The 144,179-nt window shown below is 42.6% G+C and overlaps 4 protein-coding genes across 7 annotated transcripts; 2 read left to right on the forward strand and 2 right to left on the reverse strand.

Moving 5' to 3' along the window:
- The first annotated feature begins 12,634 nt into the window (after positions 1-12,634).
- On the forward strand, positions 12,635-17,646 carry klhl22 (kelch-like family member 22). Of its 2 annotated transcripts, none has more exons than XM_083784678.1 (8): positions 12,635-12,774; positions 13,254-13,584; positions 13,711-13,876; positions 13,956-14,267; positions 15,597-16,006; positions 16,325-16,517; positions 16,979-17,212; positions 17,300-17,646. In XM_083784678.1, the coding sequence occupies exons 2-8, from the start codon at positions 13,358-13,360 to the stop codon at positions 17,639-17,641; spliced, it is 1,884 nt and encodes a 627-aa protein (XP_083640804.1). In that variant the 5' UTR covers positions 12,635-12,774; positions 13,254-13,357; the 3' UTR covers positions 17,642-17,646. The 2 variants fall into 2 exon arrangements, with proteins under 2 accessions (XP_083640804.1, XP_083640805.1); XM_083784679.1 differs by having other exon boundaries at positions 12,687-12,769.
- Positions 17,647-23,080: 5,434 nt separating this feature from the next.
- Positions 23,081-26,426, reverse strand: tbx16 (T-box transcription factor 16; the record flags this gene model as incomplete). The annotated part of the gene is made up of 8 exons (XM_083783506.1): positions 23,081-23,706; positions 23,965-24,169; positions 24,275-24,443; positions 24,566-24,712; positions 24,949-25,113; positions 25,550-25,652; positions 26,088-26,244; positions 26,411-26,426. The coding sequence occupies 8 exons, from the start codon at positions 26,424-26,426 to the stop codon at positions 23,292-23,294; spliced, it is 1,377 nt and encodes a 458-aa protein (XP_083639632.1). The 3' UTR covers positions 23,081-23,291.
- Positions 26,427-30,991: 4,565 nt separating this feature from the next.
- cabin1 (calcineurin binding protein 1) lies at positions 30,992-107,319 on the reverse strand. 3 transcript variants are annotated; one of them, XM_083784905.1, is made up of 38 exons: positions 107,166-107,319; positions 106,330-106,383; positions 106,069-106,161; positions 105,836-105,949; positions 105,072-105,206; positions 104,773-104,953; positions 104,380-104,509; positions 103,791-103,940; positions 103,195-103,502; positions 102,929-103,100; positions 102,697-102,830; positions 101,644-101,861; positions 101,470-101,542; positions 101,197-101,378; positions 100,944-101,081; positions 100,613-100,801; positions 100,108-100,350; positions 99,351-99,504; positions 98,830-98,945; positions 98,132-98,302; positions 96,417-96,623; positions 95,665-95,810; positions 94,722-94,983; positions 94,104-94,274; positions 93,231-93,320; positions 92,701-92,861; positions 92,497-92,594; positions 80,944-81,126; positions 80,426-80,829; positions 78,860-78,973; positions 68,886-69,049; positions 68,672-68,768; positions 67,856-68,569; positions 54,982-55,056; positions 47,005-47,272; positions 36,084-36,245; positions 33,550-33,755; positions 30,992-33,320 (listed from the first exon to the last, which is right to left on the reverse strand). In XM_083784905.1, exons 2-38 carry the CDS (start codon positions 106,330-106,332, stop codon positions 33,177-33,179), a joined length of 6,570 nt encoding a protein of 2,189 aa, XP_083641031.1. In that variant the 5' UTR covers positions 106,333-106,383; positions 107,166-107,319; the 3' UTR covers positions 30,992-33,176. The 3 variants fall into 3 exon arrangements, with proteins under 3 accessions (XP_083641031.1, XP_083641029.1, XP_083641030.1); XM_083784903.1 differs by having other exon boundaries at positions 92,386-92,594; XM_083784904.1 differs by lacking the exon at positions 33,550-33,755 and having other exon boundaries at positions 92,386-92,594.
- A 23,670-nt stretch (positions 107,320-130,989) lies between these two features.
- adra1aa (adrenoceptor alpha 1Aa) lies at positions 130,990-140,163 on the forward strand (the record flags this gene model as incomplete). The annotated part of the gene is made up of 2 exons (XM_083783785.1): positions 130,990-131,887; positions 139,604-140,163. The coding sequence occupies 2 exons, from the start codon at positions 130,990-130,992 to the stop codon at positions 140,161-140,163; spliced, it is 1,458 nt and encodes a 485-aa protein (XP_083639911.1).
- Positions 140,164-144,179: the final 4,016 nt, after the last annotated feature.

Raw genomic sequence — 144,179 nt, forward strand, 5'->3', positions numbered from 1 at the left:
TATATATAATTATACTTCCGGCAGTCTTCCGGGTGCTTCAAAACGCCACTGAGCAACTTCCACTGAAATGAATAGCGGGGGGCGGGGCTAACACTCCGGTTCGGTCTCTATCCTTTTATTACACTATCCTTTTATTACACTATGGTGATTTTTGGTTTTATCAATATTTTTCAATATCTGTCACCCACTTGGGTCGTCGCCAATGCGCGCTAACGACGCACTTACATACTCACGAACAGACGGGACAGATGGACAGAGATTTCACACAATTATAGTTGCAGAATAATTGTCTCCACCAGGCCGAAGGCATGGGGGGAGAGTATGTTTTGCACTCCGTCCGTGTGTGTCCGTACTTCCGTCCGTCCTTCCGTCCGTCCGTTATCAGCTAATCTCCGGCACCGTTGGCCCGATCCATGCCAAACTTTGCACACACACTCCCTGGATGCCAACGACGAACCTAACGGCCTGTTATAGCGCCACCATGAGGCTGATTTAGGCAAAACACATTTCTGTAGATTACTCGTACACATTTTATCCATACATCACACAATTCGGTATACACTATCTCCATAGTCATGTGATCAACACGGAGCAGCACCATTTCCCATCTTCCATCCTGATTGGCTAAGATTGGCTTCCAAAGCTCACACGATTGGTCCGTTTAGAAAAAATGACACAAATCACAAACAGTGTGCAATTTCCGTGAAATTATACACGTACATTTCCACTAGGCCGAGGACGACATGCCACAAATTTTCCCCCAAAATCAGCCTGACGGTGGCGCTATAACAGGCCAATTCCTGTTTTTAGCTATAACTGCATCGATCTGTATACAACTTATGTATGTGCACTCCCTAGAGGCCATGGAAAAACATTGTCCCTGCATCCCTCCACATCTGCCGGTTATAGCGCCACCATGAGGCCGATTTCTGTAAAACACATTGCTTATGTTAGTCGCACAGATTTCATCCAAATCTCACGCAAATCGGTCCACATGATTTCTGTAGTCATGTGATCAAGACGAGTCTGTTGGATTTCTCAGATTCTACACTGATTGGCATACACACTATCTCTATAGTCATGTGTACAAGACGGATCTGTCCGATATATCATTTTCCATCCTAATTGGCTAACATTGGCTTTCAACGTTTGCAGGATTGCAATCCGTGAATTACGCCATTTAGGAGCTAGCTTCCACTATCCGTAAACGGTATCTTGCGGCCACGCAACCCACTTCATTTTGCCGACTCCTATATTTGCGGGTGGAGGTGTGTTCGTGGGCTTGTTGCTGCGCTTTCCTTGAAATTGCTATCTTGCCCACACAGGTTTAGGGTAGCGGAAATCGCCTCCTCAAACCACCCACAATGTGAATTCCATTTGATAGAAGAAGGCACTCCTGAGTTGGAGCTGCCTCGACGCACAATTCTGCAGAACATTCACAGCTCAGAGGTCTCATTCTGTCTTAATTCTCCACAAAATCTCTGTGATCGTAACTTTACTATAATATAATAATGTGTTTTGATTGTGTGTCAGCTCATTGTGATTATATAATTGTCGATTCAAAGAAGTTATTTGATTTGTGCCGTTCATTGTGCGCAATTCCATTTGCTCATTCAGTTTCATCCACCCATTGCAGAGCAAGTATTTAATGGATTACAATATAAAATTCTCCATAATCAGAAACACGTACAATCGTAGAGGATACTTGTGTCAACCAAATGTGGTTTTATTTTATTTTTTCTTAAAAAAAATTATCCCACGATTTTGCAACCCATTTTTTCACCCAGTGTCAATTATCGAATTTAATCCTGGGTGCTACACTTTTTATTCAAAGGCAATTAAAGGCTAGATAGTTAGGAAGCAAACGGTGTCATTTCCAATGTTATTTACCACCTCAGTTCAGTGCAAGTCTGTTTAATTAATCCGTGAGGGCACAACATTCACTGGTCCTGGGGGGGGGGGGGGGGGGGGGGGGCTGTGTTGGTCGCGGAGTGTATGATAAATAGAGGAGCAACTGGACAGGAAACACATAACAACCCTCTGTATCAAATATAAAGGCACTTCCATGGGCCATAGTGTAAGACAAGATATCCCTGGGGACAGTGGGGGTAATGGATAATGGATTGTGCAGACTTCTCTTAAAGGCAATGGCATGTGGCACGGTGATTGGTTTCATTATTGTAACCAAACCAAACCACACCTATGCATAATGTAATGGGTAGCGGAGGTGTTTCAGGGATTTAGGCTGGGGTACAAGATAGCATTTTTTACGGAGGAACACAATGCTAAATCCCCAAATTACGGATTTAGTGCCTCTGATGCAAGATAGGTCCTAGGCCTGATAGCGGTTGTTTAGGTACAGCCTATCTTGTTATGGTTCAGCTTGTCCTTGGAGCAGACTACAGTAGTATAACCTATGGTTTAAGACCTGTGATCTTTGGCAGAACTACCGTACCACCGACCTGAGTGTTATTGTACTTCTTCCCATAACATCATTTACAAATTGTAGCTACATTAAAGGATAACCATCACCGCCTAGAATATTGAAATACTGCAATACTCCTATTGCCACAACAATTACTGATTGATCCAGAATTCCACGACAATGTAGACTGGACAGGGGTAGATTATTACAAACTGTGTCAGGAAATTATGTTCAAATGCAAGTCTGCTCCAAAGATGAATGCAATTTTAAAATTCAAGCAATATGGACTCCTCAGCGTCATGACAGGATCCTATCTCTGAGTTTGTGCAGAGCTCTGACTTCATGTGGATAAACAGTTTGTTTTGTTAGAGGCCTATCTAATATTTAAAGAACAGTCATCTGTTGCTCTTTGCAAACTTTGTAAATTTAAGATAAAATGGGAGATGGCTAAAGCCAGATGTCTACTGATCAAATATTTGGCAATTCCAAATGTAATATCGGTTGAGGTGAAATTGTTTGTACTTGTGCACTCATGCAAGTTGTATCTTACTTTTATATCATAAATTACACAGTCAGAGCAGCTTCTATGGATACAGCAGCTTTATCACGCAGAACACTATAGTAAATCTAGGTGTTCAGATACTGTGGCATTCTTTTTGTGAAAAAGATGAAACCCTTTTACTTCTATAGGCCTATAGTAGAGCATTAACAATATGTTATGTTATGTGTGTGTGTGTGTGTGTGTGTGTGTGTGTGTGTGTGTGTGTGTGTGTGTGTGTGTGTGTGTGTGTGTGTCCATTAACTTTTACACTTGTTTCTGGGACCTTTCAATGCAACAGTGTAGTTGTAAACAGAGCAATAGAAAACGTACAGGCCTATTTGACCTTTAAGCTTCCTTTTCAAACCGTAAGGCCTCAAACAGAAAGGCCACAAAAATAACTCAGAAACCTATCATCAAATCGAAAACAGAGACCCAGACAACCTGATAGATAATTTCTATCTGTTTATATTTTATGCTTGATTGACCATTTCCTTTGACCTTTTGACCCTTTTAATCTGGTTGCCCCTGTGACTTCACGCTGTCTTTTGGCGCTTAGTTAGTGTTGTACAGTCTCTGTCTCCCTACATGAATTTGACCTCGCATGGCTATCTTATCAGCCGGGTGCCATAGCAACCGGGCCGGCACCCCCTTCCCTGACAAATTTATCCTTTAAGGCCTAGATAGACCTCTGTGTTTTGTATTTTTCCATTCCAGTACTTTTCCATACTTTGAGTTCGATACTCCTCGGTCGTGCCACGTCGGCTTTGTACCATCCTCCATTTTGATTGTTAAAGTATATATACCGGATTCCATTTTGGAAGACGGTAGAGAGAACCCAACCATTCTACTAGACCCCACGGGGTCTAGGCTCTGTATTTGATTATTATTGCTGTGTTTGTGAATCCATGTTCTATTTCTCTCTGAAACGATGATATAAAACGACTAAAAACCTCCCTCTGAAATGGACGTCTCTCTTTCTGGTGAAATAAGGTAATCTTTTGGTGATGGGGTAATCCTTCCTGTTCATATTAGCTATTTACTTAAAGTATTTTGGTAAAAGCTAAAGTTAAGTATAAGTATTGTAATGGGATTACTCCTAAAAGTAAATGTATTGTGAGCCTTCCGGAGCATTTTGGTTCTGTTCCGGAGCAGCTCGCAGCTTCTAGCCTTTTGCTAAACGAAGCTATTATCTTTAGATTCAGTTACAGGGGCTTACAGTCCCCCCTGTCATTTTTTATCATGATGGGATAAATTACCCATCAACTTGGTCCTGTTCGAGTCTCCTTTGAAGTGCGTAAGTCTAATTTATTTAATTAGCTGCTACCGAAAAGGCAAAAAGAATCACATAAGGAAAAAAATGTTCCTTCTTCCTTTTTTTTCCCCGAGAGCTCCGCTGATTTATCTTCAGAGGGGGTGGTTTTTGCTCGTTATTATCGCTTCAGGAACATTGGATTATCCTTTTGGACACTACCAGCTATGGGGTTCGTGAATGCCTTCACGAACTGGACCCGTGGACCACGCGTGTCCATAAGTCCGCACCATAAATCTGCTTCCTGAGATCTCCTGCGCTATTCTTGAGTTAAGTAATCTATTTGTTTTTGTGTTAAACTGTTATTATTGTTTAAAAGAAGTAGGACAGCTTCAGCGTTTATCTTATTTCTTTGAAAAATAATTATTCAGTGATTTGTGTGTGTCATTAGGGGGGGGAGGCAGTTTCTGTGGACGCATGGTACTGTCTCTCGCTATCTCTCTCTCTGTGTGTGGGTGTGTGTGTGTGTGTGTGGGGAGGGGGGGGGGACCTCTCTGTTCTTCCATTCTCCCTCTCCCTGCCTGTGTGAAAAAGTTTCCTGTTTGGAGTCATTCTCTGTGCCTGTGTGTGTGTGTGTGTGAGGGGGGGGGGTGATCTTTCCTCCATGCTCTCTCTCTGTCTGTCTGGAAACGTGTCTGTTACGAGGTTTCCATTGTGAACGCCTGCTCTGGGTTTCTGTTTTCTCATGTTGCTAATCAATGTTCATTATAGAGGTCGAATTTCCGATATCTTGCCCGCATTTTACTGGAACATAGCTTTTCTGAAGTATGTGAGTAGAAGGCAATAAATTTATCGTTTTTCTACCTTTTCAAGATCTCGTTTCTGCCTTGAGTGTACACGAGGAGAGAGATGTAGATTTTGAATCATGAACATTCTTAGTCAAGTTGATAGTCAAATTAGTTAAATATTCATCATTTTGGCATTCCCCGTTTGCCATACATAGTATCATAATAATCTCTGTGTTTCCTGAGCTTTTTGCGACGAATAGCTATACGTCGGTGGAAGGTTTTCAGGATATTTTTCTAGTGACTCTTCACTATTTTTCTAGTATATGCAACAATTTAGATTTAATACAGTGTACCACTAGTGTCTCAGATTAGTGTGCCAACCTCTGGAGCGGACGTGACTGCCGCTATTTGTTGTAAAGGTGATTTGTCTGTGTGCGGCAGTAGTCAAGCCACGGGCACATAGCGAGTCATCGTAATGTTTCGAGGCGTCAGTGGTTTGAAACATAACATGTGTAGTTTAGGATTCAACGGTCGCAGACCTCTCTATCTAATTCCATCTCTCTCTTATCCTTTTTGAAATCACGAGTATTGATCGAAGCAGAAGACAGACACATGTTTGGTGGGTAAAATAGATCTCTTAGATACGGAGAAACTTGGGGGTCTACCGACAAATAATGATCTAGCTATCACTCTCTCTCTCTGACTACAAGAAACAATCTCTCTCTAACTCTCTGTACCATGTGTTGCCAACGTAGGCCCACATGTTTGTCGAAGTTGAAAATTTGAAATATACATACTTTTTCTCTCTATCTAGATCTGTCTGTTTGATACATGTTATTTTTGTTTAGAACCAGTTTTGTTCATTTATTATTCTCCTGCCACTCGCCTGATAATAAACTGTGATATACGTATATTAAGATCAACACCTGTTGTTCTAAAGATGCTCTCCCTCCATAAAAGTTCAGTGATATAGATTGTGGCGGGTTAAGAGTGAGGTGAATAGATATATAATGTGGTTTTTCATGTCATTCACCAGTTTGTACTTTGTTTTTGTTCTGTTATCTACAGATAAAGGACTGCTGCAGGTGGGAGTCGGTCGGTGGACAGGCCGAGAATTTCGAAGCCCACAACTAGGAGGGAGAGTCCTCTTTGCGTGGAGGTCTCGGAAAAGTGTTTGTGGTTGATTGTGGACTTCGAAATTCCATTCTTGTATACAAGGTTTGGCCCCAGACCCGACCCCCCAGCAGATCCGTCTAAATTCACTGGTTAGGCCCAACCCCAGAACAGTCTAACTAGTTGCCCATAGATTTCCCATTTGGAACAAATTTATTAAATTTTTTGTTTTCATGTTTATGTTGTTGTTGTTATTTTTTTCCTTTCCTGTTTGCTGATTTACGCTTTCCAAGCTACGTTTAATCACCTCCAATTGTATTACATTATTGTTGATTTCATTTGATTTTATAAAACGGTTTTAGTCATTTCATATTTCCCCTAAATTGTCAATATAGGAACATTTCCTTCTACATTTTATTTTTTTGGTTTTTATCATCATGAGTTTAATTGGACTAGGCATTAATCTCCCCGGAATCACTTGATTCTATATTTTGACCTTTTTATGGTACTTAAGGGACTCCCAAAGACATTGTTGCGACATCGCGCTGGAGCGCATGCAGAATACCCCGTTTCCCCTCTCCAGGTCTGTTTGCAGAGATCGAGTGTATCTGTGAACCTGTCATTAGGGGGGGGGGAGGGGCGAAGAATCGGCTCCGACAAACGAGCCAAAAGAACTCTCGCAGATTCAGTTCTGACAACGAACTGATGACGAGCCAAAAGAAGAACTGCTCTAAAAATGAACATTCATGTGGTCAAATGACACATCTCGCCGGCCAGGTAGGCTGCAACGGTTTGCTGGGGTGGGTGCCACTCCCGAAGATCATCTCCATCATCATCATCAAAAGAAAAAAGCCATTTTTTCTCTTTCCCACAGTACCCTCTAATTAAGGATTTTATGCCTAGTAAAGTTGAAATCATTGTGTTTTTTTATTTTTTATTTTTCATTGCCATTCTGTTCCATTTTATCCATAGTATAAAGTAAAGTTTCCCCTGAGGTTTTGATTTTGTCAAAGGTCATATGATCATTCGCGCATAAAATGCGATGGGTTTGATAGATAATTTCTATCTGTTTATATTTTATGCTTGATTGACCATTTCCTTTGACCTTTTGACCCTTTTAATCTGGTTGCCCCTGTGACTTCACGCTGTCTTTTGGCGCTTAGTTAGTGTTGTACAGTCTCTGTCTCCCTACATGAATTTGACCTCGCATGGCTATCTTATCAGCCGGGTGCCATAGCAACCGGGCCGGCACCCCCTTCCCTGACAAATTTATCCTTTAAGGCCTAGATAGACCTCTGTGTTTTGTATTTTTCCATTCCAGTACTTTTCCATACTTTGAGTTCGATACTCCTCGGTCGTGCCACGTCGGCTTTGTACCATCCTCCATTTTGATTGTTAAAGTATATATACCGGATTCCATTTTGGAAGACGGTAGAGAGAACCCAACCATTCTACTAGACCCCACGGGGTCTAGGCTCTGTATTTGATTATTATTGCTGTGTTTGTGAATCCATGTTCTATTTCTCTCTGAAACGATGATATAAAACGACTAAAAACCTCCCTCTGAAATGGACGTCTCTCTTTCTGGTGAAATAAGGTAATCTTTTGGTGATGGGGTAATCCTTCCTGTTCATATTAGCTATTTACTTAAAGTATTTTGGTAAAAGCTAAAGTTAAGTATAAGTATTGTAATGGGATTACTCCTAAAAGTAAATGTATTGTGAGCCTTCCGGAGCATTTTGGTTCTGTTCCGGAGCAGCTCGCAGCTTCTAGCCTTTTGCTAAACGAAGCTATTATCTTTAGATTCAGTTACAGGGGCTTACAGTCCCCCCTGTCATTTTTTATCATGATGGGATAAATTACCCATCACAACCACAACTCACTTTTTCAATATAGTGAATCATTAAAACAGTATAAACACTGAAATGCCAAATTTTTGTTTGTCTCTAAACCAAATAAGGGCCCCTACAACAACAGTATCTCATCTCCACGAATAGTCCCAAACCGGGGCCTAGACAGTGAGCCCAACTAAGACAAAAATGATAACATTCCAATCCAGCCAGCACCACAAATAAATAAATATAACTCTATGCTTGGTACCCCCAAGACGTCAAACATGGCTGAGTATAAAGGATAGAGGGCGGACTGCCCCGCCCCCTACTGTTCATTTCGATTGAAGTCGCTCAGTGGCGTTTTGAAGCACCCAGAAGAACGGTCTACTTCCGCATTTTTTCGATTTGGGAAATGTGGAATGTTAAACCTGAGCTGCACAGGGTTTCCTCATGCTAAATGCACAGGCCCGCCTGCATTCTCAGCTATCACTAGTAGGGCTCAGCGCTTCAATGCTGGCCAGCCTTACTGGGGGCTTGGTACCAAGACTTGCATAGTGCCAAGTCAACTGAAGCAGACTTCGCAACGTTCAGCACAGGTTCAAGGTCCACGGTTCAAATAGACTCCAACAGATGGAACCAAATGGACCCTTACGGATGTGTAACTGTTAGAGTGTACAAATGAAACCAAATGCTTTACAGGTCCCTCAGAGTTATGGGGTCCTTGAAATTAAGAGGTTTGAGAACCACTGTGCTGTAGCCTACTAAATGGAACAGAGCCATATAAAAACCTAGATGCCTCATTCGCCGCAGTTCATTTGAGCGACCTGTATCGCACACACGGGTAGGCGGAAGTCAAACGTAAGTGCAGAAGGCACGCTGCCACTCAAAGTGACTACTGGCCATTGGCCAATCACAAATATTTTCCGGGACTTGTCAATTTCATTCAAAGGAGCTTTATTTGCATGAGAAAACAGACATTTACATTGCCTCTGATTGGCCTAGCGAACGTCCCCTTCTGTGACGCGTGTGGAAGCTTTGCAAGCTTTCGTCCACTTTCGTCAGAGAAGCTTGCCTTCCCTTACCCCAGAGCCGAAGGAGGCATCTAGCTGTCCATGTCTATGTATATGGCTGCTGTGCATAGAGCCCATATAAGGGCATCTCTGCGCTGTTTCAAATTTGTCCTGAAAACACACTTTTATAAAGCTGCTTTTATTCCCCAACTTTTACTTTTTAACAACTTTTACTTTTTACGTCATCTGTTGCCATGTCTCACTGCCTTATTTGTGTGTAATTGTGATTAGAAAGGTGCTATACAAATAAAGCTTATATTATTTGTGACAGAGTGGGTGCTGTCTCACCATTATCCCAAACAGTGCGTCGGAGCCAATCTTTGGGTCGTGGAACACTTTTTATGGGTTGCGTATATCTCATTATATATATTATGTATATATATTATTTCAAAAGATTTACAAAAGTTTAAACAAAAACATTTAAAAACAAATCCAACATTTTTCAAAAGTATTTCATAAATCCCCAAAAACAAAATCATTTCCATAAATAAATTAAATAGAAAGTTTAAGAAGTAGGCCTAGGCCCAGGCCGTAGCGTAACGGTCTGGGCACCGGACTGGTAATCCAGTCGCAGTGTGCCGCGGGTTCGACTCCCGGACCCGACACGGCCTTTACTGCATGTCATCCCCCCATCTCTCTCCCGTTTCCTGTCAGCCTACTGTCTGTCCCTTCAAAAAATCAATAAAAGGCGTAAGCCGCAAAAAAATATCTTAAAAAAAAAAAGAAGTAGGCCTAGTCAATAACAAGCTCATAACACATTAATTTATTTGTTTTTCCTTTTCCACTCACCATGTAGATACAATGTTTGATAGGGTGCTGGCCAGAATTTTGTTCCTTATATATGATTGGTGTCATCGTCGATGATGTCACTGGACCAGTCCAAGTGGAGGGAATTTCCTGTGGGGTAGAGTTTTTGAATCATGTTTGGAAATTAATAACCCAGCACTGTAAATAAAAAATAAATCCCATTTGGCAAAGTAACCATGCATCCATTCCCGAGTCTGCCTTCCCACCCAGACATTTAGGCTAAGCATTACATTATTAAGGGACCAAGAAGTCACGAAGTGACTTTAGTCACTTATTGTTTTTGTGTTTTTTTTTCTTCTCCTTCTTCTTCTTCTTCTTCTCCTTCTTCCGCCAAAAATAGCTGTTCTGGCTGAACCGTGCAGTCGGTTTTCGTGAAACGCAGGAATCTGGTAGAGATTTGGCCAAAGGGTGGCGCTATAGCACTCAATTGAAAATGCAAACTTTGAACGTGCATATCTCATGAACCGTTTGACCGTTGGTAATGAAACTTTGATACACACCGAAAACCTGACTTTTGACCTCTGACCTTTAGATCACCCGCCATTTTGAATTATATGAAAAACAGTTCAAATGTATCTCCTCCTAGGATCTTTGATCAAAATGCACGAAAACTTCTACACGTGAACTTTGGACATATACGGGGAAAATAATCTTTTATGAGCCAATGAAAATTGCTGTTTTGTGAAAATTCTTCTTCTGCCCCTAATACATACATGCAGTATGTATTATCAGTATTATTATTATGGCAGCTTATGACATTTTACAGTATGGTAGAGGGTCATGCCAAATAGCACTGAAAGCAGCAGGCATAACTGTTGCCTCGTTTGGCCAAAATTCATGGCACTTGTTTCCACATGGGGAACACATCTGTCACTTTAACAAGTAAGCTCCGCCCTCAGATTTTCCGCCATTTTGAGCAGTTTGAAGAATGCTTATACCTGATTTTCTGCCAGTTTTTTGAGCAATTTGCGTGAAACGTTCTACACACAATGTATGGACAATTATCTGAAATCCCGGTTGAAGAGAAGTTTGTACGTGAAAACATTTACAGCAAAACACACTGTAGTTAATGGATAGACATCATCCAGTGTTTTTGGTAACACTTATGTGTGTCCTGGTTTTGGGGATGTTACTGTTCAGAATGAGTCAACAGACTGTGTCTCCATAGCTCAGTTGGTAGCCTTTGGAGCACGAGGTTGTGGGTTCAAATCCGGGTACTGACAACTTAGCCAATGATTCTTATTTGTGCATATTGTTGTTATTGCGTATTGTCTTCTTTCTTGGTCCCGCCTTATCGCTGCTTGCAGCTATATTTATATACTTGGCTTAGAACTCATTGCAGTTAATGTCTACTTGTTTTACAGGAAGTAGATAGATTAAATTAGAAGTCGGTGTACATGATACCAGAGCTAGTAACTGACGGTGCTATAAAGGGAAGATATGGTACAAAAAACACCATTATTTAGAATGCTTGAATCAATCATTTGTGTCGACTGAGAGGGACTTCAACTGAAAGGCCTAATATATGAGCAAGAAAGACTACCCAAAACGTAGGAAAGCCTTTGTGTGTGTATAATCTGTGGGAAGTAGCCTATGTGTCTCTGATGTCAGGGCAGGTGGTTAGAAAGTGTAGCTGTTTCCACCACATTTTGTGTGCAGTGGGTGCATAGTCTGTCTTCCCTTGGGAGCGGGTCTGTCTGTGGCAGCCTTTCTCTGTTTCAAGAATGTGTTCACTGTTCACTGAGACACATAGGCTTAGGCTACTTCCCAGATTACACACACACAAATTGAGTCTGAAACTATGACCAACGACAAAAACACTCCCAATTGGGGGGAAAAACACAGCAGCAAGATTTGTGAACTGTTGCGACAAAAGAAGCCAATGGAATACAACCACCCTAAGGTCAAGGACTACTACTATCTGTACCAAGTTGCTAGACCTACTGCAAATGTAAACAGAGCTGCTACCTTTAAACACAATCTGAGGGTTTTTTGTATACTATTTGAGAAAAAATGCATTTGTCCCAAAGTGACTACAAATTTGTTTCAAAAAAGCTTTATATCCAGAAAACAGGTCAGTTGGGTTGCCAAAGCTCATCACACGAGATGGAAACAGTGCCCTCTTGTGTTTGACATCGAGAGGCTAGCTTTCTCACATCTGCTCAAGAGAAAGTTAAAGGAACACTTAATAATAATGTCACAATCATAGAGGTCACAATACATTAATCAAAAGATAATTATATTATAATTGTAATGATTATTAATTTACCCACATATCGTGTAACAAATTAATGATTGGCCTTTGCTAGGTAGCCTGGTCTTACCATATAATGTACCAGCTAGCGTCGGTAGGGTACCGAAGGTCGGTACCAGGGCAGCTCCTAAAGTTTAGTTCTATGGATGCTAAAATGCTACCAGTCCAGCACCAATATGCCAGAGAGCAAACGTCTCTAATCAGGGTGTGTAGGACGGTCCCGCAGGCTGGAAGGACGGCCGTGTTGTCATTGGGTAGTTCGTTGTCAAGCAACTGCAGACAAGCACGTCTCACAGTTTGACTAAACAGTACTGTACTTAGGCAAGCCTGGGACCCAGAGACCGAGGCTAGTACGTAGGTCCTGGTCCCACGAGTCAAATAGAATCGATTACGTTCCCCCATTACATGTTTAGTAATACATACGAAATAATAAGTAATACATACGAAAAGAAAAATCAACTTCGCACGATGGTCTTTGTTCACACTAGTAATGCAAATTAGTGGTTGCCTAACAACCAGCAACTAGCCATTTAAGCCAACAGCGCCACCGGCCCTCCGAGCTATGGGGTGTACCACTGAAAGAAAGTAAACAGTCCTGTTTTGATTCTGTCAAGCCAGCTGCAGTGCTGCCTACGCCTAAACCTGCGGTGTCATTTTAAATAAAATTGAAAGCAATTGGAGGGTTTACATGTAATGTAAGACTTTAACATTTCCTTGAATCAAATTTCTGTTTTATTCTAGCAAGTTGTTTGGTTTAATCCGTGCTCCCACCTAGCTTGTCAGCTAATGTTTACATACCACTTTGACGAGTTATAGTTCGCTGTAGTGTCTCCAATGTTGGTCGCAAGATAATAAACCATTGTTAAATCCATGGGACTTAACTCTATAGATAGATATCGTTCAGAAACTCCTGTGAAATATAGAACTTCCCGGAAAACATGCACATACCGGTACCATTGTTTTAAATTGTTTTTAGACTTCTTTATGTTAATTATGTTTTATGCACATGCACACTGTACTGTGGCACTTTGAGATTTGTTTCAAATGTAAAGTGCAATATAAATAAAATGTATTATTGCTCCATAAGTACTTTCAAGCAAAGTGTTTGTCAAACATCATGACTCCAGTTTAATCTCTCCACTTCCTACTTACTGTATGTCTTTTTTTCTTTTAGATACCAACAACATTCATTCTGTTAACTACTAAGCTGTGCAAAGATGGTGTCGGTAAAGTACGGCAGGCACAAGTGATGTAGCCAAGCCACATAAGGACCCTGCGATGGCTGAGGATGGTGATCAGCGGCTGAGTCCAATGGGAGGACATGCTGATTCATCAGGCCACTGTGGCCGCCAAACCTACAGAAGTTCTGGCCACTCCCAGAGCTTACTGGGCGGCCTGCTTGCATTAAGGGAAAACGGCATCCTTTTTGACGTTGTGCTATTGGTGGAGGCTCGCCCCATTCAAGCCCACCGCATCCTTCTGGCAGCCTCCTGCGATTACTTTAGGTAATGGTTACATTCATCCTGATGTCTTCGGCTCACCAGGAGTGCTTTTAATTGTAAAGGAAACGCCAATGGAGTTGATTTCTTAACAGCCACCGTTTACTAGTTCAATCAATGTGTCTTCATTAGGGGGATGTTTGCCGGAGGGCTCCGGGAGACACAGCTGACAGAGATCCCAGTACATGGTGTAACTTACTTGGCTATGACGAAACTTCTTGATTTCATCTACACGTCAGAGATCGAGTTAGATGTAGATAATGTACAGGAAGTCCTTATTGCAGCCACTCTGGTACAGGTAGGCTGCTTCCCTCTGCCCCTTTCTTACATATTTAGTTAACTTGTTGCTCGTAACCAAGCTCTGTTTGTTTTTATAGATTGAAGATGTTATTGGATTCTGCTGTGACTTCCTCTTCTCCTGGCTGGATGACAGCAACATATTAGAGGTCGATAGATTGGCTGACATGTATGGGCTGCAACAACTACAGTCCAAGCTGCACACCTACATCCTCAAAAACATCCAGGCTTTCTCTCGAACCGAGGTTTACCGTCAGCTCCCCCCAGATAAAGTCTTCAGAGTGCTGTGCAGCGACGAACTAGACGTGGACTCTGAAAACGAGGTGTATGAGGCAGCGCTGCACTACCATTACAGTCCTGAACAGGTGGAGACAGACCAGGTGTGCTTGCAGGTGGGTCATAAGTGTGTCCGTTTGACATAAGCCTCTTGTCTTTGTCTGACTGCAAATTAGGTCTTTGCAGTTTTTGGGCAGAAACTCCCACAGAACATTACAAAGAATTACAAATAATTCACTTCAAAATGCTCCCCACCATGACACCACCTATAAAGCACTAGATAACTTGGCTCCCCGTACCTCTCTGACCTCCTCCAGCCACATGTCCCATCCCGTTCCCTCAGGTCCAGTGATGCCGGCCTCCTGTAGGTCCCCAAGACCAGGTGCTGAACCTGGGGCGACAGGGTTCTCTGTGGCTTCCCTCTGGAATGCACTCCCCAAACGCATGCCCCGGAGCCTTCAAAACCGCCCTGAAAACCCACTTATTTACAATTTCCTTTCCCAGTTGACTTTATATCAACTCTTGTTTCTGGTGAAGCCAATCGTGGTCAATAAGGATGGAATATAAAAAATCACACCCATGTGTCTAACTCATGTTGATTAGGTGATGTAAAACAAACGGTGTCAAAACAAACATTAAATTCTCTTTATTGTTGATGGCATTTAATGTTTGTGTTAGGGACAAGATGATGTTAGCCCTGAAACATGACTGTCATGATTATTATGACAGTCATGACGCAACTGCGGCCTGTTTTACGCAATTGCGTAAATCACCCGTGGCACATGTGGCGAGTACTTTCTTACTTTGAAATCGGAATGTTTATATACACGTTTGGACTGTAAATGTAGCGATCGCGTAAAACAGGAGGCAGTTGCGCCATGACGCTAGTACGAGCGTCATGTGAACCATGGCTAAGATGATGTAAACTTTCCCTTCATTGTCAATGTCGTTTTTAAAACAAACATTGAACTAAAAACAAACATTAAACCTGTATATAGGAGGGCCTAGCGCCCCTCAAAAATCTGAAAGACCTGTTTCGTTAGAGATACTGTGTACCCATGTGCGTGATTTTGATGAGTACTGTGCAGAAATGGGCCTCCTGGTGGCGCTATAAAAGGTCTGCATGAAATATTTGGGCCAAAGGTTCTGTCCCAGAATCCAGGGAGTGTGTCTGCAGTTTCACAGCAAGCAAGCCAACAGTGCCAGAGATTAGCTGTTCACAAGCAGAATGACCCTAGCCTTGTGGCCCATAGGTTGCGTGAGGCGGCTTGATGTATAAGTAGTACTGTAAGTACACCCCCTGGACATGACGCGAGTATGGCACAGAGAGAGCAGGTGGATACCTGCTCTCTATGGTGATATATTAACAATCATATATATATTAATTGCTTTTATCCTTGACCATTCTACGCTAACCATATCCAATGTTTCTTTCTGTCTCAAAGGACAATCTGAAGATGCTTGAAGCTGTGCGTTTCTGCCTGATGGAGAAACATGTGTTGCTAAGGCTGTATGGCCGGCTGAAGGAGTGCCCGCTGCGGGACTCAGTTGGAGCTGCGCTGCGCTACCATGAGCAGGAAATCAGGCAGCCTGTTCTGCAAGTTCCTCTCACCCAGCCTCGTTCCAGCCTCCGCTGCATTGTGGGTTTTGGGGGGATGTTTAACTCCAGATCCCTCTCAGACACAGAAGATTTGTTCCAGGTGTACCACCCAAGCTGGGAGAAGTGGCGTACACTCACTGCAAATCAGGCTCCGCGCATGTCAAACCAGGGTATCGCTGTGCTAAACAACTTTGTCTACCTGATCGGAGGGGACAAGAACACCAGTGGATTTCGTGCTGAAACCCGCTGCTGGAGGTGGGAATAACCACTTAATGTCAGTTGAGTCAGCTGAGTCAAAATAACAGTTTGTGTCAAATTAGTAGTATATATTCCGGAAAGATAACACTTTAAAATGTTATTGTTTGAGATGTCAGTTTTTATTTGACTAAAGATGAGTCTAAAGATTAGTTTTTGTTTCTCTGCCACTCTTTTTGGTCAGGCTTGCACTTGATTCAATTTGGAACTCTAATTTGCACCCTCTAATCTGTTTACTGCTGATTGAATTTGAGACTAACCTGGCAATGTAGTCATATTTTCTACTTGATTGCTTTGAGCTGCTTTCTCTTTTCCCAGGTATGACCCTCGTCACAACAGCTGGTGCATGATTAAGCCTCTGCAGCAGCAACATGCCGACCACTGTGTTTGTGTAGTGGGCGAACATATCTATGCCATCGGTGGTCGGGACTACAGCAATGAACTGGATGCAGTGGAGTGCTATAATCCACAAACCAACACCTGGGATTATGTTGCTGCCCTCAAGAGAGAGGTATAGTACACACATACATTAATTGCAAAACGAAAGTCACAATACTCTTACAGTCCACCTGATGGTGCTAGAACTCCACTTATTGTTGAACATACCCACATAAAAATGTACTTTGCTCAGTAAATCAAATAATCGCTATGGGGTGATCAGCCAATCACAAGCCAATGTTTGTGTTCACACAGACCCGGAAAGATGGACATAGGAGGGGCTAGTGCACCTTTCATGACATGAAATTCGGCTCAAAGTGCTTTACAGAGCAATGGAGAAAGAAAAGCAGCGCATAAAACATTAAAATAATAGCAGTAATGCAATACAGTGAGGACATGAATATGAGATCAATTAAAAGCAAGAGTGTAGAAGTAGTGCAGAACCAGTTTAGAGTCAGTGGCTAGGTGAAACATAGGTAAATCTGATCTTTTCATGATAAATGTCCTTGAATAATAGTCTAGCCTTCCTTCTAGGTGTATGCCCATGCTGCAGCAGTGGTGAATGGCAAAATATATATCACCTGTGGACGCAGAGGTGCTACATATCTGAAAGAGACGTACTGTTTTGACCCAGCTGCCAATGAGTGGGTAGGATGTGCAGAGGGGCCCGTAGAGCGGGCGTGGCATGGCATGGCTTCTGTTAATGGACGTGCCTATGTTATCGGCGGAAGCAATGATCAGCGTGGCTACCGCCGTGATGTCCTTAAGGTAGAGCATCTCCATTCCCTAGTGGTCATTACCAATTGTACGGCACTACAGATATAACGGAGAGTAATACGTTTTACAACTTTTCAGGTGGCGTGCTTCAACCCAGCAGCTAACTCTTGGTCTCTGGTGAGCCCTCTCCCAGCTGGACATGGTGAACCAGGCATGGCTGTGTTGAACAATTTCATCTATATACTGGGAGGGCGCTCCCACGACAAAGGCAGAAGGATGAGGTATGTTCATATATACAACACTGAGACAGACGACTGGACGGATGGGATGCCGTTTGAGGGCCGTATCTCTGGTTTGGCAGCCTGTGAGCTGCTCCTCCCCTCGGCTGTTCTCGCTCAGGCCAAAACCTGGGAGCAGCGCAACAAGGCCCCCTGGGAAGACGTGGAGATGGACAACACAGAGGACTCCAGTGATGACTGATTTGATTCTTTATAGGGTACTGATACTGTCCAGAAGCAGCTGTTCAGAATGATTGGGGGCTCAAGACACTTTGTGCCCTTTCTAGTGGTTATGGAGTAGTTGCGTCCCTGCATGTTGACCACTTTGATGATCAACATGTGCCTCTGAACCAAAATATTAATCTGGGCCGTTTTGTGTTGTTATTGCTAAAGTATAGCATAAGATATTTAATCTGTCCACCAATCCTTGCCTAGCTCACATGTCTTACAAGAATGACCCCCATTTATGTCAATCAAAAGCAGCAATATAGGCTATGCAATTATCAGGGTTTTCTGGAATACACATGGCTCACCAATGCTTTTTTGCTCTTGATATGGATTTTACACTTTTCTCAGTTGAAAATACACATTATTTTGTCAAACGGGTCACACAATACTTTTTTGCCAAAGCATAAATTAGGCTTTAGGGTGCTGTCTCACCGAACTTTCATTCTGGCAATGCTTTTCAATGGAAAGTGTTTAGTTTTGGAAATCTGCGAATAGCAACAAACCGCATAGAGTTCGCCGCATAGGCAGAATCGAATTTCTGTGTGACCACACCCTTAGACTAATGGTACTACTGTGTCATTTTGTAATGTCATTAGCAAGCTAATTGAATTGTATAACTGATAATCTGTTAGTGTTTTTACCATGTTTGTCTTATCAACTAGTGATTATTGCCAAACTGTGGGCAGTACAAAAATAACTTGCATAAGAGTATTCATGATAAATGTCATTGTTTGTGCCTTGTTTTCTCAGTCACAATACAGAATCTTATGTTCATTATATTTTGTTTTGATGGTGATGGGGTATTGTGCCTCGAATATAAATATTTATAGGCAAATAAAAGTGTAAACTAAAGATGCATTATTTTAAGCAACTGTATAAGGAGGGAATACCAAACGACTCACCCCTTTACCAACTTTTAATGTAGTTAACAGTTAATTTAGTATTTCCCTCCCTCTCTGAAATTATCTTGTATACAGATTTATTTGATTGTATAGTAGTCTATCTCTATACACCAACATGAATTATGTTTATTATTTACAGCTAGGTAGAGTAGTGGGGCGAGATGGAAAAGGGGCGACCGTACCGGTTACCTAAAAGGCATACACAAGTGCGACATTGTACACCACCTCTTTATGCTGCCATGCCCATGTGATATAAAGAGATATTGAAACTTGGTAGAACGTTGGACGTGCATGTTTGGGTTTTATATTATTCCACCCCCTGTGACGTCAGGAGGGTCTATACTACATCATTATAAAAGGTACCGTTCACTTCACATGGGTTTTTAAATCACAAAATGCACTTAATATCAGTGGATAGACTGTATGCTGAACATTCACACGTTCAAAGCCATTTGGTGACATAATCCAAAGATTACACATACGGTATAGAAAATGTGTACAAGTAGAGAATGTTGCATCATTCTATTGCTTAATACAAACCAATAACAATGAAGCTTATGACATCAATACCACTACTATGCATTATTTCTGTCACAGAAAGGCTCGGTCAACAATGATTCAATATGTTACTTTTAATACAATACAATAAAAAGGATACATTATAATGGTATCCAGTGCCACACTTGGGTCAAAATATGCAAGTAATGAAGTTGATTCATGGGTAGAGCTTGGAAATCAATAAAATGAATACACTGCATTTTTCACAAGTGAGTTTCATTCAGGCTTTGGAGGTTTCCCCCCTCCTGGTTTATGCAGTTCATTTTCAGAAGTGTACACAGTATAAAATGCTCATTGTTAATTTAACTCTGAGCATTTTTACAGTGTAGTTGAAAGAGAATGTTCCCATTGATCTTGGTTTTTCTCAATTGAACTGAAATGAAAGCCACTAAGCGCGAGTGAGCAGGCAGTGATGGTTGTTGTGTTTTGCCTTTTATCCCGCCCAGTCTCTACCAGTTCCTCTCCATTTGGCCCTATAGTCCATTGACTTTATGAAGCTTGACTGCTGCTTTCCTCTCTGAGGCTGTTTCATCTACATCTGTTACCCCCACCAGCCCCAAGTCAGTGCACCCCCTCTCTATTTCACACTGCTGTGCTACCCCCCATCATGATGTCTGGCTGCAGTCTGCTCACTCTTCCACTGGACATCAACCTGTAACAATCTTTATGTTTATGTATTTGTTAATAGCAGTCTATTCATCCTAAAACTATCACCACCTGGGGGATAATTAAGACATATGCTATGCACTTAGCCTTGCCAGAGGCCTTTACCATCATCTCAGTGCAGGTCGATCTGTTGCTCTTTGCTTGTCCATTATCAGAGCAATTAAAACCCTTAAATTGCCCATTGGTGTAGTGCTGAGCAGTTTAAACTCAGTGGGAGTGGGGGTTTACATTGCTAAGTGCTTGTGCCCTCTTCTTGCTGTTTCTCCTGCTGTGAAGGGTGACATAACATTGAGCATAAACAAGGTTGTCCCTACAAACGCCATTAGAATGGTGGAGAATGATAAATGTTAAGACACCTTGGAGGCTTGGAGGTAGTTCTGCACGGAGGGTCTCTTTAATTGTACATCCAACCTAGACATCCAGAAAGTATAGGCCAGACACCTGCACACAGGACGCAAAGCACAGCCAAATCACATTGGCTTCCACAGACATACTGTAGTTAGTAGTATGAACTTGACATTGACTGGAGTCAAAACGTTTTGGAGGAGAGGTTATCAGTGTTATCACTCTGTTAGTTTGAGCTGGGGAGCTGTGTGGATTATTAATTTAGAGGATTCCAACCCAACATTTCACTTCAAAGTGCTCTTACCGCTATCTCAAATTGACCTCTGAGGGGTTTTTTTGTAATAATAACTCTTAATTTCCACCATCCCTGGACAGGATGACTGCTCTTTGAAGCAAGGATCAATACAGATGCCACTCTGCCCTCCATTACCTTTCCTCATCAAAATGTGTAAATAAACTTGTGTGCATCAGCATCATGCTTCAGCTGAGGAAAAGGGAGAAAGGGACCAGACATCCGGCCCCACTAATGGCTCAAGAGGCCTACTAACTAATGAATTGAGCTGAGTAAAAGTCCACATCACCACAGAATTGTTCCTGGGGGATGACATCCCCTCCTCCTCCTCCCATCCTAACCTTTACAACGGTCATTAGCGGTTCATATCCACCCAGCACAGCCCTGTTTTTCAACTGTGAAAGGAAGCCGACAGCCCCCCATTTTCAGGCTATTTAACGCTCATTGAGATGGAGAACGATAGTCGTACCATGTTTTATGATGCCAGTGGGTAAACCTCAGCAGGTGAACCTCCCCCACACACACACACACACACACACACACACCCTGTTCAGAGTCACAGCAAGGCTCTTTTAATGCATGTTGGGTTGGGACAGAAACTACTGTCATCTTTACTACATCAGCTAATGGAAAGTAAAAAGAAACATTAAGCCTACTTCAGGAAGAATACTGTTTTTCAAAACTTGTGTATTAGGCTACCTTCACTTGTAACGAGTTAGATCCTAGATGTCCCCTCCCCAGACCTTCCAGGTATACTTTCCCTCCAGTTAAAATTATTTATATTATTTATTACACTCAAACTACCAGCGAAAACATTCTCTGGGCCTTCGACTGTCAGACAAAAACACACATTGATGCAAACATAATACTAAAGTGTTACGTGAACATACTGCAATGCAACAATAATAATCAAATACTGTATGTGTCAGAGTACTACTGTTTAAGATTTTATTCGTTTTCTCTGAACATGGAGTGTAAATGTTTGGGTTGTGTATAAAATTGTGATAATTAAGAGTAAATGCTTCATCCTACTCTTTTTCGAACATTGTTGTGTTTTGCTAGTTGTTTTCCTGTTTTGTATATTATGCGTTTTTAATTTATGTTTGAAATAACCAAATGCATTCATTATTCATTCAATATTACACATTTGTATTGCACAGGGCCCTAAAGTCTTGACTTATGAACATGAAAATAAATGTCATTGTCACTCAGATTTAGTGGAGGAAGTTGCCCCAGAGAGGAAGTGTTCTTTGTACCTCTATTTAGTCACCTGTTTATCACTTTAGTGAGATTGTCAAAGAACTGTTGTTTTTGTTATTAAGACCTGTTTTTTTGTTATTAAGACCTGTTTATGATCTTTGGCATAGTCATTAAACTATACATGATGTGCGGCTTTTACTTGCTATAGTTCCATCATAATATGCATAGTGAAAGAAGTGCTTCTGTCAAAAATCAAAGGGGGGTGCATTTCCCAGTCGGTAAATTTTTTCCATGGAGGTATAGCTGCCTGTGTCATTTCCTCATTTAATGGCAAGTACGTTGTTTCAGTTGTTGATACAGATAGACACAAACAACAAACGAGTATCTCCGGATACAGGAAGAATGGGCACCTGAATGTTAAACTGGCCATTTCTTTTGAAAAATATTAAATGACACTTTTTCAGGCATGCTCAGACACGTATGATGTAATTTCTCCATTCATTGGACAAAAATCTACAATATAGTTGAATAGTGGGTGGGTTTTCGCACTGAAAACCCACCTGTTCAGAATAGCATTCCCGAGCTGATGTGTTTTTAACCTGCTACATGTACAGTTCTTATTGGTTTTACTCTTATTTTACTTGTTTTCTAATAAAGTTGTCTTTTCTCGTGTTCATGTGGATTTTGAAAGCAGCATCTGCCATATTGGAGAAATGACTACGAATTTACTACATTTCTGTCTTTGATAACCACAGCCAATTCACAGAAAATGTGCAATTCTTATTTAGGTAATTAACTCTACAACTGCCTACAACAGGTAAATCTAGCTAGAGCTGCAAGACACACTGAGTAGCGAACCATTGCCAGGCTTGCTCATGTGCAGGAAAAATGGCCTAATGGTTCTGGGCCTTATATCCTAAAATCTTGAAAACAGAGCACAGGCCTATACATCTTCTCCACACTTAATTTTGTATTTTACACACATAAAAAGTGTGTAAAATACAGGCACGCGCAAACTGGAACTGGACCCCCTGCAAAAGGGAACAGAGTCTTGGCCACGGCCGTGGCCATTGACAATGCATTGGGCACTTGAAGTTATATATTTTGAAATTGTAACAGAAATAATCTGTTACAATTCCACTTAAAAATATGTGTTCAATCATGTTGCTAATGCTATATAATCAATATATATATTTTTTCGACACAAAGAATAGATTAAAATAACTTTAAGGTTTTTATTTTCATACAGATCACATCACAGTTTTAACACATCAAATAATTGCACACCTTTTTCACGCTTTTTTTTACAAAAATAATAGGCTATTGAAACTCGACAGGAGGAACTTAAATTCAAATACAAAATAAATAGACAATTCATTACAACTAATCAGCACTTCGGTTGCAGTCCGTGCTGGAGACTGGACCGTACTGAACCGTGCGACCGCTAGTGATGATACGGTGGCAATAGGTCGCTCCTCACTCAATTTCACTGTTCAGTTTTTCCATTGGTGCTCTGACAAAAGTCTCTGGCTGTCAGCCATGTCTGGGCATGCATTCTCATAGCTGTGAGCACGGGGATGAACACCCCCAGGAAGATGTGTGCGACAGCCTCTACAGCTTCACCCTCAGTCAGTATAACTCACCACTTTGCGGGATTATGTTCACCAACAACCATAGGAGAAGAGTGGATACTGGCTCCATTCCGCTACGTTGCTATGGTGATACCCATGGTGCACCGCTTGTGTGGTGTAATCAGTGGGCAAATGGTGAGGTGGAGGCGGGTATTGGGTGGGACCGGGACCGCCCCACTGGCCCAGGGCCTGCTCAGCACCATAGGGGCTGTAAATGTGGTGGCTAAGCACTCCCTGCTTATTGGCCTGAGCCATGGTCATGTTGAGTACCCCTGTCATGTTGGTGTAATCCTGGTGGTGGGCCGGGAGGGGCTGTTGCTGTGGCCCACAAGAAGATGGGCCGATGTCATGAGTGCGGGACTTAGAAGAGTCGGGGTGATCCGTCACAGTTGCAACATCTGGGACTCTAGACTCAGGAGAGGGAGGTTTTGTATACTCATGGATCCTAAAATTCAAAAGAGAAGGTTCAGAGTTATCTTACAAACCAAGAACAGGAATTTCATTGCCCACGTTGACGGGAGTCATTGCTCAACCACACAACACAAGAACAGTTATCTCTCAGATCGAAACATCATGCATATCATATTTTTGTCAATTTATGGGCTTTAACCCCTGGGCATTGGGGGAACATTATGTTTTTTCAGCATGCTTCCGTTTCCCAATATTCGTCAGGGTGGTGGTGGTGATGGGTGTAAGTAATTACCTGTAAGGTTGATAAGATGCTGGTGCTGGTACAAGCTGTTCTGTATTGTACATATCTCTAGTGTCAGTGCCTGGGGGTGATTCTGTGCGTACACTCTGTTCCCTCTCAGGGGCCCATGGGGAGTAGCTTTCTTCCTTGACCTCTTCTTTCCTTTTTGGGACATCTCCTTCCTCACCCTCATAACCCTCATATGACTGGCAAAAATCTGTAATGAAATACAAAAATGTAATAAACCAAACCAAAACATATCAATCATCATCGCAAACAGAAACAAACACCAACAGAGTGAACATTTTGAAACCAGCAGTACCTGTAGGACTGTCCTCATCAGACTCCCTTTTCACGATGGCATTCTTCTTGGCTCTCTTTTCTGGTGGGCAGACTGCGATTTTGGCTGCACGTCTTTTGCCATTAGCTCCTTCCTCTTCATCACGGAAACGTTTTGCAAACGGGTTGTTATCAACCTTCAGTTTTGTTATCTATGGAAAGAAGAAAGGTGGGTTAAAATCACAGTTATCAAAGACTTCTTGTTCTCACTTAAATGTAATGATTATGAGTGACAAGAGTCACAGTGGCAACAATGGGAAAAATAACCACTCACCTTGGTGTTCTGGTAAGCAGTGACCGCTGTGAACGACGTCTCAGGGAAGGTGAAGGTCTGAAACATGCTCCAACCGACGCTGTACAGGTCTTCTGCTTGAACAATGTGGAAGCGTGGATGGTAACGATGCATGGAGTGCAAAATTATCTGGTGAGAGAAAGAATTGACTCTTAGGTGGAAGCACAAGTCAAATGTACAGTGAAATAAGTCAATATACAGTAATAGAAATAGGGCATGCACACTTCATTTTTTTTAAGGTTAGCACACAGCAAGACTACCAACCATTCTTTCAGACGAATGATTTATCCAATTCTGAGTTTTTTGGAGTGGAACTGGGGACGTAGTTCTATAACTATATTCATTGTGCTTTCAGTTCAACTTACATGGCCATGTTGGTCCAGAGTATTGTTGGTGAGCTTCAGCTTGAGGAAGGAGACAGACTGCTTCATCCAGTGGCACCCCGGGGCGGGAGAGTCTGGGTGGACGTAAGTCCTGCAGGGAGGCTGGGGCTCCGCTTTTCCTGCCACCTCCCATTTCTCTTTATTCCACTATAAGGAGAACAAGATAAGCCAAAGTGTCATTATTGTCTGTCATACGGAAAGGTGATATTGTAGCAGAGCACCGTCTTCCCTTCCCACAGTGTTGGGGGCAGGATAGATAGAGCCCAGAGTGATGGCTGGCTGGTTACCACCCACAGAGAAAAAGGGATAGTACAGTGGGGTCCCAGCAGGGGATAGAAAAACAGGAAGAGATAACATCCTTTGATGTGCAATGTCAGGAGAGGGGGGTGATAAACAGGGGGATTTGTTGTGGTAACCATTTCAGGGAACTCTATTTCCAATGTCATGGGTGTGGGGTGAATTACATATTAGTTTCCATTTGCAATTTAAGCCAAAAAGTGTTAATATTTTAAGCAAGGGTTGAAATTTGATACATTTCTGACTGGATTCTTGACATTTTTAACAAATAAACATGCACTCTTACCTTATATCTGAAGCTATCCTCTGGTACCATGTCTACCAACAAGATGTACTTGACACATGGAATCAGGCCAGCGAGGTTGACTTTACAGTGGGGAAACATTCTCCTGGAAAAACAATAAATGCACAGATGCATAAATACATGGGAGCAGTCAAAATAAGCATGTTTCCTTAACCTTTAAACCAGTGGTTTTCAACCCATTTTGTATCAAGGCCCATTATTTATTTGGCATTTGAGCCACAGACCACAATTTGATTGGATAAGATTTTGTCCACAATTCCATTCTGTATTGATGTTGGTACGATAGAGATAACAGCAAACATTGATCAAAATAACAATTATTCTACATTCTCAAATTGTAATAAGATCGGCTATTTTCAGCAAATGTTTGGCTATTATGAGATGCCAAGAATAGACAGGGACGCCAGGGTTAATGTAATCCAAGATTCTACAACTTCAGCTACACTGTACTATTCTTTAGACTCTTTTAACACAAGTTAAATTAAATTTATTGGCAGTGCATGTGCTTTCTTTATCTTACCTGCCAGATTTAGTAATGATCATCTCTGTTCCTATTTCATGAAAGTCCTTCCAGAGGTCACTGTCCTCAAGAGTGAGCTTGATGCTGCTCTGGTGGTAAGCATCGGGTCCAGGGGCCACAGAGGATGGAGCTGGGATACTGAAGTTGGGCTTCAGGTCTAGCAAAGAGGGGAGATGGATCATAGTCAGTCACACATTAAATACTGGATGATCAAGAAATTTGAGCCATCAATTAAACATACGGTAAGTGCTATAGATTATAGAAGAATCCCGATTAGACAAAGCTTAGCAATGCACACTTCATGGTCAGAGAGTAACGCTCACCTCTAATGGATTGCATCCTTCCGATTCAATGGTGGAAAAGAGAGGAGAATAATGCAGATAGGGTCAATCTGTAGTCCAGTTATCCTGAAATATCCAAAGTGAGTGTTGGTTTTGGTCCGCGGACCGGTCCCTCCTATGTCTTGTGTGTGTAAAATCCAGTGGTTTAAGAAATAGGTGAGGCAGCAAGTCAATGTTGAGTCATCAGTTACTTTAGAGATCTGCAGCAGGACATATCTGTGGTATGGGGTGTCCCTGACTTTTAAGGGGAGACCTGCAGTGGGTGGGGTCAAGACAGCCATTCTGTGTCTTTGAAGTGGCACAATGATGGGTCAATGTTCCACTCTGATTGGAGGCTGCTGGAAATCAAAGAGACTTAACAGAGCCTTGATACCGTCCCCACAGGAAGAGGGACGGAGGAAATGCATCTTTATTAACTGCTAAGAGACTTTTAAACAAAATATGGACAGCCTTCCCCAATGAGGAGTGCATCTCCCCCGGCACAAAATCAAGTGAAAATACAATTCAGACATAAGTGTACAATTCAGACACAGCCTGCACAAGTACAATTCAGACATAGCCTGCCCAAGTACAATTCACACATAAGTGTAAGCAAAATACCTATTTAGTGTATCTATGCAATGTGGTAAAATATCCCATTATGATTCCATTGACAGAACTCATAGAATGAACAAGATTTAAAGCGATGTAAAATAACCACATTTTCCATAAAATAATTGCCTTGTGATCGCCAAAACTAAACAAGTTATGATACGTCTCCAAAATACGCTTTACACATTTCATTGAACGCATTTAGCCTACTGGCGTGGATTCTAATTAAAAACAAATGACAATATAATGCAATATCTGGCGATTCTGGACACACTTTCACACTTTTCTAAATGTCTCTGCTTAGGGCCACTCTTCATAATAGAAACTGAAAAGTGGGAGGGGACCTCTGTGTAAACCCATAATAGGGTGATGATACCACAGCAGTAATTCTCCAGGTGAGTTTTACCTGAGGGCGTCCGCTGATGGCCTCAGAGCAGTGGGGGTTGTGTATTGGGTGTCTAGACTTTGATAGATAATCTCATTATATTAGGCTAGTTTCCCTTGAAGGAGATGGTTTCTGCATGTGGAGAAAGACAGTGTATGGGCAAGCAATTAACAGCCTGTTAGCACCACAAGCCCAAGTCAGCCATGAATGGGGCAAGAGAGACAGAGAATAAAGACCTTCCCCAATAGCCTGAACCATGCCACGACTCACATCCAGAGCAAATCTACGGGTGTTATTCATAGTCCACATCTCGCATTGTGGCCTGTTACCATAGGCAATGCAAATGCTAAACACAGGCATTGTTTGAATGGAGAACCTTGAATTCACATCTGACCACAGTTCCAAATGTCCTGTCTCCACTGGCTGGGGTTTACATTAAAAACAGAAATATCCAATCTCAAGCTAGCTTCCCCTCACACGTCCAATTACACCTACCCAATCTCACATTGTATTCTGACATTTACATATTGCATACAATATCATCTGCAGTCTAGTAGTTATCTTGCAGCCATACACGATGGGAACGATTGCTTGTGACTCAGCAAATGTATGAAAAACTACTATTTTGCAAAAATACAAAACAAAAGCAAATGCATGTGAAACTAAAACCAAATATTGGAATGGAAGACAGACAACGGGCAATCTGCAAATGAGCAGAGCATGGCCCCTGAGGGACAAGCAGTTAAGCTCATCTAAAGACGTTTACAACTACAGCAACGTGCCTGTGAAATTATTGAGTTGCTCGTCTAAGGGCCCCATGAAGAGTCCATTTAGAATACGAACATAGAATAATGGTGTCATCAACGAGATGCACTTAAAAGATGCAAAGCTCTGCACAACACGTGTATGACAAATGCTACAATAGTTTACAAGATTATTTGTTACATCTCATTTACAAGTACACACAAGCACAATTCTAGTTGCTTTCAGCTTGACATTGTAGCTGTGGATTGTTCAAGTTCAACCCAGGGTGTTTTTGTGCTCGTCACCTCCCTCTCTCTCCTGTCTCACTCACTGTATCTGTCTTAAATAAACCACAAAATGTCAAAGCAAAACAAAACAAGATAACAGCCAGCGGACCATTTCAATAATCCCCCAGGTTGGAGTCACCTTGGTGGGAGAACTTGAGGAAGTGTGATGTGTGGCATTATGCTCTTTACGTGAACCCAATTGTTGTGAAGGAGTTATTAATCACAGGTTCAGTGTTGCTCTCCTCACTTTGCACTTCTGAGGGCAACGCTTCCCAGCCAGGGACCACTGGGTAATCTTCCTCTCCCAGTCGAGGATTACAAGGTATCCAGCATAGGACCCTTAAATGTAACCATTTCTCAAGGAGATAAATCACACAGCTCTTTATATTTAAATCAATGGTTTCTGACAAAAGCTGAGCCCCCTCCACACACACACACACACACACACACACACACAAAGTTGTGGCCACACTTGTTGCCTATTTTTATTTTTACAATATGACACTCAAAATAGGGATGTCAGGTTGAAAGTGATTACATTTTGCTTCATAATGTTAAAAGTTAGCTTAAAAAAGTAACAGGATAATAGATTCTGTATGAAAAGTTGGACTATTATCACATTGAGAACATTTTGGATTACCTTAGACACACAAGGCCTCAAGCCCCCCATCCGGACCCCAGGTTGTGCAACAGCTGATTTAAACAAACAGAGAACCTCATAATTGGAGAAAATGTGAGGACAAGTCCTACTATTTATCAGGCTCATGCCTCTCAAAGTGAGTGTCGCTGTTGAGAGCTAAGGTGTACATTTCAACAGTGCCAGTGTCATTCCCATTACACGCTGGGTCTGGAGGTGGCAGGTCTGTGAGGTCTGGGGGGCTTCTGTTTCAGTACGTGGCTGGGCTGGCAACAGAGGCCAGTGTCACATGAGAGGCCACTCTAGCCTCAGGGGGATTTGGACTTGGATAGCACATCAGTGAGTGAGAACATTGATAATGACTGCCAGTTCCAACAACAAACTAGAGGTATACCGTCCAAGGCCCTCGCTAATTTCCTCCCGTTTATGAACAGACTAAAATTGAGCATCTTGAATTAGTTGAATTATTGAATATTAATATTTTACAGTGAAAAGTGAATGATGGAGAACAATGGAAGCTATTTTCCACACACAGAAAGCACATTCAGTGTATATTTTGTTTACATCGAGTTGCTCTGTGCTCAATAAGGTTACAGTATTCATCCAGATCTCTACGACTGATGTTTCCACTGGCATGTTTTTTTGTTTACCAATCCATTGTGGTCTAACCCATATTTCTGCTAACTGCCCACCTTCAGCACCAGTGCCCGGCCTTTCCCCAGGTGTTTGGCCATTTGCTTTAAGTGCACAGATCCCCCTGTGCTCCATGCTTAACAGCTGCCAATACACAGCCAGGTCCCAGGGTTCAGACGGCTTTCTAGCAGCCCAATAAAGATCCCCTGGAGTGGTCTGACGAGAAATCTCGCACCTTTCGCTCACATTAGCCATGCAGCATGCCCTTTTGATGCCTTAATTGGCCACTTTGGAGTGGTTTGTAGAGGTTAGCACCCTTCGGCTGGAAAACAACCTGATGTCACAGAAGACCTAGAAACCCCCTGAGATGGATTCCTCCCAGATCAGACAGAAGTGATTGCTATGTATTGACAGCACATCCATCGCAATTTGAATGTATATTTTCATTGCTGTGCTCTGGGAGAAAGTGTTGAGGGTACAACGTCCATCTCTTCCGATGAATGAGAACATTATTTGATTCTAAAGTATTGCATATGAACTAAAACACTGAAAAAAGCGACTCATAGTTGACATCAGTTTTGTTGTATTACATTATTTTGTCACATAGGTTAAACAATAAGTCTTATTTAAGGATAGAGCATACAGATTTGTAGTACCCATATTGTTACAATCCCTCTCTTAACACCTCTTTAAATTAGGATTGACAGTCATCTCACATCCTCAAACTAGTGGCTGTGGGGGAGCACACATTTGGCCTGCTACATAAGAAAACAAACCTCAAATTTAGCTTGCCTGGTAAAGGGGCAAATGACAACTTCACAGCACTTCATAAGAAACTTCTGGAAGTTGCTAATGAAGACTAATGACTTCCCTAGTGTCGGAGACTTCGCACTACATTGTACAAGCCCATTGGCCACAATGTCAATGGTCAGCAGGGTGGTCTGTCAGGAGAGAAGAAAAATAGCAGAGAGAGCGAGAGACACCTTTCGCTCCAGGCTATATTTCTTAAGAGAACTGTGTTGCGATTTCTTGAAAGGCAAAGATTCTCATTAAAAACTGTAATCATGCATGGCCATTTGTTCATGATCCATGAAGTATTGGTAGCAGCAGAAATATTATTACAATATTGCATCATATAGATTATACTATACTTAGACTATAGTCTGACGGGGAAGTGCATAGAAAGGCAAACATTTGTCTAATTAATGTTATATAGAAATAAAGTAATCTGAATGCTAAAATAATATGTAGCACTGGCAATTTTACTAAAATGACTACAATGTAACAGTATTTTATCTTTTATTTCCATTGTAGCATGTTGCTTAAACATTTCCCATCCTCATTTGAATGGAGTTGCAAGTACAGTTCAAAAATATATTTCCTGTGGAAATGGACAGATACATACTGAAATATTTGCATCTTACCCAGTTCTCAATCGACACTACAGCCATTAATATAAATATATGTAAAAGACCTCATGCAGTGTTAGTTTGTATGCATTGTTTTGAAGGCATTTTAATTACCACACAGAACAGATATGTGTTTCTCAATATTTTTGGTTTGTGACATCTTGAATCAGTCCAAAAAAATAATAAAACAAAACAATTCCCCTCTAGTAGCCTGAGCTAAGAGGGGGCAGAAAGAAAATCCTTGAATCCAGTAACCTCCGAGGCTAAAATGTTCGTATCACAACTGCTTCGCTCGACAAAAATGAGTGACTGAAAAAAGTGACGCTGTTGTGCGACAAATTTGGCCTTTGGCCATTATACATTCTCAGAAGACTCTCAGCACTAGAATAGAAAAGGTATCTTACACCAAAAAATACAAACTCCCAACAGGTTTTCTCAAAGGTGAATATCATTTACAGCCATTGATTTGCATGCTTTTGTTTTTTTAAACTTTGTTTTTAGACAATCAGTAAATGTCCTTTTTGTAGAAAACAATCTGTAAAAAAAAAAAAAAAAAAGAAAAACATTCGGTTGTCTTCCACTGAGTTAGTCCAACATTTTGACAAACTTACCAAAATGGATCCACTGTAAAGGCATCTATATAGAAGGTTTTCCATACTCATTTCAATTACAATGAATTTAGGAATTATCAACAAAGAAAAAAGACCAAATCAATCTACCCATTAACTAGAAGACCTATCAACAATAGTGCGTGCGTGCGCACACACACACACACACACACACACACACACACACACACACACACACACACACACACACACACACACACACACACACACACACACACACACACACACACACACACACACACACACACACACACACACACACACACACACACACACACACACACACACCCCTCTCTCTATCCTGCCTAACTTAACACCCTGAACACTATTTAAAGCATCGTGATTTTTTTTTGATAAAGATATGTACAAAAGCTAGTTTGCAATAATTAAAACCAACTCCATATCATTCAGTGCGATGCTGGTGTCACAACTTCCTCCTAGTAAGTACCATTCCTCTTTAGCTACACAAATGCACACAACAAAACACCAAAAGGGACTAGTATTACAAGAAAAACAGTACAAATATAAAACCAAACAAATATTAAGTGACAAATAAAAGACAACCCATGTGTAAAGTGTAAACATATCCAATCTGCTACAGGTTATGAGGCTGTGTGGCCTACTGGCCATGACTGACAGGTCTTGAACTAGGCTGATTGTACTTAATTTCACCTTAGTGTCCATTGAAATGTCATATACAAAAAAATGCCAAGTGCATTTTAATTCTCATGCCTCTGTAAAAATGTTCTACGTGGTTGGCAGCTGTTAAGTAGTATTCTAACAACATGCCGCCGAGCAAACATCCCGACAAGAACACCTCACTGACCTCAGGTTTGGGGATGTGAACTTCTCAGGGCAAGGATTTAGCTGCAGGTCAGAGACACAAGTAGCGTGCAAACAAAGTAAGAAAAGATGCTTAAACAAAATGACTGGACTGCCACAAAATAATAATAAAATAAATCAGCCAGTATCTAGGTGCTGAATTGTTCTTTCGTGGGATTTCCCTGTTGTCATTGAAGGCATAGTTAGCCAATATATGATACATGTGAACAGCACATTACAGACATGCTGCAGAAATACAGACACTAGCTGCATACACACCGCTCACAGCAAGAGGAAACCTGTCACAGCAAAGACAAAGAAAATACTGCATCTGTTCCGTTGGGGAGGTTCTTTCTTTCTCCGGCCCCTAGAATAATCTGTAAATACACACTTAAAAAGAGAGAATAATGGCATTTAGAGATTATTTTAGCTGCAGTGACAGGTACCGTTCTGTTGATTCAAGGGGCGAGGCCAACGCAGTGGTGCTGCTCAAAAAGAGCGGCCAGACTTCGGCTCGTTTATTTTGTTGCATTCCACAGAAGGCCGAGGATCGGAGGAGGCAGTGAGTCCGTGACGACGGACACAGCATAATGACATGTAATGAGATGTCCTCAGATGTCCATGTAGTCGTCCTCCTCGTCCGACTCGCTCTCCAGGGACGACTCTTGGCTGGAGGTCTCCTGCACCTCCAGAGCCGGCTGGCTCAGTGTGTCCTTCTTCACCGTGGCCGCCGACTGGGACGACAGGATGACGTTCTGAACGGGAAGGAACAGCCAAGGGGTACTGGTTAAGTGTTATATATTCAATGGCTGGATGGAGAGGTGTTTACATATGTGCACGCACACGCACACGCACACACGCACACACACACACACACACACACACACACACACACACACACACACACACACACACACACACACACACACACACACACACACACACACACACACACACACACACACACACACACACACACACTACCTTGAGCCTCTGCTTGGTTTCTTCCGAGATGCTGCCTTTGGGTGAGAGTAAGGTGGGCGTGGGTGGTGTTACTGTGATCTCTGGGGGGAACTTGGTCACCGTGGAAGGGATAAAAAGCTTTGGCATGTTGGGGGGGATCCGTGAACGGATTCGATTGGGATCTGGAAGTTTAGACTGCTCACCACTGCTGGCATACTGCTGCTGGTCTGATTGAGAGATAAGCAGAAATGAACCCAATGCTGGAGTAGCACATTCATTGGATGCAGTATCACTGGTGGAGAATGTGCATAACAAGTAAAAAGTGTCACATTTATGAGACGCATCACCTGCCTCATTCCATGGAGCCACAAAGGGCCTCTCCATGTACTCTTGGTCTATGGATGAGACATTACTTCTCTAGTCTAGACCAGAGGTTCCCAAGAGGGTCCCCAGAGGGTCCGCGAGAAGGGAATCCCAAGTTTTCCCAACCGTCACCAGGATTTTCCAAACAGCGGTGAAAAATTGACTGTCCGTTCGAATGAAAATACCAAGGATTCGTCAGTGACTGTGATTTATAAACGGCTTCGAGTCTGTGTTAATTCTGTGTTGCGTAGCATAACAGTGACATCACTGTCCAATCCTTGGTATCTTTACCGTTCATGTGTGCTCAGCGAGCAGCAGCAGCTGCTAATGACAACAACAAGCTGTCATTATGTTGCGATATAGCCTACTTAAGTGTTATTCATAGTCTGGTTTATCGGTGGTGAGGTGACAACCGCAACTACAACATGACGCCACAGAGCCGCTGTGAAGAGCAAACCACCGCTCTCCCCAGCCCTTCTCTCTGTTTTTACTCACCACCTCTCCACGTTATTACAGCTCCGGTGGTCACCTCACCACCGGAGCGGTGGTCACCTCACCACCGAAAATCCAGACTATGAATAGGCCTATAAGGGCCAGTCAACTGTCTTCCGTGAGTTAGGTTTTGTATTGGTATGATGACGCGCGACGTGACAGGTTGGGAACCCCTGGTCTAGACCACCTGATGTGGTTAAAATGTACAAGGATGTCATGCCTGTCCATTTTTACTTTCCCGCTGTAAGCTGCAAGCTTCTCTGGCAAATGGGTGAACAGGAACAGACGGGACTCCTAGCTTATAGAGGACCATGTACTTCAAAGGAAAACCCACACAATCAAACTGCTTCATGTTTGAACAAGGCTTATAAAATAAAAGGTGTCCTTGTCTGTGATAAAGGATAGAATACAGGCAAGTGATTCTGTCTGTGCTGAAAGATTGGTTTGGGATTTCAGCTAAACTTGTCTTTCAGCTCAATCTTAATCCAGAGCAGTAAGTAAGAACACCACAATGTAATACATAGAAATAGTCATCGAGGATCATAAGTAAACTAAGAACCTTACATCTGTCGAACAGTAGAATATCTGTACAATGAAACTATAAGTAAACACTATATTTACTAACGCTATGTCTACATAATATGCTATCCAAATTACATATTTTTGCCTTTGCATACACCTGCAAGGTAATCGAGGCTAGGGCAAGTGAGACTTATAAATTGCCTTAACCAGCCGGTCGGACTGGGTACGAACAAGCAAAGTGGAGCTTCTTGATAATCAAATTTGAACACATTAACCTGCCAGGTATTAATTAATTCTTCCATCACTGCCAGTGGTGGAAACACATACAAATCAGACCTGTGTGAAGTGAGGGGCGCTCTTATCATCGTACATCATGACGTAAAACTAAAAATAGACAATTTAGCAAAGCCACGCCCTCTACCACTTATACACTCCCACTTGGACACTTTCCAGCCGGGCTCATTCATTCCAACGTAAATATCATGGATTTGATTAAATACTGGTTCATTTTTAGAACTAGACCTTCAAAATCTCTTAAAAATATCAAAATCCTGCCATATGCACTGGAAAAAATATGTGCATGACATTTCTTTTTTAAAACAATATTTTATCATATAGGAAAACTATTGCTGGAGAGGTTTGTCTAACGGCTAGACAAACCTCTACAGCAATAGTTTTCCTATAAAATCACAGCTAAGCATAACATGGGTTAGACTCTAACCCATGTTATGCTTAGCTGTGATTGGACCATAGCAGTTTGGGGAGGTAGGTCAAATTGCTCGTCCACATATGACGTAAATTCTCCATTCATTGTCAATGGGATTTTAACCTTTGTGTACAAAAATAGCCAATTTGCTCATCTACATACGACATAAATTCTCCCTTCATTGTCAATGGCATTTAATGTTTGTGTTCACACTTGTGTGAAGTGAGGGGTGCCCTTATCATCATACCATCATACATAACATTCCGCGCTCACTGCTCAGCCAATCAAATCATCACAAATATATCATTCCCGCCAATCACTTTTGGCGTCTTCACTTTGCTCAGCCAATCAAATCATCGCCATGGGGTGATCAGCCAATCATCAGCCAATGTTTGTGTTCACACAAACACTCAAAGCTGGCATAGGAGGGGCTAGCGCCCCGCAAAGAATATAGTAATGCAGCGCTACTTACCACTGCATGACTGTGTGGCACTACACATGGCAGGCTCCTCCTGGTACCAGCCAGCCCCTGCAGCGTCTTGCCCAGGAGAGACAGTGGCCATCTTCATTTGTTGGCAAAGGTGAGACTCTTGCTGGCGGTACGTCAAGCCTTCTGGGGGTTCCTCTCGCTCCTCTGTAGATACATCACAAGGTCACAAGTTCACAACAACCCAGACCAGAGGTAATAACACATTCCCATCGTTACTATAGGCGGGATCGTGAGGCCAGTGCCAGAAGAAGAGACCACTTCTGCCCCATCTGGAAGTGATTGCCCTCCATATTTGAGCCACATCCTCATTCTAGGCTGTGTATCAACGGACGATTAACTTTCTTAGCGCGATCAAAGATTAGGGTTTTATAAGGTCCCAAAGATCGCAGTTTGTCTCATTTTGAGGAGAAAAGGGATATTAAGCGTGTGCGCGGTCACGTGCGATTGGGATGTAGGTGTTTCTACCATGGGAGTAAAAAACCCAAACTATTTTTAATGCTGGATTAGTGCTTATTAATCAAATCTCGTAATCTCTTGGATGGCACAGTGGAGTACAGTAGCTATTCACGAGATGATCTCATTCTGGCACAGATTCGGTTAAAGGAGAATTCCGGGGTAGTTGTTTTCTTACCGTAAAAATAATAAGACGGCAATATATCCATTAACCACTGGTAGATGCGGGACCGTGCACGGTGGGTTAATCATCTGTCGTCTATGATGTCTGAAATGCGTCCAGAGTTTTGTCACAAATAAGCTTCAGCCTACGGCGAGAAGCCGATAAGACTCCGCCTCCCTGCGTAAAGTTACAGCGTGCAGATTTATTTTTTGCTTAATGGATATAATATCTGATATAATATCAGAATTCATCAGAATTTGGTAAGAAAAGGGCTACTCTGGAATTCTCCTTTAAGCACGAATTATACAAATTTATAACAGAAATCGCAGATCTACAACGCATGCTGTGATGCGTTGTGAGTGTGGCTATGTGCGGTACCGGACTCTGATTTAAACAAATAACTAGAAGTTCTAAACTAGAACTCAGGCTTCATCAGAGGCATCGACATGTGGTGACAAGGGGTGATTACATACAAATAGTAACATTAAACGTGGTAGTTGGTGCTAGGCAATACCACAAGATATCCTCATGTTCTAACATTCCATGTTGTGCAATGCAGCAGGTTACTGAAGGACGGACGGACGGACAGACAGACACACACAAAACTGAGTATCCATAAAAAGCTTGTCCTGGGATCTGCAATGAAATTGTATAATTGATGCATAACTCACGACACCTCTGGAATATCACAAATCATTATTAGAACAAGGTTAAATCTACAGTATGTACAACATTATGTCACATGCAGAAATGGATGATACCGACCGTGTTCAAAATTACACAGTGGCTTTTGGGGGAGCCCCGAGTGGTAGAACTCACTTTGGCACTCACTTTATGCACATACCCTCTCTATACAGTTAATTTTATACAGATAATCTTTAGCTTGGATAGAAACATTATTCCCCTTTTGTAATGCCACGTGGATAGTGTATGCTGTTCATTACGTTGCCAAACAGCACAGAGCTAGGTTGCATCCCATGACTATTATTATGAGGTTAAATGTGAACGCTAGGGGTGGAAATTCCCATCCCCATGGAACCCAAATTACGACCCTGGGGTTCATGCTACTATTATACTGCACAATAAATTGGTTGTAATCATTGTTTTTACAGCATATTTCACCCTGACCTTCGGTTTCCCACCCATGGAGGTAGATGCAAAATAATTCATGGAGCAGTAGGCCAGGTGTAGCTAATCAGTGCTGCGGTGAAAAGCAGCGTTTAATGGTACATCGCAGCTATGGCCGCACCCAGGGCACCCCTCCGTGGATTAATGTATAGGGGCAGCCGTGGCTCAGGAGGTAGAGCGGCCACTTCGATCCCTGGCTCCCCCTGAGTTAGTGTCAAAGCAATCTGGGTATTCATTCAGTTAAAAATCACACCCGTGTGAAGTGAGGGGCGCTCTCGTCATCATCTCGTTCTGGCCAATCACAATTTTGTGTCCTCACCTTCGTCTTCAATGTTTGTGTTTGCACAAACACTCAAAACTGGCTAGCGCTCCTCAAAAAAGTTTTTGCCTCTGGTCCAACCTCCTTTTTGTTTTAAACAGGAACGCAGGTTTTTGACCCTCCCCCTTTTTAAGTCCACTTCCTTCTGGGTGCCTTCTGTGCTCTTCCTACTAACAACAACATTACATGTCTAAGCCAGAAGTGCTGACAGATTGAGAGATTAGTGTCAAAGTGCTCTTAAGTGTCCTTAAGCAAGACACAGAAACCCAAACTGCTCCAGGTGAGCAGTCTTACATGGTTTCCTTCGCTTTCGTTGTGGGAATGCAAGTGTGAATGCACTTTCGATAAAAGAACTATATAAATGCACCATTCGATGTGTATAATGTGTTTATTCTCCCTGCCTGTGAGCTCTCCTGCTGAGAGAGTAGTATAAGCGATAAGCCACTAGAGGTCACAGTTTACAGACATAGTTTATAATGGCTGAGGGGCGTAGTGAGCCTCTCAGCCATTAGAAAATAGGGCAAACTATTCTAAAACAGTTATAAATATGTCAACATGAAACACACACGTCCCAATTAAAACGGTTCTTAATAATTCACTACAAGAACTTCTACAAGAAAGTAGTTCCTGGCTACCAGGAAGAGCAACTTGCTGACAGACTAGTGGCTGTTTACTTGTGTTAGAGCGGACGTAGAATACACACATCGACAGGCTGGGTGCTGGGCTAAAGAAACTTTAGTAGATAGTGGATGGAGCCCGCACACCACAGGTACAAGAAAGACGTTCAATCTATTTGATCTTCTGACATGACCTGATGAAGATCAAATAGATCGAAACGTTGTCAGAGAATTTTCAATAAAGAACGTCTTTCTTGTACCTGTGGTGTGCGGGCTCCATCCACTGTTTACTTGTGTTAAACATCACCTTTTCCCAAACAAAGATAATAGAGAAACAAAACTTTGTTGTAACTAAGAATAGTTAATTCTAAGTGGTGCAACCAAGGATCAGCAATGTATGTCTGTCTGTCAGAGAGAGAGTGTTGCACTGTTGCCTGCTAATTACAATGTGGATCGTGCGTGCATGCGAGAGACAGAGAGGGAGGAAGGGAGAGAGAATGCCACATTCTTAAGGCCTCTACATAGTCCGTTTTGTTCCTTGCGTGGGGGAGTCAAACGGACACAAAAAACGAAAGCTTATTTTATAGTAGCTCCGTCGCTTGCGTCGTTTACGTCGGTCTATTATAATCTTTAATGTGCAAGCATCTGCTCGCCCACTAGATGGCAGCTGTGACACCCCCTGGCACCTGCAGTTGGTCTATTTTATTACATGCCATGCATCAAATATGTTTAGATTGTATAAACTGTACTGACGTGCCACTTTATTTTTTGTTATGAGTTGAGATGTACTGTAGTTATAACTGTATATAATGAGTTTTACACTATATCATCAATCGAAGTAGGCTATATACCACTGCCGATCCACAGGCTCACACCACGACGCTTGCAAGCTTGAAACTTGTTTATTCTAATTGAATTGACCCAGGTTTGCGTATTTTGCTAGTGCTGTAATCAATTAATCATTGCGTTCACACAGGCAGATTGCAGTCTACCATTCATTGTCAAAGGAAGCCGCTAGTGGATGATCATCAGCAACGGAAAACACGGTTTGTTGGTCGCGTCTGTAAACGGTCAAATTGTCACCAAATAGAAGCATAGGATTAGGGGACACACACACTCTCTCCGCTCTAATTCCGCTGAGGTTTCGTCTGAAAAGCAGGGCTGGACTGGGTCAAAGGGCTAACATTTGGCCCAAAAACATATTAAAGCAATGGCGACGGCCCATTCTTTGGGCGGCCCATTGCCCACTGGCAGGGGTGGACTGGCCACAGGACGTACCAGGCATATGCCCGGTGGTCTTGGCTAAATAAAGTTAAATGAGTTGTCTGTTGGTTGTGTATCATTTATGTTGTATTGTATTTTAAGTATTTGTATGGGCCTCGACACGAAAAGTCAGTAGAGTATCTGCGCGGTGGTTTGCGGTGGGCCAAATTCCGCGAAAATGTCAGGGAAATTTTGTCTCAGTCCAGCCCTGCCCACTGGACATAACGTCAGTCCAGGCCTGATAATCACCGACGAGTTTGCAAAGCAGTGCTTCGAACGCTGATGTCATGTTGTCCTGTTTAACTTCCAATGTGATATATCCATGCAGATCATGTTTACGTTTACAACTCAATGTGCCGGCGGAAGTGTTGTCCTCTTTCAAGAGGGGTCGAGCAGAGGAGGAAAAGCCTTCTTGCTCTCTGCTGCCTCCAGGTGGGCAGGGTGTCCTCGACGCAAGGTACGCAAGCAATATGGTTGCGTAGGCTCGGGATCAGATCTCAACCCGACGGAACGAGAAGGATCACGTAACTGACGTGACGCAAGGGAGACATTTCTCTCACCCTCCGTTGCGTATGTATTCTTGCGTCGATTACGTTCGACTCTGCAAGGCACTTTACTTGTGAGTGTTGTCTGCTAATTCCCCCACGCGGTAACGGTCATTTCTCAACCGTTTCGGACGTGGTCACGTGAGGCGGCTCGCCGGAACCGGGCCGGCATCCTGGGCACACACCCTGTGGGTCTGGAAGTTCCGGGGACCCTCACACAGAGTTACACCACTCAGTTCAACGGGTGTGATTTTTTAAAGACAGATTTAGCTACTACGTTTGTGAGCTTCTTGTATAAATGGCAAGCCTGCCTAGCTGCTTAGCCTGGCAGCCGAGAATCCAGCACAGATGGTTTGCGAGGGATGGGGATCGCTTGGTTTCCGTACAAGCCCCGCCCAAAGCCCCTCAGTCGCTCGTCATCCCACACGGCCGATTCTTGTCAAGGAAAACAAGCGCATATTTAATATGCCTGGGTCTAATTCGGCGACCTCTGAAAGGTCGCCAGTCGCCACCAGGTATTCCTAACCGTAACCCAAGTATAACTATGGGTAAACCTAGCCTTATTCCTATAACGTAACCTCAGTCAAACGAATACAAGAACCACTAGGGGCGAGCAGTCCGCAGAAAGGGTGTTTTGGGGCGACGTTCTGGTTACATAGAAGAGGCTATAGAATGGTATACTAGAAGAACAATGGGTTCCATCACAGATCAACCAGGTATGTTGGGAAAGCTGGTCCACTCATCACACAAGCAAGACAGTGGTCAACAGAGGTAAGAATGAGGCACTGGAGCAACTCATTTTATCAGAACCTGACGAAGATGTAATTTATATCGAAATGTTATCCCCTTCTCCACCTTAGCGGTACTTTCCTGTGTTTTTTTCTGCAAACGTTAATAAAGTATTTAATCAATCAATACAAATATAGTCAAATACATCTGAGTTGCTCCCCTCTTACCTCTCTCTACCTCTTTGTGTCTAAACATGCAGACAGAAAATATTTTTTTTGCTAAACCACCTATCCTAGGGCATAGCACACTGGAGTACAAGACTCACTCATTATGGCAATCGACCATAATTCTTTCCCCTCTTAAGCTACTCTTTCACTGACTTGAAGCGAACAACGATAACAGACACTCGTTCACATTCACTCACGCATGTAGACAGTACTGCCCGAGACCACCTCAAACCGCTCAGTAATTTACTGAACGTTTGGATGTGGTTTCGGTCAGTACCGTTCCTGATTCAGAGTCAGTACCGTTCCTGATTCAGAGTGAAAAACGCAGTAAATAGTACTGGACAAACGGTCAGTACCATAACGTTCCTGATTCAGTGTGAGCAACGCAGTAAATAGTACGGGACAAACTGGTGAACAGATATTTTAGTGAACTGTACGGAATGATTCAGTAGACTGTAAGAATGATAATTCCCATCACTATTTGTAGTGTCACATGATTGATTCAGATCTTCAAACTTACAACGCATCACACTACAGCATGTTGTGAGCTTGTAGGTCAGTTCTTTGTCATGTGGCGTATGGTTTACAACTTTACATTGGGCCGCACGCAGCTTGTTCGGCGCAAAACTACTTTATTTTATATGTCACACACATAGGCGGCGGGTGCATAAGGCTAGGGAAGGCTTAGCCTTCCCAAAAATTATGCTGGGTATTTTTTTTATATATATAATATATGTGCGCAGCATTATAGAAGGTGTCAGAACTCAGCAGCGCCAGTGCCCGCACGGTTCACAGTTCACACCACTGCAGCAACACTGGCACGTTCAGTGGAGTGACTGCTGTCTCTGTGCCGTCTGTGGAGAGCCATGAGCCGCGACTCCCGGAGGGGCAGCAACACGCCAACACCGCCGGGTAATCTACACTGTCACTGACTGACTGACTCGAGACTTGAGAAAAAGACGTCCAAAAGTCGTTGTCTGTGTATAGGCTAATTCATTGGTAAAAGTATGCTAAATAACTCATTTTTAGACCATCTGGGAAATAAATAAATAAATAAATCCGCGGCGGCGGCCTCGCTCCGCTCGGCCGCGAGAATCCCCCCCCAACGCAATTCTATAGCCTACCCAAAGGTAAAACGCACCCGCCGCCTATGGTCACACACACGTGACCCAAGACGAAACGTTTTGTCAGTGACATTCCAGGGATGATACTGAACCTGGAAAGTACATGTATGAACGCCAACTACCAACAGCTACAGCAAACTCTGCATTCCTCTGACAAGCGACTAAATTAGATCTAGTGGCAAACAAAGTTATGAGTTTATCTTCTTTGCTGCAATTATAATCGTGTATGCATATAAGAGATCATTTATAGAGTTTATTAGGATCCCCATTAGCTGGGGCATAACAACAGATACTCTTCCTGGAGTTCACACAAAACATAAAAACATGACATTCGACAAGACATTACAGGGCAATGATATAAAAAAACTGAAAAAAGTAAAATATTTCCTGCCTCACTAAGGTATGCTATTGTGTATGTGCTTCCATGGTCTCAGAATATATAGTTTTTTTGTTTATAATTTTTTGTCAGGTGAAACCTGACATACAACAGGCCTGTTTTTATTAGCGCCCCCTAAACCAATCACCACCACCCATGTAGCCAATCACGTAGTAGCGACCTAGTCATGATTGGATGCCTCCTAAGACCCTGCCCCGCACTGCGGAAGTCTGGCAACACCACAACGCAGCCACTATGACCGCAGCTCGAAGCGACAACAGTTACTAATGTTATGAGCTAACTGCATGGGAAACAGCGACAGAGCGCGTGTTCTGTCTCTGTTCTGGGGGGAACAGCGTTTGTTTCAACTGACAAATATGACTATGTCATAATTTCTTGTTTCTTTTCTGTGTTGCTTAAAAAAAGGGCTACAATTTTCAAGATGGCCGTCCTCTGCCAAGGTTTTGTATAATGTTTCTGATTAAGGTAAAACTATGTGGTAGGGCATGGGCCGTGGCTCAGCGGTCCAGGCACCTTGGCTGGTAATCCAGTCTGGCAGTGTGCTGCGGGTTTGATCCCAATCGCGCCGGCCTTTACTGCATGTCATCCCCCCATTTCTCTGCCCATGTCAGCCTACTGTCTATCCCTCCATAAAAAACAATATATAAAACTAGAAAAACTAGAGTGTGGTTGCCGCAGTGGCTTACATATGCCCCTCCCACTAATATTGCCAGCCAATTACAATGTCGCGTCACCCCTGTGATCATGCGTAAGTAATTCGGAGGGGATTTAACCCATTCTGACCTGAGATCAGATTCTACAAAATGTCTGTTTGAAAAAGAATTTTCTGAAAAAGCTATGTTTCTGTCAGTCGTTCTTCGATTTTTCAAAAATAGCAGACCTACAAGCTCGTAGCGCGCCACTCGCGCTATGAGCTTGTAGATCTGCTATTTTTAAATAGCTAAAGCATAACATGGTGCTAACACCAAAAGGGGTTCCTGCCGAAAATGGGTTAACCCCCGAAATTCATGTTTTTGCGACAAACGGTTACATTTCTCGCATTTGCGGCGCCCCCTATGGATGAAAATGGAATTGCTTTTAGAACTTGGTTGATTGAACCACCCCGGACATGTGATTCAAATTTGGGATGGATTGGACATTCCGTTCGTGATTTATGGCATTTTTGTGATATAGGCCCCTTCTACTAACTTCGGAAGACGATTACGGCCGAACGATATGCACTACCAAAATTCTGCAGTTGGTGTTTTAATCGGATAGGTCCAGAGATCATGTGTGCCGATTTCTGTGTGTTTTGGACAAAATTCAAAATGGCGGAAAATCTATCATGGTGTCACGACCCAAGGAATCCAGGGAAAAAATAATTTTGATTTTACGACCTACGGTTCAAGAGTTATAAGCCAAAAGGTAAAGTGGACTGTTATAGCGCCACCATGAGGCCGACCGATAAAATGTTTGTGTTAAATAATTTTAGGGATAATGTTGAATTTATCCTCCAAGTTTTGTAACTATAGTGATTACAGTCTCAGAGGAAGAAATACTTGAATGTGATTTTTTGCCTTTTCCCATTCATGTCAATGGGGAAATTTAATTCACTAATAAATTCATATCAATTAAACTATACAACATTTCTCTTAACAAAATACAAGCACACGATTCCCGATTTTTCATATGGCTCAAGTGCGTACAGTCAAAACTGTGGGAGGTATAAAGTGCCAAACTTTGTCTTACTCCAGTAAAATAATACGTAAAGTGTTACAGTTACTAGAGTCTGGTTGCCCTTTGGGCAACCACACTAATAAAGGCAAAAGTCGCAAAAAAACAAAAACTATGTGGTAGGATGTATACAGAAAAGAATTATCCACTTTATCTCTGTTAATTCAGACCCACAAGGTCATTGCCCCTCCCTAGGTTCAAATCAAATAGCTGGTGCTAGATGGTGAAATGCATCATCACCAACAGAACATTCATACGTTTATAAGACACTTATTTTAAACAGCTCTGGGATTTCATATATACATCAAATGCTAAACAAACAAAAAATAAAAGGTCACAATTTTACAGAGACATCATTCTAACTTAATTAGGTGCCAAACAAAGAAAGCCCAATAGGCAAAATAAACCAGGTCAGAGATTATGTAACATTCAGTTGTGAAAGGCCAAGTGTGCTCCCTGCTGGTCAGACTATGACTATGCACAGGAGATATCACAGCTGCACTGACACCCTCAAGCAACACACACACACACACACACACACACACACACACACACACACACACACACACACACACACACACACACACACACACACACACACACACACACACACACACACACACACACACACACACACACACACACACACACACACACACACACACACACACACACACACACACACACACACACACACACACACACACACACTTCAGTTCGAGAGTGTGACAGCCCATACAAAAGACAGCATTTGCCTTCTAAAACGAGAACTCCAATGTAAAGTAACAAGTGTTCACACACATTACAGATGAGCAAAGGCTCCGATAGGAGAGGTGGTCAAAGCAGGCTATACACTGACCTGTGTGTGGTAGGAAGGCCATGGCTACCGCAGGGTGAGAGGTGGTCAAAGCAGGCTACTGACCTGTGTGTGGTAGGAAGGGCATGGCTCCCGCAGGGTGAGAGGTGGTCAAAGCAGGCTACTGACCTGTGTGTGGTAGGAAGGCCATGGCTACCGCAGGGTGAGAGGTGGTCAAAGCAGGCTACTGACCTGTGTGTGGTAGGAAGGCCATGGCTGCAGCAGGGTGACTGGCTGGTCAAAGCAGGCTACTGACCTGTGTGTGGTAGGAAGGCCATGGCTGCAGCAGGGTGAGAGGTGGTCAAAGCAGGCTATACACTGACCTGTGTGTGGTAGGAAGGCCATGGCTACCGCAGGGTGAGAGGTGGTCAAAGCAGGCTATACCACTGACCTGTGTGTGGTAGGAAGGCCATGGCTACCGCAGGGTGAGAGGTGGTCAAAGCAGGCTATACCACTGACCTGTGTGTGGTAGGAAGGCCATGGCTACCGCAGGGTGACTGGCTGGTCAAAGCAGGCTACTGACCTGTGTGTGGTAGGAAGGCCATGGCTGCAGCAGGGTGAGAGGTGGTCAAAGCAGGCTATACCACTGACCTGTGTGTGGTAGGAAGGCCATGGCTACCGCAGGGTGAGAGGTGGTCAAAGCAGGCTACTGACCTGTGTGTGGTAGGAAGGCCATGGCTACCACAGGGTGAGAGGTGGTCAAAGCAGGCTATACCACTGACCTGTGTGTGGTAGGAAGGCCATGGCTACCGCAGGGTGACTGGCTGGTCAAAGCAGGCTACTGACCTGTGTGTGGTAGGAAGGCCATGGCTGCAGCAGGGTGAGAGGTGGTCAAAGCAGGCTATACCACTGACCTGTGTGTGGTAGGAAGGCCATGGCTACCGCAGGGTGAGAGGTGGTCAAAGCAGGCTACTGACCTGTGTGTGGTAGGAAGGCCATGGCTACCACAGGGTGAGAGGTGGTCAAAGCAGGCTATACCACTGACCTGTGTGTGGTAGGAAGGCCATGGCTACTGCAGGGTGACTGGCTGGTCAAAGCAGGCTACTGACCTGTGTGTGGTAGGAAGGCCATGGCTACCGCAGGGTGAGAGGTGGTCAAAGCAGGCTACTGACCTGTGTGTGGTAGGAAGGCCATGGCTACCGCAGGGTGAGAGGTGGTCAAAGCAGGCTACTGACCTGTGTGTGGTAGGAAGGCCATGGCTACCGCAGGGTGAGAGGTGGTCAAAGCAGGCTACTGACCTGTGTGTGGTAGGAAGGCCATGGCTGCAGCAGGGTGAGAGGTGGTCAAAGCAGGCTATACACTGACCTGTGTGTGGTAGGAAGGCCATGGCTACCGCAGGGTGACTGGCTGGTCAAAGCAGGCTACTGACCTGTGTGTGGTAGGAAGGCCATGGCTCCCGCAGGGTGACTGGCTGGTCTTCGGTGCTGTGGCTGCTCGTGGAAGACGGAGGAGGAGGCAAAAGGTCTGGGCACCTTGCCAGGGGGTTCGTACAGTACTTTGGCAGGCTGGCCGTCTTGGGCAGACAGTGGGTGGCAGGCACCGTGGCTGAGCAGGACCGGCGTTGGCAACGAGGCAGGGAAGAAAATATCACGGTGGTCCTTGGCGTACTTAGGTGTGGTCGGGGCATCGCCGGCAGACTGCGGACACAGAGGGAGTAGCAGTTGTAATGAAGTGTGAGACTGACCTTGGTTATCCATCTGCAGTACCGATAGACACCCCCACCCACCCCCCCACCCCCCGTACAGGTACAATGCTGAGAACTGCACATCCTCTTCCCTGGAGGCAGAGTCATAATTGTGCAGGATTCAGAGCCATGGAAACAGGATGAGTCACAGCCGATACTGCTGCACTTTTTCAGACAATACTGAACAACACCTATTATGCAATGCTGTCCACACTGGGAGGCTAGGATATCTTATACAATGTTGTGAGGACTTGCCTGGAGCTGGACTTACCGGAGCCTTCCTTTGCCCTGGACGTCGTGGGCTGGTTGCTTTTGATGATGACAACTCCAGAGCATGCTGCTACTTTCTAAAGTGTCTTACTGTCTTGTCTTTTGAGGACCACTCATAAACACAAGAGCCGCACAAACAACCGCCCTGCTCCCACGGTCGCTGTCATGGCAACGCAGAGGAGCACAGTCAAAGGCAATGAATACACTTTTCTCCACAGTTTTACCCTCTAGTCTAAACGTAATCGACATTGAACTGGACAACATGCCATCTCACGCATCAAAACTGCCCAAAATGTATACAAAATGAAACTATAGAAATTAGGGAAATATGAATTTCACTCATTCCAGCACCTGGTGGACCATAGCATATCCCAATACACAATTATGCCACTGAAAGTGATATAGTTTGTTTTGGACATACAAGGTTTCTACCTGACAATGTTACTTTTCAGGAAATGGAAAGTTAAATGTGGTTAAATATTTATAAAATCCACAAAGTGTCTGGCGTTGCTATCTTGGGTATGACAATATTCTTCAAAAAAGATCAGCTATTCTCGCTATTTTTGAGCGAGTCAACTAGGGCAAAAATTGGCCAATATAAATTTAGATACAAGGTTTCTGCCTGACAGCTATCATATGTAGACTAATCCAATCACTGTCCATAGCACGTGACAAGGGTTCTTGCATGCCGGATTAATGCCCAAAACAACAAAATTAACTATCAAAGTGTGCAACAGTTTTACCACCACGTAATGTACCAGTCAGAACTTATGAGGCTGACGACAGAAATCACATGGAAGACCTACTCGCGTCACAACCACCCCCCCCCCCCCCAAAAACAAAAACAAAACACAGCTGCTCTCCAAAATACTCAAGACGGCAATTGATCTCCTCAACTATGTACAGGCGTCTCAGTCTAGCAAGTACCACCATGCACATAAAAGCATAAACACACACACAACAGTTTTAATACTATCCTTGGTGATTCACTTAATTAAACATACTATAGACAAATGCAAGCCAGTGCCCCAGGAAACACTATACCTGAAAACATAGATTTCATGCAGTTGCGTTGCGGGTTCCTCAGGTGTTCACTGTGCGATAAAAGTGGGCTGCCAGCAGCCTACCTTAACTGTTTATCAAACAATGGTGGTTCTCTGCAATTACTGAGATGGGGCTTTAAATCAGCTTATCGCAGCTATGGATGTCATCCGAGGCTATGGTCATCTTTCAAACACAATAGGAAAGGCAGGCCGACCTTTTAATTAAATTGCCTCCCTAAACAAGACTGATGACAAGAGCTCTTTTGTGACGTTAAATTACTATTTGTCCATAAGAAAAGCTCAATATTCCAACACAGGGCTAAGCCTGCCAATTCAGTGGGTGACACTACAGTGTGGGTTAGATGCACGACTCCAGATGTGTCACTCACAAAAATGTATTTTCGCCTGCAAAAAGTGTTGACGTGTCACATTTGTCTAACGACACTTCACACACCGCTTTGTCACCAGAGCATAAATCAGGCTTCAGAGGACAGAAGAGCAGGTGAAAGACGACACTCCTTTGCCACATAGGCTACATTCACGTTCATGAAATCGTTGCTGCTGATACTGTATAGGAAGCAAAATAACATGAATAAAAAGGGAACACAGCGTAGCACAATGCCACCGCTGATACTGTGGCTAAGAACCATCGACAGCAGACCTATACTGAAGGCTCTACAGTTGTGGTGACTTGAAGTTGAAATAATTAAGTCTATATAGAGTTTGGAACACAGGGACGCACAGACAGGGACTTTTGCATTTTCATATCTTAGCCCTCCAAGGCCCCTGGATGAGTCACTCAATTACTGTAGCTCATCTCATAAAAGCACCTGATGCACAGACAGACACAAGTAGCCTCACTATGTAGGAAGTATATCAGGGACCATAACGGAACACAAATATGACCACATGAATATGATTAATTGTAATCTGTATGCAGTCACATGGCAGTGACCCAATTACATCCAGTAATAAAGTCCCTATTCAGTATGCAGATGCACCTGGAATGTGCTAGCTAGCTAGATACGCTATTAACACTCATCTCTCTCTCTCTCATATGGCAACACTGCATCCCATGACATGTTTTATAAACATACAATGCATTATATGATTATGATGATTATTATCATGCTGTATACGGTATTATAGTTTTAAGAACTATATGCATATTTCTATGCAACACTAACCATAACACATTATAAAGCAGCCAGTTTACGACTTATAAGGTCAAGTATAAATGCATTGTGGTCAGCTTATAGCACAAAAAATGTCAGTTCTAAGCTCTCATAAGACTCATAATACACATTATAAACCGTTTATAATGACTTATAAATTTAAGTATTCATAATATTCATAATTACTGGTCACTCAGACCCTTTCCAGGATCATAGTTTTTTATAATTAGTGGCTCAGGCACTATAGTAATGGCTCGACTGTATTTATAGAGTACCACCAAAGAATGTTGTATTCAGTAACACCAGTACAGTAAAGTCTGGATAGAGTATGCAGGCTCTGTGATGAATTCAATTACAACAATGTTCAAAACATTGTTTCTGGTTGGCTGACAGATTTGACACTTTTAACGATAGTTAAAAGTCTTTTCTGGAAAGAAAACATAAATCTGGAAAGAAAAAAACAAACAAACGAGAGGGAAACTGATGAATACGGGCAGATTTTGTGAAAGAATGCAATTGAAAACATAAATGAAGCGACCTCGCCCCACGTGCCTCGAGTGTAGAGGGTATGATGATGTCAGACTCAGATCAGTGTCGTGATCCTCATATATGGAGATATGTGGAGCGTGTCACGAGGCGTGATGTCACGAGCGTGTCACGAGGCGTGATGTCACGAGGCGTGATGTCACGAGGCGTGATGTCACGAGGCGTGATGTCACGAGGCGTGATGTCACGAGGCCTGATGTCACGAGGCCTGATGTCACGAGGCGTGATGTCACGAGGCGTGATGTCACGAGGCGTGATGTCACGAGGCGTGATGTCACGAGGCCTGATGTCACGAGGCCTGATGTCACGAGGCCTGATGTCACGAGGCCTGATGTCACGAGGCGTGATGTCACGAGGCGTGATGTCACGAGGCGTGATGTCACGAGGCGTGATGTCACGAGGCGTGATGTCACGAGGCCTGATGTCACGAGGCGTGATGTCACGAGGCCTGATGTCACGAGGCCTGATGTCACGAGGCCTGATGTCACGAGGCCTGATGTCACGAGGCGTGATGTCACGAGGCCTGATGTCACGAGGCGTGATGTCACGAGGCGTGATGTCACGAGGCCTGATGTCACGAGGCGTGATGTCACGAGGCCTGATGTCACGAGGCGTGATGTCACGAGGCGTGATGTCACGAGGCCTGATGTCACGAGGCGTGATGTCACGAGGCCTGATGTCACGAGGCGTGATGTCACGAGGCCTGATGTCACGAGGCCTGATGTCACGAGGCGTGATGTCACGAGGCCTGATGTCACGAGGCGTGATGTCACGAGGCGTGATGTCACGAGGCGTGATGTCACGAGGCCTGATGTCACGAGGCCTGATGTCACGAGGCGTGATGTCACGAGGCGTGATGTCACGAGGCGTGATGTCACGAGGCCTTATGTCACGAGGCCTGATGTCACGAGGCCTTATGTCACGAGGCGTGATGTCACGAGGCGTGATGTCACGAGGCGTGATGTCACGAGGCCTGATGTCACGAGGCCTGATGTCACGAGGCGTGATGTCACGAGGCCTGATGTCACGAGGCGTGATGTCACGAGGCGTGATGTCACGAGGCGTGATGTCACGAGGCCTGATGTCACGAGGCCTGATGTCACGAGGCCTGATGTCACGAGGCCTGATGTCACGAGGCGTGATGTCACGAGGCGTGATGTCACGAGGCGTGATGTCACGAGGCGTGATGGACTGACGATCAAATCTGGAGACATGAGTGACGGACGGGTTTTGCAGGTTTTCATAGTAATCTGCAACCTAAAATGCAGTTTTCTATGCATTTCGACATTACCAAAGTGATGATTGCAGGGATGGACCAACATCGTCATCCCCTGTGCCACACCACAAGCAGAGCTAATAATAGCAGGATATCCATGCATAAGATTATTCAGAGCTCCACTGCTGAGCTGTGTCCAACAGAATTGGCACATAACTCTTCACTGCTAAACAAAGTTCAGCACAGCAGGACAGTAGTCATAGTGTTATAGTTCATGTTTTGTTTCCCAAGCTTTCTGGCATGTATTGGGTTATCCTATATACAGTATGGTATACCCCACCCGCATGGCATTAAAAGAAAGTTAAAACCAACATTAACAATTGTGTGTGAATTCTATTTGAAGTCGACTCATATCTGTTAGTAAGTCTACTGAACTGCTCTTACCAAACAGGCCTCTATAGGCCTCCATTGCCATTACCACCCAAATAAGGCAAACTGTGGAATGGAGTAGACAAACCCCTCAGATACAACTCTAAACAAAGATGCAGACAAGTCTCCAAATAGCTGTCAGCTCTGTGTAATGTATTGTTTTATTAAATACATTTTGTTCAAGAGTAATCTAAAACTACGATCTAGACAACGCTGACACACAGAGTGAGTGCATTAGTGAGGCTTTTCCTGGATGTTACTTTCCTAATCCCATCTGAATCCATAGTCTAGGCGGCAATGGACACTGAATCAACCAGTGATGGCTGCTGAAATGAAGGCTCTCTTAAAACTAGCTGCTATTGCATTGTTCACATTCTCATAACTAGAAAAAGTGCCCTTCCGGGCACAGGTCTCCACCAGGTTATCCACAGATCCGTGCAGTTAGAGGTAAAAACACTTTTCGGCCAGTTATAGCGCCACCTTGAGGCTGAGTTGAAATTGTTCATGTGGCATTTCGTCCTCGGCCTAGTGGGAATGTGGGTGCACAATTTCACGGAAATCACGCGATGTGTTCATGATTTGCAGCATTTTGTTTGAAACTGAGCACTCCTGTGAACTTTGGAAGCCAATCTTAACCAATCAGGATGGAGTCTGATAAATCTGAAAGACCCGTTTCGTTGAATGGCTCTAGAGAGACTGTACCAATTTGCGTGATGTTTGGACAAAATCTGTAGGTGTACTGTGCAAAAACTTGTTTTGCACAAAGCGGCCTCCTGGTGGCGCTATAACAGGCCGTTCTGGAAAGTTTGGGGCAGAGGTTCATGGTTGGCATCCAGGGAGTGTTAACGGTGGCCGAGATTAGCTGTTCACGGACACACGGACGGACACACGGACGGACGGACACGCGGACGGACGGAGTGCAAAACATACTCTCCCCACATGCCTTCGGCCTGGTGGAGACAATAAGGTATGATTCATTAGATGCTATCACAATGGGTACTTTATTTCCCCCAATATTAAAGTAGCAGTTATAAGCTCAACTTGCAGTTCAGTTTTCTTTGTCCGTTATTGCCAAGACCATCAACATACTGAGTGGCTCCTCCTACAGCTTTGCTGCATGGATGCAAAGCCTGGGCTTTAGGAGAAATATCCAGTCAGTTGAATAAACCATCGTTAAGTATCTATCTGGGGTAATCAAGGGCAGATCTAACCCTTCTCCATGTTATTAATACAGTGATACAACCTTGTGTGAGAAAGCCTAGAACAAGAGCTAACAACACCCACCCGGTATTCTCATTGATCAGATTCTCAAATCTGTTGATTTGATCTCTTAACACCGCTGGAACTCTTCAACTAGTTTCAGTAATCAAAAGAAAATCAGGACCTTGGACACTATTAAAGTAATTGTTGCCCTGCCTCATGCACGTGTGCCTTGTGTGGCAGCATCAGGAATGTCTGATATTTACTTTTTTGCCAATATCCGATATTGTCCGACTCCTAATTTCCGATAACGATCAACCTATAGCGATATTTGGCGCTGCACTGCGGCGACATGGGCATAAGGGCTACGCTTATGCGGGCCCTTTGTCTAAGACAAATGTCTTCCTCGGGAGACAAATAATAAAGAACCTTGAACCTTGATATATGCAGGCCTTTTCACCAAAAGTCAACTAATTGTCAGGTAACATTACATATCTAATAAAATAAAATACAGTGACTATATTATCATAATATACAATAATCAGTGATGTTAAGTTTTCAATTAAGTGAGTCCCAGGACTCACTGGTGGTCATTTGAATGAGTCCCACTAATCTAGATCTTGGCCTATTTGACAGTGGAGAAGCATAATTGTCTTGATGTTATTCTTCATGTCATGACAAGGAAATGATTGTATAGGGCCGAAATGGAAACGAGACTGCAAGGACTATTTTTGGTGCTATCCCTTTTGGATCCCTTGTTTGATTGTACATGTATTACATTAAAGGATAATGCCACACTAGACATTTGTACTGAATTCTGTTGATAATGTGTATATTAATAAATAAAGAAAAAAATATATATTTGGGGAGCTGGTCCTTTAAGAAAAGGTTCCACTGGCTGTCGTCTTGATACAACAACAAGTTACAACATTCCATGGACTAACTTTTCATATCTAGAACGGATTGAAACAAAAATCCGCTAATTCGGTATGGAACGCTCTGCATGTTTTTTTTCCCCAGTGACTAATGGATACCTGTGTTCATCTTTAGGTAAGGTTCGCCTTTAATTATTTAACTGCCGACCAGCGATATCGCGGCTTTGTAAGCTTTATATCAATATGAAACTGCTACGCCGGAAACCAACCTTTAGTCCTGTCCCGGTTGCTAGACAGTGCCTTCGTCACCCCCAGCACAAGGACGAGTGCGCATACTTTTGACCATCCATCCGAGTTTGGGATGTGATTTGTGATTTTCCATCGCATCACGATCGACATATTACCATTTCTGGCAAAAGAAAAACATCGTAAGCTACTGCTAACATAAGCTGCTTCTTCTTCTCTCACTCTGCGAGGCCCGGATGTAAATGGGTAGAAATCCAGTCTTTTCCGTGGCGGAAGCTAACTACCTTCAATGACCACTAGGTGGCAGTCTAAGTCAATGAGTGTCAACGAGTGTCAGCTGGACAGCACACACACACACCCTCTTCAGTGCTCTAATTTAAAAGTGACTTGAGTCAGTCTCATTTCTCTCCAAAAGCCTCCTGTTACCATGGTGACGACTGGGATGGTGATGATGTATTGACTACTCCGCAAACCCCACTTCACAGTGAGCGCAGAGCAGACTGCTTTCTATGCGTGAAGCATCTCAAGTTTCATTTCAATAGATGGTTGCAAAGTATCTCTGGATAGAGCAGAGATGTGTGTGTGTGTGTGTGTGTGTGTGTGTGTGTGTGTGTGTGTGTGTGTGTGTGTGTGTGAGAGAGAGGGGGGTCCAGTGTTTTTACCTGTCTTTGGGCAGAAGTGGCCAACTGTATCTGACAGAATTTCACAGCTTGGTCCAAAGCTACGTCCTCGTCAACCTGAGAGAATGAACAGCATTATTATTACCTAATTAGACAGATTATGAGGTTGTAAATGAAAGCAGGGCGTATATACTGTATAAACAATTATGTCTAAAATTATTCAGTGCATTTCATGCTAGTGCATTTACTGTAACCATCTCACGGCTGTCCCCATGGGCAGCTGTGACCGTAGGTAGAGACAGGCAGAACTAACCACTGTTCGGTTTATCCTGCTTTTTTACGGTTGTGAAAACAGAATGCATTCGGAAATACGCTCTAAGAATCTACCAACGACTCACTAGACTAGAGAGTGTCCCCCCCAATAAAGTCCCCTCTGTACTAGTCTGTAGCAAGAATGACCAACCACACACACACACACACACACACACACACACACACACACACACACACACACACACACACACACACACACACACACACACACACACACACACACACACACACACACACACAACCTTTTACTGTTTTAGCATATTATTGTTTGTCTTAAAAAAAGAAAATGAACTGAATACACAGGACTCCAATGGAAACAAGCTGTAAGGCTTTCTTGGGTTATCCCTTTACCATCCTTTTGTATGAATCTGCAGTGTACCTCTTTGCGTGAGTATGTGTGTGGGTCCCTGGCTGGGTATGTGTGAGCACGAAAACAGTATGGTTGTAACATGGTTGCACCCTGGGTGTGTGGGGGTCCCCGAGTTGCACCACTTACTTCACACAGGTGTGATTTATTTTTTGTTGCAAACTGTTTTCAAAGTATTCAATCAATCAAAAAACAGAAGAGAAACGAAGGAGCAAGATAAATAGATACTGTACAGTACACCCCCCTATTGTTTGACAGAATTCATTAAAACAATTTTATTTATATGAAAATATATGAGTGTTTGTAATAAATAGTATATGATATTCTGTTGTATGGTTTTCTGTAATAGGTCCGGAGTTATTTAACGCGGTCTGCTCATGCGAGAGGCAGAACGGGGTGTTGCCAAGTTATAGCTATCCGGTTGGAAAGCACCACTTGCGTGGCGGTGACCCGGGAGGTAAGTAAGTAAGTAAGTAAGTAAATTTTATTTATAAAGCACTTATCAAAACAACAGTTACAAAGTGCTGTACAACAAGGTAAAAAAAACAAAAACAAAAAAACAATCAATTCAAAGCGACGAATTACAGCTCAAAATACAAACGAAATAAATATGTTTTCAGTGACTTCTTAAAAATGTCAACAGACTCAGCATTCTTTATAAAAAGGGGGAGGGCATTCCACAGTGTGGGAGCAGCTACGGCAAATGCCCGGTCGCCCTTGGTTACCCGTTTAGTCTCCGGAATTTTCAGTAGGCCCTTGTCTGATCTTGTATTTTGTTTTGGAAGCAGAAGGTCTGAGATGTAGGGTGGGGCCAGCCCATGTAACGCCTTATAAGTGGTTAAAATGATTTTGAAGTTGATTCTGGATTTGATGGGTAACCAGTGAAGTGAAGCGAGCACCGGTGTGATATGAGATCTGCGATTGGTGTTTGTAAGAATCCTGGCGGCTGTGTTCTGAATTAATTGTAGTTGATGAATAGATGACGAGGTGAGGGAAGTATATAGTCCATTACAGTAGTCGAGTCGGGAAGAGATGAAAGCATGAATTATTTTTTCTAAATCTTGAGTGGAGAGGAGTGGTTTTATTTTAGAGATGTTACGTAGGTGGAAAAAACAGGACTGAGAAGGTGACCTTCTTTACATGAAACTTGAAATTCATGTGGCTATCAAAGAAGACACCCAAGTTTCTAGCAGAGTCTTTAATATTAGAAGCCAAAGGGCCCAGGGATAGCCGAATGGCATTAGCGATGCTTTCGGGGCCGATAATGAGGATCTCTGTTTTGCTAGGGTTAAGCTGCAAAAAAAATTGAGCCATCCAATTGTTAATAGCTGTTAAACAGTCATGCAATACAGTGAGTTTGCTAATATCTGTGTGCTTGAAGGAAATATATAGCTGAGTGTCATCGGCATAACAATGGTATTAGACACCATCAAAGGTATTTATGAGAGCACTAAGGGGTAACATATAAATTGAAAATAGGATAGGACCCAAGATGGACCCCTGGGGGACCCCACATGTCAAAGGAGCAGAGGAGGAGACAAAGCTATCGACAGCAACAGCAACGCTTCTCCCTGACAAGTAAGAGGAGAACCACTCCAGGGCCAGTTCACCTAACCCCACCCACTGTTGGAGCCGGTTTAGGAGTATGGCATGATCGATCGTGTCGAATGCTGCACTAAGATCCAGCAGTAGCAGCACTGAACATTCTCCGATATCAGCTTTCATGATGATATCGCTAGAGACTCTAAGGAGTGCAGTTTCAGTACTATGTTTTTGGCGGAAGCCAGACTGAAACTTGTCAAATAAGTTATTTTGGTTGAGATAGTGCAATAATTGGTTACAGACAACCTTTTCTAAAACCTTGGAGATGAACGGGAGTTTCGAGATTGGTTGATAGTTGCTGTGGACTAATGGGTCTAGGCTAGGTTTTTTTAACAGCGGTTGAATAGTTGCATGTTTGAAATAATCAGGAACACAGCCAGAGGAAATAGAACTGTTGATGATGGACAGAATGAAAGGGCTTAAACTGTTGAAAACTGTTTTTAAGAGTGAAGTGGGGATAATGTCAGCAGGGCTAGATGATGGATGCATATGTGTAACAATCGGTATGAGTTCTTCTATGGAGATTGTACTTAGATGAGACAGTGTGGGGACAGGGGGAGAGACTAGTGTAGGCAGAACAGCTATGGAGGAAGAGGTAGAGGCATGGCTGCGTGTAAGCAGCCATGATGAGCAGGTTGGTGCCTTGCATGGTTTGGTTTCCTTTGTTGCCAGTGTGTGTATGTCAAATACACTATAGTGTGAGAGAAAGGAAACTGTCTGGGTGCTCGGAACTACACTATACTGAAAAAGCGTGTAAAGAGTGTACAAATGTGGAACCTGGACCTGCTATATGAAGAGTATCTGTCTGTGGCAGAAAATGTTGGAACTTATTAATTACTGGTGTACTGACTGGCATACATGCATGAAGTACTCATTCCCCCCCTTGTTTTAGCCTTAAAGGGACGTTTAGAAGATTTATGACACTTTCCTGGGAATCTTTGTGTGTGCAATATGTGGGTTTTAGATATTTTAGCAGTGAGCCCAGTGTTTCTGATGTCATGGGACACTGGGCTCACTTACTTCCTGGACTACATCAAGGAAGCTCTGAGAAGGGAGGGAAGTGGTCACGTGACTGGGCTGCACCATGGCACTTTCATGGACACTTTCATGGGAGCCAAACTCACACAGGAAGTGCAATGAATACATGGCAGTGAATGGAGCCGGCTGGACCAGCTCAGGGGCGGCGGTGGCTCAGGGGTAGAGTGCCTGGATGGTAACCGTAAGGTTGCCAGTTCGAACCCGGGCTCCCCCAGAGTTACTGTCGAAGTGTCCTTGAGCAAGACACTGAACCCCTAATTGCTCCCGATGTGCTAGTTGGTGCCTTGCATGGTTTCCGCTGCCATCGGTGTGTGAATGGGTGAATGTAATGCACAATCTCTGTAAAGCGCCTTGGATAAAGGCGCTATATAAATGCACCATTTAGCATTTATAACAAACATTATTCATGAACAATAAGACCTTTTGTAAAGTAATCACTTCTGGAAAATAACAGAAGACATATCACAGGTTGTTTTCTAATCACTTACTTTTCGATGTGCACAGAGTGCACAGAACATCATTTTATCTGAGGATCTAAACAGCAGCAGGTATCGTTTCTGGCTCCGAAGTATCGCAATATTTGGCTGCCAGACAGAAAACGGTCTCGCGTTCAGAAATGTACTTTGTACTTTATGGTATCTCTATTTTTATAGAGATATCATACCTCTATAAAAATAATAATAAATTACACAGTGTACACATCGAATAACAACACAGCAGACAATAATGTGTTACATGTCTTCTGTTATTTTCCAGAAGTGATTACTTTACAAAAGGTCTCAATTGTTCATAAATAATGTTTGTTCATGAGCTGGTCACTGAGCTCTCATTGACTCCAATGCATTCTGCCAAACTTCCGGGTAGTTTGGCTCCCATGAAAGTGTCCATGAAAGTGTCATGGCGCAGCCCAGTCACGTGACCACTTCACTTCCTTCTCAGAGCTTCCTTGGACTACATGTTGTCTCAGTAAGGCAGCCCTCCCCCTATCCACAAGGAGGAGCAGTGCATCAAAGCATTATGGGAATTGTACTTGTAGTCCAGGAAGTAAGTGAGCCATGTGTCCATGACATCAATCTTCGCCGGGTGTTCAATATTATTGATCAACCCAACGATATAGTCAGAAATTATAATATCAATGGGTGCTCACAAGGCTTTTGATATGATTGAATATAACTACCTCTTCACCACACTGGAAAAGTTTGGCTTCGGCCAGGTGTCAGGTGTCAGGCTATAAGTTAAATCTTAACAAAAGAGTCTTATTTCCCATTAATGATAAAGCACGTCAATTGTCGTACCGGATTTTCCCCTTCTCGGTCAGCACGGACAGTTTTATTTACTTAGGAGTCTGTGTTACTCATAAATACAATGATCTTTTTGGAAAAAATGTCAAAACGAAACTCCGAAAAGCCAAACAGGACATGGAAAGATGGGCAGCACTTCCATTGTCACTAGCTGGTAGGATAAATTCAATAAAAATGACTATTATGCCTTGGTTTCTGTTTCTTTTTCAGGCAATCCCAATGTTTATCCCAAAGGCCTTTTTCAGGGAACTTAATAAATACACATCCACGTTTATTATTTGGGATAGCAAAGTGCCCCGCATAAGGAGAGAATTTCTAGAGCGACGAAAGGAGGAGGGTGGCCTAGCATTACCTAATTATCTGTATTATTGCTGGATCCCAACCAGTCCGGATTCAAGAAGGCCCACTCCACAGAAACTGCCCTGCTGGCAGTCACAGAAGCACTACATGCTGCCCAAGCTGCTTCCCACTCTGCAGTACTGATTCTCCTAGACCTATCGGCAGCATTTGACACAGTGAACCACCAGCTGCTCCTAGACACCCTAGCGGATCTAGGCATCGGTGGAACGGCACTAAAGTGGTTCTCCTCCTACCTCACCGACCGGACCTACCAGGTTTCCTGGAAAGGCCTGTTATCATCCCCCCGAACCCTCCAAACTGGGGTCCCACAGGGATCTGTACTTGGTCCCCTCCTTTTCTCACTGTACACTAAATCCCTTGGCACTATCATCTCTGCTCATAATATATCCTATCACTGCTACGCCGATGACACACAACTGTTTCTATCCTTCCCCCCCTCTGCCACTCAGGTGGAAGAGCGCATCACTGCATGCCTGGCTGACATCTCACAGTGGATGTCCTCCAATCACCTCAAGCTGAACCCAGACAAGACTGAGCTTCTCTTCTTCCCAGCTAAGTCCTGCCCTATGCGGGAGCTAACTATCTCCGTAGACAACGCCCTGGTAACGTCTGTCCCAAAAGCCAGGAATCTCAGTGTTGTCCTGGACAGTCAGCTCTCGTTCAAAGCTCACATCACAGCTGTCACTCGATCCTGTAGGTTCACACTCTATAACATACGACGAATTAGACCGTTCCTCACCCAGGAATCAGCCCAGCTCCTAATCCAGACAACAGTCTTGTCAAAACTCGACTATTGTAACTCCCTCCTTACTGGCCTACCAGCATGTGCACTTAAGCCTCTCCAGCTGATCCAAGATGCCGCAGCTCGCTTGGTCTTCAACCAGCCAAAATTCACACATGTCTCCCCCCTGCTCCGCTCCCTCCACTGGCTCCCGGTCGCTGCCCGCACAGAATACAAAACTCTGATGCTGGCATTCAAAGCAACCAAAGGTATGGCTCCCCCATATCTTGCAAGTATGATTGAACCGTACAAACCCTCCCGCGCACTCAGATCAGCCAACGCAGGGAAGCTGGAAGTACCCTCACTAAAAACGCCGGGACAACGCTCCACACGTCTTCCAACGCTCCAAACTCTTCTCCCTTCTGGCTCCAAAACTGTGGAATGCACTTCCCATTGCAGTCAGAACTGCAGCAGCAGCATCACTCCCAATCTTCCGCCGTAGTCTGAAAACCCACCTTTTCAGACTCCATCATGGCCCATAGCAATTACCCTACCCCCTTAGATAGCATTTCTGTAGACTTAGATAGCATTTGATACAGACTTATAGCATGTTATGTAGACAGCACTATAATTGCATTGTATATAGTCATAGCACGCCATAGTACATATGTATAGCATAGTAGTATATATATATATATATAGTTTATATGTATAGTCTCATAATATAGATATTCCACTGTTACTTTCTTAGCTTACGCATGTTTCATGATAAATGCTTTTTTGTGATGCATTCCCATGCTTTTTGTTCTTGTTTAATGTAAATCGCTCTGGATTAAGAGCGTCTGCTAAATGCCTAAATTGTAAATTGTAAATTGAATTACTGGGCAGCTAATATCCATATGTTAATGTTTTGGATCTTCAATCTACCTGAGACTGAATCCCCAATGCAAACATGCAAGTAGCCCGGTACTGGGCTCTTTGATATGTGCCCAATTACCTCTAAGTAAACGTCAAAGGACAAATAACCCAGTTGTTCAAGGTTCTCTGGAGATTTGGGGCTGTATTTTGCGTGTCTTAAGTACCAGGTCTTATTACTTAACTTAAGACCTGGAGGTGTGGTCAATGCTCTTTGGCCACTCAGAATAGCCAAATGGCATTGATCACGCCTCCAGGTCTTAAGTTAAGTAATAAGACCTAGTACTTAAGACACGCAAAATACAGCACCTTGTCTCAGTTCAGAACCCACTTCAAACTTAAAAAAGCACTTGTCACCTCCCCCATTCGAGCCAACTGCAATTTTGTTCCATCTCTTACAGACCCATTTCAGCAGTGGCATGGAAAAGGAATTAAATTTTAATTCACACATTTAATGTGTGAAAGACCTATTCAAAGATGGGCACTTCCTTTCTTTCAAGCTAATGAAGCGGGTTTTTAATATTCCAGTCAAACTTCTTTACGTATTTGCAAGTAAGTAGCTTTGTTAGAAAATATTTCACTTTGACAACTTGGTAGTACTTGGGTAGACGAGTGTTTGAGTTGGGATCCGGTTTACAGGGGCATAATATCCAGGCTATATGACTGCATTCAGAGGGTGGCTTCCCCATCACTTGAACGTGTGAAAAGGGCATGGGAGGAGGAGTTAGGTATGGATTTACCAGATTTAACCTGGCAATTGGCAGTCTCACTGGTACACTCATCCTCGATATGCATTAGACATTGTTACAATTTAAGGTTTTACATAGACTACATTTATCCCGTAGCAGACTAGCCACAATTTATCCACTCAGATCCAGCCTGTGCCAGGTGTGGTCAGGAGTCTGCTACGCTTAACCACATGTTTTGGTCATGTCCCAGATTAATAATATATTATAATAAGATTGACTGCATTTTGGACAGAGATATTTAATACCTTCTCGTATATTTGTAACTCAACTATAGATCCCAATCCAATGACGCCGTTGTTTGGTGAGGGAATACAAATACCAACTCAACAGGCTGAAGCTATAGCGTTTTCCTCTTTACTTGCCAGACGCCACCATCTCACAAACGCTGGGTGGAGGATGTTATGTCACATCTCAAACTCGTAGGCCCTCATTTATCAACGGGGTTATGGGTGTACACAAGGTGCACCAAATGTGGGTGTACACCGCGTTGATAAATGAGGGCCGTAGAACTTAAATATACAATCAGGGGCTCCACTCAGAAATATACCAGTTTGGCAACCGTTTCTAACCTACTTTGCGGTAGTATTTTCTACTTAGACATTGGCCATCACCCCCCCCCCCCCTTTTCATTTTTATTTTATTTCAGTTATAGTTTATTTCATTAATATACCATTTGTGGTTTTTACATTGCATTTCAGAATTATTTACTCTATACATGAATGTTGAGTACTGGTGTTGTTTTGTTCTGTATCTGTTCTGTATTTGTTGTCATGTATCTGTTGTCTGTCCTTGAATGTGCAAACTTCAATAAAAAATACTTGAAAGATTAACAATTTAACAAACAAAAAAAGTGTATCACATCAGAGCCACTGGGCTCACTGCTAAAAATCTAAAATATCTAAAACCATACACACAAAAAGACCCCCAGGAAAGTGTTCTAAATATTCTCAACGTCATTAACATATATTTTTTTGCAAAAGGGGTGAAGTGTCCCTTTAAATGGTCTTTTTTATTAAGCATGGTTCTCTTACTTCTACAGGCTGAAAGTGGAAGTGATGAAGTCTGAACAGAAGAAGCCTGTTGGAAGGCTTGGAAAACAGAGGACGACAGAAAGGGCTTTTCAGAAATGCTGGAGGGGTTGTTGTTGTAGTGTCATCGCCAGACAGTGTTTGATAACACCAGGGAGCTGTCGTAGGAACACATTGTGATGCCATGCTGTGCCATGTGACATGCAGAAGGGGCCTCCATTATCATTATCATGATGGGTCTGTACTCTGTATGGATGGACATCTGAAGGGCTTATCCTTCATATATCAGACTGAAAATACCAACCAAAGATTTAAAAGAAAAGGAAAAAAAATCCTCAGATTGAAATATGCATGCGTTTGGTTCTCCTGGACATTATCTTTTAATACAGCAAGACACATGGCCATGTATTTGAATGATTTTTGCATAGGGCTGTGCAATAAAGCATGTGATACAGAAGTAGGAACTATCCAAAAGAGGACAGAACTGGAAAACAATCGTAAAGATGAATTGATGTGATCCGATGACATGAAACCACCACGCGAAGGAATCCCCATATATGAAAATGTAGTCTAATCATATTATCATTATTCCTACTATTGTTCATACCGTCTGCTGATCATTATTCCTACTATTGTTCATACCGTCTGATTACTATGGTTGCATAGCTTTCTCGGACCGTTCCGATCTATAGGCTATGCAAAGCAGCATGTTCATTATTCTATTGTTGATGCCAAGTAGAGAGAACACATTATGCATGCATTTATTTTTATCCTGCCGTTGTACGGTGGATTGGAATTCAGTCCATTTAGTAATTAGCCTTTGTTCCCTAGTGGGGCAATAAAGACTGAAGTGAAGTGAACTGTACTGAATTTAATTCAAATGCCTCAGTAGATGACCTATGCTCTCCTCTCCTGCCCCTCAAAACTCCAGGAGCAGCCTTCTGGCCTGCCTCACGGCCAATATCAAGGCAAGTCCTCAGGAGTTAGCACTAGAGTTGTGTACCAACTCTCCTACTCAGTGGATACATCACACATCTAGAAAACAGACAGGGTGTGTTCATCTGTTTAAAACAGTTTTTTTTTTAATCGAAGAACCACTGACATAGAAACATAGCTTTTTCAGAAAACTGTCAGGATGTAGAAGACATTTTTTTAATCTGATCTCAGGTCAAAATGGGTTAAATGCAACTGGCAAGCTCCTCTGTGGAATGCTTTAACTTAACACTAGTGTTTAGTCCTTTCACTTACTGCTCTGTGACACTCTTCAGTTCTCACTTTGGTCAGTTTTCCCTTTATTCCCAACAACGAGAACGCGGTGCTGCTCTTGGAGATTGCCAGACATCAGACATCAGAGCGATGCCGTGTCCATTCATTGGATTCATTTTAAGCCAATTATTTGGCTTAATTTTTGGTGTGAAATATAAAAAAGTGGTATCATACCACGTTTGAAAATGTATTTTTTTATAGGATATTCTGGACAATCACTTTATTTTTTATAAGATATTCCACATTGATTCATTGGTTATAATATATTGATCACATGATCACTCCATGTGTAGCAATTTGTGTGAGTTTGAGAACAAAACTGGAGCTTTAGTGTAGTAACAAAAGTGTAAGAAAATATTTATGGCAGAAAATCTATTTAGGCAGAAATGGGCTTGGCTCCTTATATGGGGATTTATTTCATGATCCAAGGAATCGAGGGAATATGACCGAAGGTTCACCTCAAAAGTTATAGACCATAACGTACAGCGGGTCTGGTGCCACCATGAGGCTGATTTTAACTTTTTTTGAGTGGTGCAACCACTCCTATAGACAGCTATACGCACGCACGCACACACACACACACACACACACTGTTGGGGTGTTACAGTACAGTGAAAGTACAGTACAGTAGAGGGACCCCCCACACGGTAACCCTGTCATTTCTCAACGGGGTGGCTCGCTGAGCTGGCACCCTGGAACTTCTGGGGACCCCCACACGGAGTTGCACCACTCACATCACACAGGTGTGATTATTTGTGTCTTCCTTGAACTACTGGTAGCAAAGTTTTACAGCGTTTGGTCCCCCTGACCGATTAGCTCTGGACTCACAGAGGCTAAATTCTATGCCTCCTGGCCCGACTTCTAGGAAACAGTAGGTCCACAAAGCCAGTGGCAAAGGGTGAGTTTTACTACCTTTTAAATCAAATTGTTTGCCCCTGATCATGGCTTATCCATAGATAGATCCGTTTTCCTTAGCAGTATTTCCTATTTGGTATACTATGAAGTGACCAAACACTAGATGATATCTAATCTTGCTGTGTGTGTGTGTGTGTGTGTGTGTGTGTGTGTGTGTGTGTGTGTGTATTTTTTGTATTTCGTTTGTAATTGTATTCATTAGATCATGGATGGTCTACAGAGGAACCTGATAAGCACCCAGAGAACGAGCTCTATGGGATGCACACTGTGACAAATAAGAGTGCTCCTTCCAACAACTGAGTAAATGAATAATATACGTATTACATACTGTATATAGTGAGTAAGCCAATTCACATGATAATTACGACCAAGCACTGCCACCACATTCAGAGAGCCCTTTACAGAGTGTCCACAGATAATACTTTTGGACACTCACAACCACCACGGAGGTTGTGGGTTAGAATCCACCGTGGTGCAACCAGCTTTTCCGGGCATCAATGCAATTGGCCCGTGTTCAGGGGTGGGTGATATTGGTCATTGCATGTACTCCTACGGGCTAGGGCGGCGAGTCAGTAGGATACAATAGCAGTGACAACACATAATGTGTGTCTGGGGAGGAATTCATTGGCATAACGGGGTTATTGGGGTACAACTTTGGATGCTCCATGGGCCCTATAGGCCTCATGACTCGGTAAGGCTTACTTACTTTTGATGCTATTCTCAAATAGACTACAAAATGAGGCTAACCTAGACACACTTGTGAACCAATCTGATAATCTGTGAATGTGTGTAATCAATCGCTAATGTACAGAGTTAAATGTGGCTTAATATGAGCAGCAGAGAGTGCCACAAGCACATATAAGCTTGCGTCATGGTAGCGTTTATCAACTTAAATAGACAGGGAAAGTCCCTTATTTGCATTGGGGGTTGATGCTGCTATTTGAATCTAAAATGAGGGGATTCCCCACATCCATTTTATTTTTACTGCTCTGCACGCACAGTGGCACACACAGTGCTACATTAGGCAATTCGTTTCATATCCTACTAGGCAATAAGTACAGTTCTTTAGTGCTTCAAACAGTGTCTATTGTAAGATGATATGGGTATACAAAGTCTTTGATATTGCTTGGCTCAAGAAAATGGCACAACTTATTTTCTCCAACAAGAATCTCTCCGACAAGAATCTATACAGGGAAACCAAACGTTTTTCCACAATCCGTGCACCGAGCCCCGTCCCCATGGGAATAGTAGTAACCTAAAAACACCCGAGCCCCATGGGAATAGTAGTAACCTAAAAACCCAGGGTTAAAACAGACATTAAGCCCCAAATCCAGCTTCATAGAAGGCCCCAGCTCTCTTGTTCCAAATCATGTTTAAATAACTATTTAAAATTATACTAGAGGGAGGAATCAGGTCGTATCGGGGATAAGAAAGTGCTTGTTTTCTTACACTCAACATCCTCCTGTGTATGGTGATGGTAAACTATTCCATCCATCAACCAACACAGACACATCATGCGTCAGGTCTTGCAGTCACTGATTGGACTTGCTATTGATGCCGATGCCTTGCTTTCATGATATGTAAAAAGTAATGCATGTAAATCTAATCTTTATTCATTCGAGTAAAAACAGGTGCCTCCCCCCATCCAATCCAGCAATAGCCATCATAGAGCTTTTTTTCTCTTAAATTCTTATCCCAAGATTTTGTAACCCAGTTTTCTTTTCACCCAGTGGCAATGTAATCCTGGGCGCTACACTTCCTCTGCCAATCTGGGGGGGCAGCGGACTGACCTCATGCCTCCTTCTATGCATGAGGAGTCCAAGCTGCTTCTTTTCACCTGACAGAGGGGAATTTCCCCGGCCGGACGTAGCGCGTGGAAGGGACACGTTATTCCGACCAGTTCCTTTCCCCTCCATCAGGCGCCCCGGCTGGCCAGGGGGAGGTAGTTTTAGAGACCAGGATTACGGCATGTTTTTGTGAGGGTATCTACCCTAGGGGACTCGGGGAGAACATGCAAACTCCACACAGAAAGGCCCTATCGCCAACCCCCGCCTCGGGTATGGGCACTGATGACGCGGAGGAGGGAACACGCCGCCAGTGCCCACAGCGTCCCCAGCGGGAATCGAACCCAGGACCTTCTAGCTGAGGCGACAGCACTACCAACTGTGTCGGCTTGTGCTGGCAGCCTGGCAATCATGCTTATCCCCCCCCCCCCCCCCCCCCAAACACACACACTTTTCCGTCTGTCTACATTTCCTAGAAAATTTTCCTAAATTTACCATGACATATGAACTCCTGAAATACCAAATGAGGAGGCATACCTGTTTTATGAGCATGTAAGTCTCCGACATGATCTTCTCAATACGTGCCAGGTCATAGGTCATGACCTTCTGGCCCTGCTGCCACACCCTGTAGGCGTCCAACAGAAGGGTTTTGCCCGACTCCACGTCCTCCAGCAGCTTCCTCTTTCTGTTGGGCCGTCGCAGCAACAGGCCCTGGTCCGGCCCGCAGGCAGCCAGCGGGCTCTTGATTGGCAGAGGCGGGAGTTGCTGTTGCCTGGAGCTGATGCTCAGCTCCTCCAGAGACAGCTCTGACGTTGGCCGGCTGCACTCGGCCACTTTCTCCCCAGGCTCCACCGCAGTCCTGGGGGCCTCGGGCACCGCCTGGTTGCCCTGAGAGTCCACAGCGGTGGAGGGTTTTCTCCAGTGGCCTGTGACCGGGTCCAGCTCCATGGGCTCCTCGGGCTCTACTCTGGCTCCTTCGCTCCCAGCAGCCTCCACCTTCCCAGGCTGGAGGTCCTGAGGTTTATCCCCCCTGTCTGTGGCCAGCAGGACGGAGGCAGGCGGCGCTTTGCAGGCCTCTCGGGGCCCTGGGTCGGGGCCGCCGGCAGCGCAGGTGGCCTCAGCGAGCCCAGGCTTCTTCGGCAACACATGTTTACTGTCGTCTGCTGCAGCAGCGGCGGGCCTGTTGGATGCATCCGTCGTGGTCATCTCCCCCATGGAGGGTGCAAGCACTTTGGAGGGCTGCTCAGACACCTGAGAAAGAACAGAGCCTGTCACAACAAGACACACAAAGCATGCCAGAGGTGTAGAACACTCTGGAGATCTCAAGAGTGTGTACCAGGCAGTGAGCATTACCCCAGCGAGACTGTTCAGACTGTCCTCCAGCACTTTTACAGTTAGGAAAAACGCTCTCTTAGCCAAAACCTGGCGGTCCACATCCCGTAAATATTTCCTTCAGAGAGAGAGAGAGAGAGAGAGAGAGAGAAAGAGAAATGGGAAAGGAAACTGAGATCAGTTGTAGAACAAAACATGTAATCCAGAGGAATCTCTCGGCAGGTTTTATCCTTACTTTCCCTGGTCAGGTGTTCGCTGGAGCGTGAAAGAGACTTTGAGCAGTGTGTCGTGATCCTTGAGCTGAGACAGCACCTCCAGCAAAAGGACGATGGATCGGTTCATATGAGATGCAAAGCTGCCCGGGCGATCAATCTCATCCACTGGAATACGCCAGATGCCCTGTCGGGAGATTGGAGGAGGAGAAGCAATGAGAGAAGGAATTAGTTCTGTGTTGCTGCTGTGTCACAAAAAAGCTGAATAATAAACAAAAACTTCCTGTGGCGGGGGCATACTAGCTTAAAGAAAGGTTATAACCCCAAACAAACAAACAGTGCGGGAGCTGGCTGGAGTCCAGTGCGAGCTGGCACAGTTTTGCAAGAGTCTGTCCGCCTTTCTGAACAGCTAATCTGCTGGACCAATCGACATGAAACTTTGTACACACATTCGCTACAGGCCAAGTAAGAACTGGCACCCCCCATCTTTTTAAATTGGGCTCATGGTGGTGCTAAGTGTGGCTTCACATTTTGGCCTATAACTCTCGCACAAAAGTAGCAAATAGCACATCTACAATCTCAAATTGCTTTGTTGAGTTTATAGATCTTCTGCCAAGGTGAAAATCTGAGTTTCATAAATATTTAACCAATGAAAAGTATTAACAAGCACGTGTGACTAAATAACTGCATTGGATCCAAGGAAACACAGGTTATTTTTACCCATTTCCTGAAAAGTAACTGTTTTGGACAAGGTTTCGGCCCAACAACAACTTTATATCATGAGACATGGAAAGAAGGAGGGAAAGAAGAGAACAAAACTGTAGGAATTAATTTGAGCTAAAAAACATGGCATTCATCAAGTAAAGTCCTAATGAGAGAATGGAAATATTTTTGACAGAGAGGATCCTGTGACCAGGCACCTCATTAGTGCACTGCTCTGACCTCATCAAACCAATATGGGGAACTGAGACCCGCTATACTCATTTCAGGCAAAGCAATACAAGAATAAAAAACTAAAACAAGAGTCCGTGCCCAACGAGGACAGCCCAGATTCACAGAAAAATAGCAGGGGTTCATGACAGGCGAACTGACTGCACGACCAGTGCAGAGCACATGTCCACCCAGTAGGTGAGCTGGGCTGGACCCAAATGCTCCAAAGCAATGTGAGCGAGTGCAGATGGTCTGTCATAGTATACTTGGCACGGCTAGAGCCTTGCAAGGAGTGCGTGAGGGAGAGACTCTGAGTGAGAGAGAGAGTACAGAGGGAGCGAGAGAAGATGACGATATCAGCAAGCATGGAACAAAACAAACGAGATGGCTCTATCAGCTTCTGCAAGCTCCGGCCGGCGAACCTCCTCCTCCTCGCCCACTGAATCAGACAACTCCAGATTGGCAGATGATATTTCTAAATCCACCACAGAAAAACCAAGCAGGGAAAAAAAGACGGGCTAAACAAATGCATCCACTGTAATTGGACTATTCACTACAAGGCTGGCTATCAGAAATGTAATATATAGGCATGGTTGTTCACCAACTGTATGAGAAGAACCAGCAATATGATTTATCTTTCATTCCAATACATTTATTAGAATGAAGAATAAATGCAGCATTTGAACTGTCCTGCTATTGTTCATTCTCACAACTGGGTGATTAAATCCCATTGAGAGGTGAATGATTGTTTAATGTTGATTGCCAGTGGCTGGAAACTGAATCCCAGAGAAGAAACAGCATCATGTGTGAAACAGAGATGATGTATTATTATATAATGTCATCATTCAGTGCTAGGGAAGGTTTTAAGCTTTCAATGCACAGATTAACAAACAAAAAAAAGAAACCATAGGTTAGACGGCGGGGGGGCTGTTCACTGGATAAACTGCTCTAATCTAATGGGAGGAGAGTTGTGCCTCAGCAGAGAACCATCTGACCACAGGAAATCTGTTTAGGGAGACCAGAGCCATGGCTTTGCACAGATTATGCTATAACACAACAGATGAGGCAAATTTTGACTTTCCCAGCAGCAATGATTTTTTTTTAATTTGTACGTAAATCTTTTCTCATAGCGACTGACTGATAGTCTGGATTTTCGGTGGTGGGGTGACCACCGCTCCGGTGGTGAGCTGACCACCGGAGCTGAAATAACGTTGAGTGGTGGTAAGTAAAAACAAGAGAAGGCCTGGAGCGGTGGCGGTGGTTTGCTCTTCAATAGTAGTGGTTTACTACTATTTTCCCCCGTTCAACGCTTATTTTGAAGATCCAAAACACCATGACCGGATGTTGACATAATGGTGTGTGTGTGTTGTCGGATTAGGTGTTGATCTCGCACTAGCTGAAGAGGAGTACAGGCCGGAGCCATTAGAGCGACCGCTATGCTCCGTGCAATAAGCCTTGTTTTGACCAGAAATGCCGCCTGGGATGGGGAATTGGAGATAAAAGCACCTGAAAGCGTGGGTGCACGCGCGGATCAAGATGGCGCAGTCCAGTGTTATGGATAACAACAGATAGCCATCCGAAGCTAAAGTGAGTAGCGTTTCGACTAGATCGGATCAAAACATGTATAAAACTGAATTAACGTAATTTACGAGTATTGTCGGTTCGGCCAGACAAATCAATTAACTTAGCTTACGTTAATTGGTGTTTATGTGTTAATACCTGTAAACTACATAGCAGCTATTTGGTACAGACATGTGGCTGAACAAATTAGATCACTCGGGAAGCAAAGAGAGATTAATAGGGGATTCACACTATGGTCCCGGTTGCGCACTCGGGACCACTTGGCAGATGTTGTGGTAGTGTGAATGATGCGTACCGTTCCCGGGAGCGGATCGCCCAACCGTCCCCGGGACCGCATGGGGGGCGGGTCTCTGGACCGTTGAAGTGTATTCAGATACGGATCGTTCCAATGTGAATGCATGCGTACCTAAAGAAGGAAGTGGACTGTTTTTTTTTTTAAAGAACGTGACTTAATCTCTAGTCGACGAGCCAAGCCTCAACAAAAAAAAAACACAGCCGCTGCACGACGCGTAACACCAGCGCATTTCTCAACGCCGCCCGTCTCCTGTTGAATCTGCGTATACGCGCAGCACCGCAGTACGCGCTGATCTTATTCTGCGGACTACACGTGGCTCTTGGGCTTTGCTTGGCACAGTTTCCAAAGTAAAACAAAATAATAATAATGCTGAAGTAGAATCCATAGCAAACTAATACACTGGAGCACAGAACTGACTGACACAGTGAATAGCAGGCAGGCTGACAGTGAAGTAGTATAACGGCAAAAAGCCAAAGAGGCAATGCAATGCAGTGTGTCTGGATTTATTTGAGACAATGTCGCAGAGTTGATGGTCAGTGTCCGTGCGCGCCAGCCATCAAACAAACCGCCATCTGGAGGATTAAAGTGTGTTATGCAAGTGTACCCGGTGCGCTGTTGAATCTCGGGCAATGTGAATCATGGCCATCGGGGACCAGGCAACCGTATTCGGAAACGGTTCCAATGAAACGGATTCAGTCCGTCTCAGTGTGAATCCCCTATGAGTTTCACTACAAAAGAGGGATGATTACCAATAGGAACATTACATTCAAGCCAAGTCCAGCAATTGTTGGCAAACAAGTTGAAACGCCATCAAAACAATTACGTTTTAAGTGCCCACTAAATCAAGCATTAAAGCATATTAAGCAAGCTGTAAACATACAGTATATTAAGAAAAACAAGACACAAAGACTGAGAAACCTTTAATAAATGCAAAAAATGTAATAACTTGTAACACTGTGATACAGACAGGGGATTCTCCCTCTGGGAAATCCTGAGCCATGACACCGGATGTTTCCCAAACAGCAAACAGCATGTCTCAGGAAAGCCCATGGCATGACATCTTAGCCATGTAGTTCACAATCTCTCTGCAGTACACCACCAATACCAGTTTTCTTCCCCTTTTCTACTCTGTACATAGCCTCGATACCCAGGCTTTCATTTCGTCTGCGCGAAAGATGAAAGCCTGGAAAAAGCCGTGGGCTGAACCAGTCTAAAAGTGGGAGTCAACCCTTCCACGTAGGCGTCGCTCTAAATGATGTGACGTAGCGCTGCACTAGGGGGGAGAGGAGGGGCCGGGGGTGACGGACAGATCGATGAGATCCAATCAGGGTGCGCGCTTTTCTGAGACGCGACCCTCCCATCTAGGCCAGAAATGTCTCTGCTTAGGTCAGGCTACTCTGTACATAATATTAGTGTTTTATATTTGTTGATGATATACTATACGACTATACGACACCTTGGCAGGGCAAAACTAATATAAACACTCACAATACACACCACTCAGTGTGTTCCCCAGGTCCCATTGGCCCGACCATGTGCAGCAACACTGGCCTAAGTTTATCAACTGCACAAGAAAAGCAGGCAGAGCGTAAACACACATCAGTTTTTCTACTGGCCACTCGAACGACGGAGTAAAACAGCTCGACTCCAAGTACATCACCATCTCCACAACATTGCAGAGCAACTCTACTCATGTAAACGGACAACGACCGTACACTAAAAAGGGAAAGCAACTCACCATCACCAAGGAAAGCTACTCCACTGGCGTCTGTTAGTATTCTTTTGGACAGTTTCCTGCTGGCTGGTGCAGCACCAGCAGCAGCCCCCTGGCAGCCACTCTCAGCCTGAAAGCAGCTCACGCTCAGACAGCGAGGGGTGGGCTGCATTTAAGCGCTGGGGCTACAAGAGCAGCGGGAGGAAGGAGGAGGGAAGCACAGCTGCACCGAACAGTATGGGGAGAGAAGGAGAGGAAGATGAAGTGGACAGTGGCAAGTCTTGATACGAGGAGAAACGGAGCTTGGCGTCAGGGTCTGTAGAATCATTGTACCGCTGACAGACAGCGAGATGACTTGTTCCTCTCCCTCGTTCGAGCCCTGCCATCTCAAAACAAAAACACCCACGCACTCCCTCCATCGCCGCTCTCCCCTGACCCCAGAGCCTGCCCCCGGATCCTCCTCCCCCTCTCTCCTCCTTTTCCCTCTCACTATACACAGCACGCAGCAGCCAATCAGTTTAGGACCAAACCTCCAATGGGAGACTGAGCCGCGTAGCGCCCGCCCATTAGTGCACACCCACACAATACATATACAAATAGAGGAGTGAGTGAGAGAGAGAGAAAAGTAATGAGGAAAGAGCGCACCACCAGTGCAACAGAAAGAGAGAGGGGGAGTGAGAGAGGGTAGAGCCAGCAAGAGGGAGGGGTAAAACTAGGCACGATCACCCTCAAGACAGAGAGAAACAGGAAAGGAAGGAATCCAAGAACATTGAGCTGGTTTAAAAACAAAACAACATTAAATGGAGCAGATAGCAAGCAGATCAATGTTGTGGGAAATGCAGAGAGCTGCAACCAAAGACGGGGAAGAAAGAAACGTACATAAAAGCCCTTTGTGATCAACAAGGAAATAAAAGACCCAGGCTGAAGAAGAGTGCCGTTGCCTGTGCAGACAAGATAGAGCAGGGTAAACAAAAATGTTTTCACCTCAAGCAAGCTCGGCACGCTGAGTACCTCACCTTCCACTTTGGCTCTCATCCATCTGTAATCGTTTCTCTCCACCCGGGCAACAAACATTATATGCTAATAATTCTCTTTTATCAAAACAAGGTTACAAAGTGTTTTACATAAAACTGAAGACTAAAGTATAATCAGAAAAAAAAAGGAAAACACACACACACACACTAGGAAAACGCACCTTGTTTTTCCTGCTTCCTGCTGCTGCTCGAGTCAAGAGGCAGGAAAAAAAGAAAGAAAAGGAAAAACCCTGCTGAAAGAATGTTGAGCTCACCAGAAGTGAGAGCAGTGCACGTTGATGGAGAACACAGCACTTGGTGGGTACAGGTAGACTTGAACCAAAACATCAACTTCTTCAACACATGCATTCATCTGGCTCAACACTCCTCACTCAAAACGAAGAGTGAAAAAAAATATATCCATAGTTGAGCTCCACCTACTCTCCGATGCTGCACAGCTGAGCACACAACATGTAATAGGCACTGAAGACCAAGTTTAAATGAAGCCAACCACCCATCACCGCCCCTCCACCCCAAAGAGACAGGAACCCAAAAAACCTTAACCAAAAAGTTAAATAGTAATGGAACACTGTTAGGTCAACAAGTGCATCCATTTTCACTGGAGCTTAGAAGAGAGTATAGTGAGTGTGTGGTGAAATATGCAACTGTGTGTGTGTGTGTGTGTGTGTGTGTGTGTGTGTGTGTGTGTGTGTGTGTGTGTGTGTGTGTGTGTGTGTGTGCGTGTGTGTGCGTGTGCGTGCGAGCGTAGAACACGGGCCACTCTGCCTGAGCAAGCACATGGTGACTCCACAGGATCACACAATAGCAGTACTGTGCAGTCAGAGGGTCCGGAGGGATTTCCTGTCATGACGAGTAAGCACTACTACGGCCAACAGCAATTTAATGAAATACGATATTTAGTCACGTGACCTCAGCCCGGGTATTAACTTCTCAACCTCTTTTACATAATCCTGTTATGTGTCCCCTAAACAAACCATAACATCTGTCAAAGCACCATGACTTTTACTAGAGGAAAGAAAGTGACTGCACGATTGCCGATACTTATGGGCTCATTATTAGCTGAATGTGTCACTGGTCCTCCCAAAAACCACTGGCATTGGAGGCTTAAAAGTGATAAATAATGCAACACTGGGCTTCAACTGATCTGGAACATTTCAAAACAACAGTTATATAGGTTACTTTATGTAGGCCCGCTTGATACAAACCAGCCAAAGCAAGAGGGAAAGTAGGGCGCCATGACCTACATAATAAGACTAAGCATTCACCAACACACTCAGTGAAGTGCATATCCTGTTGAGACAAGTCCCTTGGACATCCATGCCCTCACAACTTTTTGATGATCCACAGTCTGTGTCAACTTCTGCCAGTACACATGCCCTCACTTGGTCATCCCGTCACTGACAGAACACAGCATAACAGCTGTGCTCTCTCCTCCCAGCACAAGGCAAAACATAATCATGTTACATGGGCAGTGATTGATCGATCGCAGATGGGTCACAACCAATGTGAATGAGATATTACAGCCAATCAAAGCCAATCAAAGCCAACCGTAGGGCTACTATAAATTATATATCTCAACTCTACTGTAACAACTGTTCCTTTACTGTGCCACTCTACTGTCACAAATAATCACTAGAACTAAGAATACGACTTTTAATTCATGATGGATGGAGATTCCACAGCATCGTGTTGGAAAGAGCGGCCTTAGATCAAAAGCGATTTGTAAGGCTCGATTGATATACTTTGCCGTGTGTCACTGGAGTGCAATGAAGTATACATCAGGCTTAAAGATGTCATAGTTGCTTTGACCATAGATATTTAAAAAATCACACCAGTGTGAACCAAGTGGTGCAACTCCCGTCTATTGGTTCTCTGTATCGTTCCAATTTGTATCATTCCAATTTCTTCTCTGTATCGTTCCAATTTCTTCTCTGTATCGTTTGCATCCAGCAGGTGGCAGCCATGTCACATACTTCTCTCGTTCCAATTTCACGCATGCGCACACCACTCGTGCTCACACAGGTACAATGGTACATCACAAACAGGTACACAGCTACACGGACATTGCATGCTGGATGTAGAAGTGGTTGCACCACTTAAAAATAGATGCCTCATTGGCTGCTGCAGTTCGTTGGAGCCATGTGTGTTGACGGGAGGGTGGAAGAATTTACACTGGTGCCGGAAGAGTGGACGGCACACTACGACGTCACAGCGCATCTTTTAGCTGTTGCCAGACTTACCAGACAGCCGCCGACGTTTTCTCTGTCGGCCAGCTTCTTTTCCAGGTTTTTAGACAGCTGGTGGATGAAAAAGAAGCTCCACCCACGTGGCTGACTGCCGCGGGGGCAAGCGTTTCCGGAAACGCTTGCCCCCGCGGCAGTCAGCCACGTGGGTGGAGCTTAACTTCCATCCACCAGCTGTCTAAAAACCCGTAAAAGAAGCCGAGAGACAGCAGAAAACGTCCGCGGCTGTCTGGTAAGTCTGGCAACAGCTTTTCCGGGACTTATCAGACCCGAACATGCGCTCTGTGACGAACACTCATGCTTCCACGGGTCTTCGCAAGGAATATCGGGAATATTTTGCCCTCCCTTGAACACATACGCTCCAGAGCCGAAAGGGGCGTCTACCTTTATATGTCTATGGCTCTGACTGCCAGGGTAGCAGATTTATCTCCAGAAGGGGGCTCTCTCAGAACTCTCAGTGGGAACCAAGGCCTGTCCCCCAACACACACACATACACACACACACTAAATGGGTTAAAGGACAACTTTAGTTTTTTTCAACCAAGGTTCATGTTTTAGGTGGTTATTAGAGAAAGTAAAAGATGAGTCTTAATTTTTTTTTCATTTGCTGCTTTCTTTTGTTTTAGGGATTTTAGCTCTTTTTGACAGGGGGGCGGGGGCATTCGAGCATGGGGCTAAATATGTACTTTTTTACATAATTTTACGGTGATTTCTTTTTTCATGGTTTACTATAGTCCTAATAAATGCCAGGAAATTACATCTGGCCACAGAAGATCACAGGATCTACTGAATGTGAAGGTAGCCTACTGGGGGAAGGCTTATACTGTGTGTATAGGCTCAATATGTCAGTTTGTCACATTCAATAGATCCTGTGAATCTTTTGTGGTCTGATGTAATTTCTTGGGGTTTAGTAGGACTATAGAAAATAATAAAATAATAAATCGCCATAATATTTTGTAAAAAAATACATATTTAGCCCCATGCTCGAATGCCCCCGCCCCCCTGTCAAAAACTGAAAAATAACACTCACCTTTTAGTTTCTCTAATAACAACCTAAAACATGAACCTTGGTTGAAAAAAACTAAAGTTGTCCTTTAATATGTTACATGTTTGGAACATTTTTTGATTAACTAAATCAATATCCCAAAACAAGCATAGCCAAATATCTTTCCAGAAACCTTTTCCAGGACAGGTTTCATGACCGTAGGAAGTTGGGAATGGGAATCCTGAACTGCTTGCGAATACGTTGGTGCCTTAATAGCATGACAATAGCATTCATTGAGCGAGTGTCGCCCATCACTTGTGCATGAAATAGGAAGATTAACAGGAGAAATTAGCAGTGCGGGAAAAAATAGGGAGTGTTGTGTCTTCAAGCTTTCCATATATAAAACACACACACACACACACACACACACACACACACACACACACACACACACACACACACACACACACACACACACACACACACACACACACACACACACACACACACACACACACACACACACACACACACACACACACACACACACACACACACACACACACACACACACACACACACACACACACACACACCAACGTGCCCTTTGGTACTCCTTTCAAGCAAAATGTGAAAAGCGGTAAATGACAGATTCACAGAGTAACCACCCTCGTCCCCAGTCCACCTGTCGCTACAATCCTCGAGAGGCCTTTCTGTTCTGGGAAGCTGACTATACCACAATGACCCTCACGTGTCTTCACATTCGGTCGTGTTTTGTACATAGACCCATGATTCAGACTTGTTTTGTGCATCAAATGGATTGGAGTCATGAATTGAATGTGAAAATATAAATATTCCTTTGCAATAGGTGTGTCAATGAAAGAGATGGGGCGTTCCATTATGTTGAAGCAGTGAAATCTAAATATTCCTGCATCAATGGCAACAAAAACCAAGGCCCTATTGCACAAAGGTCACGTTGCTTTTATTGTATTTGAATGCCAATGACTAATCAATGATTATAATTTTAAGATAAATCTATCTAAGTGAAAATAATTGAGATTGTACAGTAAACAAAGAACAGTAAACGATATACATCTAGTTACAGGTGTCTCCAAAATACACTTAGCAAAAGTCACTACGTCACTGCATATTTCTGAGTACAGTGCGTGATGGGAGTGGAGAAAAATCCAAGCAGGCTTCAAATCTCTGACTTACATTGAACAGGTTTGTCTTGTTTCTCTCGCAGAAAAGTCCTTGTGCTGGCATGTGCTTCAGCGGTTGCCATGGGACACTGCTTCCTAGCAACACATCTCGGGCCCACTGTAGGTTCTGTGGAGGGGGAGGGGGGTTACATAATTAAAAAGGAATACAATTTCAAAATATAGGTTATCAAAAAAAGGGTTTTCCCGCTCATTCATTGAACAAGGACTGACATATTAGAGCAAAGACAAATCACATATTTAAAACATAAATGACACCGCTGATAAGATCATGCAGACAGGATAGAGACCTTTAGCAGCATAATGTGTCTCAGAAATCAGTGCCTACAACACCAGTTCTTTGTTTTAAATTACAGCCAGCTCACAACACGATGCATTTGGAGCTCTGAGTCTGCGCCCCCGCCCTGCATGGCAGAGAACATGATCACATGCTCTCAGCTCTCTCCTTCTTTCTAGTGAAAGCCACACTGGACTACAGCTGTGGCAGATGAAGCGATTGTCCTGTGAAATAGAGGTCTGTGGACACATTTTAGATGTAAGGGGGCGTGTGCACGAATGGCACGTCAACACAGCCCAGGGTACCTTACAAGTCCCTCTTTTGCAATGTTTCCAGACATATTCAAGCCTAATTGCACTTGTTAAAGGAGTAGTTGAATCTTTTGGTTGTTGGCACATTCCTAAACCAATAATTTGATGACTGGCAAGGAGACTCCGCAAGACTGCCGGTCATCATTAGCAAAGAATATTAATACAATTCCTTTCTACCAAACGGCCTGAGGAAGGTCCGGAGGGACCGAAACGTTGCTTCATTAAATAAGAAAATACTCATGTACCAAGCAAATACACAGTGTGCGGCTGTACCTTATTGCTTTCATTGATGTCCACTGGCCTATGCACCTGTGCATAAGCCTGATTTCTAGGTGTGCGAAAGTTTTCTCCTACACTTTCTATAAACATAAAATATGTAATAGATTTGGTATTTTTTGTTTTTTATTTCAATATTGTAAAACCCTCAGGGACTGCAACAGTGATATAAATACATTTGAGTCGAGTATACTACTGCTACGTCCTCCCTAACCTGGCGTTATTGAGTAAGGACAAGATGCAGTAAAAGTGCTCTACAAGCAGAATGCTGACAGAAGGACGCCACCACAGTAAAGCTCATCACAATCTCCCTGTGCCAAGTTGGCTGAGAGAGCACTGCGCTATCGCCCACGCACTTCTCTGCCCACAGTGCCTTGTGTCCTACACACACAGTATCAGCAACTAATGTACAGTGCAGAAAAGCCCACAGGCAAAAAAAAAGAAAAAACAACAACTAAATAAACATGACAGCAGTGTGATGTACGCAACAAACAATAGAAGGTTATTGTGTCTGTCATGGAATAATAGGAATTGACGTAGGGAAATAATGGCTCCATCTTCTGTAAATGTCAGCCTTAATGGCAAGAAACACTGATGACAGGTTCATCAGAGTGAGCTGACCCTGTGATAGAAACAGAGTAGAATGTGGTGTGTGTGTTGCTGTAATTTAGCTGGCTACTGCAGAGCTTGGACTGACCTGATGGGCCTTGCTGTTGGTGTAGAAGAAGGCCAGCCGGTAGAGGCTTTTGTAATGCTGGGGGAAGCGGCCCAGGCAGAGGAACAGAGCACGGACACACATCTCCACCAGCATGCGCCTCTGTTCGCTCCGCTCCGCAGGCAGGGCCTTTGGGATCTCCACCACCTCAGGGGGTGCCTCCGGCTTCCTCTTCCCGTCACTGGCCGGGGTCTGAGGGGTAGCCTGTTGGGAGGGACTTGGCTTGGGAGGGGTGACCATGACTGGTAGAGGAAGAGGACTTGGTTCGGCAGAGGTCTTGGGGGCGGCCGTTTCAATCAGTGGTGCCGACACGGCTACTGCATCTTGGGTAGCTTTATCCTCCATCTGGGCGTCAGAAGCTTTGCCTCCTTCGTTGTTTTCCTCACCTTGAGAAGCGAACGCAAGATTCAAATACAAATTATATATTATTATGTATATAATTCAACTATTATCTAATTACAAACACACATCAACACAAAATGCACTACACTTTTCTGCACCTGTGTCATCAGTCGTAGGCTGTCCTTCTTTCACAGGTGTGGTGTTTTCCGATGAAGAGGAGGAGCTGGCCTTCACACAGGCTGGTTTGTGGCCGCTGTCCTGGGAGCTGGCGGGGTCTGTGAAGGCATCTTGTGTAGAGTTGGAGTCAGAGAGCATCACTACCTCACTGTCCTGACTGCGCTCTGTCAGAGGGGATGTGGCACAAAACATAGGTCATGTGGCAAGCTGCCTGGCCATGTGGCCAGACCCACATCTTTATACCCTGGAATATCAAGGAGACCCTGGAGGCCACGATGGGCAAGTCTTTTCAAATACAAAAAGTACGCAGAGCCTCTGTCTTTGGTGCAGAGCCAAAATGCAAAACAGCAAAATCGTGAAAAACAAAAAAGGGGACTCGCAACTCACTTTAAAAATCTTTTTTTCAAAAAAGTTTTTTGTTTGTTGCTGCTGTGAATAACAATGTGAGTCCCCTTCCTGTTTTCCAAGTGTGACAACAGTGGTATCAGTCAATAAAGTGGGAGGTTTTTTAATGAATTGGGTAAAAAAAGGGCCTTCAACTCCCATTGCCGTTTGTGGTTCCCCAGCAGCATGCTGCTATACCTACTAGGAAGTAGGAACTAGGTATAGGCCTACCACTTTGTTGGAGAGAAATCGTGCTAGCCAGGGATCTATAGACTAGTCACTAGAGCCTTCAAATACTAGAAAACCGCAAAATGGGCATTTAATATTTATTAAATATAGCATAATTAAAGACAATCCAAAACAAACTTAAAACGAATTAGAATTGCGGTATAGTCATCAGCCATGTTAGTTATTATTTTATTGTTTTTGTCTTTTTCTTTGATGGTTATGTTTTGTCTCTTTTTATTGAAAGTCTCTTGTTTTGTTTGTTTGTATGTTTCTGCTATTCTTTCCAATCTGTAACCTACTGGTTGAAAATCATAATAAACAGATTTAGAATTGCACTGTGGTGCTCGCTATATATATACATATATATATATATATAATATCTGGTGGAACTGACTGGAATGGACATGTTCTGTAAATAAAATGTGATGTCATGCATTCTTCATCAGTTCATCTGATCCATGGGATCTTCTACAAATCAAGGTGTTCCTCATGATACCCGAAATACTAAGACTAAATAAAACACAATTTGTATTGCACGAAATTATTGCTGCACTTTCTGTGCTACATAATGATTGAACTGCTGTTGCCTGTTGTCATGTACTAGTTTTGATGTTGTGTGGGCCTTTGTCATCATGTACTAGTTTTGATGTTGTGTGGGCCTTTGTCATCATGTACTAGTTTTGATGTTGTGTGGGACTTTGTCAAAGTTCTGCGTGCAGATTTATGGAGACGGAAAATAAACACAACTTTACATTCAGATAAAACTAAAGAAAACAGACACTTGCTAGAATTGCTATAACTGAATTATGATTAACAATTCCTAATAAGAGAATTTCCATCTTTACAACAGTAACTACAAAGTTCTAATCGTTTTATTAAAACAAGGTGGTCTGATTTTACAAAGTGCCCAAAAGTAAAATGGCAGCATTCCTCTTAATTAGGCTACATTGTGCAGCCTCAGCAAGAAAGATCCTCTGCAGGCGACTGTAAATAACACAATTAACAAGAGCACAACAGGGCTCTGCAGTTTCAGAGATAAATGATCGCATGGGAATATTCAAAAGATTCACAGTAGCCTCAAATCCAATTAATATCACGAGACAGTGGAAAATATATGGCAAACATAAATCATATAAACCAAATAAGATATCATAAGTTACTAACAGGTAACTCAAGTGGGTTTCATTTAGCCTCCAAGTGATTTGTGCTTCCTATAGGAGTAAATTTACTTAACCCATTTAGGCCTGAGGCTGATTCTAAAAAGGCCTTCTAAATCCTGAAGTTTTCTGAAAAACTTCAAATATTTATATAGCAGCATCACATTTTTTACATTTTTGAATACTGTACATACTGTACAGAACCCCCACTGTACAGAATGTAGCCGGGGAGCCCAGGCCCAAAAGCTCAAGGAATAGAGATGAACCTGTGATGTCATGACATACTTTTTGTTTGTGCTTTTTCTAGTCACAGAATGAGAGGTCTGCTCTGCCTGAAACATCACAAAAAAAGTTTATGGCCATTTTTGTATAGCACAGACAACCAATATAAGGCAAACATTTCCAAATTTAATTATATTTTAAGTAGTATGTGACATGTCAAACAAGGGGGTTCTCATGATTCTGAATCCATTCCAAGCATTAGTTTTGCATGAAAAACACTCCTTGGCCTAAATGCGGCCATCACACCTCATCACATTTGTGATGACGGCTGTGGCAGAGCCAGACCTCTCATTCTGTGGACCTTAATGACCAAATCAATAGAAAAAAAAAACACAAATAAAAAGTATCACAGGTCCTATAACCTAAAGCAACATTCCTGTTGGATGGAATACATAGCCTCTTAGATTTCAGTGGGTATTAAGTGCAGTACCATTCAGGGAAGCCAGCCATATTGTAGACCTGGGCAGGCAGTAATCATGATCAAACTCTGGGGAGGCTGTTGAAGATACGGGGAGGTTTTAAAACATATTCAAGCCAAGCTGTATCCTTTTTTTTTGGCAATAATGTTTTTCCTTTAATCCCCCCCCTCCCACATTTTCTTCCTCCCAAATTAAGCAAAATCACACTATGGTTTGAGTTATGTAGATACCGTGCCATGTAAAATCAAATGTTGGCGACAGATCTTCAATAATAGACATTGGGCTCCATTTTCGTCACCGCTAAAACCCCTTATCCCTAAACTTCTTTGCCTTTTTCTACTATTTTGAAAAAAAAATGTAATAGTTCAACTAGCCAATCTACATTGACACGTTGTGAGCGTGTAGACTGGCCATTTTAACTATAAAAAAATGTTTAGCAAAATAGTAAAAAAAAAAAAAAAAGGCAAAGAAGTTTAGGGATATAAAGGGGTTTAGCGGTGACGAAAATGGAGCCCATTGTTCCTACTTCCTGTGGATTTCTTTAGATTCCTTCTTACTATTTTAAGATCTGAATCTGGATCCATGGAACCAGTCCGAATCTTCATCCTAATTCAAATAGTAGAACCAGAAGGAAGTTGACATTTTTATTTAAGAACCAAGAAAAAATAATGTAAGGTTTCGTAATGTTGCACATTGTCAGAATCCGCTTGCATTTGTTTATGTACCAACGCATTTGTTTATGTACACAATGACTTTGAGACCCCCGTTTCACTCTGCAGTAAAAGTCAAAGGGGACAATATTTAGAGTGATCAGTTTCTAATCAACGGAGCAATATCAAAGCTATCTTCCCAATATTTGGAGTTGCATCATAGCAAGGTAACTACACAACCCAAACCTCTGCCTAAGGTTGGCCAATTCCCCATGTGTTCTAGCCCCTTGTCAGTTGTCACTGCTAACTCGGTTCTAGGGAGAGCACAGACCATCACGTCTATCCTCCGATACGTGTGATATCAAGGCTTGCTTCTTTTCATCCTACAGTGAAGAGTTTCACTGAGAGGACACAACTCATAATGGAACACACTGCTCCAGCTAGTTCAACAACCAAATGAGCAGGCTGCATTCACACAATGCAGCCAATACAGAACACGTGTTTGATGGCCACCTCAATGCATTTCCAATGGAAGTCACATTGTTTGACCAAACCTTTTTTTTGATGGGGGGGAGGAAGCAGACCACAGTCATCAAACAAAAATGTTTGTTTAAAGTTTAAAGTCACATGGTTTAACTGTTAAACGATGTGACTCCCATTGGAAATGCATTGGGGAGGCCATCAAACACAGACAAAACAGGTGTTCTGTATGGCCTCATACACACATATCAAATGAACATGCTCTGTTCCGTCTGTGTTTCATGGCTCAATGCTTTTCCAATGGAAGTCACATGGTTTGACCAAACACTTGTTTAATGGGGGGAGGGGGGCAATCAAACAAGAGTTTGGTCAAACCACATGACTTTCATTGGAAAAGCATTGAGGCGGCCATGAAACACAGACGGAACAGAGCATGTTCGTTTGATATGTGTGTATGAGGCCTATGTGTTTATGGAGCCTAGGAGTATCTGGCACAGTGACAGAGATCAACCCGCCCGGCTTACCTCCCGTGAACACGGCCAATTAGCCCTTCGCAAAGTCCCTCCCCAACCAGTCGTTGTCCAATAGGCACGTTAGCAATGGTTAAGAGAGGCGACACGGCAAGCTTTCCTTCTCACCCATTGAGATGCATGTTAAATTACGGGATTTCTCCATATAAATAATCGATCATCAGAGGGAGAAACAGTATCCTCAATCAACTTTAACAACCATCCAAAGTTTTCATGTAATGCACGGTAAGACGAGACTACAGTGATTGTGACCGTCGCAGATTACTATGAAAACCTGCAAAACCCGCCCGTCAGTCGTGTCACGCCTCGATATATGGTTAACAGTCCATCACCCCTTGTGACATCACGTTTCCATATGGCCGTCTCCATATATGAAGATCACGACACAGATCTCATCAAACCCTGGATAGCCCTACATCTAGATCTGCAAATATGGAGCCGGCCAGCAACTCTACGTCTGACCTCAAACCCTTAGATCTCTATATATGGAGCTAACCTGTTCTGACATTCCATATGTTCATCCTTAATCCTTCTCCACCCGTCCTTCCTCTTCAATGTCTCCCTTTTGACTGATACCCGTCCATTCAACAAGCACGAAAATTAAGGCCCGGCCCTACCTGGGCCCTCATCAAACCCTGTACAGTGTACACTCAAGACACTGCCCCCGCTGCCACCCTTAGATATGGAGTTGACCTGTTCTGACATTCCATAATGTTGATCTGACCTCATCAAACCCTGTACACTCAAGACACACTCCATATATGGCCAGTACAGAATTCATTCCATATGTTGATCTGACCCCCCATGCCAAAGCGCCAACACAGCAGTCTTACTGCTTAGTATTATTGCCATCACCTGTGTGGCTCAGTCGTGTAACTTCCCCGACGTTAGCCGTGTATGTGTTCAACAACACAGCCATGCAAAATAACACCAACAGCTATGAGGTGACAAAAGCTTGACCATCCTTAGCAACGGTTGCTAAACTATTTGGATTGGCATTGGACAATCGCTTTTGGGGTGGGGTTTAGTGAAGCCAAGGGCTAATAAGGTTCATATGGACACCCAGCCAAGCCGGTGGACCACAGAAGACTCAAACCTCTAGTGTCTAGTCTCTGCAGTTGTGGACAGGAACTTTATCCCTGTGCCACCTGAGCGCTGAATTGATTAAACAAGGGCTGTCGCCTTTTTACGTCTGTCTTGCTATAACATTTGTGTTACTAAATAATGGTTTGGATTCAGTTCAACTGCATAGAACATTATATTTCTCAATGATTACAACTGGTAGGGATCATTACTATCATTAACTATCATCAATCAATAGTTGATTGACCTAATCCAGAGGTTCCCAACCACCGGTACGGGACATGTACCACCGCTAAGTGAGGTGCGAGTGAAAATAACCTTCCAGCCGAGAGAAGTTGACTCGTTCATGAGATACCAATACCAAGGATTCATGAATCGTCAGTGTCACTGTGTTTTTTTAAACAGTTTTGAGTCTGTGCTACTTCCGTGTTGCATAACAGTGAGTGGCATCTTCATCGTAGCATTAGTTTCATGTGCAGATGCGTCACAAGAAGCCGTCCTATTTTGTCACGGTCACGCTAACACTAAACAGGATTATTTCATGTCAACATTAAAGTACAACTATCAGAAGATGTAACACAGGTAAAGTAATGTGTCACTTTGCAAGTTTTACACCTGTCCAAAGTAATTTGTGATACAGACAAAATTAACCTTTTTTAATCCTTGTTGATATAACGCCATTCAGGTCAATGATATAACATAATATATAAATAGCAGCCAGCCAGTCACGACTAAACCGCACGACACCCTCACACACACACACACACCCCAAGAACAATGCCAGTCCGCACATTTTCTTTTACCTATTAGCCGGTCAGTGGAAACAGAGAGGTTGGGAACCCCTGACCTAATCAATCAATGTCGACTAATTGATAAGCTGTGATTTTCCTGAGAACCTGAATTTACTTAAAATAATGTCCTGAAATTTAACACCTTGTAAATTACTGTCAACCAGAGGCATCAGAAAAAACATGAGGTGGCATAAATAACTATTGTTCACTGTGTGAACTAAAGCTTTTGTTCCCCATCATAACACATAAGCAATTTCAGAATCAAACAAACACTGTTCAGGAGCAAAAATAAATCAAGTACGTGATCATGGATGTCTGTTATGAACACTGTTACTGAATATCCGAACTCTTTCTAAAAAGGTGCTTTCAGACAGGCATCGTTTTACAGACGTTGTCGCCTGGATCAACCGCAGGTCTGCTCCAGGTCTGCCCAAGTGGGCTGTGACAAGTTAACGCAGGCGTAAAAGAAAAAGCTCAACTCATTCCAGGTCTAGTTAGTCGCGGGCGTGTGCACAAAACGAGCACGCACGTGACAATTTCACGGTAACGCACTCAGGTAAATACGCTTGCGTATTTACCGACCCTCTACATCTCCTCGACTTCTCTGTGCGTACAGAAAACAAACGCAGGTCTCATTGAAAATGAATTACTAGGCAGTAGGCACAGCCCATCTGAAATGACCTTAATGCTAGGTTTTAAGTAACAGCTTTGATTTTACACCGTGAATAGTTTGGTTGCAAAATAGAGGGAGAGCGAGTGCATTTTCCGGCAGGGGCTGATGCCGTGGAGTCGCCGCCAATTGCAGACAACATCCGCAGACGTGCTTCTCAGTCCAACACCCTACCCCAAACCCTAAACCTCACAGGGAAGCCACGGCTGATTTTTAACCGGCAGCGCATGTCAGGAGCTACAGGTGAGTTTTAACCAGCGACGCTGACCCCTACCCAAGGCCCAGTGAGGCTCTCCAACGTTGAAGCACTGGACACCAAATGTGTCCAAATAAAAAAAGGCGGAAATAGGCGGTTCTTCCGGGTGCTTCAAAACACCACTGAGCAACTTCCACTGACATGAATAGCGGGGGGGGTATCGTGCCGGTTCAGTCTCTATCCTTCTTTATACTCTATGCCGCTACCCCACAGGGAAGACACAGTGATTTTTAACTGGCAAAGCATGTCTCGGCAGTTGCGGCATATGCCTATATTATTGGACTTTTAGGCCATCAGGCTGAGGTTGTGAGACACTCTGCTACGCAGTGCATGCACATTCTCATTTATAGGATTTGGCTGCTCCATTGCCAGGCCACCATTGTAAATGAAAAATTGTTCTTAATGACATGCCTGGTTAAATACTGGAAATTCCTGAGTGTTAATTTATCTCCGAGTGTATCTCAGACTCTACGAAACCATTTAGTTATATTTGAATGAATTTCGGGCTTCTTTAATGTATGACGTTTATCATCCAAATGAGCTTCATTTCACCCCAGTGCTAACATAAAGTGCTGAAAAGAAATGTATGTATTTGCTGTCAGCAGAGCGACTCCTGTACTTGGGCTGGCTCTGCACCCATCAGGACGGAGGTTCCATGTCCTCCCAGTGGGGGCTCCTCACTGACAGGTGAGCCAGTAGGACACAACAGCAGTGACAACACACAGAACTGTGTGTGGGGAGAAATCAATTGGCATAACAACTAATAGGGGGTAAAAAAAAAAGAAAAAATATACATTGAATTTTTTCAACTGCTTTTCTAAATCTAATTCACAAATCAATAACATTATAGGTATGTCATACAATAGTTTATATGAAAAAGTAAAGCAATTTAAGTTTCATGCCAATCAAATGGAGTCTGAATCAGGCTCTTCCAAGTTAGAACAGGCCTCAGACAACAAGGATATGACAGTGACACCCACCAGCAAACCTGCACACAAGTCTATTTGTGTCTTCAGAATCAGAGTTGTGTGCCAATAAGGGGCCAGCTACATTCTTTCAAACATCAAATTAAGTGAGCATAATTAGAAAGGCAATAGTGCACTTCAAGCCAACACCAAACCCAAATCGAATGTGGCCAGACAGACTATACCATTAAGTGATCCTAGAGAAAGTAGAGGCAATCCCTCAGTTAGATCTACATGCATATATAATAAATGATAAAGCAGGTGGTAGAAGCAAGCAGGCAGAGAGGTAGCAGGCAGGTAGGTAGGTAGGAAGGAATCTGGAGGGTGACAAAACTGGCAACATGGGCAATATGGCTGCAATATTTACACATCCAAGTTAAACATGATTCAGAGTATGGAATGGGTGAAAGAATGTCTTCAGTTGCACTTTTATTCCATGGAAATGAATGAGCCAGGGAAAGATTTCCCCAAAGTGTCTCGGCATCTTTGTTTCCAGACCAGTTTGTTCTAGTGCCCGTTATATTTATTTCAAGTTTGGTTAGGATACAAATTGTCAGGGCCAAACCCTAGAATGGTTCATCAGTCTAAAAGGCTAAAGTCTGCAGCATAATCCAACCGAATGTGTGTTTGGCTACGGCACTGTAGGTCAATAAGAACGAAAACATGTCAAAAACTTCAGCAGTGCCTTTCAGAACATTGGATAGTAGTTCATGGACCTCTCAGGGTTTGTAACTAGCCGAGCTAAGATCTTAGCCAAACGTCATGTGTGACTGATCAGAAGTGGGCACTATTCATTTTGTTTATGTATGTTTCCTGTCCAAGGTTTGATTCTGCCAGAAGAGACGTTGACTGAGGAGGTTAAGAGGTACTCAATCTGGGATCCCATCACCCCAAATAAATAAAATAAAAGTTTTTCCTTTGAATTTGCTCCCCGTGTAGAGACCAGATGTCGGCCCGTTCACTCTAGTTCAGCCCTCCTCTTCCGGTGGTTCTCCTCCCACGTAATGGGAGTTGCTGACAGATTCAGCTGCAGAGCTCTGAATCTGTCTTGAGAGATTAGGAGGTACTAGCCTCGTGGTACAAGCAGCTCTATGACCCCAGTGACCATAAACATGTGTGGCAATAAATGGCAAAATCTGCATGCCACAGCGCGTAGGATTGGTGAAACCAGCGGTTACAGCACTGTACACAACGCTTCAGTGGCTCGATTGACGGAGCGAGTCGCAGTGTTGAAAGGCAGATTGCAGAGTGGGCTGGGTCTAGCGTTCAGAACACAGAACTGAACTTGGGAAGTAATAAAAATGCTTTTGTCCAGAACTTTGTTCCACGTCGGCAAGCTCTGGCAGATGCTGAACAAAGTTCTTGTTCCGTTTGAGTGTTCTGGAGCCGTAACCGTCTAGAAGAGGGAGTGTCTGTGTGCCTGCTGCTAATCTCACAAATCGACTGGACCGAACAGCACCACATTTCTAGTGCACACGACCAGTAGGGCACATATGTTTCATTTTATATATTTTTAAAATTTAACTTTAATTTTATAATGGAAGTCAAGGGCTGAAATCTCACCCAAATTGGGACTCATATGTCACAGATACTGTACGTCACATCACAGGCTGGCCACAATACGATGTTCACATTAGAGCCACACCGTTGTGGATCCCGAGAGGTTTCAAAATGCAGCAAATGTTAATGTAAAAATAGACAACCTTCTCTACTCAGGTTCAAAAGAAATGTAGAACTAGAAATACTATTTTAACACAAGACATACTTTACGTTTACCAGTATACGTTTATTTCTATTTATTATTTTGTATGTATTATTTGGTTATAATTGTATAATTTACCGCAAACCTAATGCTCATGTGATGTCATTCTATACATCCATTGTTGTGGAATAAATGTATACGTAATAACCGTGAAGCCGTGATTTTTCCATACAAATATACTATAATTGCATCCCTATTTATGAGTACAAAACCATTTTTGCTTTGCTCTCAAGTTACAGTAATTATTTCTGACATCCAATGTTGCTGCGGCTGCCATTCAATACCACTGCAACAGTTCACTAAATGGATATAAATATGGACTGTGCGTATGATAGAGAATGTAAATGAGATGGAGTAATGGAGTACATGATAAATAGTACGTGATGTGAACTAAATCTATTCCTTCCTTTCAATACACATTAAGGTCCTCAACTATGGAGTCTAACAGCAATTATGTAGATGCACTCCTTTTCTCTGTTCCAATGCATAAGGAATTTTACAATTCTCCATTCTGCTAGGATTGTGCAAGACCAAAAAGACTAGCATAGCCTTAGCCTATATTAAGCCTCTGAATTAATTGTCATGAAGGCTATGGCAAAAGTATATTATACTATAGCATACATACCATGAGCAAAACAAATACTTATGAACAAAGCTTATGGTTAAATATAACTAAATATTTAATTGAACATACATTTATGGATATAAAATGTATCTAATCATGCCATTTACAATAAAATAGGTGACTGACATGCTCTGATGAAGGCTGCATAGCCGAAACGCGTAAGCGTTCCTTTTTGGTGTGTGCCAATAAAGAAATGGAAATGTGACTATGTGAGTACTTTGTCCGCCATTTGTTAAAAAAAATTAATTCCTATTTTTGAGTGGTGCAACCACTCCTACAAGCAGCAATGTCCGCGTACCTGTGTGTGTATGTACCTGTGTGTGTACCTGTTTGTTTGTATGTATAAGTGAGCACAGTGAGAGAAGAGGGGAATTGCAACACTCAGTTCACACGTGTGTGATTTTTTTTATGTGACTGACTATCTTTGTTCCATAAATGAAAATGTTTTTGACTGCTAGTTAAAGAAATTAATCATTCATTAATTTTATGTTCTAAATTAATTGGTTTTAGATTAACTGCACACTAAAATAAATATTCATTGACTATAACAATAACCTTAGTTGCAGGCATAAACTGCTTTAAATTGCTTTATGCCAAGCAGTATGGTGGTAACTACTTGTCAAGTTTAATGACCTGGGTGTCAAATTTACAGCTGTAAGATTGACAAACTATTATGCAGCAGTATTTCATGCCAATGTCGTTTCAAAATGGCTCAAGTAAAGTTCAGTTGTAAATCGTTTTACAACCAACTGGAGATCTAGAGATGCAAGGGAAGAAGGAAGGCAAGGAAAATAAGAATGGTAAAGAATAATGCAACTTGCACAACACACACACACACACGCACACAGACACAGATGCTGTCTACCAAACCTCTTCACACCCATGTACTGTTTACATTAATACTTCTGTTATTTTCAAGTGCAGCAAAGCAACAAATAATCAATAGCCATATTGCCCATTTTACCGCATCCCAATCACCCAGTGTGCAGACAGGGGATTATCATTATTACTGAAACCAAAGCGATTAGCATTGTGATTAGCCTTCTGAGCACTCCCTATGATGGGCTTCCTGTCCCAGTGCAAAAAGGGGGCAAACAAAGGGCCCATCCCCAGAGACTAGTGTCTAGGACTGGGACTGTACCATCGGCCTGCTGCTCCTCATGCTGCTGCTGCCACTGTTGCCGCCGGAGTGTTTTACGTTTGGCGTAATCGTGGTCGACCGGTGTGGAGATGTAAGGAGGGGATGTCAGACCTGGTGCGGCGCTGTGCGGGAGGGAGGCACCCATGATGGCAGCCGTGCAAACGGACGAACCCAGGGAGTCTTCGTCCAACGCAGAAAGGGGCTTCTCCCTGGAATGAAAAGGTGGAGAGAGAAAGGGTCAGTATGGAGGCTTCAACAACAGTTAAGGAATCTCGTTTCTTCTTGGGCAGGGGGATAAATGTTTTCACATCTCACTTTTCATGCGACCTGGGCATGCTCGGCATGCTCTTCTCCTCCCCTCTGGCAAACGGCCCACAGGCCGCCTCCACCAGCTGGGTGAAAAAGAGCTCATGGTCCAGGTCGGGTTCATTGGCTTCCAGGAGCTTCAGGATGGTGGCACTCATACGGAAATACAACTGGAGAGGTGATGGAGACAAGGATTAGTTAGAGGTTTATATTCCACTTAGTTTATTATACCTTCAGGGAATCTTTGCTGGTCAACTGCTGTGGAGGGGGAAAAAACAGTATAAAGTAAGTATACCTACATGAGTTTCACCTAGAAACTCCATTCACACTTTTTATAATTCAGCTGACTGTGGAGACACATGCTGGAACTTTTTACTTTGAAATGTTTTAGAGTTTTAGAGTTATTTAACTTAATCGCCCAATGCATTCTCAATGGCAATAACACAAACTTTGGCACCACGTATTAATAAAAAAACGTGTTAACATGCACCCACTCACACTGTTGAACCACAATATACATGGACAGTACAGTAGCTTACCTCTAAGGCCTCCATCGCCAAATCAGGAGGATTGTGGTAGTGGATTTTCCGTGGGTACCTGGCTGCCTCCTCATGCAAATAGTGTGCAGCCTGTACAGAGACCAATATCTCATTACACCTTTCTCCGAAGGTCCCTCAGGGATCCACAAGATTAAACAAAGGACAAAAAGGTTTAAAGAGATAATCATGATTATTCTGCATTAAAATTGAGAACACCATTATCCTTTACACCTCATTAGTCTCACCGACTTGGGGAATAAATATACGCTAAACCATTTTCGCATTTTATATTACTAGGGTGAATATTTTCAACCACAGCAGGCAGGCATTCTATATATATATATATTTTAGATATTTTTTTGCGGCTTAAGCCTTTTATTGTTTGTTTTTTTAAGGGACAGACAGTAGGCCGGGAGAGAGATGGGGGAAGACATGCAGTAAAGGCCGTGTCGGCCACAAACCATATATGGGGGACTAGGTTGGTGGAGGGTGTGTAGAGCCCAGGATCACATTAGATGATTGACACAGGGGTGAAAAATGGGTTACAAAATCGTGGGATAAAATATATATATATAAAAAAAGAAATTATAGAAGAATTGTGGTAAGCAATGCACACACACGTTTACTTCAGACCTAAGGGGACTAGAGACAACACATGGAAAAGAGATGAAATGGAGGGAATAAATACTGTAGCAGAGCTTCATGAGCTGACATGGTGAGTTCACAGTGTTCCCAATGGCCCCCTCCTCCTCCTCATTTCCACCTCCTCCACTCTGCCGACCTCCACAAACCCTTCTTATTCCTGTGGGCTCACTGCCCTCCACTGAACAGACCTCTCCATACATTGTTCTATGGTAGAAAACATCACATCACCTTTTTGTAGAGTTCTAGGTATTCCCGTGGAGGCTGCTTGCGTTTCTCTGCTATCTTTCCCAGCATGTAGTTGATTAGCCACTCTTCTTCATCGTTGTCACCCTCACAACGAGAAGCCCCCTGGAAACATTGAGAGGCGGTCTCCAGCATGGAGTCTCTCCTTTCCTCCATCTGGAACAGTACACGTACCGACGTACCGTAGTTTAGGCGCAGGCATATGCAGATAGCCACACACAATTTGGGGAAATGCTCATCGTTTAATTTATTTCTTGCACATATTTATGTATACAGATTTATTGGAAGTTTGTATTGTAATATTTGGCGATACTGAAGTAGAGCTTTCGATTTGACGAGCAATCACCCAGGACTAGCCTGCCGGGTGAACATATTCATTGGGAGTCACTATCAGCCGCTAAAAGCTCAAATAGAGGAAGAGGGACTATCAAGTACCTCAAGGGAACAGATATACATTAACTCAACAGTGAATTCTCAAGTGGCATGACCACAAGTGACAAGACATGGCATTTAGCACACTAGGGAGGGAAACGTGCTCACTGGGCCCCGACAGTGGACAGTGCAAAACTGCACCCTGGCATGAAGTGCACGTCGTCAGGTTACCTGTTTAACCACGTCCAGGGGAAGCTCGCTCCGCCACTGCTTGAGCTGCCGCGAGGCGAAGGAGTGCAGGGCATAGCACATGGTGCCATATTCGATCCACAGAGACAGGTTGGAGCTGTCTATCTCCAGGGCCCTTTTGAAGCAGATGAGCACTGCTTGGGAGTGCTTCCAGATGGGCCCGTCGCTCTTCAACTCGTTGGAGTTCAGCTTCTCCTGGATGCGACTGGCCCTGGCCAGTGCCATGCCAGCCCAGGAGTCAAACCTGAACGAATACACATGCATGACATACGATCGTGCATCGTATGTCAGTGGACAAAAATAGTATGTTCTGTGGATGCCGTGCACATATGCACATTCAAACGGAGTTGGTAGTATACTAGGGACGGGAATCATCAGGGCTCTCCCGATAAAATCAGTTCCTACGCACTGATTCGATACTGTGATTCTGTAAGTATTGTTATTCTGTAAATATTCAGACTGAAAATAAATAATGTAACTTTTAAAATACTATGAATGACTATGAAAAACAGTCCGTTGGAACTTTCAATGACGCATACGTAAATGTTTAATAAAGTGCACAAACTGAGCTTTGTATCATCCATTATGCTTACATTGCTTTCTTTCTCCCATTTTTACTCACACCTATCACCAGAGAGTAATACGCAGACTAAAGATCAATTTGGAATAATTATAGCGATATAAAACAAAAGGGTGGTTCTAAAGCAACTTGTTTGTGTGCCGTTTGTTTTTATGTAAAGCACCTTTGAGTTCAGAATCAGTCTGAAGGATGCCATACACATAAAACTTAATGTGCCACCACCAAGACAAATTCTGAAGCACGCAGAATTGTAAAACACCAGAAAATAGGCAGATACTGTTTGTTTTTTTGCTCATAATTCTAACATTTTTAAGTGGTATAGAGACCATCACTGATGATGCCAACCTGTTGGGACACACGCATATATCGTGCATGTAGAACTTGATGGCTTTGGACTGCTCCTTGTTCTTGAAGTGGTAGTCGGCAAGGAGGTAGTAGATCTCATTAATGATTGGAGGAGCTGTGGCGCCACCCTCAGGAAGACATGGAGTCTTAAAGAAAATACAACAGACATTGGATTGACCACTTAAATTACACATGGGCATTGACATAATATGTCTGGCACTCGCCAATCTGTCATTGGCATATTATGCCAATGACAGATTGGCGAGTGCCAGATTTGTAACTTTTCCCAAATTGTATGATCTTTGTCATTGTCTATGGGATTTGGAAGTCCCAAGACTGCCCATCCCCAGGCATGGACTAGCGATATATTATTTCACTGCCCGAGTAAATATTTAATTCACCCAGTGCCAGCCAGTTTGTCCTTGCCTTTTAAGTACTCATTCACATAATATTTACATAATAATTACAGTGACATTTGCTGGGAATTAAAATCCAATAATAGCGTACCAAAAAGAGGAACGATACAGGAGCGCAGCTAAACGCATGTGAAGAAATACCCTAAATGGGAGTGGATGGGAGCTGTTTTTAAGCGATCATGTGATTTCCTGCTTCGTGGTTTCATGACAGGACGTGTGGCCAGCCATCACTTGGTGAAAATAGCCAATTTACAAGCTCATAACACAGCAATGCGAGTGTTGTGAGGAAAACGTATAAAGACCTGCATCAAGATAGGGATAACATGCATTGCTGACCTTTGCCGTCATGCCCTCGATGTACGCTGCCACGTCATCCATAGAGAGAGTAGGGGTGTCGCTGGGGGGTGCCATGCCAGAGAACCTCCTCAGAAGGTTGGCCAGGTCAGCAGATACCGTACTGGTCTTGTAACTGTCAAACTCGGGCAGCGTCTTCGGCTTAAAATACTGCAACATGTTGAAAGCATTGCTCCACAGGAGCTCCACCTGCAGTTCAGACATGAGAGTTAATACTAAATACTATGCGGGCTGTAATGTTTAATGAGAGTTAATACTAAATACTATGCAGGCTGTAATGTTTAATGAGAGTTAATACTAAATACTACAGGCTGTAATGTTTAATGAGTTAATACTAAATACTACGCGGGCTGTAATGTGCTGCTGTGGTGATTATGAGTGCAGTGCCAAACGATAGCATGATGTATGCTACTTAAAGAATTATAAAAAAAAGCTCTAATTGATATTCATTGGTTAAATAAAATGTATTGTTACCAGTAAGACGCCTTAAGGCGACGGGCGACCGAAGGGCTGACACACTGTACCGGAATAATGTCACTGCACATTAATATTTGTGTGTGTGGCGTGGTACCGTGCAATATTAGGCCAATGTGAAAAGGGTTTCTTCTTACGCCTTGGCATTTTGTTCCAAAAATGTGTTTTGCGAAGATCCACCCGTTGGTGTCGCTATAACAGGCCAATGTGAAAAGGGTGGGATATATTCCTGAGGCTTTTTGTTCGAAACGGGCTAATCGTGCAAACTTTGCAAGCCAATATTAGCCAATTAGGATGGAATATGAAATATCGGACAGATCCGTCTTGAACACATGACTATAGAGATACTGTGTAACGATTTGCGGGATTTATGGACAGAATCTGGAGGAGTAATATCCAAAAATGTGTTAACAGGCCAGGTTAACGGTGCCAGAGCGTCGCATCACGTTACGCTTTCACTGCACGTTTGGGCCTCAACTTATTGTTATAAACTTAAAGCTCTGTTTCTGATAGTGTTTGTTCAGTAAAGGTAATCTCCAGCATTCGAATAAAGTGGGTCAGGAGAAAGAATCCATTTATTAGCTTCAGTTTTATAGTCTTCCAATTCTGTCTGCTCTTTTTTTTTCTCCCTCGTTTCAATCACTTCCGATTTCAAATGTTTATCCTGTATGCTGTATGATATCTCTCTCCTTAGTCCTGATTAGATTAAATTGTTATCCCAATCTGAAAATAGATATTCTGAATGTCGCAGAGTGCAAAACCGGTGTCAATTCATGTCTGATGCATTTAAAATTTCAAGCCCCCTGGAAGTAAAGCCATTTGCTCATCCGTGTACTGACTTGTTGTGAGACATTCTCAAACTCGTATGGTGTAGATGACCAACCAGTTAATTAAATTTGGCTAATTAAGTCAGCTAACATAATGGGTTCATCATGCATCTACTGTGACTTACAACGCCAGTCATCAAGGTTTATCTACATTCAAATGTGGGGTCGATAACTACCGGTAGTGTCCAGATATGTGCACTACAGGTCATAGTGACTTCATAGAACACACACTGTAACTCACATGACACAAGCAGCAAGGCATGACTGGTGCTATGTCCAGACGAGGATATAATTAACATAACCACAATATGGACAAAGGAAAGTTTTAACCACGGCCGAGCCGTCCTCGTGTATACAGGGTCTGTGTGTGTGTGTGTGTGTGTGTGTGTGTGTGACCTGTGGCGCAGCGTGGTCCTCGAGGTAACGAGGCTTGCTCTTTTTACTGGGGTAGCCATACAGGCAGTAGAAGCATTGCTCCAAGGCCATCTCTAGCTCCTCTTTAAACGGATGGGAGTCTTTGTTGCTGGCGGCGGCTGCGGCTGCAAACTCTTTTTCCAGAACACCGATCTGCATCAAACATATTTCATGTAGTCGTTGTGAAACAAGTTTAAATGCTGAGCCCAAAGGATTTAAACAAAGGCATAATGGTTGAAGGATTTTCAAATGCTGTAGTGTCATAATTAATTATCAACTATTTTCATTATACTGTTTGTGAGCAACGTTCTATTCTATCGTCTCTACTGGCTTAATAATGTTATTTGCCATAGAAAGTAAGAGATAGTCAAAAGGTTGGAAGTCATAGCATAATGTTGAAGAGTTAGCCTAATGTTTGACCTGAAACGTAATATTCCAGGATCACTTTAAATACATTCTCAAGGTTTGGTACTTTAAAATTACAATATTCTCAAAACAACATTATTGTTTAAAGCACAATTTACTTGCAGTACTTCCACAAATGTGACAATACAAATACAAACTGCTCCGGGCTGTTTGATGTGGAACTTACCTCAGTACCAAAACGCCTTTTGTGTATAACGCAACAATGGCTCAAATAAAAACGACTGTCTGAGGTGACGTGTTACGATAACACTCACATAGAACTTGAGGAGCGTGCCATCCGAGTTGCAGCACCAGGAGCGCCGGCCCAGGTACTCATGGGCTGTATTCAGCAACATCAGAGAGGAAGGCAGCATGGGAGTGTCAGTGCCATCTGAGGAGAAAAGGTCACAACAATGCCCAGTTCATTTAATATCCCAAAGAGTAAAAAATGAAATATGTGGAAATAGCTGTAGATCAGATAATATAAAATGCAAGAGATGCATGTAAACAGACAAATTACAGGCAAGACAAGCACAGGAGTCTCCTAACCAAAGGGCAGTGTGGTGGCCATTTGTATGTGTACCACTGGGTATGACTTAGCGGTAATCAGTCAATGATAAGTCCGTCAAATGCAGGCTTTGCAACACCAATATTTCAAGACTTGCAATGAGCTATTGCTATTAAATAATGACATATAAACTTATGTCACCACTAGATGGTAGTCTTTAGCAGTAAACAAACAGTGGGTCATTCCTCTATATAAGTTCCAGTTTGCGTGACCAACCAACCACCATACCTTCTTCATCCCCTACAGAGATGTGCTGTCGAAGCATGCAGTCAAAAGCAGCCTCCTCGTGTTTGATGACACGATGCAGGATGATCCATGGCAGGACAGAGGAGAAACACGGTTCCTTAGGGTCGTCAGGTATCGTCATGCTGAGGTCAATGAGCTGGAGACGACGACACATCACGTTTAGAGAACACGTGTAGCAATCACACAATGCTCCGGTCACTCGCTGAGCCGCTACCTTCATTTCACAGTTTTATGTAAGCAGTATGGTGGTGATGATGATGAATATTAGTGGTAATGGTTGTGGTGATGTGGATGATGTTAACCCATTTTGACCTGAGATCAGATTCTAAAAATGTCTTCTACGTCCTGACAAAAAGCTATGTTTCTATGTCAGTCGTTCTTCGATTTTTACAAAAATAGCAGACCTACAAGCTCAATCTGGAGATAATTTTGTTTAGATTGATTACTCATTGTAACTATAATAGTTTTTTGTATGCAAGTTAGGCACTTACTACTGGTGAAGATGATAAAATAAAACTAACTAACTAAACAGGCTAAATCATAAAATAACATACCTTAACTCTGACCCAGGTGTGGCATCCATGGCCAACCTGCACTGTTTAGTTTTTTCGTAATCTTGTGAGAATATTTGAGTCATGGCTGTGATTTGGGATACTCATGTATTCTACAACATGAACATACAGTTTATTAACTCTGCCAATAAAGAACAGCCCCCGAGTTTAACACTTCTCAATCTCACCTGGATGAGGTTGTTGGCCAGACGGGCCAAGCTGGAGGAGCGAGGAACGTTGGCCAGAAGCTGTGGGTCCTCGGCGAAGCAGACCTCAATGCCAGTCAGTAGCTGTGTGACGGTGCTGACCCACTCCTCTTTGGCACACGGGGAGCTGGTCGGAACGGAGTTGAGCTGCTGCAGGGTTTCGTTCAGGGCCACCTCGGTGCACTCCATACACTGCTGATAATCCTTCTGCTTCAACAGGGAGTTCTAAGGCCACACACACACACACACACACACACATGTGAACGGAGGACAACAAACTGTGTCTGTCAACTGAGCGGGCAGTTTAATTTCAAATTAGCAGCGCTGTCATACATATATCAGTATATGTATGTATGACAACATGCCAATATCTTATGCTTATTAAAGGTGGTATGGTGTGTAGACTATTCAGTACATGATTCATTATGCAGACTTGCTGTTGCCAAAGACATGTATGTCACTGTGTCAAACTTGTAGAATATCTTACCTGCAACAGCATTAACTGAGCAGGCCTTTCAGGTGCTGCGCTGACAAATTCAAGAGGTTTGCTTCTGCCGCCATAATTGAGGGTGGGCTGTAGTAGACGCACAACAGATTCAAAATCCCCAGACTCAAAGAGGCGCTGTATTTCCTCCAGAGACTGACAACGCTCAAGGGACTTAAGTCGCTTATCAATCTGTCAATGGGAGAGAATAGATTTTCACTGAACCAGCAACAAAACAGAAGGGTTGCCATGGCTTCACCACATTTGGTTTGCCGCAAGTACACTCGACAATATCTCAAATTCACATTGAAATCAAACGGCTAATGGCACCAACCTCCTCCACTGAAATTGCTGCATCTACTCGTAGATTGGGCAGGTTGATGGTGTAATATTTCTCATCAGAGGTCTTTGGTTTGCTCTGCAACAGGCCTGTGCACACGTCATAGCTCTCTAGGGCCAGCTCCATATCCCCCTGAGAAAGATATGGATGCACCAGAAAGAAGACTTGAGTTACTGGTTTATGTCAAGCATAGAAAATCCCACATACAGTAACGACAATTGAGGCAAAGGCAGCATAAAGGTCTTACCTGAAGAGCCAAGAACCTTGCCTTGAGCCAGTAGACACGCACCATCACGTCTAGCCAGCCATCCTCAAAGATGTCCCTCTGGGTAGAACCTAAGGCCAGCAGCAGCAGGTCACCCTCAAAGTGCTGTCCAGGGAACTCTGTGTCAGCTGCATCGCTGCCCTGACCGTTCATTCTTGGAGACACTATGAACACGGAATATCAAAAGAAAATTACGTTTCATACCATTATTGAGGATAGACAATGAGAATAATCAGTTTGTCAATTGGTACATACCAGTCTTCCCTTTGCTATGCGACCATTGCTCCAATTGTAGCTCCATGCATGCTAAGCTCATCTCCAACATTTCCTGCACAAGAAATATCTAGTTATTGTATTGAGCAAGTACAACCGTTTGTGTGACGAATTTATCTTTGAAGTTGAACTTTAACATTAACAGATTTCATTTACCCCTATGTGTTGGTTGCTGCAGTCTCTGAGCAGAGGATTGGGAAGTCCACCACTGTGCTTCCTCCATGTCTGATAGACATCCAGTACCACAGCGGCCAGCCCCCGGGACCACTCCTCCATAAACTTCTGACCAACCGCCTTCAGGTAGCGCATCATGAGCTCCAGGATGCCACCATTAGTCATGTTATTCAGCAGGAAGTTGTGGACATCCAGTTTTTCTACAGATAGGTGGATGGCATAGTTTGTTAACCTGATAAATAGGTGACATGTGAGAAGAATGTTGTCCCTGTAAGTGCAGAAAACTTTCTATATTTCAACTGTTTCCCAATTAATGCCTATTGTCTCCGTCGAGTGAGTCAATTGCTGATCTACAAGCTCACAATATGCAAAAGTACCTACAACATGCAAAAGTAGCTATAATTGCTGATTTACAAGCTCACAACACGCAAGTTTGCTGATCTGCCATTTTATCTATTTTTTAAGAATTCTGGAAAGGTTTGCCCACAACAGGACCATGGCACGGTTACTGTTTTGGGGATGTTTATCAGAGACAACAAACAATAGTGGACCATTGTTAATACAGCATCAGGAGGATTTTTTTTTTTTTTTTATAAGATATTTTTTTGCGGCTTACGCCTTTTATTGATTTTTTTAAGGGACAGATAGTAGGCTGACAGGAAACGGGAGAGAGATGGGGGGATGACATGCGGTAAAGGCCGTGTCGGGTTCGGGAGTCGAACCTGCGGCACACCGCGACTGGATCACCAGTCCAGTGCCCAGACCGTTACGCTACGGCCTGGGCCGCATCAGGAGGATTTACATGCCATATTTAACCACTTAAACTTACTGAGCTTACTTGTGAATACAAAAAAAGAACTACTACATTAAATCCACTGTCTGGAACATGGGTTCTTTATTCCATTTTCTGAAGAGTAATGGTTTTGGTTATGGGTCAGACCGGGCACATTATTATACGTTATTATTGAGCCTTCAACTCACTCCAGTGTGTTCAGGTTTTAATATCAGGCCCATTGAGAACCCTGTACCACATACCAGTTTCCATGTATTTAACTGAGTCCATGGGCAAACAACCTCCATGGAGATGTTGCGCGTCATCCTTGACATCACACTGGGCCTCCAGATTACTGAGGCTCTCGTCATCGTCTTCAGGATCAAACTTCCGTAGCCTAAAAAAAAAGAAGAAGAAAACAACTGTGGTTGTTAGAATTACATCAGTGTCTGCATGCATGCTAGGTGCGTTTTTGTTAGGTTTGTCGAGATTTACCTGGAAGGCAGATATTTGAAAAGCAGCTCTTGAAAATCAATCTTCTCTTCCTTCTTGCACTTTGTATTTCGGACACGGGCCGACCGCCGTTTGGCCGTCTCCCCGCTGTCTTCCACCACGCGTTTCCTCTTGGGGGCTTTCTTTCCCTTGTCAGTCAGGGAGGTATCCATAGCTGCAAAGGTGGCGTATGCATTTGAAATCTAATCATCAATAACTCATACTGCATAATAATTACATCAAATCAATAGCAATGTATTTGCACTGACCAACAAGAGGTGGATCTGTGGTGACCTCCACAGTGGTCTGACTGGGGATGGCCTGAGCCAGCGTGGTGGGTTGTGGCAAGGCAGGGGCTTCAGGTATGGCTATTGGGGGCAGGGACGAGCTGGGGCTGCTGCTAGGCACAGTGGTCTGGACTGTGCTGGCCGGACTACTGGGCTGGGGCAGGTTCTGGAGGCAGTTTGACTCGCGGTATTCCGACAGGTCAATCCTGCGACCCAGACTTGGGCGTGGAGGCTCACATGTAGTCTGATGTCTGTACATTGCAAGAAAGCACTCTCCCACATGTTTCCACCTGGAGATCAACAAATGCAAGCAACCAAATAATTGTTATTAAAGGGCAACTTCAAACGTAAAACATGCTGTGACAGGGATTTTCCAGCAAAGAGAGAACACACATCCTCCTCACAATAGAATGATACAATTCATACACACATTTTTGTGAAGTTGATACAATAGAATTTTAACATTGACCTATATTATGCATATTCTGTTTATACCTACGTATATCTATTGTCAGTGGAAGTATAATCTGTAATATTAAATGCTTAACTAAAAAGAGAAAAATCAGGCTATCACTCACGAGAAGCAGCGTATGGGCTGAACAAGGATCAGGTCAGGTTTAGGCTCACGGTTAGACAGAGCCTGTCTGCGCTTCCTTAAGTCTGATGCTTCCTGTACAATGGATTTGCTCACCTCTTCGTCCACATCCACATAGTGAACAGACATGTCACTGCAAATAAAACCACAAAGGCTCAAGACTACAGCAGCAGAGAGATTCAGAAATGTTAATGTACACCACTAGAGCCACAATTCTAAAAGATTAATTACGCCTATTTGTTATTTAATTCATGGTTCACAGGTTCAGGTTTTCGTTCACCAATATATCTTGTTGTACATTAAATGAATAAAGACTTTAATAATTTAATATAGGCTACAACAGTACAACTAACAACACACAGCAGGCACGTAGCGTGGATCAAATGATTGACTGGGTAAATTAGCAAATTGGCTGTTTGCAATCACTTTATAAATGCCGTGGCGACGTGGGTGTACTACAAAACCGACGCTCGAATTTGGGGCAGATTTTACACTCAAAAATAAATGAGGGCCTGAATGTCTATTAAGCAGTATGCTATCCTGCCACTAGTTTAGGAACATGTGGGCCTCACCACTTCATGAACATGTGCATGGTGTCTCTCTTCAGACACGGCTGCTCGTCAAAGATTTTCTCCTTCAACACCAGGCCTTTAGTGTAACAGTGGTCTTTCTCCAAGGCTTTGGCAATGAAATACAAACAGCCTAGAAAGTAACAGAATACATAAATGATACATGCTTCTCTCCGTGGCTAAACCAGTCTGAACTTTAAACAATATATAAATGTGAGAAGGGTACAGTCACTTGTAATACAAACACTTACAAAAGATCAAGTCTGTATGGAGAATTATTAACAACCAGGCTGGTCATAATTTTTTTTATAAATTGGTAATTTGGCAATAAGATAATGCCAATCTAGACCGTTATTCAAAGGGTTATCAACACAATGAGGGAGGTATATGACTTACAGCTGTAGTCGCTAAGCGTGTACAGAATAGTAATGAGGTCATCCAGGCAGGGCCAGTGGTCTGGGTTACAGTGCAGACCCTCCTCAAAAGCATGTCGGGCCAGAGGGACACGCACCAATTTCACTGCCACCTGACCAATCTTATACCACATGTTCACATCAGTGGAATCCAGCATGACAGCCTGGAGAAAAAATAAAAAGGAAGGAGAGAAGAAAATGATACAATGGACATTGCATGACTGGTTGGGGCATTGCATTTCCAACATACATTGTTCCTGACTTTAGTTCTGATTAATTTACCTCCAAGTAAAACTCCATAGCCGTCTCAAGGTCATCTCGCAACGCAGCCAAGCTAGCTAAGTTCTTGAAAGTTGAGTATTTCAACATCAGCCCGGGATGCTTGAGACCCACTCTCTGATCCTCTGAGGGCTTAGCCTAAGAAATAAACATCAGGATAAGGATTTATCAAATGTGCAGTGATGTAAATAGGTTTTCAATGTAATGAGTCCCAGGATGCAGGGATGGTCTTTTAGATGAGTCCCAGGGACATTTCATGAGTCCCACTTCAACGACGTTAGGAGTCATATTTTGCCATTTACAAATTGCAGCATTTAACTCCCATTTCATTTTATATGGTTATAATGTGGTTATATTCATGTAGAAAACATAAGAAATGATTATTATATTTTGCAAAACAAACTAGAATAAAAAAACAGTACAGTAGTACATCCCGTGGATTTTTTTTTATTGCGTCCCTTAACTATGAACTGCGTTTTTTAATCTATTATTTTAATCTCTGAATGTGGCACCAGAACAAAGAAATAGGCATTGTCCTCTGAATTTAACTTGTAAATCTATTTTTATAATTAACTTTGGTATATGATACATTATTTTTGAAGTGTTTGCTTGTTTGTGTAATTTGTATGTTTGAACAAGTATGGTTTATGTGACCATTCACCACGCCACGTTCCTAACAGGTAAATCCTGATCCTTGTGTAACCAATAATGATGCATGGTAGAGGCCTAGAGAGATTTAAGTTTCTGTATATGTTGTGACATAATACCTCTTTGAGCAGTGGGGTATTGAGTAGTTCATGATAGGCCTTGGCAGACTCCTCAAACTTGTCGTGTTTTTGAAGATCTAAAGCTTTGTGATACAGAGCAAAAGCCCCAGCCTCCTGTAGAAAACAAATGTGACAACATTATTTTTTTTTAATCCAGGGAAATTCATGTCTGCATGAAAACTAAGGAAAGCCAAATATAACTTGATTCAACTGTATGGTTTGTAATTCTGGACCTGAGCTTCCTTTGTTTGACCCTTGCGACTTCTCAAGGGGTCTTGAGACTCATCTGCAGCTGCTGAAGCAGCATTCAATGCTGCTATCCGGATCTGGACAAGGGCAAGATATATATATATATATGTTAATATTAGTAAAATATTGTTACTCATTAAAATGACTCATTATCTCATTGACAATAACTAGTTCACACCGATAGCCATCACTATGAAGAATTGATGCAGTTGAGTTGATGCATAATTTCTGATGTTTGCCCATACCATTTTAGAATAGACAGTAGATTTCACTGCAGACGTAATTGCTTTTTACAGGACCTGCAAGTGTATCAAAAAACGTCACAGGACGGTCAGAGCAGTAAGAAACAAGATACACATTCAGAATATAAGTATAAAATAATAAAATGCAGAGAATGAATAGTGTGAATAATATGCATGCATAATTGCATATAGGCCTACACAGCATTTTGATTTTATGTAAAGCACTTTGGGTTTGGGCTGCATTGATTGATTGATTGAAATATTTATTAACAGTTTGTAGAATTTACAGTACATTTTAAGCACAAACTCAATACATTTGATGTCATTAAAGGTGCTATACAAATAAAGTGTATACTTATTATTATTATTGAAATCATCTCTCCTATTTATTTCCCCAAAGAGTGTAGGCGACAACTCACTCACCATCCATTGTACATTGTCAGGGACAGTTATATTAAGAGGTTTACTGTGTATATGGTATAATCCATGATGACATCATGACAGTCACTGCTCAAAATAAATACATACATACTACGGATAATCGGATTTACAACAAAATGTTCATGCCCCATTGTCCGCTCATCCTGATTGAATAATAATGCATTTGTATGAGTTTATTGAGTCAATTAACTCTTGATGGGGATCCAAGGCGCAGGGTATACACTATAGTACACTAAACTCGTACATTTGCTTTTTCGTTAGAGATACATAACAAATGGACAAAACTAAAAGAACGTCTGAATATGCATTAAAAAGCTTGAGTAGCTAGCAAGTGATCTCTGCTGAAAGCTAGCGTTAGCAATGTTGCTAAAATACCTGCAAAATGTGAAATGACTTACCCGGTTTGTTCCCCTTTTCAATGACATGGTGAAAATGTTAGGATCATAAACATTGGAGATGCTGGTTATATAGATAGGATACGGGTTTACAAAGTCCATGCATAACTTTATAATAATACCCTCCTTTGTTGTTTTGAGTGTGTGTGCGTGTGTGTGTGTGTGTGTGTGTGTGTATCATCGGTAATTTTGATTTTGACGTAACAGCGTCATCACCTTCGAGTAACGTCGTGAATCATTGGTCAATAACCACAACGTAAACTGGGGGCGTATTCATATGGCCAATCATGAACTTTGATGTTCGGCGAACAGCTTTAACTGCATGTGTGCTGCAGAGACCGGCGGTTGGCACCATAGATATATCTATGGTTGGCACCACTTGGCATCATTTTACCGCCATGAGCGCCATCTATTGGACCTGGGTGGACATGGGTGGTCCACTCACAGTTTACAGTCTTTGTATTGAATTGTGCTTGAAATGTACTGTAATTCTGAAAACTGTTAATACATATTTCAATCAATCAATCAAAACATCTGCTGCAGGGTAGTGTCCACACTGGTCCACACCATGCAGGTCCACACTCAGACACTCTGCCTCATCCCACTCCCAGAGCACCTGCCTGGAGGCTGCTACGCGTTATCCAATATTCATCCAGACCAGCAGCATGTTACAATTATTTACAAAACACACAATCCTCCAAAAAGATGTCAATGTTGTCAATGCTCGCTCTTCGTAGAGAAGATGGTATTCGTTAGGATGGCTTTCAGTAGTTGATTGAAATAAACTTTTTTTTTTTTTAACATTTTCACAAGATTTGAAAAGAATCTTGACTTAACTAGTGTAACTGGGAACAGAAGAGAAGATGTATTCATTCCCATTGTAAATATTGGTTGATGTTAATAGCAGATATTACACACACTAGATACCTAATTGAACTACCTGTCAGTGGGGAGTGTTGGCTGAGGAGGAGTAGGACTAAGGCCCTATACATCCTCTCTGGGGAGGGGGGGGGGGTACTACCTGTCAGTGTGGAGTGTTGGCTGATGAATGAATATCAACATCATAATACATCATAATACAGGGGGGGTCTAATTATGACAGGCAATTCCTCCTGTCAAAATATGACCCCCCCAGTCAAAAAACACTTTGTTTGAAATAGACACTCTTGGTCCTATATCATCCTTCCTGGGGGGGGGGGGGGGGGGGGGGGGGGTAACTACCTGTCAGTGGGGAGTGTTGGCTGGGAGGAGGAGTAGGACTAAGGCCCTATACGTCCTCTCTGGGGGGGGGGGGTACTACCTGTCAGTGGGGAGTGTTGGCTGGGAGGAGGAGTAGGACTAAGGCCGGCCTATAGGCTACGTCCTCTCTGGGGACCTAACCCTAACCTTAACCTCAGTAAAACAATACCTAACCCTAACCCTAACCTTAACCTCAAGAAAACTATACCTAAACCTATAGACCGATTCACAGAGGGGTGCCCTGGGCGCGGCCATTACTGAGGTGTAATCCATGGAGCAGGTGCTCCATAGGCCAGGTGTAGCTAATCAGTGCTGCTGTGCTTAATGGTACACCTCAGTAATGGCCTCACCCAGGAAAGCCTTTGTGAATCGGTCTATACCAAGTGCTGTAGTTCTCAAACTTTTGCATGTTAAGGGTCCCCCAAATTGATGTGTATTTTGGTTGTGGATCTCCATCTGAAAATATGTTTGTGCTGCAGCATATGGATCGACCCCTCATACAAGATTTGTGTTGTTAAAATGTTTCAAAAATATTCACAATCTTTCAATATATTTTTGAAAATAGCAGATCTACAAGGTGAGCTCAATGTGTCATGATGCAAAGCGTTATGGGCTTGGGTTAAATCAGGTTGTGGTTTTAAACCTATATCATATGACCCATCAGATTAATCATAATTCTGTATCAGAATATCTGCATAACCTATATCTTCAACGGTTGTATTACATTAGAGGAGAAGCAGATATCTGTAAAAGTAGATTTTACAACAAAAACAAATATGATTTTGTGTGACCATATTATGTTCAGTGTAGAAAATAAATCTGACCTCTAGGTTTAGTATGGAGAGTGGCAGTAAGATCTTATTATAATCACATCTTCTCTGAATTATTCTGCAATGTGCTGAATGCCGATGTATGCCCACTGGGTGTAAATGCAGATGGGAAGTAGTTGGAAATAAGATAGCATTTGTTGTGTAATGACATGGTTACTGTACTGTACTGTACTGTACTGTACTGTACTGTACTGTACTGTACTGTACTGTACTGTACTGTACTGTACTGTACTGTACTGTACTGTACTGTACTGACTGTTGGGCTGTTAGTACATTGGCATGTGGTATGGGCATGGGCATTTCTTAAAATGGATCACATTTCTTCTAGAGCAAGTGAGCCTCACTTTTGATTTATTGATTGGGGTGGAATATGTAAAATTACACTGTGTGCATCAACCTCACCGATAATTCTCTGTTGGAGGTTCAAGGAAAGCAGTGTTAACAGGGAAGAGGTTAGATTTCATATGAATTTGTCCCAAGGTGACTTGGGTAAGTCTTTAATCAATAGAGCAGAGCTCAAAATATGCCTGTAATGTTCCATTTCTTTTCTTTTCATATTTCCATACTCCAAAACAAAACAAAAACAAAATGTTGGTAGTTAAATGTTCTCTTGCACTGGGCAAACCTCTGTGCTAGTGATGATGCTCGACAGATTCTTGGATCATGGACACAGCTAGACCACTTTGCTTCGATATTGGATATCAGGGTACTTCCACTGCAGATCATTTGACAGCATAGAAGGTGACTTTCAATGATGTGCCACACTTTGCTTGGCAGACCACGACCTAATGCAGTACAAATCAGTCAGCTACATATGGGCACAAAAGGGGGCATGATCATTTGGGCTTATACTGATGACATCAGCGATCTCCATATTTATATTGGCATAAAGGGACAAGGACTGAAATACAGAGATCTCCATATATGGCCATATTGGTCGGATCGGTGGTGCGACACAGGTGTGACAGGCCGCATAGTGGCCCGAACTCTAGATGTTAGGGACTTATCAAGGTATTCATATAGGCGCGGGAACAGCCAGGAACTCTTTATGAGTAAGGCACCTAATCAACATGAGTTAGACTTAAATATATTAGCGCCCCTCACTTCACACGGGTGTGATTTTTAACTGTGACATGCCTGCAAATAAAGTCAGTGTGATTCTTTAAGATTCCATAAAACTGTAAAAACAGTTTTAAGGGACAAAAACTACTCAGGTGTACCTTTAACGTGATTAATCAAGTCCATACATTCTCAGATACATACAGTACATACATACATCCTCCTCGTCCCCTGGTAGGATAAGAGCAACCTGGTCAGGTCTTTGTACCCTATCCTCATGCTCCAGCTCCACCACCATGCCCCATACTGTTTTTTGATTAATGACTCATGCTGCCTCTGGCACATTTGTACATGGACTGGGATGTACAGACTGCAATGGAAACACACACGGGGCTACTGCAGGGTTCCCCAATAGGTGGCCCGCAGGCCATTTGCGGCCCACGAGGCACCACCTTGTGGCCCCTGGAAGGGCTAATGAAAGTTACAGGTATGGTGTGTGCGATATGAAGTGTGAGATTACCATAATGACATTAATACTTAATTATATTCAAGTTGCTCAGAGAGTGTAAAAATGGAGAGTGTACAAATGGAACCAAATGGACCATAACAAGTCTATTTGGTTCCATTTGTACTCTCAGAGTTAAGTTGACATTGATTTTATGATATAAAAATAATTAAATAAAAGTTATAATGAATTGATGTACCAGATATAAATGGCATTAAATGGGGGTCAGTAGCCTATGCATGTCAAACTGGACATCCTTCAAATTAAAACGATGAGAATCACTGCTAGAGCCCTGCCCTGCCCTTTTCAAATGGGGTCTTGCCCTGAAAATGAATTAATTTTACACTCTCAAGAGTTAAAGATCTATAAGGGTCCATTTGGTTACCATTTACCAACTCTCCATCATTTAGCTGGGGACCACCTGGAACCCCCTCAAGTGGTCCCTGGACCACTGGTTGAGAACCACTGTTCTACAACTATTCTAAGCTTCATTAATTCATGAAAAAATAAAAACCCTATTTCTTTGCGCGTGTGGACTAGGCCCCCAGCCTGGTAACCTAGGGGTTTGTCTTTTCTTTTACTGTTCCTGTGTGGGAGGCTGCTGCCGGTCTGCCAGAGGTGTCAGGGGGATGGGCACCTGCCTCGAGTCATTATGGTGCCTATTAAAGCAGGTTGGCCAGAGTCAGTCTTTCTACTACCAGGAAACAGCATCTAGGTTATGTTTGTTTGGTTTATTTGTACACTACACATTCTTTACACATCCATGCACGCATACTGACACTACTGACAGGAACACATTGTAGGTTTGTTTGGTGGTTTGTGTGTGGCCTCCCATTTTTGTTGTGAATCACAGGGCAGTTTACACAGTTAATAGATCACTTATTTTTACAGAGAGGAGTAAGTTAGATTATATGTGATAGGGCAAGAGTGTGACCTATGGGCACTGCTCAATGGGAAGAAGCACCAAACAACTACCCCACAGATACTGTAGTAATCAACGTCATATGCAATAATCAGACCGTGAGATGTGAGGATATCAGTCATCAGTAACATCTGCATCATGTATGGATGTGTGCAGAGTGCTGTGTGCATGTATTAAATGGTGTAAAACATAACTTATACAAAAGGTTGGTTAGGGCCAGGTGGCAACCCAAGCAGGTCCTGCTTGCAGGGAGGACAGAGAGAGACTGGGCTGCAGCCAAGAGAGCTCCATATATACTGCCCTAAGCCACACCCACCACAGGTGAGTACAATTGGGCTGACGGCCTGCTCCACTCTGCCATCACAGAGGCTGCCGGCTAGCCTACAGTGAGGCAGAGGGGGCAGGGCCATCACAACTCTCAGTGGTGCACCTGCTTTTTATTTTTCATCACTGTACATTCCATATACGAAAGCTTACAAAATGGCCTTGGTGGACTGAGATGATCGGAATCCATACATTATCATCTTTGTGTTCATGCACATACAGTAGCAATAAAATGGCCAGTGAACTGTAGATAAGAAAATAGAGAAAATACACAAGAAAAACACCTACTGATATTTCCGCTTAAATTAATAATTATAGCTGTTGGGAGTTTCCCATAGTGTACTTCACATTGCCTTGCTGGTACCCGGAAAATTGAACTGTCAGATATACGAATGCAGACAATGTCCTGTAGGCTGAATTCAGATAACAACATGGAGCTTCACAGACAAAGGCCAAGTGTCAAGAGCATTCTGACTCCTGCTTTCACTGCATTCAGCAATTACATGTCCATGGATTGTGAATAAACCCTGGATCAGTAGTGTTTTGGGAATTAAATAATTCTATGCTTGTTATAAAATGCTCTTAGCATCAAAAATACGCACTTGATGTCTTTTAAGAACAGTGCAATGTAAGTCTCAGAGGTGATCATTGCTAAGCTCACTGACCTTCACTGCCAATTGCATTGCTGTAGTAGATGTTTTTGCTCTTGGCTGGCATATTTTATCCTTGTATTTCATATTCTTGTCTTCATTTTAAAGTGTTACATAAATCAGTGTACATTACCTGTCTTCTCATTAGATTTGGTGCATAATGAGCATTTCATTTACCATTATGAATAATTCATTGACAGAGAAACGTGGAGGAAATTATCTCACCAATTGGGTTCTGGATCTGACTGAGTTTCATATTTGTTATTCGTTATTGTTATTTGTTATTTTGTTGGTTTTCATCATTGACAAAGTAAAGGGAATATGAATGAAGATGTACAGTGAAGAATAGACAGCATCAATCTCCTTCAGCACCAAATCCTACATTACCTTTAACAGTATCGTATGCTATGAAACAGGTCGCCCAATTCCCTCCCAATAACCGGTTATCAATTCTATGAATACTACCTCCTTCACGTCACCTTATTGAAAGCGTTTCCCTTGCCATTTGTTTTATTACTAGCCCGCTACAGCTTGTTTTTAGTCATCATTCAACTGTAGGGTGCTGTCTGAATCTCATCTCGCTAAGGACAGGTTGCATCTTTCGTGTACAGAGCTACCAACCTGCACACATTTTGTGTACCAACCACGCAATTCTAGGCTTATAGACACCTAGAATTGCGTGGTTGGTACACAAAATGTGTGCAGGTTGGTAGCTCTGCGTGTATATTCTGTTATAATTAAGGCTATATGCTTCCACCTTACGTTATCTTCTGGATCTCAAATATTTTACTACATGTACTGTACATCAGAATGAGAGTTTATTGGTCAAGTAACTTCACACACATGTAGTGCTGTACAGAGGAAATGTACTTGGGCTCGGGTCAACCCCTCAACCCCAAAATGTTCAAATGCCTAGTTCCATCCAACTTGATTAAATTTGTTTTGCCATTTTGCAATTTCTTCAAAACACACTTTTTGTTACTACTCCCAGGTTTGGATTCATGTGGTAAACATGTATCACATACCCATGTGTAATATTCCACGATGGGCCATGGCTATAATACCCTTATTTTGGGGACAATTTTACAACAATCATGAACATATCTTCCGTTCCTCAAATTTGAATCACATACTGAGGGACTTTTAAACATCGCAGGGCCAAAGGAAATTTTACTTGGACCCATTGGGGGTGCCACAAATGTGACAAAATTAATGTCACTGATAGTTGCAGAAACAATGTTTACCAGCTTTGTCTACACAGCATCCTCGGGTGCTATAGAAGCTGTAATTCAAGATTTAAACTAAGTGTGCCACAATGCATATTAAAGTGCATTATTTATCCTTGTCATACAGTAGACAATTGAATAAAATTGAAGCTTCAAACTTTCCCTATAGTCCCGTGGTCTTTCCCACAACTGAACTGAACTGAACTGAACTGAACTGAATAAAAAGGTTCATGAGGTCAGTATGACTTATATGCAAGGATGACGATAACAATGTTAGTGAAAGAGGAATGTAAGCTTTGAGTAATCATGTTGCTTTTGTTTGAAACTGCACCTTGCCGTCTGTGTAAACAAAGGATTAATGTATACAATCTCAAAATGGAAATAAAAACTTAATCTGGAAATATGTATCATTAATGTATCATTTAGAGAGTGTGTTGGCATATTGGATAATCTATTCTACTACAAGAGAATAATGCCTCAACAGAGGAGCAATTTGACAAAATGAGAACAGTCCCGGCTGTTGTGTGCGTATGTCTATAGTAGTCAGCAGTACTTGATGACCCTGGCCTGGGGCATGCTGAACAGTAAGAGAGAAACAGTTGGTACCATAATTTAGAGGTGTGTTCTGAGTGGGGTTCTATCAGCAGGGATAATTATAGGTCCGTCTTCATTACAGCAATTCAGTGCTACCTGTATATAATTGGACCCAACAAATCGACAATGGGCCCCAGCCATTATACCACTTGAACATTATGCAATTTCTCCCTCTGGCTGAGCTTTCAATTTAGGCTACTTTAGCTGGTGCCCAAGTGCTACGTTGTAATGTACCAGGCTTTTGTAAATGTGAATGTCTAAAGATATAGCCACATATTCTTTTGCACTACATTGCTTCTTCAGGAAATGTGTATATCGGTGGAAATTCATCGCATTGGTCTCAGAAAGCAGCTACAGCGTCCATTTATCGTGTCAACTAAATTCAGTGATCACAAATGGTAAATGGTGCATTTATATAGCGCCTTTATCCAAGGCGCTTTACATAGATTGTGCATTACATTCACCCATTCACACACACATTCATACACCGATTGCGGCGGAAGCCTGCATGCACATCGGGAGCAATTTGGGGTTCAGTGTCTTGCCCAAGGACACTTCGACAGGAGGAGCCGGGATTCGAACCGCCGACCCATGGATCATTGGACTACCTGCTACCTCTTGAGCCACAGTAGCCCCACAAAAAAGTAATAAGATAAGATCAACCTAAATCTCATTTAGCTCACATGACATCAGAATAGTTTTAGCCACCGATCACATTGATTGAATCTGTATAAAACTGCCTTGTGTCTTTTCTATAGAATTAAGTTTATTAGACTAAAATGTTGGGACTGGATTCACCTGCCAACCCATACTGTTGCCATACAGCAAGGAGGTGCTACGTTTGAACCAGACTGGACCTTTCTCTGTGGCGTTTGCATGTTAAGTTCTCCTCATGTTCATATCATGTGGGTCTTCAACTGGCAGTGCTCATGAAGTCATTATACATGCAGTGCTGCTCACTGCTCCTATAGCAACATCCTGAGTGTTTCATTAACGCTGGGATGGTTCTAAAAATGTCACCAAAAGGACCTGTAAGGGTGCAGCTCAGTGGTTAGGAGGACAGGTGAAAAAGTACAAATTATCTCAAGGGGACTAATACAGATCCTTACAAAGACAACGTATGGATGTCAAGTACAATCCGTATAGACAGAGTAATAATACAAAGGACAGTAGGCTGCTACACTACTTTACAGTTGTACAGTATAGTGAACCTGCAGTTAGCCTGGCAGAGTCAGTGACGAAGTGTCCTTGAGCAAGACCCATAATTCCTCCCGATGTGCAGGTTGGTGCTTTGCTTAGTTTCCTCTGGCTCTGCCATCGGTGTATGAATGGGTGAATGTAATGCACAATCTATGTAAAGTGCTTTGGATAAAAGCGGTATATGCACCATTTACCATTTACCATTGGACGTGTGAAGTGTCAATCACAGACTGATGGCACTCACATGATAGTGACCGAGAGATTGAGAGCTGATCATTTGAAGATGATTGTTTGTGGGAAAGGACACTACTAAACTGTGTGCTGAGTGCTCAGTCACAGAGCGAAGCCCAGCTGAGCTATTTGACTTGCACTCACTGCTGGGGTTGCCGGGGGTGAAGATAGACAGGGGGCTTGGGGTATGAAATAAATTAAGGTTATCAATTTCATGTGACATTTTAAGTTCTGCCTCCATTATTAATGTTCCCAGTAGAAATATTCTGTGGGCGGGCTCTTTACATTTCTCATACCTGAGACAAGGTTTATTACAGTAGCCTATCAAGTCACTTGTAATTCCCATCGGGCTGAGAGTGCATTGTGGTTTAATGTCTGGAGAGGGGAGGTCAGAATGGACCAATGAAACTCTCAGATTTCTACCCCTAGAAAAGACCACTCTAGGTGGGTCAGATTTAGTATTTTGTAATGAACAATGTAATGATAAAAAAAATGTAGGGACAGCTCTGGGTTTCTGATTAATTATATAAACAGCAGTATGAGGTTGTTTTTCTGTATAACCTCGTTGTCTGAATTTATCAATCATTGTGCATGAGTGCTGAAATCATTTGGGTCTTTGCAGATGCGTTTAAATTTAAGCCTGCAAAGCTGACTGTAAGGTAAACTGTTCTCTGAGGAGGCTGTTACCGTCATTGGGCTTAGTGTATAAATCTGTGTATAGGACATCGTCTTTACGGATTACCCAGGTATCGAAAAAACTAAACAAATTGCTTCAGTGCTTCCACAGAAAAAGTGACTAATGTCTGAGGGTAGTGGGGCCAGGGACTCCAACATTGACCTGTATCCTTCACAAAAGAAGGGAGCTCTGAAAAATAATCTACAAAAGTAGAAATGTTAAGAGGTTAGGCTGACACTATGGAGCGTCCATGCAGGAGGATGTATAGGATTCTTATTAAACCTTAGGGATAGTGTAAAAGACTGGCATTATGGGGTTTTGTACAGATATAAATTCAAATGCTTTTTGGGTTGTTTGTCCTGAGTGAGAAAAACATGCTCACTTGGTAAATGAAAGACGACTATAATGTAGAAGTTGGTGTCATGTAGCTGTCTTGTCCTGTAGTCATGCTTATTGAGGACAGCCAAATTAAGCACTGCAGAGCGAGCGAATAATGACCGAGGAGTCGGATTGGAGATCAGGTCAGATCATATTCATACTGTTGTAAAAATGGGGCGGGATATTATGCTCTCCCTGAATTACACCATTAGAAAGGAAGTAAGACAGGCATTAGTTCTTTCACATTTGGAGTACTCAACTATATGGTTGTGTGGTCCTCTGCTGCTAAAGACAGCTAGCACAAAATAGAGCTGCAAGATTACTCTTTTAAAACCAATGTTGCAAGGATGCACCACAGTTTGGCATATGGTTAAGGCTAAATTAACATCTAGTCTTATAAAGTATTCCAGAAATGCAATTATTGATCTAAAACATAGATAGCTCCTCTTCTTGATCCCATCATCACATGAGTTATCTCCTCAACCCTGCTTGTTGGGCTAGTTCCATATAAGTGCAGACATCTTCATTGAAAATTAATAAAGATGATTTGGCATCACCAGAGATGACTGAACAGTAGCAGAAAGATGTCACATAAAAGAAAGAAAGAAAGAAAGAAAGGTCAAGCTTTCTCAAGAAGTGTAATCTTCTGAGGTGGGAATGTTTACAGGTTTCTCAATTAACGGTAGTCTGAACATCTTCGGTTCGAGGTGACTAACTAGCTGGACACAATTTTTGTTTTTTATACAGTGTATGCATGCATGCTAGCCTAAGATTTAGACTCTCACAGATGTATTTATCGATTCTGACATTTTCAATCTACGAGAGTCTCTACTTCCTCCCGGTGGCTCCCCACTGGCAGGTGAGTCAGTAGCATACAACACACTGCAATGTGTGTGGAGAGAAATCCATTGGCATGACGACTGAATTGGGGAGAAGAAGAAAAGGATACCAGACAAAACGTTAGTATAAACCTACAGGCAAAACTTTGCTCTCTGTATTTGCTAATTCATCAAATATTTCATAAAAGCAATTTACCATTTACTAATTGGCATAGCACAGTATAATGGAAAATCATCCATCCATCTATCTTCAACCACTTATCCGTAGTCGGGTCGCGGGGGCAACAGCTCCACCAGAGTGCTCCAGACTTCCCTCTCCAGAGCAACATTATTGACTTCCTCCTGGGGGATCCTGAGACGTTCCAAGGCCAGTGAGTCGATGCGTTTCCTCCAACTGCGCCTTGGTCTGCCCCGGGGTCTCCTCCCAGTGGGACGTGCGTCGAGGACCTGCCTAGGGAGACGCCCGAGAGGCATCCTAACAAGATGCCCGGACCACCTAAGCTGGCTCCTTTCCAGGCGAAGGAGCAGCGGTTCTACTCCGAGTCTCTCTCGTGTGACTGAACTTCTCACCCTATCTCTAAGGGAGATGCCAGCCACCCGTCGAAGAAAACTCATTTTGGCCGCTTGTATTCGCGACCTAATGGATCAGACCTGTCTGAAGTGAGTGGTGCAACAGCACCCCCTGTTGGTAACCCTAGACAGACAGACAGACAGACAGACAGACAGACAGACAGACAGACAGACAGACAGACAGACAGACAGACAGACAGGTTGTAGGAGTGGTTGCACCACTCAAAAACGAAGAAAAGGAGAGGAAGAAGAAGAAGGCTAAAAACGACCATAGCTGTCGATGAGGTCATCACATTTGGGCACATTTGGGCAAGTGGCTATGGCCTATAGCCCAAGGAGTGTTTTTCGTGCAAGATTTATGCTTGAGATGGGTTCAGAATCATGAAAACCACCCTAGTTTGACACATCAAATGCTACTTAAAGCATAAGGAAAATTATAAATTGTTGCCGTATACTGTCTATAGGTTGTTAATTTAGTTAACTTCGTTTCAACCCCTGAATTTACCATGATCCACAAATTATTTCATTGGCATATTATTTGGATGATCATAAAAACCTTAAACGATTACTATTGCAATTTATTTGGATTCAAACCTTATAGATTGAATGGCCCATTAATGACATACAAATTTACAGTACTATGCAAGAACATCGTATAAACGGTTAGAAATCAAAATAAGAAATATGTGTAGTAAGGGGGGTGGACTTGGACTTTGACTTGGACTTTTTACTGTGACCAGTTTCGAATTGCAGGTGCACCCGGGCTGTAAGTGATCTTTGAGAGTGGAGTGGATCACCAAGTCAGAACCACATGAAAATAATTCTCCTAACTTAATATGTCACTCTAAATGTCAACATAGTTTAATAGTTTGGATGCTCTGTTGTAAGAAAGTTGCCTCTGTAAGCAACGGGAAATGTTTCTTGTGCAGAAGTATTGATTTCACCAGCTTTCAAACCTTTCCAACAGGTCTCTTAAGACTTAAAAGATAGCATTTGGCAAGATGCAAAACACACAGAAAGCATGACTCAGGCACTAGGGACACACCAATGGCGTGATGGTGAAACTCATTATTTTGTCCCAATATTTCATTATACTATGGAGTTCCCCCACAGTAAAACTTGGCAACTTTTTTCAAGATAATAGTAACAGACGACAATATCCATGTCCGTGTTCTGATTAGAAGAATGCCAAAACGGAAGTTAGGGTCAAAAAGTGCTGAGTAACAATGAAGAAATACACGTAACAGGATAGGCTTCCTTGCATTGGAAAACAAAACACTGCCTGAGGAAGAGTGTCTTTTTTCTTCTTGTATATTTGTGATATTTATTCCACCTTTGTTTACCTCCCTTTGTTTGTTCATTTATGAACAACAGTTTTGAATGATGGAAATTGTTCATTTTTATTTTAAATGGATCCACACCAATAAAGAGACCCATTTATTCTGCGCACTCATGTTGATAAGTATTCATATGCTTAAGTAACTGTACTTTCTCTATTATAGTCTATAGTTGTATCTCCAGTTTTAGTAAAGATTTAGTAAACCGACGTCAACAACGGTCAATTTATACCCCTCAGAACTAAATGAACCCCTCTGAAGTGTACTGCATATGGTAGGCCTACTGTTAGATTGGGAGGGTACAAAGAACCACATGAAGATCCAGGTTATGGTTCAAATCCATGCATAAGCCTTGCCAGAGCCTATCTCTTGATTCTGTAGCGTGAGCAGGCAGCTTAATGTGTACACCCCCTGGACATGACGCTACTATGTCGCAGGGATTTACCCTCAATCCAATGCTGAGTGTCAAGCAGGGAGGCATTCATTTGGGTCCCATTTTTACAGTCTTTGGAAGGCTATGACCCAGCCGGAGATCGAACCCCGACCTCCCAGTCTGGCGGACATGCACTCAAACCACAAGGCCACTGAGCTGGTCCATACGGTATATGGTCAAAATGTCCTAGAGCAGAGGTTCTCAAACATTTTTGGCTCAGGTCACCTCTGTGGAAAGATCTTTTCAACCACGGCACCCCTGAATTACATTGCTACTAACCACTCAGGTCAGTTTTACTAAACATAGAGTGTCTAAGTGGTGAAACTGAAGTGATATTGATGAATTCCAAATATTATTATTATTATTAATTAATTAAAGTATTCTCAGGCACCCTCTAAGGCACCCTAGGGTGTCACGGCACCCACTTTGAGGAGTCCTGTCCTAGAGGCACCCACCACCTGTGTCCTCCTGTGGGTTAGTGTCACTCAAAACTTCACACCTGGAACTGGAACCAAATAATTTATATTATTATCCCTATAATAAAACTAAATCTGAGGTGTGTGCGTGTGTGTATATGTGTGTGCTGTGATAGGAGAAGGATATCAAATGGAACACAACCACCCTAAAGACTAATCATTGTGTATATTCCTGCACTATACATGCATTGAGTGACCTTGGTACATAGAATTTGATCTATTGAAGATTCTGACCTTCAAATGTACATCATTTTTGTTTTGATTGTATTGCTGTATTGTTGTATTGTTCTTTCTGCTTTGGCAATGTAAACGTATGTTTTCTCATGCCAATAAAGCCCTTTGAATTGAAATTCTGTGCTGCAGCTACCACATTGTGTTGTGAACGATTAGCTGCTAAAATAGGGAATAATTGTTTAAATCATGACGATTCCCTAGCATTGTCGATTGGAGAATTAATTTAATTAATTGATATAACATTTCAGTTATAGGCTATTTCCTGCAACTCTAAAGAAAGCTTGCCTTGGCACATCAAGTTGCTTTTTTCATTTTTGTCAATAACTTTAGGACAATAGCCTATATACGTAGTTCGGTAGTTGTGATTCACAACTTGTGAATAAATGCGAACGATGTTGCTTTGATGACGCAACGCCGCGGTTGTGATGCTGAAGAGGGGATGAGATATGTGAGCGGGGGCATGTAGGAAGATGAGGAGGGGTGATGGGGTGAGAGATAGACAGGACGAAAAGGTGGTCTGGAGGGACGTGAGTCATTTGGCACGTTCCAAGAGAGTTGAAGCACCTGAAGACCTGTATTTATATCGAGGGCTTTGATGGCTCTTTTGGATGAACGCACTTTATGCTTGATCTTGATATTATAGTCTCACGGCAGGGAGCAGATTGTCACTGTCGCAAGTGAGGCTATCCAACCGCACTGGCTGCATTCATTTGAGACGGACACATCAAAGTTATTATGGTGAGTAAAGTAAAATCTCTTTTTATGCTTTTAATGGTTGGCCGTTTCCACCCATCACTTTAAATCGATAACATAAAAGTTGTTTCGTTTTTGTTGTGTAAATAGACACTCCATAAAACATTCAGATAGGCTATAGTCATAATTCCGCCACATTCGTATATTATTGCTTATATAAAACGCAAGTCCAGTCGAGAGCGTTTCACTTGTTTATGCCTCAGGCAGCGTAAAAATAAACCCTGAAAGAAATCTCTAATTGTAGGCTGCTATTCTATAGCCGCACGCATATTTGTAAAGTAGACTAATCTCTTAATCTGCCCGTGATATGTGACTGAATCTAACAGGGTCCCATAATCCATATGGTTCTAATCTAGACTATATTGCTGTGCTGTTTTCCTTGTATATGATTGAGTAGTCTAGCAGAGTTTGAAGTGAAGTGATGTGCATTTTCATGCAGCCAAAACGAGTGAAAAGCCCTGACAATGTCAGGCTAATTGGTAGCCTATAAAGTGGAGTCTTAAGTGTCCACTGTTCTAGTCTACTATTATTAACCTAGTCTCTGCATTTACTCTACTGAAGAATGCATTCTTGCCTTTGAACATCTGCATTTTCAGGAGTGGACATTTTTGATCATGGCCATAGGGCTAAGCCTGCATGGGACCGAGGCTAACCTACAGTAACCCTAACCCAGGGTACTGATTGGGTGTACTGCTGTGAACAGTATAGGTCTACTGTTATTGACTCATTCTTTGTTAGGTTTTATTATTACATTATTGATTAATCCGCATCTGTGAGCAGTGGTTAAAACTATCTGGCATTGGGTGATTGCCAGATAGTGATGATCATGTTCCCAAAAAGGCTGCATGCCCACCCCTGACTTATATTGTTTTACAGTTAGAGTGGTTGCTGTAGTTGTGGGCACCTCAATGTTACAGCATGTTGTTTTTTTTCCAAAATGTAAAGAAATTAAGAATTTAGAAAATGGCCTTAAGTAATGTAAAGTAGGCTATTATACGCTACATCAATTCAAGTCACTTTACAGGTCCTGAACTAGGTCTACTTATCAGTATCAAAATTCCAAATGTCCCACCACATAATGTGATGAGCTCTTTGGTAATCATAGTAATAAGTGACACAAATAAATAACACAGAGGAACAAAAATTTTAATATATAAGAATAGTGTCTGACTTCTGACTGTCACACAGAGTGAGTCACTTAAGTTGAGAGCTCTATGTTTGATATTATCACAGCTGAACACTGTACAAGTTAAGTTGTGTTCCTTACAGCAGGCTGTGCAGGTGTTTATGATGGCTTTATGACAGGAGTGCACGCTGAGTGTATGCTGAGAGCGGGCTACCAGGAGGCCAGCGTGAACAGCTGTTCTGTGTGGGTCATATGGATTTTTTTGGGCACCCAGTGAAAAGGTCCACCTGGTTAATATTATCAGAAGAAATTATATAATAATAACAATAATAATAATAATGCCCTCCCCTACATGTGATAGATGTGGTATTGCAGAGGCTTCTCTGTCACATCAATTATGGCAGTGTCCAGTAATAACCAATTTATGGGGAAATATATGTAATTGGTTCTCCAGAGTCCAGACAACTGGAAAGGGATATTCGGCCAGATTGCTGTTTAGCAATATGTGGTTGCTTTAATGAGACAAGGGCCCTTCCTTTCCACCAAAAACAGATGTTTAAGGCAGGTATGGTCACTGCCAAAAACGATTATGCTGATAAACTGGACGTCTCCAACTTCTCCATGTTTCAAGAGGTGGCTCAATGAGATGCTCTCCATTGCTAAGCTGGAACAAATCCGTCACGATGGACAGAATACACACATATAGTGATCACCCAAAAAGTTATGTTCCAAAAAACGTGGATGCCATTCCTGGCAGGGCTTGATAGTTGAGTACATGTTCTGTATATCTGGCTGCTATGCTATGGTGCAACCGTGCATCTTTCACTAATGGACTCATAACTATCCCTGCTTTCTGATGGTCATCGATCCCACCCATGTGTCCCTTTTTGTGTGTCCTTTGTATGTATTGTTATGTAAATCTTTTGTCATCCGATGTATATTGTTGTGTCTCGTATTTGACAAATAAGAGGGTGAAATCGAATCACAAAGCAAAATGGTCGGGCCTAAAGTCAAAGTATGATCTGTCCTCAGCTAATCACAGTGGATTAATTTACCTCAAGCCTTGAATTCATGGATTTTTTTACCAGCTTGCTTGCAGAGCTGGTCTTTTCACTCACTGCAACTATAGTAATCTATTGTCATTATGGCTGTCCTTTAAGCAAATGGAGAGCCCACAATACTTTCTCATACTCTGAATGGCGGTCAGGGCTGGATTTACCCTCCCATGGGCTAGACAAAATTTCAGGCTTCGCCGCGTGACCGGAAAAAAGTTGGGGTATTTTGTATTAATTTCTCTGTCATTTTGGGGTACCCAGCCCCACCAAAAGAGAAAGGCAGGCAGACAGACAGACAGAAAGACTAGTCGCTGAATGAATGCAGCCACTAGTAGCCATAGTGCACTAAAGCAGTTTTACAGTAAAAATATATCACAATGTGCTTCACAGTAGGAATAAAGAAAGAGTAAAGCCACTAATAGTGCACTAATGCAGTTGCCAGTTTTACAGCAAAATATTGGGGGTATTTCGTTCTAATTTTGGTGTAATTTTGGGGTACCCAGCCCCCCAAAAGAGAGAGAGAGGGGGGAGAGAGACAGACAGACAGACACACACTATAGTCACACATGCACAGCGACATTGGCAGGATTTAGGGCTTTCCACAGCTACCCCACAACACAGCGTCACTGTTTGCAGTGCAGACAGCAGAGCAGAAGCTCTCAATGTTTTAACCATAATAATACAATAACTAAATAAATATCTATATAATATATTAATATATAATATATTTTTAAAAACCCTAGCCCAATGGTAAGTCCGGCCCTGATGGCGGTGTTGCTGTGTACACGTCATCACTAATCCTAACCACACACGAAGCCACATAGTCGGATTAATGGGGTGTCAGAATTATACATATTTTTCTTTTTGATTAGTACTTGCTCATATGATGTTTTTGCATAGTATTGCACATTTGTCTGTCACAAAATGTTTCAATGAATTGAATACACAGGACCCCAATGGAAACAAGCCATATAGTGCTTTCTGGGGTTTAATCCTTTTAGCATTGTATTGTCTGTACATGGTTTGTTTTTTGCCTTGAAAACAATGAAAGCAAGGCAGAATGGGAAAACATTAGGACTCATAGAAAAGGGGGGTTAGGAATGTGACAAGAACAAAACAAGAAATTACATAGTCACATTATACCAGCTTGCGGCAACAAGCTGGTATAATGTGACTATGTAATTTCTTGTTTTGTTCTTGTCACATTCCTAAGCCAATAATTTGATAACCAGGTCAACAGGAGACTCCTACTCAAAAGAGTAGACTCAAAGAGCCTCAGTAGGATACTTCCTATACTCTTTGAGTCTCCTACCGAAGACTCCACTGGTCATTCAATTATTGGCAAATTATTAGCTTAGGAATTGTTGACCAGGTCATCAGTCAACAGGATACTCAGTAGGAGACTCTTTCAGTGTCCTACTCAAAAGAGTACACTCAAAGAGTCACTCAGTAGGAGACTTCCTTTACTCCTTACCAGCGACAAAACCTAAGAAAATCTCCATGAATTCAAGGCTTTGGGGGGTGTTTAATTGATAGAAGTTAAAGGTATGGTAAGTGATTTTCTTTGGTTAAAATAATAATTAAAAAGCACTATATTGTGATAGTACTAATTGCTATAGACTAGAGTGTTTGTTCAGTTACTAGGAGTCTCAATGTCTCTCCAACTTTTTATTAAACAGAAAATGCATTTTCAGGTCGGGATACCAATTTTATCCAATCAGGATAGAGAACGCAGTCAGGATACAGTTGAAATTGTAAGTGATGACACAAAGAAATGAGCTGACAAAATTGGAACTGGAACACTATAAACATTAAGCTGATAAATGGCTACCCTCTCCTGATTGGCTGAAATGTTGTCACCTACCTGAAAATATATTTTCTGTTTATTAAAGAGCTGGAGAGAGAGGGAGACTCACTTTACTGAACAAACACACTATAGCAATGATTACTATCAGAATATATCTTTTTGTTTTAACCAAACTCTACCTTACCTTTATGTCATTTTGGGGGAAAACCGTGTTTCCCAGGTGCCATCTCTCTACCCATTCAGCTATGGCCTAACTAAAGAAGAGTTAGATAAGATAATCCTTTGCTAATCCCACAGTGGGGTTACTGCAGCAAAGGGGATAGGTCAAAAACAAGGAGCATCAGAATAAACCGATGCTGTCAGGCAGAAACCTTGTATCTCTCATGCATGGCTTTTGAAAATTACGTCATATGGTAGTCAAGTCTATGGACGTTTGTTTACAGCACTTATATTGTTAATCGAATCGCAGCCCACAATTATTGATGACGTGAGACGTCAGTTGGCCGATATAAATACAGTATTGGGCGCCCCTCATTTCACACAAGTGTGATTTTTATATATATTCCACAAATATTAACGCCCATATATTGCAGATTTAAACACATACTGTATGACAGTGTCACGCAAAAATGTGAGCTTGTTATTTTCACTATTTCTAAAAGGTTTTGAAATTTTCTGAAATTATTTTCTTATAAAATGAAATACCAGACAGTGACAAAATAGTGAAGACACGGGAGGGTGTGCAGGACTACGTCGTGTTTTGTACTGGTATCAACATTATACAAACATACAAAAACACGAACGCATGCACAGAGAAACATGCACATACACACCCGCAGGTCCCGCACATGCACAGCACGAGAGAACTATTTTACTTATCAGTTACAATCTGTTGAACCATTTAATCATGGTGCTCTAGATGTAGGTTGTATTATTCGTTGACAGCTCTCACTCATCACTTCACATTTCTCACAGGGCTTTTTGGCTCTATGCAGACCCTGTCACTGGCATGATACAGTAGGCTACATGCATTCATCATTTAAACACATCATCCCATCATGTAATTATGTAACAGTTAGGCAGTTATGTAACAGTTAGGCAACCTTTGGCACCGGTACCAACATTGGCACAAAGGAGGGTCACTGGCACACTGCAGGCATATGTGTGAGAGACAGGATTTCTGTTTAAAAAAAAAAAAAAAAAAAAAAAAAAAAAAAAAAGTCCCTCACATTTGTATTTAAATGACATCCTGCACATAATTCTCCATTCATTAAAACCTGAACTCTGACCGGGGAGGGAGTCTGGCCCAGTCTGGGAGACAGGTGGGTTATTGCTCCGAGTCTAATGATCCAATGTGAAAGGAAATATTTAAAAGGAACTTGGGGAAAAGGTAATATTCATGACAATCAAAATATGTTGGAACTTTTTATGTGGTACAATTAAAATTTATGTTGACATGGCACACTGACTATCTAGAAAATAAAAACATGGCACTTAATTTAAAAAAGGTTGGAGACTGACTCTAAGAAACTGAGGTCAGTACTACGATTATGATAACTGGCAGTAAAGCTCAGAGCACAGAGTTATTTAATGATTCAGAACTCTATATAACTATTGTGAGGAGTGCCCACTCTCTTGCCATCTCCCTTTCTCCCTCGATTGTATTTTATGTTGTCTGTCAGACAGACAGACAAACAGACAGACAGACAGACAGACAGACAGACAGACAGACAAAGCAGCTTATGAAAATCTTTCAAACAGTTGGTGTGGTCTCACTACTTGTATTGCTTTAATGTAATAATCCATTCTACATTAGTTAAGTAATGTCATGACAAATGTCAGTAATCTGCATGGACAAAATTACTTTGCATCTGTCAAACAGCGGAACTTTGCATTGGACTAAGACAGTGTGTGGACCCCAAAGGTTCTGTTGTGAGGGGTGAGAGATCATCAATATATTTTTTTTAAAGGGGGAAAAAAGAATCATTCTAAATTTGAAAATATCTTTCAAAATCTGTGAAGAAAAAACACATGATGCCATGTGTTGTGAGCTTGTAAATCAGCTATTTTGGAATACCATGCTACATTAAAGAAATGTCATACTACAATGCCGTCCAAATCAATGAATGTGTTGTTCAATGTAAAAAACAATATAAAAATGCCATGGTACTGTCGCCTAATGAAAAAAACATGAAAAAAGGCCATGCTACACTATGTCATCCAATGTAAAATCCATGAAAAAAAATCCATGCTAGTTGTAGTGATTAATAGTGGTAATTTAATGATTAATTATCATTAACTGAATATGAATGACATTATATCACCAGTTAATACAGATCAGTCTCAGAAACTCATGCAGGCAAGGTCATAGCTCATCCAGCAACATTCCGTATTCTAGACAAGGGGTCTAGGAAACTCTGTATGCGTGCATATCAGTATATATGTGCATAGTTTGCGTACACGTGTGTGTGTGCACAGGGCACACAGTTGGGGGGGGTAAACGGAGCCGTTTGGGGCATTTGACCTCTGGGGTCAACTATTGGCCGCTCTTCTTCAAGCAGAAAGAGGCCATTTTGTATCAAAGAATGCTTTGACTTTGATCATAATGGAATATTCAATTGATAAACCCCCCCCTTAGTTATTACATAGTACACTTTGTCGTGGTTAAACTGATTGTGATGGTACAGCATGTTAACCCCTTCAAGGACCGATGGTGGTCCCCAGACCCCACTTTGTGAATCACTGGTAGGGATGTTCCGATCACGTTTTTTTGTGCGTGATAAAAAAAACGTGATTTTGAGCAACTGCCGATACAGATTTTCCCCGATCCAATAATTATATTTTATAGAACACGTTTATGCCATATCACAATAGTACAATATCCCAAATCACAGACAATTTCCAGTCTAATATCATGATATGGATATAATATTGATACTAGGGATGTCCGGATCATGTTTTTTGGCTCCCGATCCGATTCCAATCATTTGAAAATGACGTGATTGGCCCCGATTTCTGACCACCCGATCCGATCAGGACAACCCTAATCACTGGACTAAGATATTGTTTCTAAGTCAAAGGGCAGACATGAGAAAATACACTGACAGGAATGCCATGCATCACAGTGAGAGTGGAATGTGGTTGGAATAAGCAGTGTTAAAGGCCCAGTGCATGTTGTGCTTGTTCACATCAAACAAATCCCGCCTCCACTGATGGCCACACAGTAGGTTGACAGGAAACGGGGAGAGAGACGGGGGAGACACGCAACAAACGTCGTCGAACCTGCGACACGCTGTCAGGCTGGACCACCAGCCCAGGTGTCCGGACCGCTAGGCTGGCCCGAGCCTATTTTCCTCTTTACCCTCCTTTATCCAGCTTTTGGTGTGTGTGCACAAATTCTGTCTTACACAAACATTAAATTCCCATTGACAATGACAATTTGACGTCATAGTGTCTGAGCAAATAGACATAGTAAGTGTCTATTTTACGTCATGATGATGATGTTTTTAGATAAACAGATTGTGACCATTGAAAGTACAAAAAAGTACATTCTGGGTCAAATTCAAAGGAAAGACAAAGTTTGGGCAAGTGTTGCTGCTTTTCATTTGGATATCTTATGCATAGTCCATCACACGATGGTATCGCTGGTCAGAGTAGAAATTAGGCTTGACACCTGAATAAACAGATGTTAGGATCTCTCAGCGTGTGTTGTTTTGAACTCTCACACTGTGTGCAGATAGGCCCCAGAGTAATTGCCATTCATAGAATTCAAAATGCCTGCAATGTTATTTATCCTTTAACTTGAGCCGAAACAAAGAAGGTGGTGGGAAGTAAAGTAATACATAGAGGGTATGCGCATGCATAAAGTGAGTGGCAAAGTGAGTTTAACGTCGTTTAATGTAATCAGATAGGACTTCTGTTTGGATGAATGGGCATTGGGCTGTCAAAGCCAGAAATTAGTTTTTTGCCACTCAGTAGGCATTCAATTTTTCCCACTCAGTAGGCACATTGTGCACAGATGAGGATCGATTGGCACAGATGAGGATCGAGGCCATAGTCACATTGATTAGACTGAGGCGGATCTGACACACACCATGCATGTTGTCTGCAGCGTGGTGCCTGATCTATGCTGCGTTCACACTGGCACATTCAAAAGATACAAAGATACAAAGCTACACAGCGTATTTGTAGCGTTGTATCTTTGTAGCTGAAGTTGAAACCAGCTCAATGTTTTTATAGCTGTTGGAGCTTTTGCAGCAGCTACAAACGTCAGATGTATCTTTGTATCTTCATGTCGCTGGCTTCCATTGAAAATGAATGGTAGACTGTATCTTTACATCTGCCCGTATGTGTGAACGCAGCATTACACTTGTGGGTGTGAGTTTGTGGATCAGCTATGAGCTATGTTTGGTGTGCGACACCCACACTCAGTATAAATCGATTCTGACAAGGTGGAGCCAGATGACGGATTACAGAGTGAGAAGAACAAAATAAATAGGGACAACAATATAGGGAACCAATAACTAGATGGAAAACTCAAGACAATTGTTTGGATTTTTCTGTTTTGGTCTCCATTTGTTGACAGGGGCTCATAAATTCTTCTCTTCTTTTCTCTTTTCAAAGGCACCTTCTTGCTGTCACCGTCGGCGTCACCGTCTTTGTGCATAGCACCGTGCAAGATGAACCCATCTCGACATTCAGCAGACGGCGCATGAGGCTTTTTCTACTGTTGTTTGCCAACAGTAGAAAGTTTTAATCTTTTTGGACTGAATGGACTTTTAATCTTGAATGGACTGGATAATAATGTCCTTTGTCCTAAACTAATTGGATCAAAATCCATGTTCACATGTGATTACACTTGGCAATTCCACCTTCAACATTCAATGTAATGCTTTGTTTTAAAGGAAGATGTGGAATAGGACGCCCAGTTTGGGCCCTGACTTAACACTAAAGTGTTTATTTTGTATTTTTATTTTAAATAATGGTCACATACAGTTATTTTCCCCTTGGTATAATACTACTACTAATAATAATAATACTCCAGTTCCAAGAGAGTTTTTCCTCCAGGTGCATACTGCATACTAACCTGTCATTTAAACCTCAGTGACATTTTCATGATGGATCTGAGGCTAACTTAATAGGCTTGCCCTACACGCATTATGTATTTCCCATGCATCCTGTTTTCTTTTTCTTCATACATTCCAGATGTAACAGCTCATTAGACAGAGGCATCATCAGTCAAGCCATGTTTTGACAGGACAGACTTAATGTGATCATTATTCTAATGGATTTTGGAGTGCGCTAATGTCCTTGTTGAACTTTAAAAAGGTGCAGGTCTCACATAACGCCTGTTTTCGGAGCAAATGCTTCCTTTGTTTGAAAACATGACCCCCGACCTCCTGTCTCAGAATTGCTCCAACTGTAGCCAGGGGTTGGTCGCGGAACTCAATGTGGTTAAGGCTGTATCGCTGGGTGTAGTGCTGGGCGTCTTCATCTTGTTTGGAGTTGTGGGGAACATCCTGGTCATCCTCTCGGTGGCATGCCACAGACAACTCCGTACGGTCACAAATTTTTTCATCGTCAATCTGGCGGTGGCAGACCTGCTCCTGAGCTCCATTGTGCTGCCCTTCTCCGCTACATTCGAGATCCTGGATCGGTGGGTGTTTGGACGTCCATTTTGCAACTTGTGGCTAGCCGTGGACGTGCTGTGCTGCACGGCCTCCATCATGAGCCTGTGTGCCATCTCCATAGATCGCTACATCGGCGTCAGCTACCCGCTGCGCTATCCCACCATAGTGACGGAGCGCAGGGCGCTGCTGGCAGTGGTGGCGCTGTGGGTGCTGTCAGTCGTCATATCCATCGGCCCCTTGTTTGGCTGGAAGAAGCCGGGGCCCGAGGACGAGTCCGTCTGTATGGTCAACGAGGAGCCCGGCTATGCCATCTTCTCTGCCATGGGCTCCTTCTACCTGCCTCTGACCATCATCCTGGTCATGTACTGTCGGGTCTATGTGGTAGCTCACAAGGAGAGCCGGGGTCTCAAGGAAGGTCTGAAGATAGAGAAGGCTGACTCAGAGTGTGTGACGTTAAGGATCCACCGGGGCAACACTGCCATGTCTGAGGACGAGGCCCTGCGCAGCCGCTCACACTTTGCCCTGCGCCTGCTCAAGTTCTCACGAGAAATGAAAGCCGCCAAGACCTTGGGTATCGTGGTGGGATGCTTTGTGCTGTGCTGGCTGCCCTTCTTCCTGGTGCTGCCGATTAGTGAGTATTTACATCAACATCTTCTTGTACTGTTGAATCCTCATTGTTCCAGGAATGCTTGTCTGTGCATCTGTCTGCCTCTGTGTGTCTATCTCAGTTTTATACGGAAATATGGAGATGATGTCACAGTAGTCAAGTCAAGTCAAATTTTATTATAGCCCATGGAGAGCAAATGTGTCGCTTTTCCACTTTGGCCATCTAGACTCATTGGCAAAACATTAAGCAGCATCGAGCATTGGAGTTTGGAAGGGCTCGTTGGAAAGCACCCATACGGCATACGGTCCTGCTTACCACCTGCTTCTAAATTGCACTTAATAATGCAGGAGGCGGCCCAGGCGGTGGCGTAACCGTCTGGGCACCCGACTGGTAATCCAGTCGCAGTGTGCCGCGGGTTCGACTCCCGAGCCCGACACGGCCTTTACTGCATGTCTTCCCCCATCTCTCTCCCGTTTCCTGTCAGCCTACTGTCTGTCCCTTCAAAAAAACGAATAAAAGGCGTAAGCCGCAAAAAAAAAAATAATAATAATAATAATAATAATAATGCAGGAGGCAGCAGGACATTGTGCAATTGAAAACAAGCACTTCGAAACTCTGACACAAAAATAATCACCTGCATGGAATTTTAGGACAGAAAGTAGCTTGTCACGTTGGATTTCTATTAGGGATGTCCCGATACACTTTTTTCGTTCCCGATCCGATCCTGATTCCACAATTTCTGTGTTAGCCAAATACTGATACCAGTGTTGTGATCTCGTGTTGTGTTTATAGCAGCCTCCTCACTCATATGTGCACTTGCAGTTTGGGCAACTCGAAAACAAACTCCCCTCCACCCCTGTTTCGGATCGGTGGTTAGACTGGCATTTTCGCCGATACCGATATGAACTGATATGACAAATAAGGGTTATATATAATAACCGATATATTATATATATAATAATAACCGATACTTTTCCGATACCGATACAGTATCGGGAGTCGGGACATCTCTAATTTCTATGAAACAAAAACATTGCAGATAGAGGATAATTCAATACAGCTACAATGTTGGTGAGTTTAACATTGTTTAAAACAATCAAATAGGACTTTTCTGTTTGGATGTATGGGCTGTCAAGGCCATGAAGTTGTTTCAGTAAGCATTTCCGCATAACTTCTGGGTACAATGATGTCACGCGCATAGCCTCTATATCAGTGGTTCCCAGAAATGTTATATTCGTCCAGGACCCAAACTAGTGAAAATAGCAGATCTACAAGCTCACAACGTGACACGAAGCGACTTGTAGATCTTAAATATTTGTTAAAATTTACGATTTTCATTTCTTCATGAAATTACTGGGAAAAAAATCAATTTCGTTTTTAAAGTTTTGCTTTTTTGGGAATGTTTTGAAAATAATAATAATTAAAAAACAAATGTAAGAAGGAGACCCATAACAATGTGTGCACGACCCACAAATGGGTCCTCACCCAGTGTTTGGGAAACACAGTAGCCTACTGATGTCAAGTATTCTGCCACCAGATACTGCTCTAGTCTAATGACTAGAGTTAAATTAACACTCCAGATTTGATTTTGTAGGATTTTGTCTTAGGATATACAATGTATAATATTTAAATAATATATGCATAGCCAGTAATTATTCTGGGCAAATTGCCCAGACAATTTAGCCACCCCACCCCCAAGGAAAATCAAAATAAAATATGTATACTTGGTTAGTAAGTAAGACAGGCTGCTTAAATTGGGCTTCAATTTACTCCAGCATAATCAACATTTTTGTTTATTAAAAGGTCAGAAATAACATGAAATGCTACCCTGGAATCCAGTGAATGGGATCTAGATTCTAGGCTAAGAAGAATGTATAGATTGATGTCATACAAGGTAACACAGACTCATTGCAATTACTGTCACGACACAGACTGGATGATGATACTGTCGTGCGTAGTCATTCCCCAAAGACACATTCCGTGCCAGGAAACAGTGCCCAACAGCAATAGGAGGTAGATGTCTACAGGTAGCACTACTGAGTGACTAAATCAAATGTATTTTATTTTTAGAATTCTGATATCATCATTTTACCTGCCATTAATATACAGCAACAAGGATTAGGGTGTGCTAGATTATTTGCTTTAACAAAAGTGTGTGTGTGTGTGTGTGTGTGTGTGTGTGTGTGTGTGTGTGTGTGTGTGTGTGTAAATGGTATAGATCTAGAAGCTCACGTGTGTTGTGAGCTTGTAGATTTGGTTATTTTAACCATTCGTTGTACTACGAAGTATATAGGACGTATGTGCTTAAGCTCCATAACCTTTAAGTTAATTGAGTATTTCATAAAGTGGGAACATGTCCATGCGTTACGGCTTTTCAGAATGTAGTCTCATGTCTACTCTACACAGTACATTCATTCATTCATTATAGAAATGATTGATTCTCGCACTGCCGGACTGTGCTCATGAATATATGTGTGATAATGTTAATTGAATTACTTCGCAAGGAGTTCATAGAGAGGTTAGTGCAATTCAGATGAGCCCAGCTGTGCCTTAAGCCAGACTTGTACTTTGTCGTATGATATGGTGCCACACTCTGAAAATAGCAGGTCTACAAGCTCACTATTCAGTATTAATGACCATTCTGGGTAGCTGCCATTAATACAACTCCCCCTTAGATAGCATTTCTGTTGGCTTAGATAGCATTTGACACAGACTTATAGCATGTTATGTAGACAGCACTATAATTGTATTGTATATAGTCATAGCACGCCATAGTACATATGTATAGCATAGTAGTAAATATGTATAGTTTATATGTATAGTGTATGTATAGTTTCATTATATAGATATTCCACTGTTACTTTCTTAGCTTACGCATGTTTCATGATAAATGCTTTTATGTGATGTATTCCCATGCTTTTGTTCTTGCTTAAATGTAAGTCGCTCTGGATTAAGAGCGTCTGCTAAATGCCTAAATTGTAAATTATTGTAAATTATAAATTGTAACTCTATTAGGTCATATCTCTCAGAGCATCTGATCTTTCTCTGTCAGCAAAAGTCAGCAGTAGACAACACTGTAGAAAATGAGCACATTGCTCATTGCTCAGTAAAGTACACCAACACTTATACTGTAATGTATATCCATACTTGAATACAAAGGCAAGGGGTCCGCTGAAAATGCTAGATTCCATGCACTCCCTTTCACTTAGCTGCTTATGTTATCAATGTGACATCACTAGAATAGAGGGTATGCGTGTGACATCATCATAAAATGCGATCAGATAGAAGTAACGGCATTAGTCACTTTATGCATGCGCAATTGCGCATACCCTCTATTGTAGATGAAGTCATCACTTCACTTTTATGGCTTATTAAATTTCTTCCCTGTCAAGGACAGAAGCCAGTGTGCCAGCTATGCACTCTCTTTATGCATGAAGGGAATGTGAGAAAGGAATACGAATCACATACATTTTTCTTTTAGCTCTTTAGAGTTCTCACAATTCCCTCAGGAATCACATTAGATAATCCAATGTACATAAGGCAATGGGAACTACTTTTCACATCCCTCCTATAGTTACACATACAGTCCCTTCACACCCGGGAATGCCCTATTCACTGTGTACACTCATGTTGATAAGAGTAAATATAGCGAGTAGAGTTTAAGTAAGGGCTTTTCATGTGAATACCAAACGACTCGCCCCTTTACCAACTCGCCCCGCGAAATGTTTTAATGTAGTTAACAGTTAATTTAGTATTTCCCTCCCTCTCTGAAATCTGAAATTATCTTGTATACAGATTTATTTGATTGTATAGTAGTCGATCTCTATACTCTTCTAGCAGTTAATTTCGTTTTATTAAACACATTTCTTCCATGTAGCCCATGTTTTGTAATGGCATCATGCTATTATGCCCGTGGATATACAGAGTGAACTTAACAATGATAAATTAATATGATAATACCTTTTATGGGGTCATGTATCCTTTAGCCCCTTTTGGAACCCTCGGTTAAGCTCTTTCATCGCTTCCCCGTAGGGTCCCTGATCAGTTCGTAAGCACTCAAGCGCTCCGTTCACGCCGCTCTGCGCTCCGCTTGAGTGGTGGCGAGATGTTTCAAAGATGCATAAAGCGGATATAGGAGACAACGGAAACATGGGAGAAATCGCATTAAGCCCCGATGCCGTTAAGTATTTTTAATTAACTTTTTTTTTACAGTTTTGGCTGCTCTGAAATTCTCTCTTCTTCCCTTCCGTATGTACAGCTGCATCCTATTGAGTGCTAACGAACTTATCAGGGACCCTACTAGCCCTCCAAGCAGAACCCAATGGTACTGAAGTTTCTGAATTTTTTTAGACCCAGACCATGGAGTCCTGTTCCAGCAGTATCCTGCCACCTGGTACGCGGACATACATAAAACATAAACAACGTGGATAACGCCTGTCTGCGCTCTTTGACGACTTTTTTTCGTGTGAGGGCTTCTGAATCTGTGAAGTACCATACATGCCGCTGCGAATATCTCCTGTGGCGCGGAAGCCGTTAAGTATTTTGTTTGACCGATTTGGTCGCTTTGATTCTTCTCTTCCTTCCTTGTTTATTGACACCTCATTGTACCGCCTATCTGGCTAGCTAGTGGCGCTATAGCTATGACAGAGCAGATCAGAGGCAGGGACGTAGCCGGCACAAGCCAACCGCACACCGGGAGGCGGTACAATAAACGGTAAACAAACAAGAAGAAATAAAGAGACCAAATCGGTCAAACAAAGATTAAAAATACTTAACGGCTTCCGCACCACAGGAGATATTCGCAGCGGTTTGTATAGGTACTTATAGTTCACGAATTCAGAATAACTCAAACAAAAAAAGGCCGTCAAACGCCGCAGATACGATGTTACGGAGCATATTTATGTCCGCGTTCCAAAATTCCCATACGAAAATATAGTTATGAACAGCGACCCTACAATAAAGCGACATCCAAATTTCAGAAAAGCTTTATGGAGGGTTCCGAGAGGGGCTAGGACCCTACAGGGAAGCGATGAAAAGATGAAAACCGAGGGTGCCAAAAGGGGCTATGTATCCTTAGTCCTTACCACAGTGGTGGCCTCCCTTTCAATGAACTAAGGTCTTAATACAAAGTTATTTACCGTACTTTCACAGTTTAAGTCTTAGACCACCAAGCAGTGTTTCAGTTTGGAAATATTGCACTTCTCAATGTACATCCTCATTAAGAAAGACATTGAAGTAATACACACATTTTAACACCTCATTTCTGCATGGTGGCAGCAGCAGCAGCAATAAACAATAATGTATGTCTTACCTATATTTGGGAGAAAGTGCCTTTTCCCTTTCCCTATCCAACCGGGCATTAGTTTATTAAATGTGTTTGCAACAGCTCAAATGTAAACAGAGGTGTCACACAGTAGGCTAGCTGTTACATAGGTTCCTACTTCCTAGTTCCTACCCATATTACTCAAAACAAACACCTATTTCTTTTGCGGCTTACACCTTTTATTGTTTTTTTGAAGGGACAGACAGTAGGCTGACAGGAAACGGGAGAGAGATGGGGGGATGACATGCAGTAAATGCCGTGTCGGGCTCGGGAGTCGAACCCGCGGCACACTGCGACTGGATTACCAGTCGGGTGCCCAGACGGTTACGCCACCGCCTGGGCCAAACACCTATTTCAACATCCATTTTATTCCCCAAACTTAACATACATTGTTTTAATAGATACGTATCTTTGTGTGTGTGTGTGTATATATATATATATATATATATATATATATATATATATATATATATATATATATATATATATATATATATATATATATATATATATATATATATATATATAAACTAAAACAAAACACCACCACCAAGTGCTGCAGTGCCATCAGCACCCCACTATCAACATCCCACTAAAGTAAGACAACGTTTTAACAAAAGAACATTTGGTTCGGTGAGAGGACGGATGAATAGAGTCTGCACTGCCGAAGCTGACTGAACATTCTAGTCAAAGTGAGGGTTTTTTGTAGCGAGCAGCTAGGGTCCACGGCCAATCATCGGCCAGGGCATTAGTGGAGCCACCAAATCATCAATAGGGACCAATTCCCCCCACAGACTGTCAATTTGCCACAGTTTACAGACAATGTGGTAATGAGCTCTCCAGTCTCTCTCCACCTCCCAACCTTGCAGAAGCAGGAATACAGAATACTGGTAATGCAAAAATAAATACAAATACTAATCTAAATATAAAATTATACAAATATACAAAATAAATATGTCTGGCCATAACAGTGATGTTTGAATTAGAACATGATGGAATGGGCAATGACTTATTTTTTGCTGATGCTCTTTTCCGTTGAATGCACCTTGCCAAGATTTAGTTTTGAGGGTGCATGCATCTCTCTTTCAGACTGCATATACATTTCAGGGGCTAGACAGTGTGTCCACCACAGGCTGTATTTACATTAACTGGTTCTTGTAGTGTGATGCTGCTTATTTTGGAGACAAGCGTGTTCTGGTTCTTGCTTTTTTATGGCTTTTGTAATAACATTATATGATCACACATTCAACTCAACAACAGAACAACTGCAATCAAAGCCTTGCTTCTTAGAACATGAGAAAAGCAGAATCAACTAGAAAAAGTCCCCCTCGGGGCACACGTCTCCACCAGGATAGGAGCGTTTTTGGGGTATATGGATCAAATGTATACGAGTAATATAAAGAAATGTGTTTCTGCCTCATGGTGTTGTGGAAGAATTGGCGCATAGGTTTGTCGTTGGCATCCAGGGAGTGTGTGTGCACAGTTTGGCATCGACTGGGCCAACGGTGCCGGAGATTAGCTGTACACGGACGGACGGACACACGGACGGACGGACGGACACACATGCGGACAGAGTGCAAAACACACTCTCCCCATGCCTTCGGCTGGTGGAGACAATCAACTGTGTAGCCAATGGGGTCTGCTCATAATTCAGACCTTTCATTATTCAGACGTCCCTGACTCCTGTAATAGTCTGACAAACGTTATTGTGAGGTTAATGTTAGGAATAGGGTTAGTTATAATGGGGCCAGTCGGACCACCGGGATGTCGAAATAATTCATAACAATAATACGGCTGTTGTTGAGTGGTGCAACCACTCCTATAGACAGCTATGTGTGTCCCTGCCTGGCTGTGTCCCTGGCTTGGAGATAGATGCTCAGTTGCAGTGCTCATCCAAGAAGACAACCATTTAATTATTTTGATGTACCACTGGCAGACACCAGATCTGTGAGGAGTCACCTACATTTACAGTGACAACCAGGCCTGCATGTAATGGGCCCGTTAAAGCATTCTGTCCTTTGCTTCACTAAGGGCCCTGCTCACAGTCTCTCCATGTGACGCCTTCCTTCAAAAATTGCAATTTATGAATGCAATTTTAATGAAGCTATTAACCTTAAAGTTGGTAGAGATCCTTAAATGGAAACTGCATAAAACTATTATTAAGCAGCTCAAGTGGATCTTAACGAGTGATGATGACTATGGTTTTCAGTTTGTTTGCCATTAGTTACCACTAAATTGGGTAATAAGACTTGATTTCAAATGGCCATAGCACTGAATATACATTTTGTGATTTCTTAATTTTAACAAACACTGCCTATAGCACAGATATTCAGTTCAGGGTTTAGATTTAACTGTAAGTATAACTCAGGCTTTATAGTGTCCTCCATCTGATTGGTCTGTGTCTAATGTCCCTGCAGGCTCCATGTTCCCTGCATACAGACCTTCAGACACGGTCTTCAAGATCACTTTCTGGCTCGGCTACTTCAACAGCTGCATCAATCCTATTATTTACCCCTGCTCTAACTTGGAGTTCAAGAAGGCTTTCCGTAGTCTGCTAGGAGTACACTGTCTGAGAACAACTCCCAAACCACAACACCATCATCTTAATGCAGGGCTTAACCAGGGTCAGGGGCATAGGCATGGGCAATCCCTCACTCTTGCCTTGGACTGCAGAGAGGACCCCTCTCGATTTAGCCCCTCCTCCTCGGTTGGCCTGTCCAGAACCCCCTTCTCCAGGGACATAGGAGACTGGAGGATGTTTTCTGGGGGCCCGAGAGCTAACTCAGGAGCACCAGCGATTGGCAGGGCAAAAATGGCCAAACTATGCAGTAAGAGCCTCCAGAGGACTTGCTTCTGCATTCACAGTGAAGACGCGACCTCGCAGGAATCTAACCATGTTGCGCCCACGTCCTCCGGAAGGCTTCCCACCATTAAAATCCACCAGCTATCCCTGTGTGAAAAGGGAGAGCCTGTTTAACCACTGTAATCCCTCTTCATTCAGTCATGTTCCACCCTCAAGGTCCTGGACTATTTATAGAAAATGGAGGGTACGGAGAATTGAATGTCTCTGTTAACGAGGCTAATGCAAATGAACTCACTTATGAGACCAGTCACTATCATTCTGACATGATGTTTTCACGAGTCATAATTGGGGAGAGTTCACTTTTCCTGTAGTAGCTAAACACTTAGCCCTATTTTAATTAATCTGATTTTGGAGATAATTTGTAGGCTAATACGAAGTCTGAGATTATTTTGTGTGTTGAGGAGGCAATCCCTTTGCTGGACCAAAATGTTTGTCAAGTTTACAAGTTTTGTGCTACAGAGTAATATACACAGAATCATGTAAATAAGGACATTATTTTTATATGCTGCTTCATTTCAATAATGTAAAATAATGTCATTCACATCTTTGCATTACCCAGCACTTTTCCTATTGGAAGCTTTTTGGTCACTGCAAGAACTCTATATCAGTAACCCAGGCGGTTAGCATTCTTCATTGTCACTTTACAATAAAAATGCCATATTTTTGACTTGGGAATACATACTTGGGAATATACTGTGGAATTGTAAATTACTTTTATTTGTGGTTTCTGACCTCAATCCTGACTGGCCCCACAAGCCTCTTAAAACCTACAGATTTAGAGATGACAAGTTCCATCACACTCGGTCTCAAGGTTTTTTTCCCTTCCACGGAACAGAACAATTTTTTTACAGAATTGTGTTTATTTTTATTCAGATGCACAATCGCTGTCATGCAAGCAGTAAAGCACAGGCACGAAGAGAATGTTTGTGTAGGCAGTATTTCCCAAACCACAGTGTCTATTTAACCATCCCATGTGGCTGTTTAACTAATTCACAGATGGCAGTGTTTTCTGCTCGGAAGAGCAAGAGAGCAATTTCACTGCTGATAGCAGTAATTGATTTTCTTGAGGCTATTTCATCTTCTGTGGCACGATGCAGAAACTTTTGGAATTGTTGTCATGCAAAAATAGCTGATCTACATCTGCTATTTTCACGATTCTTTTTTTACTCTGATTTTCTGATTTAATTCTGTTTAATTTATAGGCTTAAAGTCTAGAGGTGGAGTTGAGTTGACAGCTCTTCCTTAGTGGAGGGGCCAAGAATGTGGCCAAAGGAATGTCCTCATTGTCATTGACTGGGATTTCTATGGATGTATGAATCATACTATCTCTGTGCAGATTCCATTAGGAGGTCATGGTCATGGCATCCAGGCCATCAAACTACAGATGGACCAGATGACCTATAAATATCCTCACTCTCTCTCCTCCCAATATGTCTATATCTCTCTCTCCCCAACTCTCAGATAGCGTGTGACATGTACTGTACTGGAACAGAACCTCATGCCAAAGAATGCCTACATGGTTTTACAGGTCAACAACAATAACATTGTTTCCCACGATCCAAGTGTCCTATAGACTCTTCTCGCTCCTGGCTCCCAAGCTATGGAATGACCTCAGTCAGGAGTCGACTACAGAATCACTCCCCAGTTTCTGCCGCAATCTGAAACCTTGCCGGTTCAGACCCCAACCCATCCCCCAGCACTCGATCCTCCTTCCTTGTATCACTTCTTCGCCTGTAATTATTTATATTTGTATTTATTTGATAAATGTACAATTCAGATATATGTTGGTTATTGTTCTCATGTTATGTAATTTATTCAATAGAGAACCGAAGTCTGATGTCAATATCGGTAGAGGGCGCAGTTCATGTACTTTTATTTGCCTTGTAATCCCCATAGGGGGATTTTAGATCGCCTCATATAAGAACTGTGTTTGAAAAATAAACAAATCATCCAGGCCGCTTCACTCATATGGATATGAAGAATCAACTGGGGATGAGCGAGTGACGTCAGGACTTCGGCGCTCTATTAGACATACGCATAATGCTGTTTAGACAGATGAAAGTTTGATGTTTACCTGGTATTCTAGTTATTTTGTAGCACATTTACTTGACCATTAATCCTGTCTGTTTGTTTGACTAGGGTTCATGTCATATCTTGTACTTTGAAAGTCGCTCTGCATAAGATCGTCAGATAAAATCCTACATTGTAAAATGTATTACATCTTTGTCTCCGCAGGGGTCAGATAGAAATTGGAATAGAAGGAGTATGATGGATCCTTTGTTTCTGATTATCCAAATATTCCTTGTTATTATTCTGAAACTAAAGCAATGATGCAAATTTCTGACCCCTCAGTCTTGAGTCTCGACACTTGGAATGTAATTGGACTGAAATTCATGGCAGCTGTATGCCATTTTCAAAGCTCGGGTCTTGACGGCATTGAACTGATGAGAGCCAAATCAATCTTTACTATCAGTGACAAATGGAAGGTGTTCAAGGAGGAATTGTGCTATGGTAGTGGTTTCTTCTCAGTGCAACCATAACTATCGAACACTGATGACTCATCATGTTCCACCAACACACGTCCCTCTGAGCTTTCATCTCTGCAAAACCTGCACAATATGACTTTGGCTCTCATAGTAGCTGGTACGATGCCCCCCTTCCCTGGATTATAAGCAGTGTGTGGCTATGTGCAACATTTCTAAAGTCTAATTGGGCAACCGTTGCAACTCTCAGGACATTGAATCCAAGGAATCATAAACCTTTGGTTAGTGTGTGCATTCAAAGTGACATCGATGTTAGGACATCCATGGATGACATCTCCAGAGCCCAATGTTCTGCAGTGTCTCAATACTTCCACCTAGTGTAAGGCTGTCTCTATTGTTGCCATTCATTCATTCAAATAAGTACAAATTATGGCAAACCTTGGAAACCTATAGAAAACACACAATACTGTTACCTATAACAATACTGCACAATTTGCACATCCATATTTGAGAATGTCAGCGCTTCTCATTATAGCAAGGGTCTAGTTTAACTTAGCTCTGGTCCATAGCTCTAATGTCGTTGCATTTAGATCTAAATGCAACAGCATTAACTTAGCTCGGGCTAAGTTTAACTATGCATTACACCTAGCCCTTTGAGAGTAGTGTGATGGTGGGTACATGTGTGTACAGTAACAGTATGTGCTCTTGTGAATACATACAATAAATACATTTAGTGTGGTTGTCTCAAATGCAAGCACAGTACTGTTTCACCTACTTATTACAAGCAGAAAACGTAGCACGTTTCATCAGCTTGACCGTCATTGCTGGGTTATTGTGTTGGATCTGCTTCGGTACCCAACATTGGAAGTGTTATTCTGTGGGCTAAATAGTCAGACTCTCTCCCTCTCTCAAAGCAGAGCTGTGCGGAACAAACATAACATTTTATTTTCCAATTTTGATTTCACACCTCCTGCCTACAATCCTTAAATTACATCAAATTATTTGGATACCCAGTAAAAAATAGATGCAAATACCTTTGTGTTCCATTTTCACTAATTTAATCCATTGACATCAACACTGATAGGATTGAATGCTGTCAGGAACTACTGTAGAATTCCCCCAAATCCTGATAGTCTATAAAACATATGTGACCAAGATTATAACACGAGCTCAGATATAAGCAACAACAGTGCTCAATGTGAAGAAAAAACAAAACAAAAACAATAACTACCAAGAAACCTCTCCAACTGCAGTTCACTTCACACACTAGCTTGGCATATAAAACCAACACTTGACAAGGCAATGAAGAAATAATTCCAAGTTTTACAATATGCAGAGGATTGGTCAAAACAGAGCACTACACACAGTGCTACATACTGTAAAAGTATCAATATGTGTACTTTGTAAGGTGTACGTCTTACAAGTTTAGGGTCAGCAACGTATGATAGGTAAAACGGGCAATAGAAGGAGAATCAAACATTTCAATTTCATTCACAACATCAACAGGACTTGTTAGTCTAAGGAACCATATGACCAAGGACACATCATTATCAGCACACTGTTGTGGATTTCATATACATACAAGAAGCACTTTTCATCAGGTCTCAAAGCTTATGGTAAAATTCTTCAAAGAACCTTCATAGATGC

This window comes from Protomyctophum parallelum, assembly GCF_964188405.1.
Source record: "Protomyctophum parallelum genome assembly, chromosome: 15".
Lineage (NCBI taxonomy): Eukaryota > Metazoa > Chordata > Actinopteri > Myctophiformes > Myctophidae > Protomyctophum > Protomyctophum parallelum.

Bases quoted from the DNA above. Each gene is read 5' to 3' on its own strand.
- cabin1 (XM_083784903.1), bottom strand. The intron at 103,503-103,790 runs GTGAGTGATAGC...GTTGATCTCCAG, and splicing joins CAGCCCATACGCTGCTTCTC to GTGGAAACATGTGGGAGAGT. The intron at 101,862-102,696 runs GTATGTGGTACA...ACCTATCTGTAG, and splicing joins AGTTAAATACATGGAAACTG to AAAAACTGGATGTCCACAAC.
- klhl22 (XM_083784678.1), top strand. From the start codon at position 13,358: ATGGCTGAGGATGGTGATCAGCGGCTGAGTCCAATGGGAGGACATGCT. The intron at 13,585-13,710 runs GTAATGGTTACA...TGTCTTCATTAG, and splicing joins GCCTCCTGCGATTACTTTAG to GGGGATGTTTGCCGGAGGGC. The intron at 14,268-15,596 runs GTGGGTCATAAG...TCTGTCTCAAAG, and splicing joins CAGACCAGGTGTGCTTGCAG to GACAATCTGAAGATGCTTGA.